This window comes from Hippocampus guttulatus, chromosome 2, assembly GCF_054856545.1.
Source record: "Hippocampus guttulatus isolate MCC_2025c chromosome 2, RoL_Hgut_1.0, whole genome shotgun sequence".
In the NCBI taxonomy this organism is placed as follows: Eukaryota; Metazoa; Chordata; class Actinopteri; order Syngnathiformes; family Syngnathidae; genus Hippocampus; species Hippocampus guttulatus.
Genome location: NC_141262.1, coordinates 21,299,503 through 21,443,681, shown reverse-complemented (window position 1 = coordinate 21,443,681; position 144,179 = coordinate 21,299,503). Strand labels below are relative to the sequence as shown.

Genomic DNA, 144,179 nt, shown 5'->3' with positions numbered 1-144,179 from the left:
CCGTCTTCGGGCAGTAGGCGGGGGACAACAACCATCCATGCTCACACTCACACCGATCGACAATTTAGAGTGTTCCGTTAACCTGCCATGCATGTTTTTGCAATGTGGGAGGAAACCGGAGTACACCTACGCAGGTCCAGGGAGAACATGCAAACTCCACACAGGGAGGCCGGAACTGGAATTGAACCCGGTACCTCTGCACTGTGAGGTCACCGCGCTAACCACTGGCGCACCGGGCCGCCCGGTATGGAACCCGCCCCTTTGAATTTGATTGAATGAGACATGAAATGTATTTCTATTAAATATCTGACATGGAGCACAGTATGTGATGTTTTATTAATTCTCCGAATAGCCTGTGGACGTCTGATCATCCAACCAAGACGACGACATCACGGCCACGTTGAATAATCAAGAAAGTGTATTCATTTTTCCCCTCTCAAAATGTGCGACAGATTTCATGAAGATGTTTGCAGACTGTTAGTCCGCTGCCAAGTTCTCGCCACAAAGTTGACGTTGCGGTCTAGATAAAGTCACTTTTAATTAGTCGACATAAAGTCTCTTTTAATGACGTTTGAGCGGAGTTGTTTGCTTTCCATGGTCTTCCTCCCCTTCCCGGTGTTTGCTTGATTCGGATGACGAGCTCCTGACAGCTCAGCCGAGCGTTACGAGCCTTCACCTGCAGAATCTGGGGATGGTGGTCTCTGTGAGGCTTGGAGTTCCTCCCAGGGGGGCGGGATTGGTGGTCTCTGGGGGTCTAAGTCTTCTTCTTTTTCTTCGCTTCATATTCTTCCTCCTCCATCAAGTTGCTGAATACGTACTGTATGAGAATTTTGTTTGTGGGTCACGCAGCTTGACTTGGAGACGCGCAGAGAAAGTGAAGAAGACACTTAAATCGTCATTGATCTTTTCAAAAACTCGCCCCCTTAAGTTCATTGAAGACTGAATTGTCTCTGAACTTCAGTGAAGAATAATTGTTGTTTATAAAATCATGAATGTCAAGTTCAAGTTAAAGTCTCTTCCCTTCTTGTTGACAAAAGCGTTTCAAAAAAGCCTTTGACATACACCGTATTATAAGTATCATTTGCATTTTGAGGGGAACATTTATATGATAAAATCCAACACCAAGAACAAGCATGTCATCTTGAAAGGCAATTTCAATTAAAAATCAAATCGAGAACAGCACTCTGAATAAGTGTATGATATGCTAACGTTACCTGGCGCATAAACAATCAACTGAGAACGAGTTATTCAGATAACTATAGCATGAATAACATGCTAACAAGTTTACCAAGTCAACACGGTCACTTCAAATCACTAAATCCAATGAAATTGTCATCCTCGGTGTCACTTTTAAACAACTTCGCCAACTCCGGAGGAAGAAGATGCAGCGCTTCCTTTGCTACGTCACTTACGTCAGACTCATCGTCGAGTATTCAACACGAGCATAGAGCGCCCTCTTGTGATTTAATGTGAAAATAATGTGAAATTATATGATAATGTGTTAATAATTTCACACAAAAAATCGCTCCAGAGTATGAATCGCACTCCCGGCCAAACTATGAAACAAAACCCGGCGATTTATAATCCGGAAAAATACGGTACAAAAATATTTATTGTGTTGATGAAAGACAACAAATTGTCTTGGGTTTTTATAAAAATACAAATAAATGATCTCCGATGTTAAAAAAAAAAAAAAGCATCTGGCTCCATTTTTACTTCAGATTATGTAACCGGTGGCCACAGCAGCGGGATGCTTGAAATACAAGCTGGGGTGGAATGAATTTCGTGTTTGCCATGTGTTTTATTTACATACTCTGCCCGACGTGGCACAATTGATTACAACACAATGCTGTATGTGTTTCTGTGACCGAGGGAAAGAGAGCGCACTCTGCAATGTGTATTTCATAACTTTGTTTTTTGGAACAAGAAATGGATTCGTTAATTATTTGTTGACAAAAAAATGTCAGCTGAAGCATACCTGTCAACCTCGGCTAATAGCTGCCCTTATAAATGATTACGATTCCCCTTACAAAGAAACAAAAACCCTTACAACGGCTTACCGCGCATGCACACATCATGCTTTATCAATCCGACCGTATGCAGCGATGAAAAAAAATATACGATTGAGGATTACTTTTGCTGGTTTGCCGTGACAATATCGACGACGGCATTGTCGTTGGATACCAGCAGGTGAGACGATCTGGATTTGAGCCAAAATGGTCTTTGTGAGATTGGTTCACAATTTTTTTTCCCCGTGTAAAAGTTGTAATACGCTGATTTGAAATGATTTAAAAAAAAACGTATAAAATACGGGGAAAATGTACAAGTTGACAGGTATGGCTTAAGCGTCCTAGCATCCCCAAGAACCCTCCACCTCGTCGCTGATTTATTTTTATTTTTGGGTGGCTGATGGCCGCCCGGGCCAAATTTGTGTCCCAGAATGTCCCTGCTCAAAAATTAATTGTTTTGGTTAATGTATAAAATCTGGGTAATAAATTCATTCAACACTAAATTCAAGTTATATTAAAAAATAATAAGAAGAAATACATCAATCAATAAAATAAAAATGTTAGATTCTTCAGGCCAAATTGTCTTTCACATATCCATTGACATTGTTGTTCCTCGAGAGCCATATTCTGCCTGTTTTAGATCCCACCCTACTCCAACACACCTGATTCAAATCATCAGCTCATCAGCAAGCCCTGGGGAGGCCTGGAACAATCATGAACAGTTGAATCTGGTGTGTAGGAGTAGGGAGGGATCTAAAACAGGCAGCATATGGCTCTCGAGGAACCGGATTTCCCTACCCCTGATTTAAGGACTGGCAAGATCCCATGTCACCTGTTGGATTATTGCCTTGCTCACGATCTGTCAGCTTCTGCTTGGATCTCTAGACGTCCTCTGTATGTTTTTTTCTTCATAGCCTTTGCCAAGTCATTCTTAGTATTTGTGTTCTGTAAGTATTCTGGTGATGCATTCTCGATTTATATTCTTTGTGTATTGGATTCGCTTGTCCTTTGACTTGACAAGCATTTTCCATTTTTCTTGCTCCTTGCCTTTTGCAAGCACGGTTTCGGTTTGTTCTCGCTTTTTCCTGGTTCTTTGTTACCAGCGTCCTTCGTTGTATTTTGTCGGTCTCTCGTTTTTATGAATATATTTTTGTTCATCTCTCTACGCTTGTGAAATCCTTGTTCTGTCTGGAATCCTTCCAGATACCTGACAATTTCAGACTCACATTTGTCTTTCCATATTCACCAAAGACGCCAGTGAAAGGTTCGGAAACACAAAATTATCTCAGAAGTTAAAAATAAATAAATAAATAATACATTAGAATGCATATTTGTAGGTATACAAAAATGGTATTTAGTTCAACATATACAAACCAGAATGGAAGGTTCACTGAAAAAGGTTTTGGGGGATGTACTGTCAGCTTTGGTCCAAACTGTTACTTGGTCTTCAGAAGTTTTCATTTCTGATATTGTTCAGTTAAAAACTGTTCAGGACTGAAATTGTCCACATGTTTGGTGTTCACCCGGACTTTCCTTTCACTCTCAAAACTTGCCGGAGTGTCTTCCTTCATCGGGCCAGGCATGGATAAGTGCGCTAATTGTGTGCGAGGGTGACTATTAACAAGAAAACTGACTGCTGGATGGCATCTGAAGGCTCTCCCTGTGCCACTGACGTCTTGGCGATGGCGAGCCGGGCTGACAGTGACACTTTTTCTTCTTGCACTTCTTCGCTGGGTGAGGAAATGAAATGTCAAGTGCTCACCGCTTGATTGGGGCTAAATTGGGAGTTAATTGTGTCTGAGCGCTGGATGGTCCAGACGGCATTTTTCGCTTTGAGCGATAAAAAGAGCACGCTGACGGAGAAGGACCTTTTTCGAGAGCAAACCTCCACCCTCCTTCCTCGTCCTTTCATCCGCCTCTTCTTTCTCCCTTGGCTGCTTTATGGCCGGCTGTCGCCATGGAGGCTGAAAACAGAAAACAAGAAATATGGGTCAGCAAGACCACTTAATTTTCATCATAAAAAGAGTGACTCATCTTCACATATCGAGTGACATCATGATTATGTGATGTTTTTTCTACTTCTCTTGCTGCCAGTGGGAAGGGAAATTAACCAAACCCGGTCCCATGTGAATTAATTTAACATAACCGCCCATACGGTAGCCAATATGAACCCAAACGTAAGCTAATTAATTTATCCTTGAGCAATTTAAGGTTAGCATCATGCAAATTAACGTAACTTCATCATGTATTTGTGCTTTTGTTCTTCCATGTTCACGTTGCATCTGGCTGGTGATGGTTTTTGTTTCTGCCTGTTCTCGTCAGCCCTGTCCCTGTTTCGACCAATCAGGGCACACCAGTGATTTATCTTGTCCAGGTGTGTCATTGTCTCATCGGTTCGCTTGGATTTCGTTCTCTGCTTTCTTTCAGTCTGTCCGTTCGTTGTCGTTTCTGTCATGGGTTATGTTTGCCCACTTTGGTCACAAGTGTTTTTGTGTTTTGGTCCATTTAGGTTTCTTGTTGTTGTTTGTTGTTGATTGAACATATAAAATATACAATACAGTAATACATTGGCAAAAAGTGAAGGTCACTAAAATATAAGAAAGGAAAAATAAAAAAGTCATCATCACAATTATATGTTCAAAGGAGTGGGAAGAAGTAAAAACCTTATCTAGTCCTACCCCTTGTTATATAATATATTTGAATTGATCGTTTTTCAATACAGAAAAGAAAAGGAAAAAGTCTACATATCAACAAATGCTTTGACCGTTATATGTGCTGTACTTATCTATTTTTACAACTTTCGGTTTGTATATACATACTCATTCTAGCACATAACATGTCGATTTTCTCATATTCATAATGTATACTGCATTTCATGACTACATTTAATAAGTTTATCAATGTAATTCTGATGTATCACTGTATTTGATAAATGTATCAAATTTATCAGCGTAATTCTGATTTGTGTCGTTTTTTTGTACAACTCTCTTGAATTTGTTTTTTTAACTCAGCACTTTTCAGGTCCGTTTCAAAATTATTCCACAGATTTACACCTATTACAGATACACTCGTTTGCTTGATGTTTGTTCTTGTTTTGGATTTTTTGTATAGGTTAGTACCCCTTAAATTATAACAACTTTCTCTTTATTATCTTGATTTTCAATTTTCTTATGAATTTAGAATGTTGCATTTTTTTTAAAAATTGTATATATTGTTGGACTATTTTTGGTTTTGAAAATAAAAATCAGTAACCATCCATCCATTTTCTGATCGGCTTTATCCTCAAAAGGGTCGTGGGGCATGCTGGATCCGCTCCCAGCTGTCTTTCAGGCAGTAGGCGGGGACACCCTGAACCGGTTGCCAGCCAATCGCAGGGCACACAGAAACAAACAAACATCCGCGCTCACACTCACACCTAGGGACAATTATTATTATTATTTTTGTGTTCAATCAGCCTGTCATGCATGTTTTTGGAATGTGGGAGGAAACTGGAGTACCTAGAGAAAACTCACGCAGGCACGGGGAGAACATGCAAACTCCACACAGGGAGGCCGGAGCTGGAATAGAACCCGGTACCTCTGCACTGTGAGGTCGAGTCGCTAACCACTTGCTCAACGGGCCACCCTAACCTAACCTAATGTAGCCAAACTTAATCGAACATAACCAAACCTAAAATAACCTGAACTAATGGAACGCAACCTATCATAACATCATGGTACATAAGGGTTATGGTTCCACCTAATCTAACTAATTCAACTAACATGTCGTTACTTATCATATTTTCGTATTAATGTGTGCATTAGTGTTCGCCTTCAGGCAAAAGTACTCGATAAGTGTCATTTATTTTCAATATTAATACGCATTTGTATGCAGCTCATCTTCTTCTCGACCAATCTCAAGATTTCATTCATCCCTTAGGCCCCTGATGTGTGGAGCGGATCCGCGTTGGTCCCATTTCTCGGGATTAGGCCGCATCCTCCAAGGTATGCAAACATCCTCGGAGTGCTGAATTAGCGTCACTTTTGCCAAACCTCTGGCGCTTGAGGCCCTGGTGGTCACTGGCGGGGTCATGCGCATGAAATCCAGATTAGTTATCGCCCCTCCAGCGACCGTTCGGCGCGCGTGCCGCAAATCCGAACGGACGCAGGTTGCCGTCTCGGGACTTGTGGCGGCTTTGATAAGAGAGGAAGGCCAAAGTCGTGCGCGATGATATCATTTGCTGCCGAATGATGCGTCCCGCTGAGAGAGGAGATGTTCCGATGAGACGGTGGCATGCGCACAAGCTGATGGCCAAAGTGATGATGAATTCACAAGCAAATGGTGTGCTGGAGAAGTAATAAAGTGCAGTTGTGTTGATCTCTGAAAAGGCTGATGAGGTCCCACAAAATGTTTACAAAGGAACGGGATGATAGAAAAATGATTGCATTTGTCGCTATGGTGATGTGATAAGGTACAATTTTGGCAAAGTGGAAAATGGATGGATAAATGGATGGCACCAACAGAGTTAGATGTCGCGCTGTGTGGTAGATGTCGTAGAAAGTGTTTTTCTTGAATATGAGAGAAGGTAAGCAGTTGAACGCCATGTGAAGAAGCCACTGTCGTTTAACTTCAGCCATTCAATGAGTCAGCATCGCTCACCGCACATTTTAAAGTTGTACATCTGGAAATCATTATTTTGCCATCTAAAGCCCAATCTCAGTCTTGTCTGTGCTTGTTTTGTGGTTTGAGGTGTCGCAAAAGACAAACAAAAAATTGTGTCAAATACACTGTTAAGATTGACCCCAAAAAAAGCTAGTTTCTCTGCTTTTTGGTCAGAAGAGGGTGTTTTCTGGTGAACCCAACCCAATGACGATGATTAAAGAAGGGGGCAAAAAAAGCTCGCAATTATTTTCATCTCCTCTTTCTTTTGGTAGGTTTGGTGCTTGGCTATGTGGTCACAGAACACAATCTTCTGCGGGTCTTTAAAAGGTCAATCAATATCCTCTAAAACGGCTGGCAATATAGAGAGCTTTGCTTTGAAAATGTCAGTCACTGATCCGTGGAGTCGGTCCCATTTCCGTGTTGAACCAGGACTTGGACCATTACGAGTCAAAGTATCTGGAGTTCTACTAAAATAAGGAGCGTGAATACTTTTCATCGTCTCTGATGGCGTTTTAGCAAAGTGACTACACACAGACAAGATGATAGCATCACAACAAGGGAAGACGGCAGCAGAGACCGGCGGCACGCTTGAGCCGTTGGCAGCCTGACAAACACAAACGTTGGTGTTAATTGCCTTGCGACGTTGTGATCAATGCTGAATGCTCTTCATTATCATGAGAAGCGTGAGGAAATAGTGCCCCAGGTCACAGCTGACTTCCTGTCCATGATTGACGTTGATGTCAGAATAATCCGCTTTGTGACCAATTAGCATTCCTAACGCCTCTTCCTGTATTTGTGGACGCGTCCCCGTAGAGAGCGTCGAGACGATACGTCCATTAGCACGCACGCTAAAATCAATAGATGGGAGATTAATGGCCGCGTAATAGAGCCAAAGTCTCCTCCCGCTCAACATTTAACTTCCTGCGCAGGAGAGCGCAAACACTTGTGTAGCTCTTTGATCAGCTGACTTGTTAGTTTCCTGTTTGATGGTTACTTCCTGTGTCTTTTCAAAGATGGCTTCTTGAGGTTTGGGTTTGTTTTTTTTTTTTTGGGTGAGTCAAGCCACGGTACACTTATCTAATTTCGTGGCTTTTAGAACAACACTTTTCAGCTGCTGAATTTTCACAATTCCAGGATGGACCCACTGAGCCATTTTTTTTCATTATTTGAGGGCTCCTTCAAACGAAAATGGCAGACTTTGGGTCAAGACTTTAAGAGACTTTTTTTGTGGGGCTGCTCATGACGGACGTGTCTGCCAAACTTCAGGGTGAAAAGTCCAACTGGCGGGCTGAATTGTCAAAATTAAGCTTGGTGATAGTGGGAAAATATTTGTTCTGAATTGTACCAATGCAAAAATGATCGTAAAATGGTTATTTGGAGCTCTGGCCTTTTGTGACTTTTTTTGTGGGTCTACTCATGATGGACCTGCTTGCCAGATTTCATGTTTCAAAGAACAATTGGCTTCGGGGGCTGACGATTCAAAATAGCAGAAAGGACGACTGAGCCAATTTATTCATAAATCTAAAAAGGTAAATCAAATGACCGACCTACTGCTAATTATAACCATAACTACCAAGTTTCAATAAGCTTTTATTTTTCAAGCACTAGGCCTGAAATATAAATACAGACAAAACTAAGAAATGTAACACGTCTTATTCAGCCATGAAGCGCTAGTTAGGAGTGACATCACAAGAGGTGGCGCTATTGTGATTGACATCTATTTCATCCAATGATGTGTCAGCAGTCACTTCAAAGCCAGCCAATGACGTTACACTTTTGTGATATGTCCACTTAATGAAGCGACTCTAAACTAACATGTGTGCGACCAACTGTAAAGAACACACACACGCGCGCGCGCGTGTCCGTACACACGCAGACGCACAAGGCTCGTTATCTTTGAAATTAATGGCAGCAATAAGCAATGGCGGCGAAACGCCTGGTGATTAGCAAAAGCAATCTGCCTCTTTATTAGATTTAGACGAACAAAGACGCAATCGAAGAGGACACTCCGGAAGACGAATGGTCGCTGCGTCCTTTGGGCTTCAGCCCTGAAGGAGAGATGTGCTGGAACGAGCCGGAGAAAGGAAGCGGAAAGATTTGAAATACAGACCACAACTGTACCTGACCAATTTCAAATGATTTTTAAACCATCCTCATGATCACCTATAAAAATGAAAGGACATGTTCCAAAATAAACTGCTTCATTCATTCGTTCAGTGTAAAGAAAAAAAGTTCGCACGTCAATTTCACTGATGCCTTGAGGATAGGCCGCAAGTTCAACGCTAACACATAATTGGAAATGGCAATGACATGCTAAAGGTTAGCATAGCCCTTTCAACACAGGATTTTTGAACACAGTTGGTGGAGTAACACGTGGACAGAAATAAAGAACAGCAAGGGCAGGTAGATCGTCGTTATCCTCTGCGTAGAGCAAATAATATACAGCTTCTTACTGAGTCACTTACAGTTTCAGCAGCAGCATATTTTTGCTCGCAAGTCGAAGCAAAAACTTGCTCATATCTCAAGGTACAGTCATACCTCAGTTTTTGAACGTCTGTGTTCTCGACCAAACCGGTTTTCGACCAGAAAATTTGAGATTGTTACGATTATGACCGAAAATCAGTTTTTGACCAAACCAAGCAAACATGACTCTCGAGCCACTCGACTCCTCTCGGCTTCCGATTTTCGACCACACTGAGCAAATCCAAATACGCCACTTGACTCCTCTCGGCTTCCTTACACGAGGAAGTAACGCTTCCTCGTGTAGCGTTCATTGTGAGCGGACGTGTTTGTTGTGATTTACGCAAATCTGACAGTTTTTTGTTACTCCTGCATTGTGAATTAGCCCCTAATCATCGGCAAATAAAATAGTTTCGGATTTCAAACAGCCTTCTGGAACGGATTATGGTCAAAAACCGAGGTATGACTGTGTTATTCCGACTTTGTCTTGGGAATGGACACCAACGTCGTGACAACAGGTATTGTTGGAGAATCTATGTTTCCGCATCGATCCTTCTGACGCGAGTCTCATTTAAAACTATGAAAACAAACCAAGTTGGCTGTCTTTTTCCAGAGTCCATATAGCAACTTTTATTGTTGGCCAGCACTGATAAGATTCTCCAGCCACTTCATTAACTAGACAGCGTGCGCGTGTGGTCGTGTGTGCGTGCGCGCGCGCCTGTGTGGCCTTCTTGCCTCAGACTGTCTGTTGTACAAATTGTCCGCACGTAATTGGCCAGTTTCAATTAGCATGTGTCAGATGCGAGCAGGAGACTTTTAATGATGTGAACATGTTTCACTGATGCTGCGCGTGCGCGCGTGTGTGTGTTGCAGAGAGGAGAACTCATTTGCATTTTTGCAAATAGTCAATTGACTGCTTTGACTCAACACCAACATTAATGACTGTACTCCCCCCCACCCCAATCCCCCCATTCGAACACACTTCACTGTCACATCAAAGTACTCGCGTCACAGTTGAACCGCCATTTATGGAGGTGAGTTGAGAACCTTCTCTACCTCTTCTTCTCCCTCTTTATTGACTTCTTTGACTTAGTTGCTGTGGGAGCCGCAAGCAGACTAATCAGCCTGCAAGCTTGTTGTTTTTTTCAGCGCCTTTCTTCTTCTTGTTAACTTGTTGAGTGCACTGCTGGCACTCACTCGTGTGGGCCATTGCCATTTATCGCTTTCTCTCTAGGGACAAATAAGTCTGTCAAAAAAAAAAAATCGAGAATACGGTGGTGCATTGAGATACGAGTGACTTGACTTACGAGTTTTTGAGACAGAACTCTAGAATAACGAAACTACAGATGGAACGGCTCTGCGGACCATAATCAACAAACCAACACACATTACCTACTGGTGTGCGTACGATTGACAAATACTGATTATTTTATTTTTTTCGTACAAAGTGCTTACGGACACTTTAAATTTTAGTCATCTGAACGAATTTAGACATTATCCAAGAAATTGATTGATGTAATTGAAAGTGAATGCTGATTGTAAATTTCGCAATTTCTTTCCCTTTTTTTTCTTTCGACGCTGACTATATGAAGTGTTAAATAATGTTTATGCTCATACTTATGCACTGTTGGAATAAAAATAAAGAGTACACGTACGTTTGTGTGTGTGTGTGTTTACATCTGAGATCAAATTTGCTACAGTGAAAACCCCCTTGTTGTGAAAAAAGTCTTGCTGCAAACATGATTTCATTGTAGAGGCGTTTCACTGTATCTGTTTTACACACCCAGGACTTCAGTGCTGTTCATTGTCTCCAAAGCAGTGCCGTCATTAGTCAGTGGGGGACGGGGGTGTTGTTTTTACATCACTGGACTTTTTTTTTGTTGTTGTGTGTGTTTGATGACATTTCTTAGTTATTGTCGTGTTTGTCACTCACCTTTAGTTATTTCCGACATATCTCCACAAGGCAAGAAGCGTCTTTGCATTTGTGCTAATCGAGCTGCTTGCATGCTAACTGTCGAAGATACGAAGACGACTAGCATGTTGTTCCACTCTCGGTTCAAATCTTCTTTTGTTGACTTGTTTAATGCGCCGTTGTCGCTCAAAATGCTTGTTACGATGATGTTTTGTCATTAACGTTGGGACAAAGCAAAAGAAAAGTTTCATTAAAAGCAAAAAAATGGACATTAAACACATTCTGCCCCAATTAGCCACGACAAACGCAACGGGACGTTGACATTTGCGAGGCGCTCTTGTGATTAGCGCTTTATAATTTTAGTGTCTTACGCTGGGGGGGGGGAGTGTCGACAAACACTTTTCATCTGCGGACTTGACTGTTTAAAAACAGAAGCTGGAGGAAGACGAGGATGGAAGTGGACATGAAAAGAAAAGATTATAAAAGGAGAGAGTGAGAGACGCTTAATTCATCAAGGCGGCCGCGTTGCATTCAGCCTGTCAAGTCGGCATGAGCGCGGTGCTTTATTCTTATTTTTTAATTTTTTTCCAGCCAGCAGCCTGTGATTACTCGCCGTCATTCCGAGGCAACAAAGACAAAAGCCCGTCGGGCAATTTGACTGCGAGATGACGACGAGGAAAATTGCGGTTCACCCTTTACACAATGTCAGCTGTCTTTTTCACATTGACGGCTGACATCACTGCCAACAGATTTCACTCTATCTGGAACACTTCACATTTCAACACCGCGTTCGACTTGGAACAGTTGCAAGTGGTTGTTCCACTCCGTGCCTAAAGGTGGCGCTCAGTTGTTGTCGTGGGACTTTTCGATGCTCCTTGCAACTTGTGTCCTGTTTTGTATTGATCACTGCAGTTGGCATCGTTAATCAATCGCATTGATAGCCAAATTGGCCCTCAAATGACTTTCAAATTAGAGAAGGACCAATACGTTTTTGTTTTTTTTTCACGGCCGATACTTATCAGTCGTCAAGGAGACTAATAACCGATATTTGGAGCCAATTATCATTTGTAGTAAAAGGGAAAATATTGGCATCAAAATAAAAATAACTGTTTAATTGAATGCCTTGAAGCAAACGTAGCTTTTCAGATTTGCAACATTTTATTTATTTATGTCATCATAAAGTTAACTGAACATTTGAACAAATAAATACATAGTTCCCTGATGTTAAACCAGCTTATATTGATCGCCTGTCGACTGATAGATTATAAATAAATACAGTAGTATTTTTGACTTTTTCATGGGTAACTTTTATGATGGACATGTCCACCCAATTTTATGTTGATCAGTGCAACTGGTGTCAGGGGCAGGTTTTTTTTTCTTTTTGGAATTCACATCATGGATCCTTGAGAACTGTTTGTGTACACCTTTTTTTGATGGTCAAACTGGTGCCTGGGGCAACTGAATTGAGTTTTGCTGGGTTCAAAAGGTCTTTTTTCCAGGCACTTTTTCCTCTTCCTATCAACTATTTGGATCTGACACTGGCCGACGCGGTCGCCGTCGCCCCGTCTTGCAAAAAGCGGGAAGAATGGCAACGTTGAAAGCGCGTGTTGGTGGAAAAAAGACAAAAAGTTGTGCGGTGTGAAGGCGAGGCGAGCAAGGCCTGCTTGGAAGCCCGCCTGCCTTTTGTGATTGGTCCCCGGGGCCTGTCAATCACGGCAGAGAAGTCAGGTGTAACCGGCCTTGTGACTCTGTGATTGACAGGAGCTCCTGCCAATTAGCCGGCCAGTGCGCACGCGTGTGCGCACACACACATTGTGCCGATGTTGCTGCCTGCCTGGGAAAGTTATCTGGCTACCATGGACATACAAAATGTCCCGTATTGTGTCCGATTATTTCCCATCAATTCCCATTTTTTTCCCATTGTTTTCCATAGTGTCCTCATGAACTACATGCAGTCAATATTCAGGTCGAGGTCAAAATTCCGGTTTCCGAAACATTCAGGATCACTGGTTTCTATTTGGGAGCTGATAGTTAGCTCCTGAATTTGAATAACACGATTTACGGATTTCATGACCAAGTATTCGGTTTAGAAAAGGGCTAACCCAAGAGTCATATTTTGTTTAAAAAAAAAAAAAAAAAGAGCTTATTTAGGCTTTTCCACAAATTTACATGGCCTTTAAAAACAACATAAACCCAGAATATTGAATATTTGGGTTTATAATAGTTATTGCCGGTATGTAAATGTCACCATTATGTCCTCTATTACCGTATTCCATGAAGTTTGATTAGTGTTAATTTATTCGTATTGAAAGGCTCCGGCTTTTGCTCCCCTTCAACAATGTGAAATAAAATGCTAAAATGAGTCCCATCATGAGCTGTTATCAGATTCAAAGAACTAGCAAAACAATTGGCGTCCATAAAGGCGAAAATGTCTGCTCATTAAAGGTGTTGATGTTTATTTCTCTTCATTTAACGTCACGGATGAGCGTGTCCTCTCCGGGAGCCGTCACCTTACCGTGGTGGAGGGGTTTGTGTGTCCCAATGATCCTAGGAGCTAAGTTGTCTGGGGCTTTATGCCCCTGGCAGGGTCACCCATGGCAAACAGGTCCTAGGTGAGGGACCAGACAAAGCACGGCTCACAAAACCCCTTATGACAGACAAAATCGATGGCACTCAGTTTCCCTTGCCCGGACGCGGGTCACCGGGGCCCCCCTCTGGAGCCAGGCCTGGAGGTGGGGCTCGTTGGCGAGCGCCTGGTGGCCGGGCCTACACCCATGGGGCCCGGCCGGGCTCAGCCCGAAGAGGCAACGTGGGTCCTCCTTCTCATGGTCTCACCACCCGTGGGAGGGGTCAAAGGGGTCGGGTGCAATGCGAGCTGGGCGGCAGCCAAAGGCGGGGACCCTGGCGGTCCGATCCTCGGCTGCAGAAGCTAGCTCTTGGGACATGGAATGTCACCTCTCTGGCAGGGAAGGAGCCCGAGCTGGTGTGTGAGGTAGAGAAGTTCCGACTGGATATAGTCGGACTTGCCTCCACACACAGCCTGGGTTCTGGTACTAGTTCTCTCGAGAGGGGTTGGACTCTCTTCCACTCTGGAGTTGCTCATGGTGAGAGGCGCAGAGCAGGTGTGGGCATACTCATTGCACCCCGGCTCAGTGCCTGTACATTGGGGTTCACACCGGTAGACGAGAGGGTTGCTTCCCTCCGCCTTCGGGTGGGGGGACGGGTCCTGACTGTTGTTTGTGCATATGCACCAAACGGCAGCTCAGCATACCCACCCTTTTTGGAGTCCTTGGAGGGTGTGCTGGAGAGTACTCCTGCTGGGGACTCCCTTGTTCTGCTGGGGGACTTCAATGCTCACGTGGGCAATGACAGTGAGACCTGGAGGGGCGTGATTGGGAGGAACGGCCCCCCCGATCAGAACTCGAGTGGTGTTTTGTTATTGGACTTCTGTGCTCGTCACGGACTGTCCATAACGAACACCTTGTTCAAACATAAGGGTGTCCATATGTGCACTTGGCACCAGGACACCCTGGGCCGTAGTTCGATGATCGACCTTGTGGTTGTATCATCGGATTTGCGGCCGCATGTTTTGGACACTCGGGTGAAGAGAGGGGCGGAGCTGTCAACTGATCACCACCTGGTGGTGAGTAGGCTCCGATGGTGGGGAAAGATGCCGGTCCGTCCTGGCAGACCCAAACGTATTGTGAGGGTTTGTTGGGAGCGTCTGGCGGAATCCCCTGTCAGAAGGAGTTTCAACTCCCACCTCCGACAGAGCTTTTCCCATGTTCCGGGGGAGACGGGGGACATTGAGTCCGAGTGGACCATGTTCCGTGCCTCTATTGTTGAGGCGGCCAATCTGAGTTGTGGCCGTAAAGTGGTTGGTGCCTGTCGTGGCGGCAACCCTCGTACTCGCTGGTGGACACCAGCAGTAAGGGATGCCGTCAAGCTGAAGAAGGAGTCCTATCGAGCCTTTATGGCCTGTGGGACCCCAGAGGCAGCTGACGGGTATCGACTGGCCAAGCGGAACGCAGCTTCGGTGGTCGCCGAGGCAAAAACCCGAGCGTGGGAAGAGTTCGGTGAGGCCATGGAAGCCGACTTCCGGACGGCTTCGAGGAAATTCTGGTCCACCATCCGACGTCTCAGGAGGGGGAAGCAGTGCACCACTAACACTGTGTACAGTGGGGATGGGGCACTGCTGACTTCGACTCGGGACGTTGTGAACCGGTGGGCAGAGTACTTCGAAGACCTCCTCAACTCCACCAACACGTCTTCCTTGGAGGAAGCAGAGTCTGAGGACCCTGAGGTGGGCTCTCCTATCTCTGTGGTTGAAGTCACCGATGTGGTTAAAAAGCTCCTCGGTGGCAGGGCCCCAGGGGTGGATGAGATCCGCCCGGAGTTCCTCAGGGCTCTGGATGTTGTGGGGCTGTCCTGGTTGACACGCCTCTGCAACATCGCGTGGTCAACGGGGAGAGTGCCTCTGGATTGGCAGACCGGGGTGGTAGTCCCTCTTTTTAAAAAGGGGGACCGGAGGGTGTGTTCCAACTACAGAGGGATCACACTCCTCAGCCTCCCTGGTAAGGTCTATTCAGGGGTGCTGGAGAGGAGGGTCCGTCAGGAAGTCGAGCCTCAGATTGAGGAGGAGCAGTGTGGTTTTCGTCCCGGCCGTGGAACAGTGGACCAGCTCTACACCCTTAGCAGGGTCCTCGAGGGTATGTGGGAATTCGCCCAACCAGTCTACATGTGTTTTGTGGACTTGGAGAAGGCGTTTGACCGTGTCCCTCGGGGAGTTCTGTGGGGGGTGCTTCGTGGGTATGGGGTACCGAACCCCCTGATACGGGCTATTCGGTCACTATACCACCGATGTCAGAGTTTGGTTCGCATTGCCGGCAGTAAGTCGGAATCGTTTCCAGTGAGGGTAGGACTCCGCCAAGGCTGCCCTTTGTCGCCGATTCTGTTCATAATCTTTATGGACAGAATTTCTAGGCGCAGCCGAAGCGTTGAGGGCGTCCGTTTTGGTGGCCTCAGTATTGCATCCCTGCTTTTTGCAGATGATGTGGTGCTGTTGGCTCCTTCAAACGGGGCTCTCCAACTCTCACTGGAGCGTTTCGCAGCCGAGTGTGAAGCGGTTGGGATGAAAATCAGCACCTCCAAATCTGAAACCATGGTCCTCAGTCGGAAAAGGGTGGAGTGCCCCCTCCGGGTCGGGGGAGAGATCTTGCCCCAAGTGGAGGAGTTTAAGTATCTTGGGGTCTTGTTCACGAGTGAGGGCAGGAGGGAGCGAGAGATCGACAGGCGGATCGGTGCAGCGTCTGCTGTGATGCGGACGTTGTATCGGTCTGTCGTGGTGAAGAAGGAGCTGAGCCGAAGGGCGAAGCTCTCAATTTACCGGTCGATCTACGTTCCAACCCTCATCTATGGTCACGAGCTATGGGTCGTGACCGAAAGAACGAGATCCCGGATACAAGCGGCCGAAATGAGTTTTCTCCGCAGGGTGTCCGGGCTCTCCCTTAGAGATAAGGTGAGAAGCTCGGTCATCCGGGAGGGGCTCAGAGTCGAGCCGCTTCTCCTCCACATCGAGAGGAGCCAGATGAGGTGGCTTGGGCATCTGATTCGGATGCCTCCTGAACGCCTCCCTGGTGAGGTGTTCCGGGCATGTCCCACTGGGAGGAGACCCCGAGGAAGACCCAGGACACGCTGGAGTGACTATGTCACCCAGCTGGCCTGGGAACGCCTCGGGATCCCCCGGGGAGAGCTGGAAGAAGTAGCTAGGGAGAGGGAAGTCTGGGCTTCCCTGCTAAAGCTGTTGCCCCCGCGACCCGGCCCCGGATAAGCGGTAGAAGATGGATGGATGGATGGATGGATGAGCGTGTTGGCCTCGGCACAGGAAGTCATTCTAAAGTCGCCGCCTGTTTCATTAGGGAGCCGGCAATCCGCTACCTGATGGTTACCCAAATAATCTCACTGGACAATCTTTATCAATTATGTCTTTTCCATTCAGTCATATTTCAAGTACTGTCAACTTAATAGTGCTGTTAATTCTCAACAGAAGTGCTTTCACATCCAGATTAGTGACACATTATCGTGAATATAACACCCCCAAAAATGCCTTTAAGCAGATTGGATGTATTATTTTCCATATTTCCCATTAAAGACTTTAAATGAAAATCATAGATTTACACTTTGGATTCAAATATTAGGAACAGCGGGAGGTGGACAGGCCCTTTGGAAATTGGGTGGATGTGTCTGCCTGAACAGGATGCGTGCGAACTGAAGAGTAAGACGGCCATATGAGTTGGCCGACGTCGCATACGACTGGTACAGCCTTTATTTAAACCAATCAACAAAATAAATTGGGTATTTTTTTGGGAGGTGCTGGAACGGATAAATGGAATTTCAATTCATTTCAATAGAAATAATGTATTTGACGTACAAGTAAACTGAGTAATGAGCTGGAAATAGATGGGAGGGCAAATGGACTGGAGGATAATGAAAGATTTACTCTTTAAGCGGTGACATCAGGAGATTTAGCGGCGCTTTAATCCATATGAGGGACAATCTGCAGTTTATTTGCATGTTTAAACTGTCAAAAGCAGCTGGGAACAATGGAGACTCAAAAACACAGACGAAGGCCTTGATGATGGCATGCTTTTCTACGTGTTTGGTCAAGCTTCCCTCATCTTCTTCAAGTCTATGGAGAGAAGTGTTAAATCTAACATTAACACAGATGCGCGTGGCTGTCGTATATGTGTGTGATTTATAATTACTCGCCTCTATTTTTAGCCAGCGTCCCTTTTGGGTTTTAGCTAGCTTGGCGTGGCGTGTTCCGCTCGCGGCGTCATCGTCGTCGTCTTTGAGCTGTCGTGCTTCCCTGCAGTCAAAGGCGCTTCGCGTCAAATTACAACAAACGGCGCAACTTAAACAACTTTACAAGACGACCGACTCTGATCGCACGCCACCGCTACAAGCGAGACATCATCCATAAACACTTGGAAAAAAAAGTTTTCTTGTGCAGTGTTGGTAATGTGATTCGTAGTTTCAATTCGAACTGCACTACAAAAAAGAGGGTGTTGCATCTACTCAGTGTTATTTTGTCAATTGGCTGCACACATCCGGATTGAGATACATTTTCGAAGTTGATGTATAGTCTATTCAAAAAAAAGGATCTGGATCCAGATCATTCTATTTCGTGCAACACTTGACAAAGTAAAGTTGAATAAATTAAATTCAAACACACCCATTTTCTTCAGTGTGAATTCAAATAGTCATTGGAAGTCAGCCATTTTTGTTTGAAGTAGCCATTTTGGCTCAGTTTGTGTCAAAGAAAAAAAAATTCTCCGATGACACCCGTTTCACACTGATCAACAAAAATTAGGTACTCATGTTAATCATATTAGAACAAACAAAAATGACTCAAGGGTCCACTGCTTTAATTGAACAGGAAGACTGCCATTTTGGTTTTGGTTTGGCCAATTGCGTCAATTAAAAATAAAATGCCTCCCACACCAGTTTCACCACCCGAGACAAGCCGCGTGGGCATGCCGATCATAACAAATGGCACAAAAAAGCCTCAACGTTCCTTTTTTAAAATTAAATAGATAGCCAGTCATTGTGATTGAAAGCAGGCATTTTGGGGAAGATTGGCCATGCACACAAATTCAAAAAATTTGCCCCCAACTCCAAATCCAACGATAAACTTAAAATTAGGTGAGGAAGTTTATCAGAAAAGGACCCATTTTGGTTTGAAGCGGACATTTTGGCTCAATTTGCCATTCATTGGAAAAACTAGCCGCTGACATGAATTTTGCGGATTGAGACAAAGGTGGGAAAGGTCTATAATAATAGCCGGACACATAAAAAAAAAGAAATCTCTAGGACCCATGGCCAAATTTGAACTGGAAGTCAGCCATGTTGGCTGAGACTCACATGAATTTGAAAAATTAGCCGTTGACACAGGTTTAACCAATCCACACGAAACTGAGTAAGCATGTCTATCAAAACAGCACAAACAACAAAGGCTCAAGGACCCATTTCCTTAATTGAATAGGGCGTCGGCCATTCGCCTTGGAAAATGGGCCTTTCAGGCAAATTCACTGACATGTACTTTGACAAATGCACAAGTACTCAAGTAATTAAGACTGCTAGCTGAACGCCAACAATGTCACTGAGACATCAGTGACATCAATTTGATTGCCTGTGACCAGTCCTTTCAACACAAAATCAACTGGCAAGTAGATGACATTGATCCAATGTAAGAAACTGAAAATTATGACAATACTCGTTCAACAAACCATTTTGATCCAAGACCAAAATTACGTTGTTTTTTTTTGTGGGTCATAAAACTTACAATCACTTTCCTGAAAATGATTTGATGAGTTTGTCCAACAAACAATGAGTTTGTCCATTGTTGTTCTTACTGGCTCAATTGAAATGCCACAAAATCTTTTTCAGCCTTCCACCCAAAAAAACAAAACAAAACAAAAAAACCCAAAACATTATTATGACTTGCGACATTTTCAGACTGAAATGTGGCCTTCGGACCCTAAAATAGTTCTACCCGAAGACCAGAGAGTGTACCTAATAAAATGTCCAAAGAGCATCTCCCTCCACTATTTTTGTCTTTTCTTCCATCTTGCCACTCCCTGCCAACGCGGCACCGTTGTTGCAAGAAGCGACATTCGGATGATTACGATGATGTTGAGAGCACCTCGCCGTGCTGGCAGCCATCAGGCAAACCCGCGTCCACCAGCATATGCAGATTCCTCCCATTTGCACGCATCATAAATTCCAGCAGGCGCACCGCCATTTCCTGCCACTTCCTGTCACCCTCCCGCCACTTCCTGCCTCCATCCGCAGCCGGCAGGAATTCAATCGGCGCCCCGGCCCGCTCAGCCAGACTTTCATTTGAGTTTCCTCCAGTGAAGTACTTTTGATGGGAGGAAGAAGAAACAGCATCTGATTATGATTATGATGATGATGACGATGCCCCCATAAAGAATATATGATCAGCCCGCGAGGAATTGTAGGAAATATTAGAAAGTGCTTCTCGCCGGCGTGATACGTCGGCACAAATTATCCTCATAATTGGATTGCTTTCTTGATAGTGAGAGGCCATCATTCACGCACATGCACATTTCCCCCGCGCGCATACACACACACCCACACTATAGACTGTATATACACAATAATACTCACGCTAAGATGCTTTATACACACAATACACACAGGCTCCAGTATCCAATAACATACGAAATAATACCCAATAATCCTACACACTGATTTCCCACATGATACATGACCACCCAAAAATTGTAAGTGGGCATACAGGAAATAAGAATAAATAGTTATCCTCCAACTTTTTGTCCTATTTTTTGTTATCCATCCATATATCCATCCATCCAATTTCTGATCTGCTTTGTCCTCACAAGGGTCGCGGGGGGTGCTGGAGCCTGTCCCAGCCGTCTTTGGGCAGGAGGCGGGCGACACCAGCCAATCGCAGGGCACATAGAGACAAATAACGATTTGCGCTCACATTCACACCTTGGGAAAATTTAGAGTGTTCAATAAGCCTACCATGCATGTTTTGAAATGTGGGAGGAAACCGGAGTACCCGGAGAAAATCCATGCAGGCACGGGGAGGACATTTTTTTTTTACGCATATCAAGGTTAGCTGCAAAGAGTAAAGAGTTCATAAAATATTTCATCCATTAATTGGAAGGCACACTCCCATTCTTCTCATTTTTCATCATCATCATCATCCTCATCATCGTCTGGCAAGCGGCGGCGGTCTGGCGTCCCCACGGCCAAACACTGCGCTCCTTGTCCGAGTCCACAGACGTCCTCCTGGCCCAAGGCGATGCCGTCAGGAGGACAAAGCGGCAGATGTCCCCCACAAGGCTGAAGGAAAGCAGAAAAATGGAAGCCGCACAATCGGCGACATTCATGAGCACGCACACAAAACATTACCACGCATTCTTTGTCATCAATGCTGGGACAAGATCGACCTCACCGTGGTAAACTTTATTGCCGTGCATACAGTAACTTTGACCGAAAAAAAAAGACGCTTTGATATCTGTGCATTGATGTTAGCCTATCAAACATTTTCATATAGCTGGATCAATCACACCAAAAACATGCCCCAATGAACTTCTTCTTTTCAAAATTAATACATTTTACGGAGATGAATATTTGAGTTCAACAGTTGGTAATAATTGTTTCTAAGCAAAAATAAATAAAACTAATATTTATCACATTTTTAATACCAAAATGTCTTAACTGTTGTGTCCCATATGAAATTTCATGATTACGTGCCCCCTCAAGATGTTAATGGACCTATAAAGTTTGCATCATCAAATAAATGTCAAACACGTACGCCAGGGGTCTCAAACTCATTTTTATCTCGGGCCAATTTGGAGTTACTGTATGTCTTCCCCTCGGAGGGCCATTACGATGTTTCATCGTCAAAATGTATTATTACTTGTACACAACAAATCAAATTGATGGATTACTGGTTTTAAAATCAGTCACATTTTTGCTGTTTGTTCAATCATTGTCCAACTGAGTGTAAACAGGGTAAGAAAAAAAAATCCAAAACTCAACGTTATTTATTACACATGACAATTTGACATTTCGGTCCAGATTTTAGCAAGGATCGTGGAAATTGACACACATGATTTGCTTTCGCGGGCCACATAAAATGACGTGGCTGGCCGGATCTGGCCCCCGGGCCTTGAGTTTCACACCAGTTACATACGCTCACTGATACGTTAACTCTTGCTGTGATTGGCTGAGAGGCATCTTTACTAAGTCGTTTTGGTGTGTGTGTGTGTGTTGAGACAAAGACGAGTCGCGACAAGATGGCCCCGGAGGACTGGTGGATTTTACCTTTAGCACACACCACTAAATCATTTAGCATCCTCAAGTCTGCATCATTTAAAAAAAAAATCATTTGAATGTACAACTAATTAGATCGTCTTGTCGTGTGTATTAAAGCTCACATGACAGTTAGAAAGTTTGATAAATTCTTTGACCGACCGCATTCACGCAGTGTGACATGAAAGGAGGACTTAACTCTTAACGAAATCTCCAATGCTCCCGTTGAGCTTTTCCCAACCTGCATTAGCGCAAGGGCGAGAGGTTTATGTCAGAGTGGGTTATCCTCTGCTGCTAGCTGCCGCGGGAGGCCCTGAATCATTCACGTCGTACTGTATACCTTATTGATGCGGGTACGTATGCGAAGCAGAAGGCAAAGTCAAGAAGAAGCAATTTTGACAGCGGTGTCGCTGCGCGAGACGGTGAGACCGATTGAACCGTCAACAGGTGAAATGCAAATGCAGTGGAATATGACATGTTGAAAATCAAACCGGTTGAATCCGATGCTGGTGGAATACAAGTGTGGTTGGCTTAAACAGGTGGAATAGTATTTCGAATGAAGATTTGGAACAACACTTAACCAGTGGGATATGAAACGAATTAGGTCCTGATATAACGCAATTGGACCACAGAGCTACTGCAATATGATGAATACAGATGGAACACAAAACGGGTGGGATAGGTGGAATATGAAACAGGTGGATCAAAAAACTGGAAACTTGGAATCAAAGCATGGGTGGAGTCAGAACAACACAGTATGATATGACAGGATGAACATGATTCAGACGTGAAAAAACATGGTGGAGTATGACAGAGGTGCAATAAAAAGTGGGTATATGGCAATAATGGAATGAAAGAATAGAATAAAGAGACAGGTAGAAGAAAACATGGCCCTTAAAACGAGGGTAACTTTGCTAAAACGCCTATGGAAAGGTGCACCTAAAGTAAATTTGTAGCTGTTCTTGATCCATTTGGAGTATCAGCATAGTTTTGGTCTCTTTTTGAAATATTCAAAATTTTATCATTATGAATATTTCTCCCATACAGTAAGAATCTGTGTAAGTGCTCCTGTCACTGAACTATGGATGTTCGAAAACAGAAAAAAAGGCGAATCTTATGTTCGTCTCATTTCTTTTCACAAAATCTGCCTTGAAAATGGATTTAGAATGTTGATTAGGACTTGAAAACACTACAGGATCAAAGCTTGAGGTCTCCCCAAGTTCCGGTTCAAATTCGACAATTGTAACATGTAGGGTACCATTCAAATCTCCAGAAACTCAGCTTTTAAAAGATGTATAACACACATGTACTCAGCTGACGACATGCATCAGCGATTTGTTTTGACAGATGACAGAGGGCCCTTTGGTGGGCCCTCCTAACTTTAAGGGTTACAAACAAAACCAAGTATGGTGAATTAAGACAGAGGTGGAACATCCATCCATCCATTTTCAGATCCTCACAAGGGTTGCGGGCATGCTGGAGCCTATCACAGCTGGGTAGAAGGCAGGGTACACCCTGAACTGGTTGCCAGCCAATCGCCAAGCACACATAGACAAACAGCTGTTCGTGCTCACACTCACACCTAGGGACAATGTAGAGTGTTCAATCGGAATGCCATGTTTTTGGAATGTGGGAGGAAACCGGAGTACCCGGATAAAAGCCACGCATGCACGGGGTGAACATGCAAACTCCACAGAGGAAGACCAGAGTCGGAATCGAACCCTGCACCTTTGCGCTACGAGGCCGGCGTGCTTACCAGTTGTCCACTGCGTCACCACAGGTGGAACAATCACGGTGAAATTTTATACAGGTGGAATAGGACGGAACATGATGCAGATGGAACAAAATATGAACAGAGTCAAACATGGTAGACTATAAAACAGATTCAAAATAAACATAGTGGAATATGATACAGATGTAATATGACAGAGATGGAACAAAAGTGGACTATAGCGGGGGTGGAACATGATACAGGCGGAACACGGAACAGATTGTTGCCAGTGTGGGGGTTAGTTTAAGAAGCTTCTGGTTTTTGTTGCTTGTCTATGAAAACAACTTGGTACAAGGTCACAACAACCAAGGAGAATTCATTTTGTCGGCTGTGTCGCCGGCGAGTGTGACTGATTTTTTGTCGGCTTCAGACAGACGAGTGCTTTTATTCTTTTTTTGGATTCTGCGTCTCATTGTCCGGGTCCCAAAAAGCCTCGGGCCAGGACTTCCCTTCCCGCTTTCCTGCCTTCCCACCACTAATCCCATTCAGAGCAGACAGGAAATCGTCAAATTGTTTTGGCTTATGGCAAGAACGAGAGCGAAAGCTGTTTCGTGATCAAGCTCGTTTAGCGTATCCGCTAACAAGAGCCAATGAAGCCTCCAGAAAGGCAACCTTCCTGGGACTGTTGTCATGACGCTGGTGCATTATGGGATGTCACATCTTTTACTTTATTTAATGTAGTTCGTTCGCTTGACTGTGTCCGGGTCAAATCGGAAGCGCCTGAAGGCATCGCTGCCGTCGGGTCCCGACTGACACCAAAACTACTTTGCGCCGAAGCTTCCCAACCAATCAGGTTGAAGCTTACTGATGAGACATCGCCGTTTGCATAATCAATTATAATCTAAATATAATCAAACATGAGAATTAAGGGATTTTGTCGTGGTTTGCCTAATTTCCTTTGCAAAAACATCCTTGGGCTCCACAAAAATATCACATTTTTCATATTTTTTTACTCGTGACCCAGTAGATGATTTATATTAGTAGTAGTTGATTTATGTGAAAAATCAGACACAGAAATGGAAAATTTGCCAAATTTTCATGATTTCAGGACTGCATTCAACATTTGACCAAAAAAATAAAATAACAAACCCCCCCCATTTATTCTGCCTATGATTTTTTTGCTGTTCATCTCCTTAATATTCTCTTATAGTGTCTCTAGATGTTTACAATTCTTATGTAATATTCTTTTAAATGTTGTATTGTGTGGATTGCTTTCATCGTTGATGATGTTTAAAATCGATTCAATAAAACAGTACATTTTAAAGTAGATTTTTTTTTGTATTGCATTCACTCAAATGACCTGTTTTGACAGATATTTTTTGGGGGGCGGGGGGGGGGGGGGGTGGGAGGGGTTAAATAACATTCCGAGGGTGTAACTCGCATTGGTTGGAGTCAAAATTGAAGTGAGTGCAAGTGCAAATTTAAGGAGTGTAAAACAGAGCAGACTGTTGTTGCGTTTGATTACAGCGGCAGACGTTAATGATCCCACTGTGACAATAAATGTCAGGGAAACACAATTAGCAAGCTAAGTTCAACTACGACATGTGCGCACAGAAACACACACATACTTGTTAGACGCGTGCTTAGCTGGCAAATTCATCGAGTTGTGAAAACCTCCAAAGTCAAATACTCGACTAAGTGGACCAATTTGGACTTCAACCAAAAGTTCTATGGAGGAAAAATAAGGCTTCTGTATATTTCTGAGTTTGTGAGTGTGACGTATCCCTATTTATGCACCCCCTGGTGGTGGTCACAATTGGGTCCCGTTGCTGTGAGCAACGACAATATTTAGCCAGCTATTGCTCTGGTTGTAGGACGGCTGTTGTTGTGCTAGCAACAAACGAAACAAAGTTTTTAAACATGGATGCTAGACCCGCGCGAGGATCTAGTCTAGTGCTCGCTAGGTTGAGCCTAGTAGCAACATAGATGGATTTAAAATGTGACCAAAGGGGAAAAAAAACATCCCTTGTGCTGCCATTGGACAGGTTATTTCATGGGATCCTGTAGGTTAATGTAAGTTATTTTAAACCAAAAAGGTTCATTTTTTGCTGCATCAACGTGCCGCTTGCGCCTCACTCCAATATGTTTGAATGAGAAATGTGAATATGGCTTCGGAAACATATGATCGTGATAAAGTGCACGACGTTTGCCATTTTTGATTTTTCGTGTGTTGGACTATGCCGTGTTTTTTGGCATAAGTCCTTTGGGTAGGCCAAACCAATCCAAGTTGATTCGGTCATTCGGTGGCTAACGCCAATATGAATATTGAATGCAGATTTCTGGTGGTGATACCCCAATTCTCATTTGAAACCTCAACCCTGTCTTGTAAACCTAATTTGAAATTCATGTGCAGTCTTGAAACCCTGACACTTTTTGTCTTGACACTTACCTACCCTAATGCTGACTGAAAACCCTCATTTGAATCCCCAATCCTGACTTAAGACTCTAAACATGTTTTGAAACCTTACTTTAAAACCCTAACAACTAGCAAACAGACGAGCCATCCAAGGAGCTGCACCTAATGAAGTGAAGAGCACATGATGCTTTTGGCGGTCTGGCAGGCGGTCTCTCGCCCCCTCTCGTGTGAGACATTAAAACGTCGTTATGTTAAAAAATGCAAATATTTAACAGACCCGTGCGCACATGCGGTGAGAGTAATGACGTTACACAATGTGACATCATTCCACACGCTGAGCACAAAATATGATTTGTTGTTGTTGTTGTTGTCCGCTAAACGTGTGTACCGATTTCGTCAATATTTCCTTAAGCTGACAGTGTTTTTGAACACGACCGGAACGCTGATGCTAAATATTGCTCGAGTCAGCTTGAGCTGATCATCGGCAAACGTTGGGTTGCTCTGGCGATAAATAAAGAGGATGTGAGGGAGAACAAAAAGAGAAGAAGAGGAGAGAGCGGATTTAATGATGCATAATTGGAGCTGACATGTCCTAACGTCGTTCATGTTTTTGTGTCCTCATTACGTCAAGGCCGTTTGCGTGTTAGCATAGCGACCACCCAGAGAACTACTTCCTGGTGGGGATGAGGCCACACCCACTGGTAATTTGATTGACAGATAGTGATGTGAAGCGTCAGTAAACACGACAAAAACAATACAATCAAAATTGTGGCATTTAACTGCGGTAGGGTTGAAACCCTACTTTAAGACTCTAACTCTAGTTTGAAACCCTAAACATTTCTTCAAACCCGACTTTGAAACACAGGTTCTCCCTTGAAATGCTCCCCCTCGTTTGAAACAGTAGATAGAAACACTAATCCTAACAAAACACTCATTGAAAACCAAACGCTACTTTCAAACCATAACACGAAACCATGTCTGGAAACCTGACTGAACCCGCAGAGCCATCATTTGCAACCTTGCTTGAAATCTAACTTTGACTTGCAAACATGAAACGCAAACCCTAGCTTTTAACGCTAACTTGAAATCAAAACCTGTGACTGCTCAATAAGCAACCATAAAGCCAACCTAATAAAGTGTGTGGAAACTTTTATGATCTGGCCGGGCTCTTCTTTTGTAGGCCTGACTTGTAGCATTTATTTCCCACTTGATTTTACTTGTTTATTTGTTTAGTATGTGAAGTTGTAGTTCGGAAAATCCCACCGAGGACTGTCAAATTGATTTAATCCAGTCTTAAAGACATTTTAAGGGCTTTCATATTTCTTGCAACAATCGTATTTCAGCAGTTGCTGTTGTTTGTGAACAGCTCATTTGGCAGTCAAAACAAGTTTGATCTGGATCTAATCCAGATTGTGCATCTGTTGGGCGCATGTGCGCCGAGATCAAACTTCACCTGCGCATCAGTTTTCAACCTACGATAGCATCCGCGCGCTTCTTGGGAGCATCTGCGAGCATTATTGACAGTCGGGCATGAAGAAAAAGTGGCGCGAGAGGGCCGCTGCATCCGTGGGCCTGTCTGGACGTGGCACGAGAACACAGGCTGGCCAGCTCATGAATATGGAGGGCCACCAGGCGTCTCTTTGTGGCGTTGCGACCCATCGCAATGCATTAGGGTCATTAATAAACATCCTCAGATGGTCAGCCACAGTCACAAGCATTTGGATTTCTTTGGAAGCCATGTATCCCCTTTTTCACTTCAACTTCTTGCCGTCCTATCCAACTTTTGTCAGGTGTACAGTCAAACCTCGGTTTTCGAACGTCTCTGTTCTCGACCAAATCGGTTTTCAACCCAAAATTTCGAGTTTTTATGCCTTGGATGATGACCGAATTTCAGTTCTCGAACAAACTGAGCGCACTTGAATCTGTCACATGACTCCTGTCGTCTTCGGTTTTCGAACAAATCGGTTTTCGAACAGCCTTCTGGAACGGATTATGGTCGAAAACCGAGGTATGACTGTAGTTGAAAGAGAACAAGAAATGGGACAATGGCTTTGTTCTAATTAATACACACAAAGCAGCATGCAGAGAGCTGATTGGCTAATTTATTGGTTGAAAATGACAAACTTGTTTGGACAAGCTAATATTTTTGGACCCCAAAATTGCCAAAATCAGCAGGGTTAAATTTGAGAAATTGAGTGGGCCCGAACATGATCCCCCTGCCAACACCTGTAGTTATCAGTGTATATGTTTGCATTTTATTGTGGGTTTGTGTGAATAACTTTGTGTGTGTGTTTCTAATGCATATGTTTGTGTATGGGTTTGTGTTTGTGTGTGTGTGTGTGTGTGTGTGTATGTTTTAAGTGCATGTGTGTGATTGCGTGTGTTGAGTGAGTAAATATGACAACGTCATAATATCCTGGCAGTCAAGAAAAAGAAAAATCCATGACATCGATAAGGCGCGAGCGAGAGCATCTGTCTGCAGCTGTCACTCATTTTGATTGATGGAGCTGTCATCCAGTGGAGTTCAGGTGCGGAGGGGGCGGGGCCGGCACATCGATTGCCTGTCGGGGGACACGAGCGAGACCCTCCATCTTGTGTCATCTGCGCTCGACTTTTAGGGCTCACCGGAAATCGCCAGACTACTTACCTGTTTATGACTTATTCATATTTATGCTCGCATACTTTCATACATTTCGTGATATATTTACATTTTTAAAAGAGTCTCTTGGGTCACTTACAAAAAGGGATACGGTTCGATGAAACTTTAGATCTGCTTTCATCATTCAAAGATGAAGTCATGCAAAAATGGATGAGCTAAATTCAACATAAGAAGAACCTCCGTCAGATTAAAGATCAATTTAGGCAGCAGCTGGAACTTCACCACTGTCGACCTTGGTTTTTAATAACTTTACTTTTTTTAAAAGGCCTGAGGGGTACAACTATTTAAAAATGGCTTTATAGGGTGATCTCGATATTGAATATTTTCAATTATTGCGGTGAGGGTCTGGCGCCTACCGAACGCGAAGGTTCACACCAGACGGAATTAGTACGCCGGCGCTCTTAACGCCGGGTGAACTAACTGCACTGACAGCAAGTCGAGGAATGTCTGAAGAATGTGGTCCGCCCGCCCCCTCCCTCCTATCAAACAAGAACACCCACATGTGTCCTATTGCGCGCTAATGAGAGGACATGAGGCAATGCAATTTAGCAGATGAGGCGGCGAAGGTTATAGCGCGAGCGTACAGGTGAGAGTTCGTGCCACAGATGTGCGGCTCACATTCTTCCGCACCCATGTGCCCCCTCCCAGCATGCCGCTGCTCAACCACAACTGTGCTAATTGGCTTGATGCAGCGGGAGAAAAAGCGTCGGTCCTCACTTACCGCGCCCGCCGACACTAAAGATCCTGCCCTTTCCATTCCGTCTCCTGATGGGATTCCGGGAACACGCTGCGGTTTTAAAAGTGTGATAATCATGATCATCATAACAATAAGAAGAATTGAACACATGTTGCAGCTTTGTTTTTTTGGCTCACATCATCTCAAGCTCTCGTCAAAAAAGGTTGGGGTTTTTTTGTGTTTTTGGAGGTGGTCCCATTTGCGTGGCCTTTCGGAGGCATGATTGGCATTTATTGGCTTTTACCTCTCAGACTTGATGCATTGGCACTTTTATAGCGAAAATTAACTTTTGTATGTTTGTATGTATGTCTGTGTGTGTTATTTTTTTCCGTTTTTTTTTGGGGGGGGTGAGAAGATAGGGATGTAATCAAGATTGAGTTTTTATTTCACTTTTCACTTTTTATTTTTTCCGCATTACTCTTTTTATACCATTTTTTTCCTTAATTTTTTTGTTGTGACTTTTTACACAACAAAGAGGCGACTGTCAGGTTCAATAGTTTTGGTTGCACTTGTTGCTCTTCTGGCGTTATGCGAGTGTCACGTAGGAATTGTCTTTCATGTTCGCAAACGTCGCAAGGTGCTTTCAAGTCTTTTTCCCAGGATGCAATGCCGGTTTGCTCGTCTATGCATCGGAGCGGCACTTTTTCATTCCAATGATTTGATTCTCTTAGCAGCTGTCAGGACCTTGTCGGCGATCACAGGCGATGCGGCATTATTGTTTGATGCCATTTTGATGTGAAAGATGTGATTTCCTTTAGCGCCGCTCTCAAACATGCCTTTAATTCCTTTTTATTTCTTCCTGGCAAATCAACGCGACTGCTGGCTTGCTACGGTGTCAGGCCGGCGAAAAGAAAGAGGAAGAGAAAAGTCGACATTTACTACCAAACGCGTCTGTCATGAGCCGCTCATTTAATCCTGATCACTGTCACCAAACATTTGGCTCCTGTTTCTTCTTCCGGTGAAAATCACAAATGTGCATTTTATTCCTCCTCTAAAAAAGAATCTTGTTGAAGAATCAGAAATATTTTTTTTATCTTCCTGACTTTGAGTTAAGAAAAATCACAGGTGCCAAAAATAAATCTTGTCCTTCTTAGCAAAGAATTTCCTCCGCAAAACGGGAGTCCGTCAGTGACGAAGTGGTGGATCTTTCTTAACAACTGACGGAATGACCACCACTCTGAATGTTTATATGTGTGTGTGTGTGTGTGTGTGTGTGTTTGTAACTTTCAATGGGAACTTTTCAGCCTCCATCACAGTGTGAGTGAAAAGTTGTGATTAGCAGGAAGTATCAGTGCAAATATTTACATTGTCTTCCTGTTTTCCGCATCAATCCTCCTCCTCGCTCATTAGCGGTCACCCTTATTGGCGCAACGGACGCCATGAGCAAGCATGCTCATTACGGAGACGTCAGCGTATGTCTGCAAATGGAGAAGAAGACGAAGAAGAAGAAGAAGGCGGGAAGACTTGTCTCGTTAGCTGGTTAACGACCGTCACGACCTCCTCAAAGGCTGAACCCTTCGCACCTACCACATCCTCACCCAGCCCACTGCTGACAACTGGTGACACGAACGCGACCGCGCAGGACTTTTATGAGTCAACTCGGATCAGGGAGCAATCATCTGAAATAACAGCAAAACGTTTGGGAAGTGAAGTTTGGCAATCTTGCTGATTTCATCTTTCCACATTGAAATGAAGGGATGGTTGACTTTGAGTACCGTATTTTCCATACTATAAGGCACGCCAAAAAGCGTTCAATTTTCTCAAAAGCCGACAGAGCGCATTATAGTCCGATGCACCTTAAATATGATTTATTTATATATAAATATGAAATATGATTTTGATCTGATTTTTTGGACGTAATATTTTCAATGTTCTGAAAAGCGCTTTGTTACAGCTGCAGCGGCTGTGAAAGCGCTATATAAATAAAGCTGTGTTGTATTGTATTCCCTTTAGCGTAGCTCCATCTCGTGGATGCATTGCAGCCACTATTGTAGCTTCTATGCACCTTATAATGCAGTGCACCCTATATATGACAACTGTTTTAAAATAGGCCATTCATTGAAGGTGCGCCTTATACTCCGAAGCGCCTTATCGTGCGGAAAATACGGTAGATTTCGTTTCATGTTTCGTTTTGTACTCGTATTTATTTATTTATCGTCCAGATGTTCTCGCCATTTCTGTTCATTGAGTGGAGCAATCAGCTTTTTCCACCCACTTGTATGGTGTCCAGGTGTGCCTCCTTGTCTAGTTTAGTCTATTTAGTTTCCTGCTTTCTGTCAATCTGTCAAGGGTCAATATTGTTGCTGCTGTTGGTTTATAGCAAGTCATGTTTTTATGTAGTTTGTCATCGTGTTTTATTTTTTTTTGGCCTGTCTCTTGTTGCTACTTTAAACCTTTTTTTGGGGTGGGTGGCTCATTTAGAAGTTTAACATATCTTTTTTGCCTTTGTTGTGAATAAATGCTTTTAGTTTTTGGAGTATATTTACTTGCTTCTCCTGACACCCCAGTTTGCCTTACACAGATGTCATTTATTAGTACTAGCCTAAAAAAAACACACACAGTCAGCCAAACAACAACAACAAGACAACTACACGATCAGACAACAGTTGTTTCCCCAAACAAGTAATTGCATTTACATTTATATTACATTTATATAAAATCTTAGCATAAGAGCAACAAAATAAACAGTAGAAAAGAACAAAAGTAATGAGCACCTTTTTGCCTTTACTTCATCAGGTTTAGAAATGTCTCAAACAGAAGAACAATTAAAAGCAAAATGACTTAGGTGTGACCAGGGGCGGGGGGATGTTCTGGATCAATTTCACTGAGGGGGCCGGGCTGGGGCCAGAGGTTTTGATGGGGGGGGGGCACATTCAACCCAGGGCTAAAAAGACAGATTCGAAATCTTATTTGACTTTTTATTTCTTCAGACTTTGAAATTGTAGTCATAACATTACACTGATGAGGAAAAAAACAGTATTAGGAGGGCTAAAATGTCTGCAAGCGTAACAATACGCCGTGTCCATCTGTTGAGAATATTAAAGCCAGGGGATGATATGGTACCAGCCTGCCGGGGACAAAAATTGCAAATAAGATAAGAAAACCTTTATTAGTCTCGCAATGGAGAAATTCCCGATTCACAGCAGCAAAGTTATGAAAGGAAGAAGTAGACCAACAAAATATAGGAGCTGCTGGAAAGGCAGCCACTCACGCAGCGCCATTTTGAAGTCAAAATAACAAAAATAACACAACACAACACATAGGACACAGACAGTCGTGCAATCTTCACCACTTTTCTGCATTCACTTTGTTCTCTGAAGCAGTTATAGATGGAAGAGGAGAGGATCAAAGTGTCCTTTTCACCAGTGGATCAGTTCACCATGGATCACCAGTTTCATGCTGAAAATGTGCACACGTCTGCTACAAGCTAAGTTAAATACACTGAAGCTAGATGTTTTACATGCATATAATTATCCAAATTTTAAAAGGCAATGTCTTATATATTCATTCATTCATCTTCCGAACCGCTTGATCCTCACTAGGGTCGCGGGGGGTGCTGGAGCCTATCCCAGCCATCTCCGGGCAGTAGGTGGGGGACACCCTGAATCAGTTGCCAGCCAATCGCAGGGCACACAGAGACGAACAACCATCCACGCCCACACTCACACCTAGGGACAATTTAGAGCGTCCAATCAGCCTGACATGCATGTTTTTGGAATGTGGGAGGAAACCGGAGCACCCGGAGAAAACCCACGCAGGCCCGGGGAGAACATGCAAACTCCACACAGGGAGGCTGGAGCTGGAATCGAACCCGGTACCTCTGCACTGTGAAGCCGACGTGCTACCACTGGACTACCGGGCCGCCCTGTCTTATATATTGATCCTGTTAAATAAAAATTAAAATAAAAAGGGAGACTAAAAAACTTACACACACACACACATACACACGCACGCACGCACGCACACACACACGCACACACGCGCGCACACGCACATGCACACACGCACACACACACACACGCGCACACGCACACACACGCAAATAGCACTCGTGTTGTGGTAATTTCCTTCTCTGCAGACTGCTTCTCATTTTCCCGCTCATTTTTAAGTGGCGCAGCGCACTAAAGGGTCCGACTAGAATGTTAAATCACGCACTTTGGTTCCACCTTTTGCGTCGGTGACTCGGCACGATTGCGTAATCTGCGCTCGGAGGGGGGGCCACAGGGGGGGCCAGAATCGGTGCTACAGGGGCACTGGCCCCCGTTGCCCCCCCAGAACCGCCACTGGGTGTGACATCAATAGGGGAGTTTTAATGAAGACCCTCTCTTGTGTGTGTGAAGTCACGAGGCGACGAACGAGGACTTCGCTGGGCGTTCGCGTCACATGTAACTTTTGGAGCACAATCATGTGTTAATCAAAAGCTTTTAGCCAGTCAAATGGAGTCAATTAAACTGCATCTTGACCTGCACTCACGGCTCCTAGCTTACAATTAAAATCAGCACACATACTCTCGTGTGCGCGCATACACACACACACACACAGACACCCACGCACACGCCCACACACATGCACGCACACAATGCACTTGGCTGTGAAGGATTACAGTGATGTGGTCGTAATTAGTTGTGGCATAATGAACATTTGGCCCCGTGGAAAAGAATAATGAAGCAGCACTTTTGGCGATCGACCTGAATTTTTAAAAAAAGAAATCTTACACACGATCGACCTACAATACACGCACACACAAATTTACATCACTGGAAAGATTTAAAAAAATGAGAAATTTGAGAAAGTGAGAGAAAAACAATGGAACATATAATTTCATTTTCTTGATTTTTTAATCAGGCATATTTCGGGATACCCAAACATTCCAATTGTGAGAACATTTTAGGGTTTCAGGTTTTATCGTTAACTCAATACGATAACTCAATACAGTATACTTTATATAAAACAAATGATAAATAACCACAACAACTTAAATGGACTGTCAGTTAATAAAACAAACACATTTTGCTGAAGTAGCTGAGTGTTTCCTTTTTATTTTAGTCAGGGTCCTTTGTGGGCACCCACGGGTCCTAACTGAGAAGAAATTGGAATTTCAAAGTTTTGAACAGTGAACAAATTCTTCTTCACTTTCACATGTGATAATGATGATAATAATGACATACTTCTTGAATTCATATTGTCAAAAGATTAAACAATTGGTCGCCAGCCAATCACAACATATTAAGGGGTGTTCACACGGCAAGATTTGGTCCGGTGCTACGCCGGGGCTGCCCCAGTAGAGCGTTCACACGTGCAAATTAGCTCCGGCGTAGCCCCGGAAAAAGGCTTACACCGGACCAAATTTGATCCACCTCAGGGAGGTGGTTTAAAAATTTGCTCCAGAGCAAATGCTCGTTTGCGAAGCAGCACCGATGTAAATTTGCACGTGTGAACGCAACTGGGTTAAATTTGCTCCAGAGCAAATGCTTGTGAAGCGTACGTACGGCGAAAATGTGTTGCTTTCGTGCTCTGTCGGACTTCCGTCATGTGTTTGTTTAATAACGACACAAGACTTGGCTGGTAACATCTTTCCTTTTGTAGGAGACTGGACTGTCTCGGAGTTGTTAGTGTAGTTTGTTCCTTTGTTGTGTGTTCACAACCCCCCACCCCCCATATAATTTATTTAGTGATTTCCTCTCTTGATTTTCTGTTTGGCGCATGATGTGTTTGCTTTTCTGAGTGTCATTGAAGTCATCGTTGATTTACGTTTTCGGGGGCGGTCACTCTCGAGCAGAAAGCACGGAGACCGAGAAGGAGAAGGACGTGCCTGTCCAGTAGTCGCTTGAGTTGTGTATACGTTTTAAAAAGAACCAACACGACAGCTCATTTGTTTTCTGTCGTTTTGCTCCGCTGCAGAAACTGCCGTGTGAACGCAAGAGGGGCTGCACCGACGCTGTGCCGTTGCAGACACGCTCAGCGGCTTTGTACGTGTGAACGCTCCACACAATTTGCTGCGGTGCAAAATATATGGCAACAAAATACATCGGTGCAGCGCCGGAGCAAATGTGTGCCGTGTGAACACCCCTTTAGTGTTTTAATGTGTGTGTGTTTTTTCCCCCCAGTAAACTAATTTAAGTAGACATCACTTATGATTATTTCTAACTTTTAGCAGTCAATTTTGTTCAAGAGATTAAAAGCCAAATGTAAGACAGCAGGAGGCCTTCTTGAGATTTAGAATGAAAATGATTTTGTTTCATCTCAGGTTTAAGTCCTTTTTTTTTTTGAATGTCCACGCTAAATGTGTCACAAAGTTAGCCTCGGCCATTAGTGGCTGAAGCAAGGTGAGGAAAATGGCGGCGCTTTTTGTGGGTAAGTGGCTTATCTTTTCTCATTACGCCGGGATTCCCGTGCAGCCCGCAGACGCTTCTTGGCGTAATTACACATTCCGCATTCTTCATCTGGCTGCAGCACAGGAATGATGAGATGGTTGGAACGTTTGCACAAAGCTTTTCGTTCCGTGTTCCGTGAGATTTGAAACCCTACTTTCTGCTTTCTGACACTAATTTTAATTTTTAACCCAAGTAAATATGTGCCACAGATCCTCATTGTTTGGTTATTTCCGGTCAGGCCTTTTTGTGGGCTCCAGGGTGTCCTTAAAAATATATACAGTATATATTTTTGGAACACGTATATTATTATTAAATAAGGGTTTAGGATTCGGGGAAAATAATCTATTGTGGTGATAAGTTTACACTAACCCTGTGCTGCAGGATGTGCACTATTACTCACAGGAATGCTAACAGCTAAGCTAATTGATTAGCTGTTTTGCTTTGGTCTCACGTATACAGTATTGATGAAAGGTTGTGCAAGCGTTCAAGCACACTCGTTCAATCATGAGCTAAGGGAAAGTTAAGAGACTTTGTTTATCTGTTGTTAGCATTAGCTTAGCATTCTTTTGAATTAACATGCAGACTTCCATCTACCCAAATGTCAACTTGACATTTTGTCTTTGTTTTTCTACACATCAGGGGCTTCGACAACAGCAAAGACCATTACAAATTATTGATCCCATTTCATTGATCGAAATGTTTTCTCTGAAATCACTGTAAAACGGCAACATCAATACAAAATGGGTTTCCACCTTCAAACTAAAATGGCAGATTTAACGGTTAAGGCATGGGTGCTAGAGACGTTTTTTGTGGATGCTGTTGTGACAGACAAACCAACCAAAGTTTGATTGATGAAGTTAGTCCTGGGGCAGTTATTTTATTTTTCTCAAATCCTTGAAAAACAAAATGGTTGACTTCATGCTAGTTTTCAGTGATGAGGGATCATCACTGAGGCTTCTTGCTGGTCCTGACACATTAAACAACCAGGTAAAATTGTAATTTTAAAGGATGAAAAAAACCCCACGAAAAAAAACCAGTACCGCCAAGCAAAATGGTAGACTTCCTGTTCTTTTTCAGACATGGTCCTTGGGACGTTTTTTTGTGAGTACTGTCTTGATAGACATACACAACAAATATCACTTTAATGGATGAAGTTGGTGGTGGTGATGAGGGGGAGGAGGGGTGTCATGTTTCTTTTTTTTAATACCCGGAGAGTTTTTTTGTGGGCCCCGCTGTGATAGACAACCCCACCAAATTGGTATTTAAGTTCTCATTATTTGGGGGAGGGGGGTTTCCGTCCGGAATCCCCTTGAAACAAAATTGCCCACTACCTTCCAAACAAAATCACTGACTACCCGTGCATTTCACAGCAGGGGTTGAACATGCATACCGGATTTCATGTAAGTCAGAGTTTGTAATGTTGAACGCTAATGTTTTCGAATTCTCTGGTTTGTCTTTACTGACTACAAATTAAAGCTCCTCGAAAGTCAGAATAGTAATAAGAAAGAAAGCAAGTCCTTCCTCAATCATAAACAGAAAATAAGAGGAGTTTGTTGCCGTATGAAATATAAATAGCACACAAGTTGTTGTCTCAAGTGAGCCAAGGTGTAGCAGAGCTAGCGAGCTAGCCTGCCCATGGCCGCGGGCGTCATGTCCTTGGCGGTCCGCCGGCCCGTACCTGACCCCCCCTTTGCTCCCTCTCCTTGCGGCACATTCTTTGTAGCGGCAGTGCAGTCGCCTCGGGGGTTTTTACCCACAATTCTCCTCGGGGTTGGCCGCTATCGCTCGGTGCGGCGCGCAAGGTCAGTCGCCCGCCGGCCATGAGCGTGCCCCCCGCCACCACCCCGAAAAGAAAATCTTCAACCGAGACACTGTTGCCGCTTAAAAGTTCTCAGTGCTCTTTTTTCTCACGAGAATAAAAGTAATGTGTAATGTGTGTAAAGTAATGTATTAAAACCATTTTTTAAAAGTTATGTAAAGTTTTCACCCCGTTAAGTTTAATGTGAACATTTCTACAGTCTATCATCTGATTTTGTAGAATGACAACAAAAATGGCAACAAATTTTAGCTTTCATTTTCAGCAATTAGCAAGAAATCTACATTTTTGAACACGTTTTGTTTTCATTAACAGCTATCAAAAATCATGAGTAGACCCACCAAAAAATCTCAAGAAGCCAAGCCTAAAGACCCAGGAAATCTTCTATTTTGGTTTTAATCTGCTATTTGAGGCTCATTGTTTTATATTTTTTAAACAATATTTATTTATAATTTAGCCGCAAGCCAACTAGACTTAAATTACAAAATTCAGCCTCCAAAGACTGTTTCATTTAGCAACAAGAAATTTAGAAGCAATGTTTATCACGTGTTAGTCCACAAAAAAGCCATTTGCAGAAAGACTTGGGTCGTCTGCCATTTTGATATGTGGCAGCCATTTTAGCATCTCAGTTTGCTCAGTCGCTGCCAACTAGAGTTTCACTTTGTAATGCAAAAATTTTCAGAAGTATTGGCCATGAGTAGATGAACAAAAAAGTCTCAAGTCATGTCCCAAAAGACAAAGTCTGACATTTTGGCTTGAAGCAGTCACTTTACACTCATTTTGGGCCTTAGAACAAAATGGAAAACTCTGGCCACCAAAACTAATTTCACTTTGAAAAAAGAAACCTTAAATTATTTCCTTATTTCCATTCTTGCACCACTTCTATTTAAATCAAATTGTCAGTCATGTAGCAGAAGTCAGCACGTGTCTCAAAGAAATGAATTTTTTCACGTGAGAAAAGATGACAAAAGGAAAGAAAAAGAAAAATTGTAATTGTCAGCCGTTGTCTCGGCAACAGCGGCGGCCCACTGTCACACCTGCGCTGTAATTAATCATCAACACTTGAGCACTTTCTCACGCTAACAATACGCCAAGCAACTTTGAGTCATTCGTCTAAGTTGACTTTTTATTTTGCCACAGAAGTGATGTCCATTAATGAAAATTACACCTAGATAAATGCCCATTGATGTCATAATCATGACGGTGATGTTTAAACGTTTTGCTGTTTGGGTCTTTTATGGATTGTTGCAGATCAATGCGTGTCACCTGTGTTCGCCGCGTGGCCTGTTCTCCAGCAAATAGACAGCACCATCAATCAGCCCGAGCGTGTTTAATCAAAGCTTATTGATTGTCTATGTGGTGACATACACACACACACACACCTGAGTGTGCTTGTTTGATCACCTTCACCACCTTTGCATCCCAGGAAGTCACTGATACCGAAAATGATAATTCAGGCGGGGAGGGGGGGGGGCACTGTTTCAATCTTAACCCACTAAAATAAACGGCACTTCATATGAAAATGGCAGACTTCCTGTGTCTTTTGGAGCAGGACTTCTTGAGACTTTTTTTGTAGGTCTTCTTATGATAGACATCCCTAGCAAATATGCAATGAAAGTGGCTTTCGGAGCTGAATTTAGTTTTTGCAAAAATACCCCCAAAATAGCAGACTTCCATTGTATTTTTGGGCGTGGCCTTTTGAGACTGTTTTATAGGACTACTTATGATTCACAAGCCTACCAAATTTCCAAGATCCCGTGGAAAATATCCATAAGATTTTAGCTTCAAACCAAAATGGTACACTCTTTGTGCTTCTTTAGACTTATTTGTGTTTCTGCTCATGATAGACATCCCTACCAAACTTCATGGTGCTATTGGGTAAACTGGTCTCAAGGGCTGGACTTAAAAAAAAAATCTGAAATCTCTAGGAGGAATCATTTTTAAATACAAGTGCAAATAGCTGCACATACTCTAAAATGATAGATTTCCTGTTAGTTTTACAAGGTGGGGTTTTTTTGGGAGGTGTCAGGGGGTCTACTATGATAGATATGCATGCCAAATATCATGTAGCGAAGTGAAACTGCCTAAACTGACCTAAAACATGAAATTAAAACAAACAAACAAAAAAAACCGGAGGACACTTGGAAATGGCCAAAAAAGATACTGAAGCTGGAGACTTCCTGTTTGTTTTACAGCATGGGATCTTGACTTTAAAAATGCCTGCCAAATTTCATGATGCTGATAGCGAAACTGTCCTCCTGGGCTGAATTTTCCAAAAATCACAAAAATGTGAAGGAGGATTCAGTCTTTGAACAACTCGTGGAAGAGGAAGTCACCCGGTGGCTATTTAGAAATGGGTCTTTGAGACTTTTTGTGGATCTGCTTATCATTGACATGCGAACCAAATTTTATATTCTCAAGTTACTTTTTTGAAGGATTCCATGGCTAAAATGACCCACGAATGATTGACTTCTTTTGCGTTTCATAGCAAAGTTTCTTGAGGTTTTTTTGTGGGTCTACTTCGGACCAACATGCAGACCAAATTCCATGTTTCTAAGTCAAGTAGTTTTGGGGGTTGAAATGTCAAACTCAACTTAGACTTGGGTTGATTTATGGCGCGGCATCGATCTTCGCTGTCATGCTTGGCCAAACACATCATGATGAAAACTAAAATCTTTCAGGATTTGGCATCATCCATTCGACTCACAAGTTTTGAATTTGGTCGCAATTTGACAAAAATCTCTTGGAGTATCAGGAAATCAGATGTCCATTTAGTGGTAATTGAAGTCCAACTTTGTTGGCTTCATCTATCAGACGATGCCTCTGATTGGCCCAAATTGCCCGACCAATCACTTGACACCTTGCTTCGGAGCTGTCTGTGGCCCGGCCGCGGTCCTTTTTGCAGCGGTGATGAGGGCGCGGCTCCCTCATTTCAAGCTCCCATATCAAGCGCCGCTCCGTGGTAATGTAAGCTGTTAACTGGAATCCCTTTTCATCTGCACCCTTAATCTTCGCACGCCGCCATGAGACCGTGAGACACCATCCCAAAGCCTTTCAAAACCTTAATTCAATCTGCAGCCTTGCTTCAAAGTGCATGTCACATTAACGCGCACACACTAGAAAGAGTGTGTGCACGTGTGAAATTGCTCTGTCTAGTTGAAACATTTCTCCAAGCCTACAAGCTCAAATGTTGGAAATGTGACACGTCTTCCTTCTGTCAATGTCTCCCATTTTTTGGACGCGTCAACACCTCAGATCATTGTTGACATTGTTTCTTGATTGCAGTACACAATTTTTCTCGTATCAAGGACAGCGGAAGTGTATATAAAGGCTGCCAGTAGTCAAACTTTGATGTCACACTGCAGTTTTTAAAATGTAATTTCATGCTAGGATGTTATGTCACAATTGTGATTTTATCCAGTGATCCCACGCTATATCGCGCTTCAACTATCGCGGTCTCAGTCATATTTTTTTCCAAACTACTGTATTCAGAAAAAAATGGCAAATGACTCAAAGGTTTTGTACATGACTGTACTTGATTGGTTCCCAGCGCGACATCGACCAATGACAGCACGAGTAGATTCATCCCGTGAGCTGATTGGCGTGCAGCCACGCCCAGCAACCTCCCTTGTGTCATATGACGTGGGTTACTCTCTGTCAGTGTCTCATCACGTGGGCGCCTTTGATCAGTGTCAAGACTCATTTTTGTGTTTGCTACTTGTGTTCGTGTGTGTGTGTGTGTGTGCGCGTGTGTGTGTGTGTGTGGGGGGGGGGTAGCGGGAGGGGTGCACGCGGGAGCAAGTCTCTCTCTCTCTCAAAAGGCAATGCAGATGAATGTTAATTACTGTATAAGGTTTTATAATTAAAGATTTAATAAATAATATAATGTCGTAGTCATTGTCTCAAATATGTAAAGTATAAATACTGTTTATATATTTTAAACATGCTGGTACCCACAAACCTTTACACAAAAATTGCTTGGAGGGTGGGGGGGCAACCCTACTTCACGGATTTTCGTCTTTGGCGGGTGGTAACGGTCCCTTTTAAATGTGATAAGTGAGGGATCACTCTACCAAAATTAATATCATAAATAATTATTTTGACATCCAAACCAAGTAACATGTTGTGTATACGCCTGTTGTACACACTATAGGGCAAGCTAGCTGTATGCTAGCATCGCATATCCTCGGGTTGAGCAATGTTCCCGTGAGAATCAAAACAACTCGGTCACAAACATCCGGCGAGTTGTAATTCCAAGTGTCTCGATTTTTGCATCAGGATATTGCGACAAAGATAGAAAGACCCGTTAGTAGTAGCTTGCGAAGATGATGATCACGTAGGTATGAATCCAACTGGAGAAGCTTAGTGGAGAAAAAAAAGAGTTCTGCAAACAGGCAGACCTGAATCAAAATTGTCGAATCGAATGGTTTGGATGGTTTCCGAAAACCGTTCTACCCTTTCGCCGCAATAGCAAGCAATAATGTTATGCCACAATGTTATACTACAATGTTATGCTAAATGGCACAGTACAATGTTAAGATACGATTTTAGCAACAATGCTGAACTCTGATATCAAGATATGATGATATGATATGATGTCACACTATGAGGTAACAGCAGTATTTTATGCTACAATTCTGCACCATTTTGTCACGCTAAACAATGTAAAGCGCTTTGAGTACTAAAGGTAGAAAAGCGTTATATAAGTGACAGCCCATTTACCACGTTATGCTATGTTGGGAGGCTAGGATGTTCGACTGAGATGCTACGCTACACTCTGATGTCACATTATTCAATGTAACTGTTCACAATTGTGTGTTTGTGATGCGGATGCAACTTTAGTTCTAATCTGGGAGCAGAAAAGTCCAGTGATTAATACACAAACGTCGAAAAGAAAATTGACAAAAAAATATTTTATCCCCCCCCCCCCTTCTCTGCCCATTCTGATGCTCGCTACATTCTGTCAGTCATTTTGTTTTCTCTTGTTTTTGTTTTGTTGTTGGCATTCTAGCGAGGAGGGAGGCCCGTTAAGAAGCTTTTGTCGTCAAAGTGGACAATTAAAACAAAAAAAAAAAACCACTGTGGTTGTAAACGTGTTGTTTCTTGGGCCTAAATGAGGGATTAAGTGTTGAGTTTATCAGGGATTAAACCTGACGCGCCGGCCGCTATCTGCCTACACGTCCACCTTGTTTTAATTGTGTTCGCCGCTTTCTCCTGGCTCGGATTATGCTTCGCCTCTTCCCCTCCCCCGCATGCAAACGCGTCATCTACATTTCTTCTTTTCTCGTTCCTGCGGGAAAGTCTTTTAGCACTCTCGCTTCTTAATCTACAGCCAAAAAGGCGATCGAGTCAGTGTGGATTATGGCGGATTAATGACCGGTTGGCATGCCGCCCCGTCTGATTAATCTTACGGCATGTTGTGTCCGGGGCAAAGGGGTAACCAGCGTGGGGTCGGGGCTGACCCACATTTAAGAGGCTAATGTTGTTTTAATAGGGAATAAATAAATAACACATGCACACGCGTGGCATAATGCCCTTTTTACGCTTTATAGGGATGATGATGTTCCCTTTGTCTTTAGGCACAAAATCAGAGGCACTGAGGATACATTCGTCTTTTATGCATCTTCATTTTGGTAATCCTGCAGAGTTAACATCAATAAAGTTAAAAATACAATTAAGATGACAAGTCCAGTGGTTGATTTTATTCAGATTTTTCAGTGTAATCTTTGTTTGAAATAAAACGTAATGAAACTTCTTAAAAGCCTTTTTGAGCATTTTTTTTCACCTTGTCAGTGATTGAAGTTGACCCAAGACTGTCTCCTTAAGATCAATGAAAATCAAACCCATGTAAAGATGTAAATAAATAAGAGCCGAGCTACACTCTTTGGGTTCACCGAGTTCAGAGACATTTGGATACAAATTGCAGGAAAATTGAGAGGTTTTGCTCCTGCAACCTTAATATAACATTGAAATTTAACGGAGACTTTCATGCTTCGCTTTGGTTTGTTAGACGCTCTCGAATCAAAGAAACCTGGGGAGACGGAGCTTTCTCTATCGCCGCCCCCTCCCTCTGAAACTCTCTCTCTCTCTCTCATCACCTCAGACACACTCACACAGTCCCCTCTTTTAAAACGGCACTACAAACCCACCAGTTCAGATCTGCTTTTAACCTGTAATAGACAATCTTTTGTTCAACATCATATCTCCATTTTTTTAACACACTGTTGCACCCATATACTAATTGTTTAATTTTTTTCAATTTTTTAAAAATTGTCTTTTACTATGTAAACTGCCTTTGAGTTATTTTTTAAATAAAAACAAATAAAATGTATTATTATTAAACACAGCGAATTTGAAATATTTGGATGATTAATTGCGCCTGTGAGAGAATTGTGTTACTTCCAAGGACAACGATTGGAACTAGATGCCACACAACTCATTTGGAAAACTTTACCCACTTAGGCGCTCGACAAAACGCACAACAACACAATTTGTGTTGTTCATTCATCCCTGAATGCCCCATCTTCCGGCTCCAGTTCATCTCCCGCCCTCCACTCAATCACACAAATCAGATTAGCGGACATATGCACGCCGCCATTAAGACTTTAGCGGAGCTCTGATGGGAAGCCGCGACTGGGCGGAGAATCTCAATCAGAAAAAAAACAAAAACAAAACTCAATCAGCACTGGATATACCCCCCCCCCGCCCCCCCCCCAAGTACTGTGACAATTTCCCCATCTGCTGTTATTCCAGTGTGATTTCCTCAGCAGCACAACAATGCCAATTTACACTCTTGTTAGCTGGTGTTTTTTTTTTATCTTTATTCATGCGCGCACCTTTGACGCTTTCTTCACACGTTCAGGTCCAGGAATAACCTGCATCAGCTCCATCTTACCGACGCGGGAGATCTTTGATGCGAGAAATGCTGGGGAGCTCCAAAGACTTTTCTATTTATTCCTTGTGAGAAAGTGCAGAAGTTGTAGTTGGCTAATAGAAACTCGACACACTTAACGTGGACCTGCCAAGTGATCACGAACATACAATGGCTAACATTTGCTTGATCAATAGTTGTCTTTCCTTTGCAAGAAAATGTTGGGATTGTACAGTGGCACCTCTACTTACGAACGTCTCTTCATACGAAATTTTCAAGTCACGAAACGTCTCAACAGGAAAATATTGCATCTTGTTACGAAAGAAATTTCGAGAAACAAAAGGTAAAAATATAGTATGGGTTGCTACTCGCAGCTCCGAATTTCCTGAACGCAACATACTTATAGCTGCTTGGCCATTGGCTATTACGGAGCATCATCCTGGTATCCCATTGGCTAAGAGGACCTTCTAAGTTTGTGTCTTTGTGTGTAGATAGAATGTGTTTATACAGTGTCCTCATCATTCGCCCCTCGGCCCACGAGGCGTTCCGATAGTTTTACCATCCATCCATCCATCCATCATCTACCGCTTATCCGGGGCCGGGTCGCGGGGGCAACAGCTTTAGCAGGGAAGCCCAGACTTCCCTCTCCCTAGCTACTTCTTCCAGCTCTCCCCGGGGGATCCCGAGACGTTCCCAGGCCAGCTGGGTGACATAGTCTCTCCAGCGTGTCCTGGGTCTTCCTCGGGGTCTCCTCCCGGTGGGACATGCCCGGAACACCTCACCAGGGAGGCACTCAGGAGGCATCCGAATCAGATGCCCAAGCCACCTCATCTGGCTCCTCTCGATGTGGAGGAGAAGCGGCTCGACTCTGAGCCCCTCCCGGATGACCGAGCTTCTCACCTTATCTCTAAGGGAGAGCCCGGACACCCTGCGGAGAAAACTCATTTCGGCCGCTTGTAACCGGGATCTCGTTCTTTCGGTCACGACTCATAGCTCGTGACCATAGATGAGGGTTGGAACGTAGATCGACCGGTAAATTGAGAGCTTCGCCCTTTGGCTCAGCTCCTTCTTCACCACGACAGACCGATACAACGTCCGCATCACAGCAGACGCTGCACCGATCCGCCTGTCGATCTCTCGCTCCCTCCTGCCCCCACTCGTGAACAAGACCCCAAGATACTTGAACTCCTCCACTTGGGGCAAGATCTCCTCCCCGACCCGGAGGGGGCACTCCACCCTTTTCCGACTGAGGACCATGGTTTCAGATTTGGAGGTGCTGATCTTCATCCCAGCCGCTTCACACTCGGCTGCGAAACGCTCCAGTGAGAGTTGGAGAGCCTGTTTGAAGGAGCCAACAGCACGACATCATCTGCAAAAAGCAGGGATGCAATACTGAGGCCCCCAAAACGGACCCCCTCAACGCTTCGGCTGCGCCTAGAAATTCTGTCCATAAAGGTTATGAACAGAATCGGCGACAAAGGGCAGCCTTGGCGGAGTCCTACCCCCACTGGAAACGATTCCGACTTACTTCCGGTAATGCGAACCAAACTCTGACATCGGTGGTATAGTGACCGAACCGCCCGTATCAGGGGTTTCGGTACCCCATACCCACGAAGCACCCCCCACAGAACTCCCCGAGGGACATGGTCAAACGCCTTCTCCAAGTCCACAAAACACATGTAGACTGGTTGGGCGAATTCCCACATACCCTCGAGGACCCTGCTAAGGGTGTAGAGCTGGTCCACTGTTCCACGGCCGGGACGAAAACCACACTGCTCCTCCTCAATCTGAGGCTCGACTTCCTGACGGACCCTCCTCTCCAGCACCCCTGAATAGACCTTACCAGGGAGGCTGAGGAGTGTGATCCCTCTGTAGTTGGAACACACCCTCCGGTCCCCCTTTTTAAAAAGAGGGACTACCACCCCGGTCTGCCAATCCAGAGGCACTCTCCCTGTTGACCACGCGATGTTGCAGAGGCGTGTCAACCAGGACAGCCCCACAACATCCAGAGCCTTGAGGAACTCCGGGCGGATCTCATCCACCCCTGGGGCCTTGCCACCGAGAAGCTTTTTAACCACATCGGTGACTTCAACCACAGAGATAGGAGAGCCCACCTCAGAGTCCGCAGGCTCTGCTTCCTCCAAGGAAGGCGTGTTGGTGGAGTTGAGGAGGTCTTCGAAGTACTCTGCCCACCGGTTCACAACGTCCCGAGTCGAAGTCAGCAGCGCCCCATCCCCACTGTACACAGTGTTAGTGGTGCACTGCTTCCCCCTCCTGAGACGTCGGATGGACCAGAATTTCCTCGAAGCCGTCCGGAAGTCGGCTTCCATGGCCTCACCGAACTCTTCCCACGCTCCGGTTTTTGCCTCGGCGACCACCGAAGCCGCCTTCCGCTTGGCCAGTCGATACCCGTCAGCTGCCTCTGGGGTCCCACAGGCCATAAAGGCTCGATAGGACTCCTTCTTCAGCTTGACGGCATCCCTTACTGCTGGTGTCCACCAGCGAGTACGGGGGTTGCCGCCACGACAGGCACCAACCACCTTACGGCCACAACTCAGATTGGCCGCCTCAACAATAGAGGCACGGAACATGGTCCACTCGGGCTCAATGTCCCCCGCCTCCCCCGGAACATGGGAAAAGCTCTGTCGGAGGTGGGAGTTGAAACTCCTTCTGACAGGGGATTCCGCCAGACGCTCCCAACAAACCCTCACAATACGTTTGGGTCTGCCAGGACGGACCGGCATCTTCCCCCACCATCGGAGCCTACTCACCACCAGGTGGTGATCAGTTGACAGCTCCGCCCCTCTCTTCACCCGAGTGTCCAGAACATGCGGCCGCAAATCCGATGATACAACTACAAAGTCGATCATCGAACTGCGGCCTAGGGTGTCCTGGTGCCAAGTGCACATATGGACACCCTTATGTTTGAACAAGGTGTTCGTTATGGACAATCCGTGGCGAGCACAGAAGTCCAATAACAAAACACCACTCGAGTTCTGATCGGGGGGGCCGTCCGATAGTGAGACCGATAGTTTTACGTAAATATGAATTACCCAGATCAAGTGTTCACCAGTCAGGTGATCGCTCACTACGCTGTTTGTCTTGGACATTTTCGAAGGATTGTTAAAAGCCAACAAAAGGAAACGTCCTTGGATCAGTTCTTTACAATACGCCAGGCAAAAACCACTTCTGAGAGAGAACATGGACTAAATCGGGGGAAAAAACCCGATGAGGATGTTTCAAAGTGAAATGACCATCATTTTTATTCTTTACTCTCTTCTTTGTGTTTTACATTGTGCTCAACTCTCATTTATATTGTGCAACAATCTAATTGTAACATGTATTTGTTACATATTTTGATGCATTTTTATTCTTAAGGAACTAATTGTCATGGATCTGTTTGTGACCAACAGGTGGCACTGTAGGGCTCTGCCCACAGCTGCACGACTGATGGTCATTGTGTCATTAGTTTCCACTTTAAAAGACTTGATGCCCGACCACTCAGTGCCCGGTCATTGTTGCTTTGTGCATGTGTCAAGTTTTGTTTTCTGTCTTAGGTTTTCTGCTACTTTGATTTCTTGTGATTTTGCTGGACTCTATTTGAGGGAGTTTTTGAGTTAGTTTCTCCGGTGTATTCCTGTTTACATTTTGTTAAATACATCTTGGTCAGTCCACCCTGCTCCTCCCTGCTTTTTGGGGTCCTCTGCACTGCCATCAGGCAAAACATGACACTATTTGTCTGAATTGGGGGTGGGTGTGGGGGGGGGGGGGGCTGGAACGAATTAGGGCATTTACATGGAACACGCATCTCTACTTACAAAATTTTCTAGTTGAGAAATATCTTCCAGAACCAATTAATTTCGCAATTCTGAGGTACCACTGTATATGGCCACGGATAGCACACGGTCTTCGGGCTACGTCTTATGTTACACTCAGAGCATACACGGGGTCCCCTGGTCTTCACAAACAGAAAATAGTTTACCATTTTTTTGATCAAATAGTTGTCTTGTCAGAACAAGGAGAAATTGTAAAATGGCGAGCAAGGAATGCAGTGCAAAATGTGTTTGGACTATCACAGCAAATCCTGTCAATCATTTGCCAACTACTGCACCGCTTCAAGATTACAAACACAATTGTTGACAGCTGCTTGGCCAAGTGTAAACAAGAAGAAATTGTCCTCTTATTGACTGACGTTATTGTAGTATTTGGTTCACGGTTGAGCACTACGAGAGTATAGCAAGACATCCTTTGTGAATAGTTATGAAGCTTTACTTTGAGGGAAATCTGTCTGCCTGGCAAGCGGGAGAGCGAGGTGGCAGCGGAGAGCCGGGCTGGGTTTGGCACAGCTCGGGTGAGATGATTCACTTTGCCAACGGTAACGCGGCAGGGAGAGACTGAAGACGTTTTGCTGGTTGGACTTAGGGAAGGACGCCTACACATAATAAACATAGAACAGTTCCTGTGATTCAAGCGCATGATCAGAAGCGCTTCCCCTGGAGGAGAGGAGGAGCGAGGGAGACGGAGGTGGAGGTGGAAGAAAAGAAACGAAGGGATGCAGTTGAATGAGGAAGCCATATGGGAAAAGTTGGAGGAAGAGGAGGAATGGGGGGTGAGGAAGAGTAGGGTGGGAGGAGAGGAGGAGGAAGAATACTTAAAGTGCGTGAGGAAGACATTGGGCAAAGGGGAAGAAGATGATGAAGCCCAAGGAGGAATTGGGGAGGTCAAAGAGAAGGAACAGGAAGAGGAAGAAAGGACAAACAACAGGAAGAGAAGTGAGAGAAGAGCACCGCAAAGATCCACAACAAAAAAGAGAAGGTTGAGGAGAAAGACGGAGGTGCAGGATTATAAGAGTTTTAACACCCCTTTGTTGTTTAAATTGGAGGAGGCGCAGAAAAGATGATGAGGAGGGGAGAGAATGAGTAGGAGGTGGAAAGGAGAAGTGCAAGGAGGAAGTGGAGGAAGAGATAGAGGAGGTGGAGAAGAGAAATCAGAAAAAGAAAATGGCGAGGAGGATGAACAGGAAGGGTGAAGAAGAGGAGGTGGAGAGGAAGCAAACAAGGACGAGGGGAGGTGGAAAAGAGGAATATAATAAGGAAGAGAGGACGAAGGAGGAATAAGAAGATGAAGAGATCGTAGGCCAGTAGAAGAGGATTTAGGAGGAGGAAAAAGCTGGAATCGGAGCAGGGATGAAGGGAGGAAGACATGAACAAAGCAGAGAAGCGCACCTGAATGCACCTTATTCATGTTTAAGTAGCATTAAAGTGTACAGTGGAAAATATGGCCATTATTTCTCTTTTACCGTATTTCTTTTATTTCTCCAAGCCGGCTCGCCTCCATGCCATTATCGCCAGCATCAGCACCATCACCTCCACCCCCGTACCTCAACCTCTCTGCCTCCTCAACCTCCTCATGTTGTCAGTAATGAAACATCACGGACATGATCATCATGGAAAAAAAAAAGTCTCCCGGTGTGCTACTTAGAGGTTAAGGGTGAAACGCTGCAAATTGTAGCGAGGTGTTCAGGGCCACCATTAATTCCACTGCCGCCTGCCCGCACTCATTACATCAGCGCAACAAACTCACCGGCAGGAGTCTAAAGGTTAGCGATGGAGCGAACTGCGCCAAACCTCACACCACCATCATTCTGAAAAACGTTGGGAGGATACATTTTTGACTCATTTTAGCTATTTGCGCAATTTCCAAAATACATCTCCCAAAGCCAGATTGACTTAGCAACATTAAATTTAAAAATGAAGTTTGGCATGTATGTCCATGATTAGTAGACCCACAAAAAAGTCTCAAGAAGCAATTCCAGAAAAGATACTGAAAACCTGCCCTTTTGGTTCAAAGTGTACAAACCTCAGACGACACTCATTTTTGCCAAACAATCTAACAAGTTGAGAGAACTCAAAGTGGGGGACAAATTGGCAAAACCCTGATGATGACATCACAACCAAGGTTATTACAATTTACAAAAGAGCAATCAGGAATACTTGTATTAACCTCAGCGATGCTCTCCCCGCCAACCCTCGCCAAAGATGCAATTACCGCAATGCTCGAGAGCGCTCGGCCATGTTGCCTCAACCAGGCTGGAATTTATTTTAGTTTAGCTATTTTAGGACGCGGTCCCTCTCAAGGGGGATTATGCGGATTACAGACATGTTGTTATGGCCATCATACTTGTATTAGTATACTTAGACTAAGACACTTGTTAACCTACATTTTCAACATATATTTCGCACCAACCCCACCAAATTTGAAAATTCAGTCCCCAAAGCTAGTTTCACTGAACAACATTACATTTCATAGCATTGTCAAAGATTGAGCCCCCAAAACAGTTTGATTTAGCATCATGAAATTTGGTAGATATGTCTACCTTATGGAGCCCTTTCAAAAAGTCATATTGAGAAGCCATATGCGACAAGACACAAGGAGACAACTATATTTCCAAGGGTACTTTTAAAAGATCTACTCCTCTGAGATTTTGTCCTTTTGCTTCTAAATTTGAACCTTGCATGAACTAAATATGATAAAATGAAATCAAATACTTGTAGAGATGAATAAAGGCAAAAGACAATGCTCGGTTGTTTTGCTTGTATTAAAATGAATGATGAAGACTTGCCTTCAGGATTTAAAAAAAAAAATGGCTGTAATAATTTGATTTCTTCCTGACCTCCCTGGCAGCTGCGAAGCGTTTGACGCGCACTCGCGTGTAGGCGGGACCTGCGGGTGCGGGGGTGGGCAACGTCTCATTGGCTGCCGAGAGGTGCGCTTCCTGGACGGCGCCCCACCCCCGTAATGAACGCCCGCGGGAATCGAACCGAACACCCGGGCTGGGGTGGCGGGGGGCCGCTTCCGTCACCCGTCACGGCCGCCGCTCACCTCAAGGTCGGCCGTGCTACGTTCGTGGCAGCTGGGAAAGATGACTATTACCTCCAGTTGAACAAGACCAGCCTGTTATTGGCAAGCAAAACAATACAAAACATTGTTGGCGTTGATGACCTGAATTGTGTACATTTGATCATAATCAACAAAATGCACAGCAATTGCATACACAAAAAAAGTTCAACCATATTTTAGAGGGAATTCATTTTCGTGACTATTGTCATTGTATGACATGTCAATGGCTTTGTACATTTTAAACAGTTTGAGTGATATTATGGATTACTTATATAGCTGTATCTTCATAAAAATTGTATGTGTGTGTGTTTGCGTGCGTGTGCTGAACTTTGAAATCTGAGCTTTTCAAGATAAAAGTGTCACTAGGCCAATTCTTTGTCATGAGATCAGAGTAAATGAGATTTATGAGTACCTCGATTTACCTTTTTTTGTACGTATGTTTGTATGATATATGACGATGACGTGTGTGCAGTTTTACAAGGTGCTGAAAGTGCAGCCAAGCACCCATGCACCGCAATTGTGCATGAAATTCACAGCTAACAGGCTAATACCTGCAGAGGAGGTTAGCACCTCACCATCACCATGGCAACCACCCACCTTACAGCGATCATTATTAGCTTTTAATAGTTATCATTTCATAGTTTATGACAATAAAATAGTTTAGCTTTACCCTTAAGATGTGATGGAATAAGTGCCACAATAAGACAAAGAAAAATCACACTTTGAATTTTGAATATTAAACTTTTTTGTAAAAAAATAATGCATACTGTTTTGTTGCTAGGGCAGTCTTTGTATGAAGAACTAATCTTTCCGCTATTGTTGTTTTATGGGCAAGTCCGCCTTGCAGCAAGTGACTCAAAGAGTAGTATTTTGGTTAGCAACAGAGTTAAAATACGTTTCTTTTTTTAAATGTCTACATGCGAACTGGCGTCATTTAATGTTGGTTTTATCACTTCTTGTTTGGCCTTTTGAGGAATTCTGCCGAGCGACAAATGATGCACTTTGGACCCAAACTCCAACGAATGAATTTCTGCTTTTTTTGGTTAACAACAGAGTTAAGGGGGGTTTTATGTCATGTGAATTGACGGAGTTAACTATGAACTATTTTTTAAAAATATATATCATTGGCTTTTCAAGCAATTTTGCATTGCAACAAGTGACAAAAATGTTATTTTTTGCTTTTATTCATTTTTTTGCTGATTGAGATTGTAAACTCCTGTTTTGGTTAGCATCACTGTTTAAATGAGCTTAAGTGTCAACTGGCATCATAACATTTCTTCTTTGGCCCTTTGGGCAGGTCTTCTTAGCAACAATTGACACGATAATTCTCAACAGAGAAAATTTGTGTGATGAAGTCATTTCTTCTCATTTCTCAACAGTGCACGTGTGCATGCACATAGGCAATTAACAATGAGCCTTTTCATGTAACAAATGTTTCATTAGTTGTGACAACTTTTGGTCTTGTTGCTTTTGTTTTGCGACTCAAAGCTTTGATTCCTATTTACTCTCTCAGGTCCTCTTTTGTCTTTGGCATGTGTTGTGCCTTTTGTGTGTGTGAGTGAGTATACCGGCGTGTTTTGTGTGTGTGTGTGTGTGTGTGTGTGCGTGTGTGCGTGTGTGTGTGTGTGTGTGAGCACACACCCTCTGGGATACATTCCTGCGATCTTATCGAAAGATGGTTAATGTTTGCCTCTAATTAATTTGCATGGTTAGCGATAGGTAGCACAGCAGCATATCACATTGCAGTCTGACAGCAATACATCCATGCATCCATTATCCGAAATGCTAATCCTCACAAAGTTTTTAAAAAATTATCAATACAGTGGACCCCCACAGTTCTCGGGGGCCGGCCCGCGAAAAGTGAAAATCTGCATATAACTGATGATCATCAAAAATTATATGAATGGGTGGGGGGAAATATTTCCATCTGTATGTATGTATTTTCAGTTGTGCAAAATATATTAAATAAAATGGTAATAATGACAAAACAAGCAAGAACTATGGTGGTCCTAAAGGGTCAAAACATTTCACAAAAATGTGGTTAACTATTTAAATGCCCATATTAGGTCATCAGGCGCCAGCAGAAGCGAACAGGTTAGCCTTTGTAATGACTTTTCCAACATGCATCCATCTCGGGGGACATTTTTAATAAGACTGTTGGTCTGAGGACTGAACGTTTATTAGCTTATTAGTCTAGCATTGTGCTTGGCTAATTGAATGGTTGCGAATAATGAACACGCTTATGGTCTTTTTTTTGTTCTTTGTGATTAGACGTTTTGCTTCTGTTGTTTCATCGCTTTGGTGCTCTCAGCTGGATGAACAACCTGCCAAAAAAGCTACTGTTCCAAAGCCAAGACCAGAACTTCTTCTTTCTTTGGTCAGTTTGTCTATTTTATTATTATTTTCTTTGTCAAATCAAGAAAGAGAGTTTGCTTTTATTTTAAATGTATATAACCATTCTGGGGACAAAAGATTTATTTGACACATTTCTGACGATTTTGTCTTTGATAGCAATGTAAAGCCTTGTTAGCTAAGCACACCCCGGCAGCTAATTGGGCCTCTTGGTCGTCGTTTTTTACTCTTTTGTCTATTTTTTTTTTTAACTTGAGCTCAAGACCTAATTGTAGTTGATATTTATTGAGGGGGAAAAAAACCCCAAGAAAAAAGATTCGACTAAATTGTTTTTGATGTGAACAATGTTTGATGACAATTGAACATTCCAAAATAGCTAGCGTTGTCTGTGTAATTACTCATGAAGAGTAATTGGCCTTATGTTTGTAGTATATATTTTTTTACACTTTTTAAAATCATGACGTAAAACATGCATTAATGGTATTTGAACATACTCTAGCATTGAAAGCTTAGCTAACAATGGATACTAACGTGGCCTTACTTTTGTAGCTCCTTATACTTTTTTCATTTATGATATTTTAAAAACTAAAAATAATAAATTTGATAAAATTGTCTGTGAATTATGCAATGTTTTATGTTCATTGAATATTGAATTAGGTAGCGTGGTTAGCTTAGGTTGCCATGGGTTCGGAAGTTAGCCTCACATTGGCACCTTTTACACATAATTTCCTTGGTAAGATAAGATAAGACAACATTTATTTGTCCCACACTGGGGAAATTTTAATGCATTTTAATGCAATTATTGCATACCTAAATGGGTTTTTTGAAATGTATACCATAACTAGCCTCGTTAGACAGTAGCTAAGCATGTTTAACAAGCTATCAACAGCATTTAATTTATAAGTAATCTGGCTAAATTGTCTTTGATGTTTACAAAATAATGTATTAGGTTTGGTTTGTTGAAGATTCTTTTGAAGCTAACCTCGTTAGCCTAGCTTGGCATCGATTGTAACTAGGCCTAGCCCTCACATAAATAACGTAGCATTTTAGTGAGCGAGACAACAACAGGCATTCATTTGTTAATCAATAGTCTTTCATGTTTTTGAAAAACACACACTGTATGTTGTTAGACTGTTGAAAATTCTAATGTAGCTAACCTCGTTAGCTCACCCCACCACCATAGGAGTTAGTTATTAATGTTGATGATGCTTTATGTCAGTTAAAGACGCGACGGTAGAGAACATGGCTAGTCAATAAACGTGTTTTCCGAGTTGTTTGCACATTTGTGAGCTGTGCTGAGGTGAACGTACGGGGAATATTGATGAGGATATTAAAGGCGAGCGCTCAGTACACGCGGGCCGCAAGGTTAATGACTGCAAAGGATGCCGGGAAGCGAGCGGTGATGGCGGGCGGCTTCGAGACCATGGAGAAAAAACTTTCTGTCGGCCCTTGGGAAGAAAAGAAAAGAAAAAAAAACAAACAGGAACACGGGCGGCCTCTGCTTGTTTGTTTTATCACTCACTGGACGTCAGGCGGGTGGGGTTTGGACCCATGCCAGCATCCCATTAGATAATCTAATTCTCATTTTGGAATTGAGTCATAATGTTATTTGGAATATTTATTATTTATGGTTTTATTGTCATGTTATGCTTCATGTTATGACATCAGATCAGCATTATTTGTTATGAATTTATTGTTATAGTATTACTTATCATTGTTATGTCATTGTTTTAGTGTCATATTTGATTAAATTAAAATGACAATAATTTATGATTTTATTTATTTATTTCAAAAATTTTCTTCTGGCGTTACAAAATGAAATTGTGGAATTTTATGAGCTAAGATGCCCTAAAAACTCATGTAATGTTATATTATAACACAATGTTTAATTGTGCTTTTAATAATGCTTTTAACATGATTTCAAAAATGTTCCTGGTGCTTTTTTGTCTTGCAATGACTTATTTTTTTTTATAATGAGTGTTTTAATATTTTAATTTTTTTCTGTTTTTAACATTTGCGCTCATGTTTTTTAATGTTCTTAATGATGGTTTAATTTTTAATGTTTTGATGATGTTTGTAAGCATATTTTTAATAACGCTTCTAATGATGTTTTTGGCTTGTGTTGAACAGATGCTGAACAAGATAATCCACACACATTTTGTAAGCTGCTTTTACTTTTTACACACACACACTAACACACACACTAACACACTAACACGCACGCACACACACACACACACACACACACACACCCACGAGTCCAGCGGAAGCCAATGATCATGATTTCACCAGTTTAGTTTTCGTCCTTTCACCTGCGAACAAAAAACTGAAAATGAGGCACTTAATATTCCAGTCATAAACAGTGTGCGTCCTCTGATGACTAAATACGTAATTTCTATGCTAGCATTTAGAATTGATAGTTGTGTTTTCAGAAGCAATGGGTATTTAATTTAGCAACACATGTTGACTCAACTCAACTCAACTGTATTTATAGAGCACTTTCAAACAGCCATCGCTGCATACAAAGTGCTGTACATGGAGCAACTATCAAATATACAACAATAAAACAATACATCAGGAACAAAGACAGTAGAAAGCACCAAACAGCAAAACTAAGATCAAGTCTGAGTCATGCTGAGTCAAATGCCAAAGAACACAAGTGAGTTTTGAGACGATACTCTCAGGCACATATTCTTTGTCCCCTGCGTAGAACAACTAATATTTTCAGATTCTTACTGAGTAGGTTGCAGTAGTAGTGGAAGAAAAATAGTATTCTTCTTCACTTGTGTCTGCACGACTATTATTCTGCTTCTTGTTGGCCAAGGCAAGCACAACAGAAGGAGCAGCACAACGAATTGAATTGGAACATCAAATCATGATGCACAGACTAGTAAATTCTTCGTATTCTTTCATTATGCTTTTGCTCTGTTTTTTATAAAGTAAAATCGAATATGTTTTTTTTCCTCATGAAAAAAAGAACACACAAGCCAAAAAAATGTTGTTGTGGCACCTTCGAACAGATTGATGGCATTTCCATTGATTTCAATGAGGAAAGAAAGATTTGAGTTACGAGCGTGGTCACGGATTAAATAGACAGACATTCTGTGCATGCAAACAAGTGGCATTTCTGCTCGTGCAAACCATATATTCTGAGTTATGAATATAGTTTGACACAAAAAGAATAAAGTCCCTTTTTGTCCTTCCTGACAGCTGACAAGGAGACATTTACTTTAATGATACAGTCTGACTTTGCTCTGAGATAGACTGCGCAGAAACAGTCAGTCAATGGATGACGTCCGTACAATTGAAGTGTGTAATATGGAGTCACTTATGTCGAAGTAAGAAACTTCGATGGCTAATACACTCTATGGACTTGTAGAAATTGTATTGCTCCCAATATTGCCAAATATATGCGTGAAAATGAAGTCTTATATACTGGATATATCAAAACCACCAGCCATGAAGCTCCCCGACTTGTCCTCCCGAAGGTAGCCTGTAAGGGGCGCTCAGAGCACGGCATATGGCGTCTTCACGGAGCTCCGCGACGTGCCGCACACACACATTTCTCCTCGAGAGTGGTGAGAAGAAGAGAAAAAACGATTTTTATTTACTGTAGACAGAAAAGATGGATACAATATCACAAGTGTGAGTTGGTTGAGACGAGGGGAGGGGGTCGCCTTTGATGTTAGCAGGTGTATGTCTTGAGGTTGTATCGGGTGTAAGTGAATAATTCCAAAATATTTTAAAGCACATTTAGCTCTACGAAAGAAACAGTCGGAATATGTTTTTATTTGGAATAAAAATGTTGTAAAATAGAGGGAGCTCCACGCCGAGTGACGACCCCCCCCCCCCCCGCCCCCCTGCTTCCCACTCCTCCCGTCCCTGTGGTGGAGACACACTCACAGCACGAGAGAGCGAGAGAGGAGTTGCAAGCTTGGCTGTGCTTCAGTTTTGTCATCACCCGAGCTGCAGCGCGGCAGCAAGCGAGCGAGCATCGAGCGAACCGAACCAATTCGAGCCACATCGGATAAGGACAGCACCGCAAATTGACATCAAGGACGGCTTCGCAAATTGACATCAAAGAGGACCTTTTTTTTCTTCCAGCCTTTTTCTTGAATCTTTTTTTGTTTTTTAACTTCCCAACGTCTTTTTTTTTAACGTCCGGCGTCCACTTGCTCCAAAGAACCGGAACCTCCTCGACTACATCCTTGCAGAACCTGGGACGTGATGCGGACCTCCGTCGAGTAACGGGTGAACCGAACCGAACCGGTCACGACACTCGCAAAAAGTGGACTTAATTGTGAGCGGAATATTCTCTTGGCTCCATTTGGATTTCAAGTACTTTTCATTCCTCACCCGAGTGGATTTTATCCGATTTTTCTTCTTTTTCGCACTCCTTGAGTTCCGGAGTGGACTCTGGGGACGAGTGGAGCCTGTAGCCGGGCTGGAGAGCTCCAAGCTGGGCTACCGCGCGGCGGTCACCCGCTCCAGGTAGGAAGCACTACCACCTGCTCGCATTCATGACATTCGCACTCATGTTCACTTCTTGTTTCCTTTTCACTCCGTTGGCTCGCTTTAGTAGACATTTAAACGAGTTTAATGAAAGAAAACCCCCCAAGAATAAGCTTTGAACGTGTTTGCTGTATTTTAAAACACTTGTTGTCCATTTGTATCCAAGACCAAATCCAATAGCGTGTTCATTTCCGCTTTTATTGCACTCATAGCAGCATTGATCTCGTATCGAGCGCCGTCCAGCAGTATCCAATGGAACCTGCCTGACAGCAATAGTCACGGCGGTTCATTTCTGGTGGCCTCCATTTGGGCTTCTACACCACAATGTTTTGAGGCAATTCCGAGAAAGTGTTTGTGATAACAAGTTTGTCAACAACTGGACACAATGTGTCTTTTGAGCTTAACTCAAGGCCCGCGGGTCACCCGGCCGGGCTCATGACTTCCACACATCCGCTCCGTGTGTCAGCAAAGATGAATGTAATCCCAGAGGAGAGGGTTCAGATTGGAACCCAGCCTGAAAATGGCCCTTAAAAACAAACACAAATGGCCAACAATCAACTGGTCTTGTGTGATTTCTGTGGATTCTGGCAAGATGAACCAGCATGACGGATTTCACGTCCATCCTGTTCACTGGTGGCGGGTGGCGATCTTTGCAATAATATTAGAAATAATACACATTTAAGCAATCGCACCCTCATCGTCTTTCTCGGAACCTGACAAGCGTCTTCGTTTGTATCATCAGCGATGATTTCCGTGCGTCCTGACACTGGGAACATGCGTGTCAGACTTCATAACAATCGGAGGCGCTGGTTGTGAGCGCAGATGTTTTCTAATTTTCCAGGGGGGATGCTCGTGAGTAGCTTTTAAACCCGAGGGGGGAAATCTGGGACCCTTTACGTCTTTATGCGTTCACCGGAATATATGTTGTGAAAATGTGGTTTGTGACTTTGCATATGCTATTTCATCATCGGATTGATATTAGAAATGATAAGAATTAAAGAAATCGAGACATTTTGGATATCTATGCTCAAAGCATACTCACAAAGTGCTGAGGTGGGGCCGCCTACTAGGCGGAGTGGCACCCGGAACCTTACATTTTCACTTCAAAGAAATTTGCAACGTTGCTCAATGTGTTGGAGCCTCCAAAAAGGAGGCTAAAAATAGTTCTCATTAAAACGATTCACCCGAGGCTGTTAAAAACTGGACAGTTTCCTCCAGGATAAAAATGTTGACCAAAAAAGTCACATTTGGGGTGTGGTTGACCCCGAAAAGCCAGGTTGGTTTCACATAGATTTACTTGTTTGGGAAATTCCAGTTTTTCGAAGCCTCCCAAAATCGTCATATATTTGCAAAACGAATGAGCTAAAGTGATTAAATTTACAACTGTGCAGGTTTTGGGTGGGGGTATGTGTAGGACTCCCGAATGTTTGTACATTTCCACCAAAATACATCACTTCGAAAAATTGTCTCCATTTGTGAGTATATTAATGCCTCCTAAAAGTTGATTTTGTCGCAGCCATCAAATATTGAAAATAATAAGAATCAAAGCGACTTAAGTTTACTAATGAGTTGGTTTTGAGGTTACGACTACTGTATATCCAGGAACCGTTACATTTGAACATTTCCAGAAGGATGCACCTGTTGGCATACTTTTGCATTCTTTTGAGCATATTAATACTTCCTAATATAAGATTTAGTGGTGTGGATAAAGGATAAAAACAATTGAAACAATTAAAATGATTTCAATTGACGATTGAGCAAGGTTTTCTTTCCTGTACGTTCTCATCAGGACACATACGTTTCTTCAACTCAACCTCACAACAGGACTTTTTGGCAGGAATCACTTAAAAAAATAATAAGAATCAATGTAATTTTTCATTGGGTTCCAATGTTACCATGCTTGGGCCCGAAAAACTTGAGTCGAGTTGTATGTCCTCGAAACACACTCTTCTTATAAGCGTGTTTGGAGTTTCAGTGATTCGTGTGTGCGTGTATGTGTGCGCGAATGTGTGTGTGTCAGTCAGAGGCGGGGGATCCGGTCGCCCCGGTTCTGCCGGGAGGGGCGAAGAAACGCTTGAATGAAGGAGGGTTTGGCTTGGGACTATTTACATGCACAACGCACGTTCCCATTTTACTCAACTTTGACCCCCTCCCCAAAACACACACACACACACGTGTATGTGCCTGGATATTGTTTCCGTCCTGATACCTGTCAACGCAAAGTGTTGGGTATCTCCCACAGTGTGACTCTAAATACGTCCCAGAAGTAAAGACCTCCACACAATTCATTTCAATGGGAAATGGCATCCATTCATATAAGGCGATTCGATAAAATCCCCAAAACAGATTATAATATGTTTCAAGAACGTATCCATTTTAAAGTGGAAGGATGTGTTTCGGTTTGATTCAGTGGGTTTACGATTCGATTCGATATGGTACAGCTTTAGAGTTTTTCTCTAGTTTATGAATACACACCAGCATGTAAAAGATCTCCAAAACTCAAACGATCCAAGTTGATTACATTGAAAGAAACAACTAATTGGCAACCTCATCAACCCGATTTTCAGCCAAGAGCTTTGGGTTCCAATCAGTAAGTCATTGATTGAAATCGACATGCATTAGTTTTGTGCTGAAATCATAGGCCTACATTTCATATCCATAATGTACAGAATCAGGTGTTGATAGTCATCGATCATGTTGATAAGCACGGGAGGATCTTTCCCACAACGGCGCACTCCCCTTCAAAATAAAATCAATCAATAAGCACATGAGCAAATACCGAAGTATTCATGTTGTGTGTGTGTGTGTGTGTGTGTGTGTGTGTGTGTGTGTGTGTGTGTAAGTAAGAGGATATATCTCTGTTTTTGGGCATGTGCATGCACGTGTGTTTACCCTGTGCTCGTGCTCTGGTGTATGCGTGAGCGTGCCTGTTGCGTGCGCGTGCGTAGGTTTGTGTGCGTGAGTACGTTTGTTGTTTTTGCCTGTGATGCATTCAGGCACCAGACAGAGTGTAGGTTATCTCACGATATCTAAAGAAAATGCGCTTTATTATTTTTTTTAATCTACATTGAACCCTCAAAAAGGGACAGTCAACAACATTTAATGTGCGTGTAAAAAAGATAAACATGATTTCATGTTAGAAAACTACGGCCAATCGCCGCCGAAATTCATCTGCACATCTCCCATCTGCGCTCACTTAAACCTCTAAAAATATCAAAGCAATCGCCCAAGTATTTCGGATTTTATGGGCATAAAGCTTTGCCCTCCCATATACGTTCACGATAGAGAAAAAGATTAATGTCCATAAAATCCAAAGCACGGTAACGGTTGTTTTGATATTTTCAGATGCTGGAGTGCCCGTAAGCAGAGATGTGCATGCGAAATTTGATTACGATTGGTCGTAGTTTTTTTTTACATTAACTCATGTTGAGCTGTATTACATAAAGCGTTAGAAACCAACCCCCCCCCCCCCCCCTCCGCCTCCCCAAAAGCGACATGACATCTGATGCACTTGTGTCAGGGTTCTAAGAATTTTTACACCTTTGAAGAGCACATGATGGAGACAGTGGAGTGCGTGCGTGTGCATGCGTTTATGCACATCAATGCTTGCCAGCTATGATGGTCGTTTTTTTTTTTTTTTTTTTTTTTTCCTGATGCGTTCAGATGATGTGCTGAGAGTGGGAAACGTTATTTGTTTTTCTTTCCTCATGTTGTCAACTCCGATTCCGACTCTTTATCTTGTTGGTTTGAGTTGAACGTGAAGAAGTCATGACTTTCCATGTAATCTTACTTTTTTTTGCACATACTGGCTGCTATGGATTGCTCAATGTCAATAGACAGGATGTGTGTGTGTGTGTGTGTGTGTGTGTTAATCTGCATCAAACAATAGCATGTGAATGGAGTCATTAGCGTAATCCCTTTTGTCATACATCTGGACCACACACACAAACATGCACACACAACACACGCACACTCACGCACGCACACACGTGCTCGCGCACAGTGAACATCCTGAAAACATAAAAGCGGCTTTTGTGCATGCGTGTTCTTGTTTTGTGTGTGAACAGGAAGTGCTTGATCGACAGGTTTCACAGACGCGCACACTAACAGTCGTCCGCACCTGTTCAAGGAAGCAGATTGGAGAATAAAAGTGATGATCAACGAACAGTGAGTGGAATGATAAGTAAAAGTTAAAAGGAGGTGACAATTGGTTTCTTAAAGGGACACTAATTGATTTTCATGATGTTAAACAACTAGGAGCACATTTTTTCAAATTCAAATAGTCTGACTGAATACCGCGGGTGTCATTTTTGTGAGTTTGTGATCTTTTCTGTGTGTCTGGTGGAAACCTGAACCTCTTCAAAAAGAAAAACAAATAGAAGCTGAAAAGACCCTGACACTGGATTTCTTCAAGGGACAGTAGCCATGTTGTATGATTAAAACAAAAATGTAAATGGACTCCAAATTTTGGACTCCGGATTTTAATCCACTAAAAATAAAATGGAGCGATTTTGTATGACATCAACTTTACCCCAGAGCTAGAAACTTTTGCAGGACCTTTAAGTCTTTGGAACTGTTGCCAGAATGTAGATTGAATGTACTAAAGAGAAGGTATGGGTCTCAAAAATGCAAATGTTTTGAAATGAATGACCTTTTGAACTGAAATTTTTTTTTGTAAAGGCTTGGAAAGATCAACATTTCAAAACGCAAACGGAAAAGAAAGTACACATTTCACATCAAAAACACAGATTTGAAGACGCCTTGGACCTGCGTTGTGGAGTCACATGACCGGGAACCCCTTTTCATGGCATCATCACTTGAAAGTTGATGTCCTCTCACTGCATGAAGCTGCTAGCACGGAGACGCACTCTGAACGTCAATTGTCAACACACCCACACTTAACGGTGGGTGCTAACAGGGCCATCCAGCTGCTTTGTCATTCACACACACACCTGTTGTGTGTCCTTTGTGCATTGCAGACACACACTCAGTGGGAGAGCAACACTTACTGTCTGACTCCTTACACATGGAAATGTTACACGGACACACAAGCATAGTGGAGATGGATAGATGGACTTTGACACAACGCTGTGCGGCGTTTGTCTTTTGTTGACATGACAACAAAGTCGTGTTGTCCCAAAACCAAAATTGAGACTTAGTACTAGACCTGAGTAAAGTAACGCGATAGTGAACCAATATCACGGCAAAACACTAAAGCATCAGTCAAAGCAAACATCTGAACGAAACTTTTTCTTTTTTACCACACCACCACTTTTAGTCATCTGGCAGACCACAATTGGGATGAATCCCTGATGAGAGCCAAGTCTTAAAAATACCATTGAGTCTACTTTGTGTTGTTTAACTATGTAACACGCAAACATGTTGAGATATTTGGGACTTTTGTGTTTTAAGGTCATGAGAAGTTTGCTTTTGGGTGTCAAGAGATTTCACCAAAATTCCTGCCGCGGCGTTCACACGCTCCCAGCTGACATGCTAACGCATGTGTGTGTGTGTGTGTGTGTTCACATGTACATGTACTGTACGTGTATGCGTCCATGTGCTGTCCACATTCCCACACTCTGAAGTTTCCTCAGGATGCATCAAAACAAAAACAAACAAAAAAAAAACGACCACGAGCTTGGGAAAGACTATATTAAATTAATAGTCAGCTCGTTGCTAATCGTAGCATCACGTACAGTATGTCAAAAAGATGAATAGAATAAAATACTTTTTTCATTGCACAATCGAGAAATTCAAGGTTTTAAGAAACAAAGTGGTCTGCAGCAGCACAAGAGTGGTCGGCAGGACTAGTCAGCATTGTTGTCCATGACACAAAGCGATGCGAGAATGAATCATACAGCACGCATATGCCGACAAAAAGCACCAGTAAGAGTCAACGGCGTTGCATGTGACACATATTTGAGTGATTGCGGCATTTCCACGGTGTCGAGTGGGCGTGAAATGCTTTGGCCGTCAGTGGATTATTTGTCGGTTCTTCAACAAAGCACGCGCAAACCCTTTCACCGCCAAATGGAAATGTGTGTGTGTGTGTGTGTGTGCGTGCGTTTGCGTGTGTGTGTGTGTGTGTGTGTGTGTGTGGCACAGGGTGGCCAGCAGCAACAGGCTGAACATTTGCTGCTCTTTTGCTAACTTGAAATGGAAGAAATCGAACTCTTGGCACTACAATAACCTCACTCCTGCCACTTGTTCATGTGCTCTACGGATGCACATCCGCAGGTCAAATGACAAGAAGACGGTAACAACGTCGCTAACAGAAAGTTGAGTTGTTCTGTGTTTGACTGATGACGTTTAGAGTGCATATCAAGTACGCCAGGAGCTACCGAGTGCCAAGTCTATAACTACTGACATACCGAGTACATACCTACTTACCGACCGACCTACCTACCTACCATTGACATTTGAAGTACATACCTAGTACAGACCTCATACGTATTTACCCACGAGGGACCTACCGACCAAGGAATTACCTAGTACCTACCGAGTGACATATAGTAACCTACATATCCAACCTAGGGCGGCCGGGTGGTCGAGTGGTTAGCGCGTCAACCTCACAGTGCAGAGGTGCAGGGTTTGACTCCGGCTCCGGCCTCCCTGTGTGGAGTTTGCATGTTCTGCCAGTGCCTGCGTGGGTTTTCTCCTGGTATGGCAGTTTAATGGAACACTCGAAATTGTCCCTAGGTGTGAGTGTGGGCGGAGATGGTTGTTTGTCTATATGTACCGTGCGATTGGCTGGCTAACGGTTCAGGGTGTCCCCCGCCTACTGCCCGAAGACAGCTGAGATAGGCTCCACCACCCCCCACGACTCTTGTGAGAAAACAACGAGTGCCTACGGTCACATATACCTAATTCACACCTAGTTACTAAACACCTATCTACCTACTTGCTTTGGAGCTCCCTTGTACTAACTGATTGATGTACCTAGTACATATTGTACCTGGTATGTGCATACCTACAGTACCTACCTACCTACTTACCTACCGATCTACCCACATTGGAAGTACCAAGTACATACCGAGTACACACCTACCTATCAGCCACTTTGGAACTACCCACCAACTGATGTACCAAGCACCGACTGATTGATATACCTACCTAGTGCCATGTGATTGTCCATTTATGAAAACAAATGTCTGTATTGTTACAATAAATTCAGATTTTTCTCTCGTCATTGTATTTGTTGGGGTAGCTAGGTATAATGAGGGCCGCTTACTTGGGAATGTTTACAGTCCCTGGTTTAAAGTGTCCTCCACCTCGTTGTCTTCCAGAGTAATGGCTGCATCGAGGCGGCACTTCCTGCTCTGCCTGGCGGCGACGCTACTGTCGTGGTGCAACGCCGCGCCGACTGACATCCTCTACCGGGTCCCCGAAGAGCAGCCGCCTAATACCCTGGTGGGCAGCCTGGCGGCGGACCGCGGGCTCCCTGACAGTGGGCACCTCTACAAGCTGGAGGTGGGCTCCCCCTACCTCCGTGTAGATGGGAAGACGGGTGACATCTACACCACCGAGATCCCCATCGACCGTGAGACCCTCAGGGACTGCCGCAACCTCTTTGAGGAAGACAAGTGCTACCTGGAGTTCGAGGTGTCCATCACGAACATGGTGAAAGGCATCGGATCGGGGCCTCGCCTCATCGAGGGCCGCATCGAGGTTCTGGACATCAACGATAACACGCCCCAGTTCTCCTCGCCCATCCTCACCCTGGCTATCCCGGAGAACACCCACGTGGGCGCCCTGTTCTCCATCCCCATGGCGACCGATCGCGACGCCGCCAGCAACGGCGTTGCCGAGTACTCCCTGAGCACAGGACCCGACGCCGAGCAGCTCTTCGGACTGCAGGTGGCGGTGGACACGGACGAGAAGCTGCCTCAGCTGGTGGTCATGGGGAACCTGGACCGCGAGAAGAAGGACTCGTATGACCTGAATGTTCGGGTGGTGGACGGTGGCCGGCCGGCCAGGGCCAGCAGCGCCCTGCTCCGGGTGGTTGTCACTGACCAGAATGACAATGCGCCAAAGTTTGAAAGGAGTCACTACGATGCTGAGCTGGTGGAGAACAGCCCTCTGGGGCACTCCGTGCTACAGGTCAGTAGAACCTAGAAAGTACAGATGAGTAGATTTGATTTGAAAAGTAGTACACAGTGGGAGCTTTGCCATTTCTTTTTATTTAAGCCTTGCTAAGTTTTGTCATGGTCTCTCATGGTACCATGGGAGATGGGGGCTGCCAAGTCCCAAAGGCTCAAAGGTGCCCAAGGGTTCAGCTTGCGGTTTACCATGGATGCAGTCCATTCCCACGCGTCGAATCTTCTGATGGTGTCCCTCATGTTTCTCACGCTCTTTCAAGACGTTCCTCAGATGAAATGTGGACACTGTGCAGCTGTGGGGCACGATTTTGTCCGCGGAAGAGTCGAATGAAGTTCTCTGCCGATTCTGCCTCCAGAGTCGGCACAAACTGCCGCTCATTCAATGTTTGATTTTACCTTAATTCTTTGGTTGACAAACGACCAGGTTTACCAACAGTTTGGTTCATGAATTTTTTGGTAGGCTCAGAACTTTGTGCTTTTTCTTGCGCCACATCAATATCATTGGCTCCGTGCTTCAGCTATCTTTGTGTTTTTGGGGCTTTTTCAGAGTATTTTCGAGTAATAGCGTTAAGGGTAGTTGAATTAACACAAAATGTTTAAATCAATGAATAATTGTTTTTAGTCATCGTGATTTCAACATCAGTCAAAATAATCGGATGTTGTGTTTTTTTCCCCCCATAATCGCTGAGCCCTAATTCTGCTTAAGACTGCCTGAAAATGAAGTTGAGTTCAAACTCCCAATTCCATTTCGGTGTCCTGAACAGTAACATGGAAAAAAAAGGCTTGAACTGGTAGTGTGGAAGGGGCGATATATCCTGCACCAGTATTAATATCCACAGTATCACTAAAAGTAATTTACGCCGCTAAAAGTGAAATTTTTTGGGGGGGGGGCAAATTTGGGTATATTTCCATCTCAGTTCAACTGCATTTTTTATTCCTGACAAGTTTGGTATTTTTTGATAAATCCCTTTGTAGCGGGATTGGTCGAGAGTGGTCCCTGCTTTCCAAGCTTGAGTTCTGCCACTCAGCAAACCAGGCTTATCTTGGAATTGGGACAGTCAGGATTTGCCAAGGTGATAAATTTCACGAGTCACCCATGATGTTATCTTCTTAGTATGTGACGTGGCGCTGGTGCAGGGTGCATTCGTCGCTATGTCGGTGGTAGACAAACATTAATGGCGGATTTCGGGAAGCTCGTTTATTTTAATTTGTTTTATTTTTTAACTTCTGTCTGGCTGACTCTGCGACAAACGTGCCTCTTCATCTTCCTCGATTCCCTGCTGCGTCCAGTTACCAGTCAGCCAGGAGATTATCCATGCATTTTATGGCCGAGGATGCCTTTCCCCTTAATGCGTTTGAAGAGGGACAAAAGCGTTCTGTTTCTTTGATCTTGTGACGACACGTGTTCATGTGCGATTTCAACACATTTGACAGACTTTTTGTTGTTCTTTGGGAACAACGTGCCACAAGTTGAAGCTCCACCTGCTCGTCAAAAGTTTTACTCCTCATAAGCAATTTGCTCATTATGGACATGATTAAATGAATGAGATTCTTAGTTACTTTTGTGCTTTTTATTCCAGCACACGCTGTGACTTTTTAGGCTTTTCAACAAGTGTGACTACCTCAAATGGGCTGTAATTGATCGATTTACAGTCATTGACATTTTCTGATCCTTAGATGCTGTTGTCCTTTTCAACACCAATCTCGTGGAATACATTTGACATCGGAGGTTTTTAGATAAGGTTCGCTGCATCTTTTGGTTGCTAATCAATAGAAGACAGGTGACTCGCAATCTCAAATTCTCACCAACAGGACATTGAATCGCGTACGTGAAAAGTCAAGTCGCTTATTAGCGCTCAAGCGGAAACAATCGACCAAAAAAAGAAATGCGAGCTAAAGCGTCAGAGTGGGTCAACGCTAGTTAATTGTTAACGCAGAAGACAAACGGCGCTTCTGTTGGCCATTTGCTCATCCGCTCGATAGGCAATCCTGCCCCGAGCTGTCAATAATTTACGGGCCGCTCGGAGAAACGTGGCGCTCCTTAAAACCTTCCCGCCTGGAAAGCAAATCGATGGTTCAGGAGAAATGGTCTTCAGGCTTTTTTTTTTTTTTCCGGCGCTAACCGCTAGCGAGTGGAATCAGCAACTTCCGACTGTCGACTGTCACCCGGCATACGGCAAAGAAGATTTTGATTAGGAGGTTGGATGAACTCCTCGTCTGCTCTGGCAAATCCCTCGAGCATTCTGTGAAGGGAAACAACCTTTCACACCCTGACGTTGCTTTCAAAGAGATCAGGGCTGCTGACTTCATCTTTTTTTATGAAGGGAAAGAAAAAGACATGCACATGTCTTCCAGTTTGAACTCCAAAGGCAAAGATAACTGGAACTTACAATATGTGACGATATGACCTTTGGGCGTTCAAACATACTTGTTTTGATGAGAGCTTCTTTATTTGAGAAGCCGTATGAACGGTTTAGTGGTTTGGGTTAAGGTTAGTGGGGTAGGGCTGATGGTTTACAGGCTAAGATCAGGAGGTTAGGAGTAGAAGTTAAGGGGCTTGTGTAGGGGGGAGGTTCAGTGTTTTGATTCTTATCCTAGGTTTGGTCCAACCACAGGTGTTCCATGAGTCAGTCTCAAGAGTTCAGAGGAGTTCAGGTCAGTATGGGTCATATCATTGGTGATGTCATGCTCACCTTGGCCATCTTTGGCTACATACAGTTTGTTACCACACATCTTTGCAAGTAATTCTATTTGAAGATGGTAGCTAAGACAAAAAAACAAAGACAAATTGTTGCCAGAATATGAGTGTCACTTGACAAGGTGATTTTCTGAGCATGTCTCTGTAGAAAGAGTCAAAGTCACATTGCTTTCCAATAAATATTCATTGAGTGATGTTTTTTTGTGGGTGGGTGTGTGTATGTGCGAAATTCATGTTTTATTGATTTTGTTCTTCAAGATCAGTACATTTGACGCATGGTTCATACAGGGAAATATATACCTATGTTTTGAATTTGGACAATCGAGAGCAGCCAGATGAGGTGGCTCGGGCATATGATTAGGATGCCACCTGGACACCTGGTGAGGTGTTCTGGGCATGTCCCACCGGCAGGAGACCCCGGGGATGACCCAGGACACGCTGGAAAGACAATGTCTCCCAGCTGGCCTGGGAACACCTCGGGATACCCTGGGAAGAGCTGGAAAAAGTGGCTGGGGAGAGGGAAGTTTGGGCTTCCCTGCTGAAGCCGCTGCCCCCGCGACCCGACAAGCGGTAGAAAATGGATGCATGGATTTTATTTTTCCAATGACCAAGATGTGTTCAATGAACGCAGATACAGAATGAAACTTGAGGTTCAGTAACTCCGGCAAAGTTCAGAACCACTGCACTCGAGGTCCAAGGTTAGCAGTTTAAGTTTTAGGCGCTAGTAGTTAGTTGCTTAGGTTTTGTGTTATTTTTGTTAGGGTTTCGTGTAAGAGGTTCAGATGGGTATCGGGGTCGAGGTTTGTCAGTTAGTGTGTAAGGTAGAAAGCAAACAGGTTTAGATGGTGAGCAACCTTTTGAGGGAATAACTCCCTCTCATTCCAAGAATCGGAGTGAGGCGTCCTTCAGTTGTTTGTACTCTGACCATGTTTAAAAATTCTCAGTGTTCAGTAAAGAGGATTCGTTCTCCCTAACCACCTATGTACCGTGTCTAATTGAGCCATTTATTTATCCACAACAGGTATATTATGTTCGGATTAAAAAAAAAAAAAAAAAAAGTTCTCTCATGTGGCAGGCTGCTAACTTGTTATTTTTCATGAAAACTATAACACAAAGACAAGCACAGTTCTCCAAAATTAAAGAGGAATGGATGTTTTGTGCCAGCATGTTTGAGCATTCAGGGCAGCTGTTTTAATTGTTTGTTTTTTTTGTATTTGTTTTTTTCCATTGATTTGCGAATGAAACTTGCTTTATTCGGTTGAGTGAATGCGTATCACAAGCGGCTGTGATGCGTCCTACCTCATCCGCTAATGTTCCCTAGAGGAGTCTGTGCTTTCGTCCTAATAAGAAGATGAACTTTAACGCTCACTCGTGGCCGTTAAAGGCCACTGAGCTGCCGCCGCCTGTCTCAATGATTCCTGCTTCCAGCTGGACAGGAGAGGGAAATGTTTGTAGCAGTAGCTGAGCCGCTGCCTCTCATTGTGACTCTTTCTCCCGTAAAATCAAAAATAATCCGACTTTATATATCTACCGTCATGAAATTAAGTGTAAAATGTGACGCGTTGGTTGGACAAACAATTCCACAACAATGTTATGTTGGAAGCAACGTTACAGTTGTATCGGGTAAGAGTTTGTTGAGGTTATTTCTTCATGTGCGGAAGGGGTTTAAGGTTGGTGGGTTAGAGTGAAGGGTTGGGGTTACAGTTAGTACATTAGTGTTTGAGGTTAAGGTTAGTGGGTTAGGATCTCAAGCAAAGGCTCGTGGATAAGGGCTGAGTCATTTAGGATGAGGCTATGAATAAAGTCCAGAGTCAGGGTAAGGACAGGATTGTTTTTTTTTTTTTTTTTTTTTTTACTGTACAGGTTCATGGGTTAGGGTTAATGTTAGTTTAGGTGTAATGTTAGACTCAGTAAATTAAATATTACGTCAAGTCTAGGATTCGTGTTAAGGTTGGTTGTGTAGGGTCAGTGGTTAAAGTAAGTGGGTTAGGATTTCAAGTAAAGGTTAGTGCAATTGGCTTCAGGGGTTACGGATAGGCCTCAGGTTAATAAATTAGGTGTTATGGGTGATAGGTAGAGGAAATGGTTCGGGTTCAGGATTCAATTTTGTGGGTTTGGGTTTGGGTTAAAGGTTGGAGGTTAGGGATTAAGATTTGTGTGTCAGTGTCACATTGCGAGGTGGTGGTGGTGGACCCCAAAAAGCAGGCAAGAGAGAGGAGCAGGGTTGACAAATTGTATTAAAACAGAGAGAAAACTAAATCCAAAACAAAGTCCAAAGTATCAAACCAAAAACATGACAAAACATTACTGAAACAAACCTGACAGCAGCAATCAAGCAAACAAACAATGACCCGACAATGAGTGGTCGGGCGGGAGTGCTTTTATACAACTAATTACATAACGACCAACAGGTGTGCAGCTGCAGGGGGAGCCCTACAGTGCCACCTGTTGGTCACAAACCGAAACATGACAGTCAGGGGCTATAAACTCCGTCTCCATGAATATTTCTTCATTCATGTCAGCCAAACTGTTTAATTGGTCATTTCTTCATGGTTCCGAAATGACTGAAGACGGGCATGTGGGAGTGAAGTGGTTTGAATCTTGATTGAGTAAATGGATGCCCTCTGCCTTTTCAGGTCCGCGCCAATGACGCTGACATGGGCACCAACGGCGAGATCGACTACAGCCTGCACCAGATGTCCGAGGCAGTCCAGAGACTTCTGCGCATCGACCGTTCCACTGGAATCATCTACGTAAAAGGCATGGTGGACCGCGAGGAGGAGAGCTTCCTCAAGTTCTTTGTCGTGGCCAAAGACCGAGGGCCAAACTCCAAGAGCTCCAAAGTCCTGGTGATCATCAACGTCCGGGACCAGAATGACAATGCTCCCACCATTGAGATCCGTGGTATCGGCCTCGTCACGCACCAGGATGGAATCGCCAACATTTCCGAGGACATGCCAGTAGACACTGCAGTGGCGTTGGTCCAGGTGTCGGACCGCGACGAGGGGGAGAATGCGATCGTGACGTGTGTGGTGGCCGGCGATGTCCCATTCCAGCTGCAGCCTTTGGGTGAGTCCAGCAATGACCGTAAAAGGAAGTACTTCCTGCAGACCACGACGGTGCTGGATTACGAGCGAGTGAAGGATTACAAGATTGAGATTGTGGCAGTGGATTCCGGCAACCCTGCTTTGTCCAGCACCAACTCCCTAAAAGTGCAGGTCACTGACATGAACGACAACACGCCCACCTTCTCCCCAGCCATTGTAGAAGTGGACTTTCCTGAGGGGAACCACCCTGGCGACAAGGTACTACAGGTGGCGGCCACTGACGCCGACAGTGGCAGCAATGCCGAGCTGGTCTACAGCATCGTGGAGCGCTCTGCCACTGCGCTCTTCGAAATTGATGGCAGCAGCGGCGAAGTTCGAGTCAAAAACCTGCTGGACCGTGAGAAGACAGAGCGCTACGAGTTCCGCGTGGCGGCGGCCGACAAGGGTGTCCCGAGCAAAACCGGCACAGCGACAGTAGTGATTAACGTCCTCGACCGCAATGACAATGACCCCAAATTCATGCTGAGTGGATACAGCTTCTCCGTCATCGAGAACATGCCACCGCTTAACCCAGTGGGGGTGGTCACTGTCACAGACTTCGACAAGGGCGAGAATGCCCGAGTCAAGCTGTTTGTTGAGCCCGACAACGGCAAGTTTGTCATTCAGAACGGCACCGGAAACATCCTGTCCAGCATCTCCTTTGACCGGGAGAAGGAAAGCATCTACACCTTCCGGCTAAAGGCAGTGGACGCTGGCGACCCCCCTCGATCCTCCTATGTGGGCGTCACCATTAACGTCCTGGATGAGAACGACAACGCCCCCTATGTCACCAAACCTTCCAACTCGTCCTACACATACCTGAGCCCCGTCACGCCACCGGAGACCCGCGTGGAGGTGGTGGAGGCCGAGGACATTGATTCCGGACCCAATGCCGAGCTGGACTACACCATCACTGGGGGTAACCCATATGGACTGTTTCATATTTCGCCAACCACGGGGGAGATCACCCTGGCACAGGAATTCACCGGCAAACACAATGGGCTGCACCGGCTGGTGGTGCAGGTTCGGGACAATGGGAAGCCGCGCCGTCACACCACCGCACTAGTGCATGTCTTTGTCAACGACACAAAAACCAACGCGTCGCTGATTGAGGCCTTGGTGGGGCACAGTCTGTATACGCCCCTGGACCGGGACATTGCGGGGGACCCCAACTATGCCCTGGCGCAGCGTAGTAACATCCTGTATGGAAGCCTGGCCGGGATCGCTGGGGTTATCCTGGTCATTGTGGCTGTGGTGGTCATCCGGCACAGGTTCCAGAAGGACACCAAGAGCGGCTACCAGGCGGGCAAGAAGGAGAGCAAAGACCTGTATGCCCCCAAGCAAGGACCCAAAAACTCCAAAGGCAAAAAGAGCAAGAAGGGCAAAGCTCCCAAACCAGCCAAACCTCTGGAAGAGGATGAGGAGGCCAGCCTCCAGAAAGGCCTTAAGTTCAACCTCATCAATGAAGCCGTAAGCGACAGCCCCCGGATACACTTGCCCCTCAACTACCCGCCCGGTAGCCCCGACTTGGGGCGCCACTACCGCTCCAACTCGCCGCTGCCATCCATCCAGCTTCAGCCGCAGTCGCCCTCGGCCTCTAAGAAGCACCAGGCGGTGCAGGACCTCCCGGCCACCAACACCTTCGTGGGCACGGGCGACAACAACTCCACCGGCTCCGACCAATATTCGGATTACAGCTACAAGGCCAACCCGCCCAAATACAGCAGCAAACAGGTAGGACATTACGCAAACGCGCCCATGTACCAGCGGGACATCTATTGGACCGACGGGGTGTGGTAATTTGGCCCTGGGGACGTACGTAGACCAAAGTTGCACTCACCAAATCGCGAGCCGCCACAACCACCACGTTCACCTTCATTTTTCCTTTTTTCCGTTTGCTTTGTTTCCCTTCATTTTGTTTTTCATTCACCCTTCACATGGACGTCATGAAGGATGCAGGATAGACCACATGGGTGGTTCTCACTGAGACATTTTGTGGCTTAAATCCCCCCAAAAAGGGGCATTTGAAACTTGTGTGGGTCGAGCCTTACTTGACTGTACTGTTTGTTTTTACTCGTGGGTTCAATGAAGGAGCTTTTGCAAGGGTTCCCTTACGAGTATCGACTTCTCACGCCGCCGACGTCCCGGTTCAGTGTCTTTCGTTTATTTGACAAACCACCACTGTGAAATCCTCACTTTAATTTTATGTTGTTGTGATTTTTTTTGTTGTTATTACCATAGTTTAAAAAAATTGTTTTCTGCTTCCATTTTTTTTTCAATTTAATTGTTGAGAGATTTCTATTGGCTTTGGACTGGTTGAGCTTATTTTGGAGAAATAAATTTAAAAAAAAGTTTGGACGGTCCTCCAGTCGATGGTCGTCACAATCACCCGAGCTCCCAAGAAGTCAAATCGTTTGCACAGACTCTCGGTGGGTAATGTTGGCCTTCTTTTACTACCCACGATGCCTTGTTCTAGTTAATGTCCTCACCGTGTGTGTGTTATGTGTGTGAGAGAAAAGTTGTTCTTGGCTTCATGTCCACGGGAGGCTGTCAAAAGTCCAACAAAAATAAGAACGGACAATCAAATAGAGACCACATAGGGATAAAAAAAAAGGGTATATAAAGAAATAAATGACTTGAACTTCTTTGGAATGTTGGCCTTTACGGTGAGATTTCAGGTTGAGCCTAAAATGCACAAGAACCTTTTACAGGTAAACTTTATTTACTCATAGGCCTTTCAGTCAGTCTCCCAGTCTCATTGATGCAACCTGCGAATGACATTTAAAGCTCAGCGGCCAGCTCCTCATGAGAAAACATAAAGTGACTGAAACGTCAACAGTTGAACATTCAAAGTTTCCACAATGGCAAATCAAGCTGACCTTTTCCAGGAAGTGGTTCAGTTTTAAAAAAAAAGCTTGACAACGTTCTCATAAATTTTGACCAATATGCCACAAAAGTGACATCGGCCCGTTGGCATTGAGTGAAAGGCGACTTTATTCTCACACCCTGTAGATACTTTGCACTACATGATACAAGTACATATTCCTGATGGTGTGTGTGTTTCACTGTTTGATCCTTATCTGCCGTTGGTGTTGACGACACATGCACGCACGGGCAAACCAAAGACCTGCACACGCACACACACAAACACACGCAAACTCCAGGATCGAGGAGCGGAGTTTGACACTGTCCTTTGCACTCATTTTAAATGAGTTTTCCCAATGTTCTTCTTCCTCTTCTTGTTCTCTGCCTGAACTTCATGTACATACAATGTTTGTATCGTTCTTTATTTGTTGTTGTTGTTGTTGTTTTTTAAATTGAGTTAAAAAGCATTCTTCATTTCAATAAACATGCTTCAATGTGATTGCTTGTGGCGCTCTCTGTGCTTTCACTCATTGCTTGATTATGATGAGGATGATGGTGAGGAGGAGGAGGAGGATGACGACAGTGATGCTGGAAATGGTGGAGGTGATGTTTTCATTTTCATCCTTTACACGTGGAGATCAAATGTTTTGCATATCGGAATAGCATTAAAACATTAACTTTATAATGTTTTAAAAAAATCTAAAAATTGTTATTAGTGAATAGGGGCGAAATAAATAAAGAAACAAAAACATTTTATCTCCATAAGTATCACGCTTTCATGTCATATCAAACACACACACACACACACACACAACACGTCACCGTTTTGCCATAGCAACGGTTAAGTGTTGAAGCAGAAAGGATCATGTCTGCTTGCTAATGCGGCATCCGTGCGTGTGTGTGTGTGTGTGTGTGTGTGTGTGTGTGTGTGTGTGTGTGTGTGCGCGTGTGTGTGTGCGCGTGTGTGTGTGTGTGTGTGGCACACGCACACATATGACAGTTATAGCATGGCCGCATGTCCTTTTCAGGTGTGTGTGAAGCCACTTCGAGATGACACACTAACAGAAGTTTTGACAAAACGTGCTTGAGACCTCTTACTTTCTCTCCTACTCTTCTACACCTTCCTGGCTTTATAAAATAAATTACATGCTACCTTTTCCACTGCATGGTACCTACTTGGCATTGGCAAAAGTAGATGGTGGTATTTCTAGTACCTGGTTTTAAGTGTGCCTAGCAGATACCACCTGGGATGTGTGTCTCATAGCTCTAACACTTTGCTTCCAAGAAGATCTTTATGGCATAGAACTGCTACCCTGAACCCTAGAACCAAATTCATCTTACACCCAGACAAAAGTCAACATCACACCTTGGAACTTGCTTCATCTTACACAGCAGACCCAATCTTAAAAGCACATGCTAATATTAGCTTAACCTGTTGCTACACACGCAGCCTCCTATTGGAAAAAAAGCCAAACAAACTCTTGATCTCCATTTATGTTTGTTATGTCTCCTTGCGGCCGATGCATTCAATGTGGCATGTCATCTCAGTTTCATGCAGACAGAAGTCCTGTCAAGAGGCACAAGCGAGAACTTATTAGCATGACGCTAGTCAAGTGTTGTTTGACTTCATGTTGGAACGTGTTTCATTGACAGCTGGTGGTGGTGGGCTGAGCTACGTATGTGTGTGTGTGTGTGTGTGTGTGTGTGTGTGTGTGTGTGTGTGATGGGTGGGTGGGTTGAGCATCCCCAATGGCATCTTTATGCGACTCACTTCCCATTCCAACTGTGACACAACACAAAACAAACATTCCAAAATTCTCCATGTAAAAAAAAAAAGCATTCTGGAACACATCGTCATAAAGTACCACCGCACGATTAAAATGAAAATAAAGTAAAAATACTGTGCACCTTACTTCCTAGAGCTTACAATGACTTACAAAACCTTAGGCCTCAGAACCAACAACGCTTCACACTCTTCACATCTTCACACACAACAGGCCCAAGACCTACAACATCTTATACCTTAGACCCAGTACACCTCACACCCTAAAACTGACCTTACATCCAAAAATCCAATACACCTTACACCCTTGACCCACTGACACCTTACATTTCAAATATGCCTTTGTGTACATGTGTGAGAGTGCATTTGTGTGTGTGTTTGTGTGTGTGTGTGTGCGTGTATTGCCACCTGCTCCAAACAACACAAGCGAAGTGGAACAGAAATCCGCCTGAGGCACGCGCACACGCACACACACACACACACACACATGCTTGAGGATTTTACAATTTCACAATGTCATCTGTCAGCCTTTTACAAGGTTTTCACGCTCTTTTATTAGCAACATGCTAGCGTAATAGTTCCAAATTTACATACATTGATTTGAACCTGAGAACACAATATGTCACGTAATGTTAGCTTCAGACGCTACACGTGTCACTGCTATGCTAGCGTTGGGGAGCTAACATGATACATTCATTCATTCATTTTCCGAACTGCTTTGTCCTCACTAGGGTCGCGGGAGGGGGCTGGAGCCTATCCCAGCTGTCTTCGGGCAGTAGGCGGGGGACACCCTGAACCAGTTGCCAGCCAATCGCAGGGCACACCGAAACGAACAACCATTCGCGCTCACACTCACACCTAGGGAGAATTTGGAGTGTTCAATCAGCCTGCCACACATGTTTTTGGAATGTGGGAGGAAACCGGAGGACCCGGAGAAAACCCACGCAAGGACAGGGAGAACATGCAAACTCCACACAGGAAGGCCGGAGCTGGAATTGAACCTTTACCTCTGCACTGTGAAGCCGACGTGCTAACCACTCGACTAACAGCCGCCCTAACATGATACAATTCATCGTAAAATAAATGACCAGTATGGGATTTAAATGAAAAAGTCTTTAAAGCTATGTTAAATTAAAAAAATGCATTTGTGTGTGTGTGTGTGTGTGTGTGTGTGTGTGTGTATGTGTGCGCGTGCATATGTGTGTGTACCCGCAGTGATGTGAAAACTAGCGGACCACACAAGTACCAAGAAAACAAGTTTGCATTTTAGTCAATGTCAGAAGTAAGTAAAAGTATTGGACCCCTCGGGGGCACCAAACAAGTTAGCGTGTGTGTCGATATCAGTGTTAGCAGGTGTTAGCCGTCTGCGGAGGTGGAGGAGGTCAGTGCACCGGCGTACTTGTAGGTGGGGTTAAGGGTTGGAAGCGGGCCAGCTGCTCTGTGTGCGTGTGCAGGAGAACACGCAAGCAACAGCTACATGCAAGAACACAAGTAAAAATAACAAGAACAAAAGAATCCACTCTACTTTGTGCATCACATGGAGGGTAGTTTCTTCAGTGTTGCTTTCAGTTTGTCAGATGCTAACATGCCCCAGCGACAGCTTGTTAGTCATAATCTTCATTTTGTCTCTAGACAAAAAAAAATCATCTTTATTTCAAGATGTAATTCATAAATTGTATGCTAAGTAGTAGCGATAGTTTACAAATTACTCGTGCTATTTGTAGCTGTACTAGCAACTAGCAAAAGTAAGGCAAAAAGCAAAAGTGCTAAAAGTCAAGCAAAAAACAGCAAGGTGTGATTCACAAATCCGAATTCTTAGGTTAATCTTGATTTCTTCACCGAAATTCACCAAAACAAAAAACACTGAAAAAAGCATGTAAATAAAGTTGCAGTTCCATTGCAGCTTTATTTGATTTTGTCTTTATACAATCTTTGTTTTATTTTGAAGTTTCAGTTCAGACAACAAAAGTCTGGCCCGTCATAATTTTTGTTCGTCTTGGTACATAGTGTGACATGTCCTACATCGTCCTTCAATTGGTTCTTCAGCATTGACCAGTAGGAAGACAGTGCCCTCCTACTTATGACGACGGACTGGACATGGCGTGCACAAACAAACAAACAATATATTTAGCATTTCAACTCATGCTACGTTTTATTTTAACTGCCAAGCTAGTAGCTGATTAGCAAACGTGTTGTCATTAAACAAGTTTCTGACATCAAGTTCTTTTGGGAGAATAGACATTCCATACTGCCGTCTCCCCACCATGAAGGAAGGGGGGTCCATTGTCTCCTTTTTTACCTTTTCTGAACGAAGAACAAATTCACACGCCTCCGCGGACATGACTTTGACAGCGGCTTGTCCCGCCTCTCCGACGGACCTGCGCCGATGGACTGAATCTTGACAAAACCATACAACGACTGGGTGGGGCCTGGTCGGTGATGGACTTGTGTGACATATCGCCCGGTGCAGGACACACAACGTTATTTATCTGGTAGTCTGACATCGCGACCGTCGTGAACGGCAAAAAAGACGATAGTTTGAGAAGGCCATTAGTGTTGTAGTCAAGACCACAACAAATGAGGCCTAAGCATGATTAAAACTAGATAATATTTAGACAGAGACTTTTGAAGTCTTTTGGAGGTCAAGGCCAAGAAAAGAAAAAAAAATGACAAAAAACCCCAAACCAAAAACTGAACAAAATGACATTTTTTTCCATTACGTTTGCAACAAAAACAAAAACTGCAAAGTTGTTTTTGAAATAGTGCAATGAAACCAATTTCGTAGCACTCAAGGTGACTCCATTCTGCGTGTCTCACTGATCACAGTCGTACCGCCCTGGTCTTGATCAAAAATCCCAAGTCCGCCCTGTCCTAAACACTAGTATCAGTCGTTATCGGCGCTGTGTAGTCTGGTTCTGCAAGGACTCAGAACCACTGACTTACATTTAAAACATACAAGAAATTCATTCATTTCCAACAGTCTAATATCTCGGCATATGACACATATCAGCAATATCTACTGTTATTCTTTAACCTAACAAATTTCATCATCACCACTCTCTGTCTTCACAAATGACATTTTTGATTCTTATTAGTTGGTCAGTGCTCAGCCAATCTGATGATGTGCAGCCAATCGTATTGCAGCAGGGCGTGTCCTGCTCAGTGGGATTCATAAACAGGCAGGTGACTTAAAAGGACATGATTGAAAATTCACTTTCAAGGTGGACTTTTCAAGCTAAAGTGGACACTGTCAGGACTGATCAGTCAACACTGCAGTTGCCTGGCTGGTTTATTTCAACCCGGAAAAGGATTTATTCGCCACGTCCACAGCTGCAAACAGCTAGCTAGCTAACACCCACCACCCAACACTAGCTAGCTCTCAGGGGCAAAAGAGGACTGATTTTGTCTATAAAAAATAAACATCTCTGGTGAGTACCATGGGTTTTAATTAAAGTTTTTATGTTTTTGTCACGTCATTAGATAAATTGTGATGGTGATTTTTTTTGTAGGCTAGAGGTTTGGACTTGGGGGTGATGTATTGGAAGGTAAAGGTTTAGCAGTTTAACTTGCACAACTACTTCAGCATGTTGGCTCCACACCTGGAAAAAACGTTCAATATCACATTAATATTTGATAAAAGTTTTAAGCAGATATGTTTTGTGTTTTAATGCAATAAGTTTCATGCTATGTCTTGGTAACATCTCACCTGCATAATGTGAGAGTCACCATAAACTGGGAAAGAAGTTTTGTTGTTTTTTTTTAACAAGAAAAAAATTTAAAAACTGGTTTTCGAACAAGGATAAGTAGTATTTTTAATGGGAAAAAATCGTTTTTTAGAAAAAAAGGGTGCAAAGATATTTTTTAATAGTATGTGGAAAACTCACAATTATTTTTTTTTTTAGAAAAACAGTCATAATCACATGAGGTTTAATCATAATTTTGGAAGGAAAAAAATAGCAACCCTCTGAAAATACACTTGTTGGAAAGTGGCCTATTTTGAGAGAAAACAAACACTTTCCTGTGGGTTTGAGCTGAAAGACTTATTTGATGCTCTCACATGGCAACCCACAGACCTGTGCTGCTTTCTCCAACGACACAGTCATTATTTTGTTTTCGCGAGGTGTCCCCGTGCTTAAAGTCATTTAGCTGCAGGCTAATGGTGATAAAGCATGGATTGACCGAGTGAGTGAGTGAGTGAGCGAGCGAGCAACTCCACCAGCAACAAATTTGGCAGCAGTTGCGGTCACGCCAACATGCTAACAGGCTAGTGACACAGTAAAATCAGCTGCTTCCACGCATACTTTTTCTGAGTTAAAAACAAAAACAGTGGCAAAACAGTACATTATTTTTTTCTTTTGGGGTTTTTTTCTTTTTTTGTGAACTAACAATTTTCTATAAAAACAGTGAATTATATAAAATATGCTATCATTTCATTAAATTAAAGATTGCAATTTCAGCAGAGAATACTTTTATTTTTAATTTTTTTTACAAAAAATGTATCCACTTTTCATAGATAAATCTTTTGAAAGTGAAGGTGTATTTCTAGTGACTGAAGTCAGATTTTTTTTCAATTAAGTGTCATCTGAGGAGAATAAAGTTTTAATTTAGACAGTTATAAGTTTTAAAAAAAAAGTTTTTTGGGGTGGGGGTTGCTGTGGAAAAACTGCATTGTGGAGGTGTAATTTTACAAGAAAGTTGTAAATTGTTGGTGGCAGCGACTGAAAACAGTTTTTTTAAATAGATCAAGCAAAAATGTTTGAAGACTGTTGGAAAGGTTTTTTAAAAAAATATGTAGGGTTTTTTCTTTTTTTGCTAATCTGTTTTAACTTGATCAAATTTGAAGTTTAAAAATCATGATCTTGAGAGCAAAGTTGCATTTTTCTGAAAAAAAGGCATGTGTTGTCAAAGAATTTTTAGGGTTTAGGTGCTATCATTTTTTGTTCCAGTGCAGTTCACTGGGCATCAACTAAATGCCCCTTTCGGCTCTTCACTATTAAATTCGAGGAATTTTTGAGAGCTACAATTTTTATTCCAGATTGTCATATTCACCTTCCTTACTGATTGTTGTTTTATTTTTCATCCATTTTCCGAACCGCTTGATCCTCACTAGGGTCGCGGGGGGTGCTGGAGCCTATCCCAGCCGTCTTCGGGCAGTAGGCGGGGGACACCCAGAATCAGTTGCCAGCCAATCGCAGGGCACACAGAGACGAACAACCATCCACGCCCACACTCACACCTAGGGACAATTTAGAGTGTCCAATGAGCCTGCCATGCATGTTTTTGGAATGTGGGAGGAAACCGGAGCACCCGGAGAAAACCCACGCAGGCCCGGGGAGAACATGCAAACTCCACACAGGGAGGCTGGAGCTGGAATCGAACCCGGTACCTCCGCACTGTGAAGCCGACGTGCTAACCACTGGACTACCGGGCCGCCCCTATGTTTTATTTTTTTTACAATGTAATTTTAAACAAAAAAAAATACATTCAAAAATATATTCGCTGTATTTGGTCATTTAGGTGAACACAAAGACAAATGTTCTCAATGTTTGTCTTCTGCAATACAATTTAAAGCATCTTTCAGTTCAAACCAAACATTTTTGGGCGACTTTACTCTGTTTGACTGCGATAGCCCCATACACAGGGACAGTTTTAAGAGAAAAAAAGTTTCTTCCCACATGCCATCAGTCTCCCGAACAAATGACATCATCATCTGTCGCCCACCCCGTTCCATATTTTTCCCCCTCGCATGAATGTTTACACTGTGCAATATCCCTGGAATCTGCAATCGTTGAATGCCTGCATCTTTGCATTTTTTAATGGGTTGTATTTGATTTCCTGTTTTCCGGCTGACATTACGCGAAGCTGGCAAGCATTAGCATACCAGCATGTTACACACAGGATTAGTTAGCAGAAGCATTTAAGGAGCACTTTAGCCGGCTCTTAACATTTGCCCGTGCATCAACATCTGTTCTGCTAATCCTAGATTTGACCTCGCATCTTCATCTTTCTTTTCTTTTTTTTTCTTTTTTCTTCTTTTCCTGATTTGAAATTCGAAATCATTTGAGGAGCTGCCACTCAAGGCGCTCCAAAATCAAAATGAGGAATCAGCATAACCAAGACAAAGGAAGGAAGAGAGGACGGGAACAGAAAAAATGTGGGTAAATGTCGGGATTAGCATCTGGCCGTAATCTGTCAGAAGGTTAGCGCAGGATTGAGGTCGCCTTTTAACTCACACGTTCGCGTCACTCACAGAACTTTTACACTTGCGCAATGAAGTCAGATTTGCATTTTTCAAAGTCAATTGCCATTTTATAAGAATCAAATTGCATTTTTCCAGTTAAAAAGAACAATTTGTGGGAACACTATATAGGCAGATTTTGTATTTTATTTTTTGGGGGATGAGCGGGGGGTGGTTCCCATTTTAAAAATTTCGATTAAAAATATTCTATTTTAAAAAGTGTTTACAAATTATGTCATGTATTATCATTATTATGATTACGTCCATTTCATAGGGATACGTGTAAATCACTATTTTGAAAAAAGTCAGAATCTTATGCTAATAGTTTCATCGTACAAGAGGAAAAAAACATTTTTTTCAGTTTTAAACGGAATTAGATTCCATTGATGATTCAATTCATTTAGTTGTCAAAACAGAATCTTTTCTGAGTAAATACATTCATTGACAGTATTTTTTAAAACTGGAAAATTTCAAGTTGATAAATAATTTTTTGAAGTGAAAAAAATAAATCTTCCAAGAATAAATTCAACTTTTTCAAGCACAATCATAGTATTTTAAGTAACATAACTATTACAATTAAAAAATATGTATATTTTTTTATTTTGGTTTTCCTCCCAAGAAAGGAAGATCTCCTTTTACGCTTAAAAGATCTATTTATCTATCTATCTGTCTAATTATATGTATAATATATATACTGTATATATATATATATATATATATATATATACACACACCCACACACATATCGGAAAACAGTTACTTGTTAGTTATGAAAGCAAGGTTTAATTTTGCAAGAATCTGGGGTTTTTTTCCAAGAAAAATGTGTACTTTGTACAATATTAACTTGAACTCTGGTATCCAAACAAGTAAATCCAAATAAGCAAAGAAGGAAAGAAGACATTGAAAAAGTCTGGGATTAGCGTCTGAGTGTAATCTGCTCCAAAAATTAGCAAAGGATTGAGGTCACAGTTTCCTGTCACTTCTCCTTCTTCTTCCTCTTTTGTTGATCGAGACCCCTCCACCCCCTGCCAAGGTTTCGTGTGCGATTGCACACTAAATCCTCGACGCAAGCTGCCAAACACAAATCAAGAAAAAAAATCTTGTGCAGTTTGTACACGTGCAATTTGTAAATTCAGGCAACAAAATTATCATCCATGAATGCTTGGAATAGGAAAGCAACTAGAAAGAAGAAAAACAAGACCATCCACATTTAATTGTCAAACGACAAAAAAAGTCTTGGTTAACGAGTTAAACGAAAATGCTCACAAGAAGGGTGGAGGGAAAAAAAGCACCAAAAACAATTTTACAAGTAAAAAAGGGCACTTTTTTTTCTTTCTACAATTCAGTTTTTAAAATGTTATTTTACTGAGGGATTCTTATGACAGAAGAAAAAAAATCGAAATATTGTTTTAATTTTGTATTTTTCAAGAGAACATTTTTATAGGGGAAAAAAACAGATTTCTTTTTCAAAAATCAAATAATTTCTGATGAGTTTTATTAAACTCAATTTTTGAGGGAATCTAAAGGCATTTTTTCTGAGAATAACATTGTTGTTGTTTTTTCTAACATATATTTTATAATCTTATGAGAATTTAATTGTACTTCAATTGCATTTTTTACAATATTCTTTTTTAAAGGTACTGTAGTTTCATTAGTGAGGAATTTTTTACAAATAATTTTTTTAAGGACAATTTATGATTTTTAAGTTGACCTCCACAAGAAAAAGTCTCGTAACTTTCCAGAATAAAATCATACTTTTCAGAATGAAGTGTATGACTTGATTGTCTTTTTTTTTTAACTAACAAAAAAAAACATGGGTCGTCTCAATGGCTTGTCATTTGTCACGTTATCTTTTTTCCATGAGAAATTTCTGCGAATTTTTGGACAATTTTTTTTGTTGTTTTGTTTTATCTTTGGGACCTGAAGTGTTCGCGACGTGCAAAAGGTGATGACAGGGACCCTGAAATGCTGACGATTGAAACACTTTGACCGCCGCAGCCGTTACTGCAGAGACGTTCACAGAGAGGGCGTGTCGTGGCAGACATGTCAGACACACACACACACACACACACATTGAGTTCGCAAACAGCCTGGGGTGACTACGTGTCGCTGTGACGACAGTTTAAAAGCTTCCTTCACGCTTCCCTGCTTCGCTCGGCGATGTGTTTGCTGCAAGGCATTCTGGGTAGTTTGTTTGGAAAGATAAGCTTGTTGGGATGTTTGGGTTTTGGGTTTGAGGAATGTGAATATTTACCCATTGCGGCAGTTAGCTCCAGATGGCTTTCTAATGCCATGTACACGAACGGCAACGTGTGTCAGTTTGCACATAATCTAAATGATCAATTACAAGGCGACTACACATTTGTCGGAACAAAAATGGACCCCAGTGTCTTATTATTGCATGCAGCCCAAGATGGCTACCGAGAGGAATGTCAGCAACTAGCAAAATATGGCGTTGGCGTAAGATGATATCCACGTGTAAGACCAACTGCCTCAGTTCACATTAAATGATTACCTCATGCTAAATTGCTACTAATGAGTTTGAGTGGAAAGATGAGGTTTGGGTTTGAGGAATATGAATCTTTGTCTAATGTCAGCGTCAAAGTGAAAATGGTTCATGAAAAAATGAAACAATTACAAAAATAAATAAATACAAAATTTGACAACATTTTAAAAAATACATTTGAAAACAATGAAAATAAGCTGAGTGAAATCGTGCTTTGTTTTCCTCTTTTTCAATGCATGAGCATTTGGGGTTTGTTTTAGATCGATTCATATCAGTATTGCTGTCAGTCATGCAATACTTGTACTGAACCAATACAGTACTCCATCTATTAAAAAAACTAATAAAACCTAATCCGAAACAACGCATATCCTCCCCCCCAAAAAGAAAAAATTAATAACAACTAACAAACCTGTGCTAAAAACTCATTAAAACTAATTGAATTGAAAAAACAACAATAACAACAACAAAACGACACGGTGGGTTCAATTCCTGTCTGAAGGTTGCATGTTCCCCCCAGGTGACCGCATGGGTTTTCCTCCCACATCCCAAAAACGTGCACAGTAGCTTAATTGCTAACTCTAAAATTGTCCACAGGTGTGATTATGAGCGCGAATGGTTGTTTGTCTATGTTTGCGGTGGATGACTATCTCAGCCAATTAGCACGGCTGGCAAATTTGATCAATTGATACAGTACAGCTAAATTAGCAAGTAGCACATCGTGTCAGTTGGCGTGAAAAGGGTTATTTATATGTTAGAAACTAGCCAACTATTAAAAAAAAAAACAAATAACAGCTCAAATTTGTTTCGTAAAGTCTCTGTGTGCAAGAGGACGAGACCCTCATTTACCCCATCCCCCCCCCCCCCCTCCACCACTACTTGTATCAATCAATGGCCATGTTTGCTGGGCTTACACTTCACTGACTGACTGACCCAATTATATTTGTGTGCGGGGTGTGAGCGTGCGCATCCTTGCTGGTGTTCATTTCACACTGCTTAAACGCGAGCTTGTTAAGCGTCGTCCTTGTCTCCGTCAAATGCCAACGAAGCGTCTTTCATGTTGTTTCGATACCCCGTTCAGCTCCACGCGTGAAAGGACAAACGCACAAGAGGACCTAAAAGTCTTTCGAGCGGTCACAAAAAAACATTAGCGGTGCCATTTTGGCTCCACCTGGAAACAATTTTGTGCGAAATCGTTTTACCTTGTTTCATGGATGTAACTGCTGTGACCAGGCCAACAATTTCAGGCCGCCGAAAGAGCTCACTGTCACCCATTTTGGCCTCTTAGTGTCAGTCACGTTAATGCTGTGAAGCTACCTCTGACCTCAGTGTACTTTTTCGACCACCCTAACAAAACATGACACAAAAATATCAATAATTAGTCAGTTACCACATCCATGCAAACAGAAAACACAATCAAATGACTTCATTTTAGGTGAGTTAGCGTCAGTCATGCTGAGTACCGGTAAATAGAAAATTTGTAACTCAACTACAGTGTTTCTTTTTTGGGAAATTCATTCCCTGTAGATACTTTGTCGAAGCAACATGAAATTTGATAAACGTGCATCATGAATAGACCCACCAAAAACATCTCAAGACATCTGCCAGTTTTGCTCAAAGTGGCCCTTTTAGGCTGTCTCAGTTGCATGTAACTGGATAAAACAACAATCAAAAAAAAAAAAAATACGGCACGCAAAGCCAACTTGACCTACTGTTGTTAGGAAACATGTTCTCTGATAAAATAGACCCACAAAGACTTGATCGTTGAAGCCCCTCCCAAAAAGACAAAGGAAGTCTGCCATTTCAGTTTCGAAGTGGATATTTTAATTGTAATTTCCAGTAATGTTTCCACCTTTTTAGATGTTTTAATTTAAATTCAGCCTCCAAATCCAGTTTAATATACCAACATGACACTCGGCAGAATAGGCCCACTAAAAATTCTCAAGAAGCCATAACACTGTAAGTCTGAAATTTTGGGTTGAAGCAGACATTTTAAAGCTTGTTTATTGTGATCCTTACAACGCCCCCTTTTTCTTTTTTAATTCAGCCTCCAAATTTGGTTTGACCTGGCAACAATAACATTTGGTAGACATGTCTAGCAGAAGTGGACCCACAAAAACAACTCATGAAGCCATGCCCAAAAACACACTGGAAGTCTGCCATTTTGCTTTGAATTGGACAACGCAGGCTCTCTTGACTTTTGCCTGACCGTTAGTTAAAATGTATTATTCAGCCCCCAACGCTTTTTGTCTGATTGCTGCTAACCACACACACTCGACAGATTCAAAATGCAAAATTGCAAATAATTTGAGTTTGGGTCATTGCACGTGAGCGAAGCACGGTGGCGAAGTTTGATGACTCGCCATGAAATAACAATCTGCGCAGTGCCAGGATCCATTCATCACAGATCGCAGCTTTAATTGCTTTCCCTTTTTTTTTTCTTTTTCTTCTTGACGCTGAGAGGGATATTGAAGCACCAAGGCCGTTTCACCCACGTTCATCTACACTTTTTTTGCTTGGACGCAAAGTAAAGTCGCTAACAAGCACTTTTCATGTACATTCTGTTTGTCGCACCCTGTGCGAGAGACTCGCATTTGCAGGTTCAAACACTTGCACGGCAACAACAAGTAGAAAACATTTACAGGGCTTGACTCGACTCTAACCTCAAAATCCCGCTTTGACCCTCTTTGGCAGGCATGCGCGTGTATGTGCGTTCATGTGTGCGTGTGTGTCATCTGTTGTCTCTCCCGACTCCTTTTGTTTTATTGCCGCGGTATGCACTGTGTCATCACTTAGTGCCTGACAGGCAGACGACTGACAATTGACAGGATGTGGAGCCGTATGTGCGCAAGTGCGTGTGTGTGCGTAAATGTGTTTATTCAGGATGGCGTCACTGCCTCAAAAGCACTTCAAGAGCAACAAACAAATCATGTTTTTTTGTTTTTGGTCCATTTCCCAGGATGCCTTTTCAGCTGTAACGTTAGTTGGCTGATTCCTGTATGTTGTTTAATTTGTTAATGCCCAAGAGATGTCAAAAGTTCCCAGATTAAAGTTGGATGTTGGAGAGCTTGTTTTATTGGAGAGCAAGGTTTAAAGTAACAACTTCAAAGAGAATTGCATTCTATATTGTTTAGTTGGGTTTTTTTGCCATCGCAAAAGACACGAACAAAGTATTTACAGATGAATATTTAAAATGATGTAGTTGGTTGCGATGTTGGAACCAAAAATACTGTATTATTCGCACTATAAGGCCCACCTAAAAGCATTCAATTCTCTCAAAAGCCGACAGTGCACCTTTTGATCCGATGCGCCTTATATGTGGAACAATATTCTGATTTCTTGGACGTAGTATTTTGAATGTTCCGTATAGCGCTTCTTTATACCTGCAGCAGTTGTGAAAGCGCAATATAAATAAAGCTGTATTGCACTGTATTTTCTTTAGTGTAGGTCCATCTAGTGGCTGCATAACGCACCAGCAGCCATTATTGTAGCTTCTAGCTTATGCGCCTTTTAATGATGCGGTGCGCCTTATATATGAAAACAGTTCTAAAATACTCCTTATACACCGCAGCACCTTATAGTGGGAAAATACGGTCGTTAAGTGTTTCCTGACGAAATAATTAGAGACATGGAAAGTTCTTCAAAGATCTTTCATTTGACATGTGACTCAATGTGGTGTGTTGCGTATACATTGATTGATTTATTTATTTTTTGTTACTTGTGTATGTCGATTTAATGCAGTGGTTCTCAATTATTTTCTGTCATGCCCCCCCAAGGAAGACATCTCGCCCCCCCGCGCGGCTATAAATAGTATCATTTGTCTATAAAATTGTTATAAGTACACCTTTGCATAACACTGTATCCTTATTAATGTATAAGAGAATAAAAAAAGAAAGAAATATGGACCAACTTACAACAAAGAATAGCTTGAGTAACTGGAACAGAAAAGGTTTAAAGTGCATCTGAAATTCAAAAATAACATTGAATCCTTAATTTAACAATGAATATTATTTGACTGACCATGTCAAACCATACGATACTGAAAAATAAAATTACATAAACTCAATAACTAATAATGCATCCAAACTAATCACCAACATTATCTCAGAGCACAATATTTAAAAAAAAAACTTTAACCAGCAAAACCAACATATATAAAATAATTTGTGTTATTTTTTATTATTATTATTATTTTTTAATCAAAGATGATGTCTGGATTAATGGCTACAATGAGCACATTTTGCAATGCACAGCTTTTCAAAGCGAGGTTTGAAGCAGGACACAGCAACTCTCGGCTCTTGCTCAATATGTAGCGGGACCTGTATTATTAGTTTACTGAAGTAGCAGTCACAAAGCGGCATGATTGTTGGCAATATTCGGCACATTTTCGCTGAAAAAAAACTCAAGCAGCTTACCAGCGTGATTGTGGTATAATGTCTTTAAGTGACGCCTAAATTTATTTGGCTTCATGCTGTCCGCTACCAAAATTTTTAGACAAAGTAAGCACATCGATCTTCCCTCTTTTGCCACCGCAGGCTCATTGAAGCCAAGTTCTACATACGCCTCGTCATATTTCCTCCCTGAGAATGCTCCCTGCGCAAACTCTGCCAATGAGAGCGCCACTGCCCCCTAACGTAGTGGAGGTGCAACTGCAAGTTATTTTAGGACAGTAAAAAAAATAAAAAAGCATGTTCCCGAGGTCAAATGCCCCCCCCCCCACCCCCCACCCCCCATGGAGCCTCTATTTGAGAAACACGTGCCCCACTATTTGAGAAACACTGATTTTATGGAAATTTTGAATCAGGGTCTCAAACTGCGTTCCTCGAGGGCCGCTTTCCTGCATGTTTTAGATGTTTCCCTGGAGGAGGGGAAACATCTAAAACATGCAGGAAAGCGGCCCTCGAGGACCGGAGCTTGAACCCCTTTTAGATTCTAAAAGTTGAAGCTGAGCCCTTTTGAAAAATGTTTCAGCTTTGTATTTTACTATTGACAATGTGTCCACTAAGTATGGTGACAATTGGATACAAATTGTGGCAACATTTCATGATTTTTGTGTTTGACCTTGCTGTGACCTTGACTTTATGCTAGTACCGTTCCTCTTCGGCGTGTCCAAAAGCCTTCACGCCAAAAAAGTAATGATTTGATTTGAATTTTTATTAGATCTCCCGTAGGGAATGTGGGGATGATAAAGTGTTTTGATGCTGATTTGTAAATGGGAGAAAACTCTGTTAAAAAATTAAATCGATCCCAGTATGACTTATAACTTGGCCAACAGTGTTGACAAGCGGGTTAAGAGGACAAACATGGCCGACTCTGCTTTCTGGGTTACTTTGGACACGTCCCTCACACGTGTCCGAACACTCGCTGGAAGAGTGTTTGGAGCCTCCGGGGGCAATCGGGTTATTGAAAAGTGTGTTGTTGGTAGCTGATTACATACACACAGAGTGCAGGTTGTTGTGTGGGTTTGAGCGATTGTCGATGGCGCCGGCGGCATTGGCGGACAATCACACACACACACTCACAGCCAGACACACACACGAAGCATGCTGTCACAGATAAATGATCGGCCCGCAGCTTGTTGGCAGAAAATTCCGTTCTATTTTCCACTTGGGGGGTCGTGCGAAGAATCGTTACGTTGGCGTGCAGGCCACAAAACTTGATTGCCTTTGAACTATCCTAGTTTAGTGGCCCTCAACTTTAAATTGGTGTTGTTGTTTTTTTGTTTTTTTTATAATGTGTGAAAATATATTTTTAAAAATGATATTGGTTCTGTATTTTTTAAATGCTGTTACTGCTGTAGTTTTGTCTTTTAAAATACTTTTCAATTGTCATATTTGCTTTTTTAATTGATTTATTTTCTGGTTTGCTCACACGGTTTTATGTTGTAATTGTGTTTTTCTTTGTTCATTTTTTATTTGGCATGTTATTTGGCAATTCTTATTTTTTAAACAATAACAGTATGAGTATTCACAATTTGAGTACTCGAAGGACTTACCCAATGTCAGATTTTCTTTGCCTTAAGTATCGGCGGCTAGTATCGTCAGTCTCCACAAGTGCCAAACACTCAAAAATAGTGCTGGTATCGGCCCTAATTTGTTGCATTTTTATGATTTTTATCTATCTTTTATTTATTTGATGTTAGAGAGGCTTTTACTGTGAAAGTGTAATCTGAGATGCTGGCGAGTTCAAAAGCCTTCAAACGTGTGCGACCAAAGCAAGTTTAGAGACTGGCAGCAAATTGAATCAAAGTCTTCCTGCCAGGGGTCAAAGGTGAGCCTCCCGCACATGGTGCTGGTTATCCCCTGGTTACTGCGGCAACCAGGTGGAGGCTGATTGATGAGGCTCTTTTTATCCTGCTAATGGTCAGGAAGTGACCACCCGCAACCTCTGAACTCAGTCACACAGGCACACTACCATACGGCACAGCGTGCTAGAATAACCACACACACACGCATGCACAGCGACTCACTTTCATCTTTTCCTCCCACCAATTTTTATTTTTTGCGGGGAGATCACGCAGGACAAAAGATGCCGATTGGCGCCAGACAGACTGAATACAACGTGTGATTGGATGACCTTGCCTCTTTTCTGTTGGTTGAATCCAGAGTAGGCTTCCGGTTTATTGGTTCAGAGGATTTTCTATTGACACAGGTTGTCAGGGAGGACCACACAAATATGCAACAGTAGCTGAAAATGAGAAAATTGTGGGTTTTGAATCCTTTAGTTGAGAAAATTGTTGGTGTTCCACCCTGAAGGAACGGGGTTGTGTTCAGCATTTTCAAATGGGAAAAATATGGGTGTTGAAACAATCCAGGAACCAGGTTGATGTTGAACCCTTTCATTGGGAAAAGTGTGGGTGCAATGCGCAAATGTGAAATTGTCTATATTGAACCTTTATTGGGAAAATGTGCACAGGGAAAGTGTGGGTGCTACACAGGGTTACAATAGTTTGGGGATTTTCATTACAATTGGTTTTTCTTTAATTTTGACTTTTATTTTAAGTTCGGTTAGTTTTAATCTGTTTTTCAAGAAAGTTTTTTTTCTTTTTGAAAAGGCTGTGTTTTAGTTTTTATTAGTTTTAGTGTTGGATTAAAAGAAAAAATTACGTGTTGAGTTTTTGTCAAGTTCAAAAAGAAAGAAAAATCCCTAAATCTTGTCAACAACAATTCTGAAATAACTGTTTACCTTGCCCAACACCCCAATAAATACTTTCAAAATGAACCCCTGCAAGCTTATTCATGATTTTAATCAACAAAGAAAATGAAGGTCATCTTCGCTGTTATTATAGTTAGTTTTGTAAAAGTACAATGTAGTTCAATTTCGTTTTAAGTATTTTTATTTCATTAGAAAATTTGAAAATAATTCATTTTTTTCTAGTTGTTGTTTTTACAGTGTAGTTTTCATTAACTGCGATGCCCCAAGGGAGGAGTGTTTGTTGACGCCCTGTCAATTTGGACACGTTGCTCACAAATAAGGAGGTGGAGCTGAATTGAAACAATAAATAAAATGGTAAAAGTGAACAAATATCAATAATGAAGCTCAGGTAATTGCCAAACTCAACTGCTGGCTAATTAGCTCCTTTCAACTCGAAAGTGGAAGGGTGCAAATAAATTTGTGTAATTATAGTGTGTGTGCACGTGTGTCACATTTGACTGATTACCTAATTAGACAAAAGCACAACTGAATGAAAGAAAAGACATTATGAATCTCAAGTGTGAATCATGAAAGAAACATGAACAGGAGTCTAAGTTGGATATGACATTATTATTCTGATTATGATTGTTTTTATTGAACAAATTGTCCCTTAAATGTCCTGGTGGCGATCCAAGCTGCAGAGGTCAGCTTGACAAGTGCTTGCTCTAGAGGCACCGGGAAAGGCCGCAGGGGCAAAGGTCACACTTTTGTGGATACCTGTCTGCAGCCCAGGGGGTGAAAGGTCGTCAGGCATCGCACAACGGAGACGACACAGGCGGATTTGTCTCTTTATTGGCCTTTTGGGGGGGGGGGGGGGGGGGTTCACATCAGAAGCAATTCAAGTCAAAATTAACACCACACACATTTGGAAATATTGTTTTCATGGATTCCAAATCATTTGTGTGCTGGGATAAGGGCGCACGTCATACTCCGCACTGACGTGTGCTGTTCGGATGATGTGGGATACGCGGCGGCGAGGAGAGAACAAACCAGCTTCCTGCTGCGTGTGGGGATGTTTGAGCACAAAGTGACACGATGGCGTTCAGCTCCGACCCTCAAAACGCTCGCCGAGCTGACCGACAAGGTCACGCAAAAAGGAAACCGCATGGAAATGGCGACCACATGCGTTCGCCTCACTCATTTACTTAGCAACTGCTTATATTGACCTCAGTGACTTCTTCGCTGACTTTCTCTTCATCTCGCTCGCGAGCCAGCTCAAGTCCGGTGGAAAAAAAATAATTCTCAGCTTGAACTGGTTGAGTGCTTTGCGCAGTCCCCCAACACAGCGTATGATTGGCTGTTTCCAATTTTTTTTTTTTGGAAACGGAAACAAAACAAAAAAAGTAAATAACTTTACAACACTTCTACTGTCAAGAAATATGAATTTCCGACATGGCACACCCTGTGAGATGCGGATAAAGTTGCTTTGATTTAAAAAACAAAAACAAAACAAAGATGGCCATTTTTCTTATCGGAATATCAGTAAATAACACCAAACTCCGTGGATTATAAATTGCCTGGGAGGATTTATTTTCTGGACCACAAAGCGGTGTGTTGCAGTTTGGGAGTAATTCAACATAGCAATCAGTTAGAAAAATGTAGGTGTCGGACAAACGAGTGGCTGCGGCCGCCGGAGGTCAGAAAAAAGAAAAAAAAAAAAGAAAAGGTAGACTTTTGTGCCACAGACGTGGAAATGTCTGTTCTCCCCCTGTGCCTAAGTTAACCAAATGGCTCCTTTTGTGCTTGGGCATTTGTTTCTCACCAGGAGATCCCCCACCCCCCCCCTCCCACAATCATCCGTTTAAAAAACAACAATCACAGCTTTTACACCCCTCGCTTTGTGAAGACTACATCTAAATCGTAACATTGGTCATTTTGAATGTATACATAACAATGGGAACGTGTATGCATTGAATAGTTGCTGCTTTTCATTGAATGGGGTGAACAGGTGAAGCAGCAGGGGAGCACTTGACTCCCTCATCTTCATCACCCTCCTCTACCTCCTCAACAGGGGAGGGCACGGGCTACAAGAGAAAAAAAAAGAAAAAACAAAAAAGAAAGAAAAGTGGCCGAGCATAAAGAAGCAGCTTTACGAGTTTCTCCTTCCAGGGGGGTAGGAAGAGGCCAACTGTGAACAATGGAGCTTCACTCGAAAGCACACACGTAAAAGACTCTGCGCCGTACCGGGGACTTACCCGACCGACTTGATCCACCTATTCCCACCACTTAACAAGTCGCGATTATACAACGCATCGATATTATACAAAAAAAAAGGCAATTTAACAGCACACATCTGTGGCCTGTGCATCATATGGAGGAGTCCAAACCAATCAGAGGATGGAAAAATGCCAACGTAATTGAGAGCCGGCGCGCTGGCCCCAATTTTGCTCGGCGATTGTTGAAAGAAGCAGACCCGTTGTCGATATAGTTGACATTACGTGGGCCAGAAAAAAAGATATATATGATGAAGGAACTGGCAGATTAGATTGAAGTGGGAACACAGAAAATCAGAAATCTGATTGGACAAAAAGAATCGAAAGCACCGGATGCATGCAGTGCAGCCATGAATCCAATTTCATGAAAGAAATAGGAGAATTTAGCTTGTAAACGTGTGTGCGTGCGAGTGTGTGTGTGTGTGTGTGTGTGTGTGTGTGTGTGTGAGAGAGAGAGATTCTGCATTAGCATGTACACTATGGCTGATGCCCATAGAAATACTTTGTTTGTTGACAAGCATGTTTCACACACACATGCTCACAAATAACCCCCCCCCCTCCCAAACACATACACAGTCCCCAAAGTCAAACACAAACCAGCAATTTTCCCAATTTTTAACAGTTCTTTTTTTTGTTGAACTCCACTTTTGCCAAATGCAAATTGAAAAAGAGTGGAACCGAGGTTTTCGTGATAAATCCGTTTCAGAAAGTCTGACTCAAATCAAATCATACAAAATTCAAAGTGATATTTCTCATAGGAAGCAATGTAAAACCGAGTAATCTTTTCCAGATTAAAAAAAAGTAATCTCTTCCAAAAAAAAAGAACAAAAATACAATTGCTATAAGTTTAACTACAGAATCAGTGTGAAATAATTAAGTGGATATATAAAGTTTTATTTTTTAAACAAAAAGTGTTTACTTGCAAATGCATTGTTATATGCAGGAAAAATGCTAAAAAAAATAAAAAATAAAAAAGATTTTTTTTGGTTTGTTTGTTTACTTGCCCATGTGCAAGTCAAAACCCCGTGGGCATCGTGGGAAAATGTTTTCAGCATTCATCCCACAGTTGCTTTTGAACATATTTAAATCGTCAGGATTTGAAAAGTTGCTTATTTGGACAATTATATTTTGAAACCTATCAGCCGTTAGTAGCCACACAGTCGTCCCTATTCACAGTTTTGATGCTCAGGCCATCTGGTGGAAGGAACTTAAGGACATTTATTTCCACAAAAGTAGTCCTTTGCTGCCATTTTATGACACTTATCAGCAATTACCAACCATTTTGATGGCGCCTCAATGATTTGTGGATTTTTGTTTTTGCTTTTCCAAGTAGGCTTAGTCCCTCACCACAATGAATGACGGAAGTGTAATGTTGATGCAAAAAATAGCTTCTCTATTTATGGAAAGACGATATTTGAGGGAAAAAAAAACCTCGGAATCGATAAAAAAGAAAAAGCCTAACCGTTTCATAGGTTGACATCACGTGTAGTGTGTACAATGTTTTGTGATGTTTGCCTCATTCTTCAAAGTTTCTTGTTCTCTTTCTCTCTCTCACACACACATACACGTATAAAAAAAACAAAACACCCTATACGCATGCACAAACCCTGCCTGATTGTCGGCCCCCCGCCTTATTTTAGCCAGTGTTCGATCCTCGCAGCTTGTGGCGGAGTCAATAGAACCCTCCGTTCGCCTTTGGACATCTTGTCTGAATTTGATTCCCACATCCCCCGCCAGGCCACAAGATTTCCTCCTCTTCCTTTTCCTCTTCATCAGCATCATCTTCCTGTTCCCGTTCCTGTTCCTGCGGTGTGTCTGAGATGAGAAAGGCTCTCAGGTTTAATATTAGCCAATATTTCTTGTGGGCAGGTTACAGTTGAGCGCATATATCCAGAAACGGCTTGAGTTCCTCTGCTGGGATATGGCCGATAGGTTTGTTTTGTGTTCACGCTTTGTTTGCTTTAATTTTTGTTGGGTTTCAGAGTGGAACCGCTCTCGTTGATGAATAGATTGAGTATGAGCGCGGAGATGCATTTTGCAACATTTTCTTGGAGGAAAAAAAAATTTGAATTCCCGATTTTAAAAGGAAGTGTGCAATTTATTTGAAGAATCACCACACCCACGGAAGAACAACCAATAAGAGACGGAATGCGTGACTGACAAGGTGTCGGTCATTTTCCGTGCAGCCTCGTGCTGACCTGCTAGCTTTGCCGAAACTATTTTGGAAAATTCACATGGGCCTGACTAGGTAGTTGGTCAGCCAATATTAGCCCTTTATAAAATGTGTTTATTTTATATACTGTGTGTTATTTTTCTTTCCACGATAATAACCGCACCTGATTAAAAATCTGCAACAGCCATAAAATTTGTACACAAACCCATCGACAGACACTACCCAAAAGAACAATGCCAAACATAGCCACAGTTACACAGCATCCCAGAAACTTTCTCAGAGTTTTGCTGTCACGCGAGGCAAATTCGCAGATGATCTTTGACCGGGGTCACACTGCAAGGATGGCTTTATGGCACTTGTTCCCAATTTATTGTCAAACTCAAATCTGCTTACTTTGGCTCAATCCCTCCTTCATACAGCCGCGTTTCTATCATTTTCACTCTCTCTCATTCCCTCTTGCTCTCTTTCTCACCGTCTCTTGATCTCTCCCAGCAAGCCAGCCAACCAGTCGGCTCCTCCCTCGGCTGTAAAATTGTGTTGTTCCAACTGCAAATGAGTGCTGATGAGTATCCAGTATGGGGAAAATCTATTGACAGCATGATGCTCGTCTGTAACAATTCATAAATAAACCGGATTACGTTAAAAGTGATGAGTTAAACGTTTGGGGAAAGAAGTAGTGGCTTATACTCCAGTAATTACAGTAAACGACTGATTAATAGTTATTTGAACTGGCATCTAAAAAAAACAACCAAAAACATAAATCAGAACCAACTTTTGATACATAACATTGCCATGAACACAATGACAGATAATTGAACAAATAGTTTTCTTTCTTTCTGAGGCAAATGAGATGCCGATATGCCAAACCACCACAGTGTCACGTCAAGTACGGGCAAGGAGGATGTCCTCCATGTCAGATTTGCCTTAAACATGGCAGGTATCGGCCACCCTTGCGAGTAGTTGATACTGTGAAAAAGGGCCTGTTTGCTGGCCACAACTTTTTGGCCTGCTGTTTCCTTTGTGACTCATAACTATATTTTTACAGAACATTCTATTCCAGTTTGTGACTCGCAAGCCATTTTGTGGGTCATTTTTATAACCTCAATAAAAATGACAGTACATCCACAACGTGTCTACTGCCACGAACACTGAACGGAATTTTGTTATCTTTTATACTTTGGATTGGTGTGTGTTTGTGTGTGTGTGGCACACACTCCCTCTCACACACACACACGCACACACACCAATATACTGCCATATAGCTACCATTTTATACATGCATCCTTTTACCTGTCAGAAGGTAGTGAGGCAGAACAGCTTCCGTGTTTGTGTGTGTCTGTGTGCGGGCATGTGTGCGCGTGCGCCATATCACTTCTCTCACACAAACACAGACACACACACAAAATTAATGTTCAACATGGCTGCTTTTTTTCAGCCGCGTGTGCATGTGTGCGCGAGCTACCGTCAATACTAATTTGGTGCGGGAGAAAACAAATGTATTTAATCCCTGCTTGTCTTGTCCTGTTTCCCTCTTCACTCCCTCGCTCCTTCCCTCCGCTACCTCCCTCGAGTTTCCTTTTTCCTCTACTGCCCCCCCCACCCCCACACACACACTTTGACCCATCGCCGGGATGATAGCCATTAGCGTTGCAAAGGGAATTTTAATGTAACGCTGGCCTCGGCACAAGCGGAATGAGCGTTTGAAACAAACTGATGGTTAAAAGGAGGAAGAGGATGTATCCTTTACATGTAAGCATCATGCACACACATGAACACACATTCGCACGAAGAGCTTTTTTCTTTTTTTGATCACCTAAGGATTAGAAATCACCCATCTGTTTTCGAATAAAAGTAAAACATCATCAGAAAAGAAAGAATTACGGAAGTACAGTAAGAAAGTGTGACTTCACTTTATTGTACACACACACACACACGCACATACGCACACACAAACGCACGCATCACCAAACCGGTCAATCCGGTATGATGAGTAATCAGTCGTTGTCAGTTTGTCTGGCCTCTGTGTCGTGTTCAGGTGTCGCAGGAGAATAGGGCATTGAAGCGTCACTATGGTTACGGCTTGAAAGCGACTCACCGAAGACTCGTGGCCAACCGATATCCGTTTTTTGAGGCTGAAGCAGATTCTGATAATTGGCAGTAAGAAAAAAAAAATCGGACAACCAATTTACCGGCCGATGATATTATAAGAGGAATCACAAATCGAATGACTGAAGAAAGACGGAATTTATGGAGAATAATACCGATACTGTACAACATACAGTAATATAGCGTTTCATCTGCAAAAATTTGGCTGATTGTTCATATTTTGAGAAGGTCACTCGGCGAGCATCATTGCACTCGTTCATATTACTTTCATGATTGCTCGCAGTGTGAAAGTGTGCAAGGGGGTGTTTGAGCTGCGAAATTTGTTTTTGTCACTGGTGCAGAAGGGGAGACGAGCCGGCAATTTTCCACTTTTTGTCCAAAGTATCAAAGTGGTAACGGGACTACCAGGAAGATGTCACAATGCGTTAAACGTGCTAAGGTGAAGCTCAGATGCTAACAACACTTTCAACCAGCGACATGGAATAGGTGCACAGGGGCGGTTGGTACACTGCTTGTGCGAAAGGGCATTTCACAATGTCGGGACTTATACTCAAGTTTAATACACAACACTCAAGTTTTCTGTCCTGTTGTGTTGAAAAGTAGCCAAAAAGTTGGCCAAATTAGTTTGCACATCCGACTGTCTTGGTTTTGATTCACATCAAAATGCCACCCAGTACCTTTGACACGGGGAAGCTGTCAACTTAAATGGGTCATGGGAGAGACCCTGATAATAGGCCAACAACAGGTTTATCCACATTGTGACCGACTGAGAGCCCCAGTTCCATTCCAGGGGAGTTAGCTTAGCTTAGCATCACCTGTTGAGTTATCATTTGTGGAGCGACAGGAATGTGACCAGACCAGAATGAAACCTCGCAGTTTCGCCCTGACTCATGCCGGCTGCCATCACTCTGTCTGTGCGCGCGTCATCCGATTCCATTTCAGCCAGGTGACGAGATTGTATTCCGTTGCACTTCCTGCGCAACGGGCGTTTCAGTTGAAATCTCATCGGCACTCTCGGGTTTCAGAGTGCACCGACGCTTCTTGACACTTGATCACATTTTTACTCTGAAAGGTTTCTTCCTCTCTACGCTCATCCATCCCTACCGACATTGCTTTATCGATTTAGCCATAGATTTTGCCGTCTCGCGTTTTTGCCGTTTCAACGGGGAAAGCGCTGTTGTTTTGATTGGCTTGTCTCCTTTAAATGATGTCACATTTGTACGCCGCTTCCTCATGAATACTGCTTTAGCCAACAAGCCCATACCAATCTCCAAGCCCTAACCCCTAGCCAGAACCTGAACCCATAAACCACAGGTGTCAAACTCAAGGCCCGGGGGCCAGATCTGGGCCGCCACATCATTTTATGTGGCACACGAAAGCAAATCGAACATGTCAACTTCTACCATGATTGTGAAAATCTGGACCAAAATTTCAACTTCTCCTGTTTAATAAATAAGAGAGATATTGTACCGTATTTTCTGGACTATAAGTCGCACTGGAGTATAAGTCGCATTTTGGGGGTATATATATTTGATAAAATCCAAGACCAAGAACATACATGCCATCTTGAAAGGCAATTTAAAATTAAAATAAAATAGAAAACAACACCCTGAATAAGTGTACAACATGCTAATGTTACATAAACAATGAACTGAGAACATGCCTGGCATGTTCAAGTAACATATTAATAGTTATTCAGATAACTATAGCATAAAGAACATGCTAACAACTTCACCAAACCATCAATATCACTCCAAATCACTAAATCCAATGGAATCTTCATCCTCTGTCACTTTAAAGCAACTCCGCCAACCTCGGAGGTTGATGATGCAGCGCTTCCTACTGTACGTCGCTTAGACGCTCGGACTCATTGTGGTTTTATCAACACAGGTCTAGAGCGGCCTCTTGCGGTTTAATGTGAAAATAACATGTTAAATGATATAATAATGTGTTAATAATTTCACCCATAAATCGCTCCAGAGTATAAATTGCACCCCCAGCCAAACTATAAAAAAATGCGATTTATAGTCCGGATAATACGGTCAACATTTTCTTGTTTCCAAACCCTTCATTACAGCAACTTAAACAATCAATCATTATTCTTGACGTCTTTCAATGCTTTCACAGTCATAATGGCCCTCTAAGGAAAATGGTCACTTCAATGTGGCCCGCGACAAAAATGAGTTTGACACCCCTGCCCTAAACCTACAGTAGCCCCCAACTCTATTCCAGCCCCAATCCTGATCCGAACCCGAACCCTAACCCTAAACCCAAATAATTCTACCCTAAACCAGGGCTTTCTTTTCCACAAGACACGTCGTTGAAAACAACTTTACGTTATCGCAGCGTGTAACGTAACCTCTGGAGGAGCGCATTGACCGCATCGACCCCTCGCAACTTGATTTCTTTCCCTCCTCTTGCGTCCCTGTCACGTCTCTATGATTCATCTTTTCTCGGCTAGAGGTTTTATGGCACACGCACACGCAAACAGGTCAAGTGACAACACGGCATGTCGGCGAGCGGAAAACCTCCGTTTCAAGAAACCAAATGTGTCCTTGAATTTGATTTATATTTTTTTTAGATTGCCGTTTTCGCACTTTCTACGGTGACACTTGAAACATTTCTTCACAGCAGTGACGAGTCAGCAGATCGGCACGAGCCGCGTCTCCCGGGTGTGTGTTCACTCACACGGCCAAAAATGCCACTCATGACTCAACTCTGTGCGTGTGTGTGATTGAATGTTAGCCAGTCAAAGGCTGTGATGTGATTGGATTACATCAGGATTTTGCAAACTTAGGCTGGATTTTCATCGCATGCTCCAAGTGACACACTTCACGTCATTTTCTCAAGTGGCAGAATTGTGACGTGTGTCACATCAGCATGAAGTGCAAAAAAAAAAAAGCTGCCGGGAATCAGTTGGGCCTCTTTCAAGTGTGGGTGACAATCACATCGGTTCTCAACGTGAGTGCAGCGTAAATGATAGAACATTACCTATGATGAAAATATGCTACATTGCAGGAGTACGGAATAGGCTATGAATATATTACAATAGATATGTGAAGAAAGAAAAAGTTTGTCTCTAGCTCTTTTCGTTCTTTAGTAATCCGGAGTAGAACATGGGTTGGGTTTCACCAAAAGCACAGATTTCGGACTGAAAAGCAGAAAAAAATGAAATTAAGGCAGTGACTTGGAAGCATTTTTTTTTTTTTTTTTGCCTTTGTGGCCCATGAAACTATCAAACAAATCAAAACAATCCATAGACCGGACATCTGGTGGCAAAATAATCATTAAGTTCCAAATTGGCTCACCACAGGGTTGGAGTCAGTTGTCTTTTTTTTTTTTTTTTTTTTTGTGAGATGCATTCGCCTATTGATACAAAAGCAAAAAAAAAACCCATATATTAGCATCAGTCTTTGTTTTGTTTTTTCAAAGAATGGAACAGCAGATGTTTGCCAATGTTGTATTTTGGAAAAACAGAAGCCAATCAACTGCTTTCATGAAGGACAAATTTCAGCCCCACATCAGAAATCAGAGAATCATTTCTGATGTGAGGCTGAAATTCCGAGGACTTGGACATCTCTGATTCGTCAATTTTCAAATAGTTGTTGCATAATTTGCTCATCGATTCATTGATGAATTATCGCATATCTGGTTCTATGCTTATGTTGTAGAACGCAACATCCACTCCGTCAAAATGCTCAAAATGGCTGCCACTCAATCAGTTCACGTTGTGACGCTGCCATCCTGCATGTTTTAGATCAGCGGTGCCCAAGTCCAGCCGGCCCGTTTTCAATGACTCCCTCTTCACACCTGATTCAAATGATCAGCTCATCAGCAAGCTCTGCAGGAGCCTGGTAATGATCCCGACCATTTCAATTAGGCCTGCTGGAGGAGGGAAACATCTAAAACATGCAGGATGGCGGAAAGACCGGAGTTGCCCACCTCCACCGTCGAGGCCACACACTGATAATCACGCCTTTTTTTTTTTCTTCATTAGTGTTGACTGGTCGTGGTAGTCGGGGGAAGGGGTCGAATTCAGGAAGACTTTGCCGGCTACGGCGTGAACACGAAGCGTTTTAACGCGGCGTCCGCGCACCGTCCCGCTGTCCTTCGCAGCGTGTCGGGCAGGCAGCTAAGCGACGAGCAGAATTTCAAAGAGGCCGCACACAAATTGACTGTCAGCGAGCTGTGAATGACACCTTCATCCACATCCGTACGCACGCACACACACACACACATACACACACAAACCCTCCCTCCCTCCCCTCTATGGTGCGGCCATGTTTGGTTCCCAGCAGGTAAATGTCTAGAGTCAAAGGTTAGTGTGCGCAAACAGACTAATATTGACACGAGACAGGAGAGAACGCCCCACACACACACACACAGACACACACACACATATAAGGTTTTGTCGACCAATCCAAATTGTCACTGCTCATTCTTGCCCTCTTCACGCCTTGCACTGCGAACCAAAAGCATTTCGCTATCCTCTGAAAACTGTTCACCCCCCCCCCCAAAAAATATCCTATTTGGGTCAAAAAGACATCGATTCACTACACTGAAAAAAATAGTGTCTTAAATTGACTCATTTTTGATTTGTTAAATGGTTACACAAAATTGCATTTTCATGTCGATGTATAGTATGGTCGACTGAAAAAAATGGATCTGGATCCATGTGATTTTGTTTAGTGAAACCACTTGACAAAAGTGAATTGAGTACATTCAAACAAAAACCTTTTTCAGTGTACTTCGGTCAGTTTGACCCAACTGGGTTGCTTTGAACAAAATGATGAGGAAAGTTGGGTCATAAAGGGACCGCTCCTCTGTTTGGTCAAATTGACCCAACTGTGTGGTTTTTTTTCTTTTTTTTTACAAAATGAATCAAAAAGGTGGGTCAAATTAACCCAAGTAAAGGATTGATCTCTTTTTGACCCAAAGTGGGTTATTTTTGACCGAACTGTTCTTAAAATGGACGCTCTTTCCAAACATTTATTCAGACAAAGTAGATATTATGTATAAGGAAGAAAAAAAATCTAACAAAAAACATCAGTACAAGAATGTCCAGTGGTACCTTGCTGGGCAATGAGTCATCACTTGGCTAATTTTCATCATATTATTCTTTATTTTTTGTTTTGACAATACAGACTGCAGTGAAAATTAATCAACGTAATGCCTTGGCATTTAGCAGCTCTGTGGGACAAGCAAACAAACACACACATGCAAAAATGATAACACACCGAGCATGTCACACCTACACAAGAACGTATGTGAGTGTGTGATTTTGCGTATGTGACTTTTGGCAAAATTACGAGTCATAAAAGCTGTTCATTTCTTGACATTTAATTTTTTTTAATTTTTTTTATTTTTATTTTTTGGATAATGACATTTTTGTTTTCTCTGAACACCAAAATGTGGCTGTTTTCTTCAGGGCCTGTCGCTACATTTCCTTTCAATGGGCAATGTTGATTTAATAGAAGAATAAACTGAGATACGACCTTGATTACTTATCAGTCCCACTCTTTCCTGAAATTAAATTCAGAATCATAATAACTGTTGTATGAATGGCAACAGACTGATGTCTTTCAATTGTCCCTTCTGCCATCTAGTGGAAGATATTGTCATTAATTTGATTATAACTATATGTCGCTAACATAGATGCACGCACGTGCATTGTTTGGAGTAAATGCTATTGATTGATAGTCCAAAGTGCATTTGAGTAATGGTTGATGGCCCGTGTCCAAAACATCTTCAAAGCAACAGACCCAGAAGTCATACAATTTAAAAGGAGAGCACCATTTTCCTGAAAAAAATTGCCTTTTGATGAGAGCGTGGACATGGTGACACGATGGTCTCGTGATGTCATATGGCGAAGGCTGACGCTGGCGATGTTGAAAACTCTTTGCCATAATATGTAAACACACTGCTTGAAACACTGCGATTGGTTGGCAACCGGTTCAGGGTGTCCCCCGCCTACTGCCCGAAGACGCCTGGGATAAGCTCTAGCACACCGCGCGACCCTTGTGAGGATAAAGTGGATCAGAAAATGGATGGATGGGTGGACTGCTTGAAACATAACAGGGGAGGTGTCTGGTTGTTGCCGCCATCGAGCATGCTTGTTTGTCCACGTCGACCTGACGTTGATCAGTCCCTTGTGTAACCCACTGCTTGCCCACAGTCATCTGGGATAGTCTCAATCACGCCTTTAACCCAAATGAGGACAAGCGCTCAAGAAAATATATGATACCTACAATCGTTATTGAAGATTCTTTGTCAATGGCAGGATGTGTCTACTTCCTGAGGCGCCCTGTCTCCTTGCTCTCAGGACTTGGAGGATGTGATGTCATCACTTCCTGTCCTGTGATGTGGGAGGACGAGGACACTTTAACGTAGTGCGTGGGCGATGGTGCGACGCCTGAAGGCCTTCCCCAGGGAACACACACACACATACACAATAATTGTAAGACAGGAAGGAACAAGTCAACAATGGATGAGCAACAAAAGCGAGATGGGGGGAAAAAACAAGCACTCGGGCTGTAGGGGGAATCCCTGGAAGTCACAATGTCCTTACACACACGCGTACACACACTCACACACAATCTCTCTCACATGCGCGCAGACACGAACACACTGTATCACACACATATATGTACATGTGGACATACACACATGCACAAAGACATCCAAACGTCAGTCAATAAATTTTTCCTTCATCCTCATGACAAGCGTTAAGTTGACTCCGCCGAATGGCCGCGGCGTCTTTTTGCGTGATGCACATCCGCAGCTTTCTATTGAAGCCAGCTTCTCAGACGGACAAATGCTACCAAAGCCAGCTTCTCAGACGGACAAATGGCACGGAATCAGTCTGATGGGCCGTTTGGCTCACGGTAAACTTTCTTGCGCCAACTTTTAAATGTATTTATTTATTCCGCTTATTGTTGAGTGGGGTATCACAAACCGGGGGAATCAGACAGACGGCTTCTTCCGCTTCAGTCATTCCCCAGTCTGTCCATCTTATTGATGAGCCACTGGGGCTGCCGCCAGCTGGCAGCCGCACGTTGTGCGCAGCACCATAAACAAACTAAATGATAAATAAAAAAGCATCGAGTCAATGCACCCCCACCCACTGGCTCCGCATGCCATTTGGTGGCATTTATGACATTGATTAGAGTATTGTTGTGCCACACCTTCTGCTGAGTGGCTGAAATTCAGAGGATTTGTACCATTTTAAGTTCAAGAAGGTTTCTCGGTGATGAACTGATGATCAAAATAGTTGTCCGTGTTTTATGTTATGCGTTGTGTTTATTTCACTTTGTTAACTTTTGTGTTAAGCGCTTTGTTACAGCTGCAGCTGTTGTGAAAGCACTATATAAATCAGGATGTATTGTATTGTTAATTTTAAAAATGATTAGTTGTTGATTGCTTGATGATTTATTGCCCTGCTACATCAGGATATGATGTAAAAAAAAAAGATCATAAAAATGAGCAGCCTCAACAAAGGCTACATTTGCATCCATGGTGAGATGGAGTGTGTAAATGTCAATGATGGAGCCCATTGCCATGTCATACGTATTGTAAAATGTGCATGCGTGTGTTCATCCATCAGCAGTGTGTTTGTGCGGGGCGGGCGAGTTTGATTTATGTCGCTGTGCTGAGGTCTGCAGTAGAATCCTAATTCTTCACTCAGAAAGGCTGCTCTTCATTCCCACTCAAGTGTCCTTCCCTTGCCTCCTTTCCTTCCTGCCTTCCCTCCTCCCACATGCTCGCGCTCAGCTCATACTCTGAATTATTGATGGTTGTCATGTTATCATTCATAAGTGATCACATTCCCGTATAGTACAGGAAGTTGTGGGAAAGATGAGGTGTGGGCGTTCTGTGTGAGAGTTGTGTTCCATGTTCGCTTCGGTGTGGGCGGGGCTATCAACAAGGGAAGAAAGATTCAAAAACAAAGATGTTGTGATCAATAATGAATCAGTGAATAATGTTAATTGGGTAGGCGGTGTGTGTATACTGGATATAAATGTGTGTATAGCATGTCAACTTGTATGTAGTCTATTGTCTACCAAAGGATATATAAAGGGTAGATGTGTATAGGTGTGAGTGTGTGTCCATATACTATTTACCGTATTTTTTGCATTATACGTCGCTCCGGATTATAAATCGCACCACCCCAAAAAATGCATAATTAAGAAGGAAAAAAACATATATAAGTTGCACTGGAGTATAAGTCGCATTTTGGGGGCATATTTATTTGATAAAATCCAACACCAAGAACATACATGCCATCTTGACAGGCAATTTAAAATTAAAATAAAATAGAAAACAACACGCTGAATAAGTGTATGATATGCTAATGTTACATGACGCATAAACAATGAACTGAGAACGTGCCTGGTATGTTCAAGTAACATATTTTAGTTATTTAGTTATTCAGATAATTATAGCATAAAGAACATGCTAACAAGTTCACCAAACCATCAATATCACTCCAAACCACTAAATCCAATGTAATCTTCATCCTCTGTGTCACTTTAAAGCAACTCCACCAACTCCGGAGGTAGAAGATGCTTACGTCAGACTCATCATGGTTTTATCAAAACAGGTCTAGAGCGCCCTCTTGTGGTTTAATGTGAAAATAATGTGAAATTATATAATAATGTGTTACTAATTTCACCCATAAATCTCTCCAGAGTATAAGTCGCACCCCCAGCCAAACTATGAAAAATGCTGTGACTTATAGTCCGGAAAATATGGTATATATGGGGTTTTTTTCAACTCCTTTTTTTTAGACCTCTGCTTTAGTGTTTCGTTATGTGATATTTTAATTGTATTTATTTTATTCTTACTTTTTTTTACCCCCACTAATAGTTTGAAAAAAAAGATCTGTCAATGAAAAAATGGAAACTATCAAGAAGATATAAAGATGAAAAAGCAAAATGAAGCGTGTGTCTCAAGGCGAGCAAAGCAAAAATTAACTCAGTGATGTCAATACGAGGGCATAATCGACGCTCCCTCAGTGATTTGTTAAGGTGAGCAAAAAATAAACGCTTTTCCGCTGATGTGACGTTTGAAAGTGAGCAAAACCAGTGTTTCTTCTCACTGACGTATGCTCAACAAGCGTTCCCTCGGTATGTCGTGCGTGTAAGTGCATATTCAGTGACGCTTTAAGATGTTAAAAACGAGTGCTCCCTTGGTGTCACTTGTACTTCAGTGATGTATGAATGTGAGCAAAACAAGTGCTATCGCAATATGTCTTGTGGTAAACAAAACAAATGCTCCATCAGTGACGTCTTAACAGGAGCAAACCAAGCACTCCCATTATGAGATTTTCAGGTTCCGGAGTGGTGTCATTTGGTGCACAAAACAAGTGCTCCCTCAATGACGGCTAAAGGGGTACAAAATGAGCGCTCCCTTCACGACACCTCTTCAGAGACGTCAGTCGGTGAGGAAAAATAAGCAATCCCTCGTCAGTGAAATCCTGGGCGCATCCAGTGTCGTCTCAGGGTGGCCAAAATAAGCGATCCCTCATTGATGTCATAAGTTCAGCAAAAGAGCCTTGTTAAAAGATAAGCAAAACAAGCGCTCCACAAGTCACGTTTCAAGGTGGCCAAAACCAGCGCTCTTTCAGTGTGTGTTAAACTGAGCTAATCTCCCCATGGTGTGAAGAAGCTACACCAGGGGTGTCAAACTCATTTCACATGGTGGGCTACATACGGCCTCGGTAGATGTCAAGTGGGCCATTAAAATGATACCATACTTTGCTATAAATAACCAAAACAATGTCTTTCCTTTGTTTCGGTATAAAGAAGCACAAAAACATTAGGGAAATGTTGAAATTTAATGAACATATCTTTTACAAAACATTTCATGAAGCACCTTACATTTTCTTCGACAAATGTGCAATTTACTTTTATCATTCACATATATGCATAGCAACTGATCCCACTGATTTTACAAACTTTAACAAGTAATTGGTATTGAAAAATATAGTAATGCACTTTAAGACTAAACGAGATTTATCAAGAAAGGAAGTTTTAAACCATTTACACGTGCATATAAAATCTAAATGTAATCCCTGCCTACACCTTACAAACTAAGGAGAGTGCTATTAAATGTATAAATGTGAGAGTGCTATTGATAGCGTCTGCTGTGATGGGTCGGTCTCAGTGACGGACTGAGGCTGCTGTTGTCTTCTTCTCTGATCAAAACGGTGTCCCCTTGTGGATACTCAATGAATTGCACCTTATTAAAAATATTCATTCTGTGTCTTTTTTTCACTTTTAAATTATCCTGCGGGCCTGATTGAACCTCCTTGCGGGCTGATTCCGGCTCGCGGGCCGTATGTTTGACACCTCTGAGCTACACAATTTTGAATCACAATACTAATGCTAATAGATAAGCTACTACTTTGTCATGACACACACACACACGCGCGCACGCACACACATACACACAAACACACTGTGAGAGAGAGTTACCTTTCTTAAGTGCTCCTCCACCTTTAGCTTGCATCTGCGCATAGACACAAACCATTTAGCGCATAATTAGCTGGCTATCTGTAGGGCAAAGCCAAAATGTAACAAAGTGGAAAGAATAAATGCAGTAAATTAATAACATAATGTTTTGTAGTATTCTTAGCTGGACAAATAAAACCGTAGCTTAGTCTCGAGAGCATACACTCATTCCATATTTCCACAATATATTTTGGGTCGTGTGTGTTTTTGGTTTGACTTAGCATTAGCGTCTCTTCTAGACAGCAGTACTTGAAAGGCATTTTTGTTGGATTTCCCAATTTGGTCACACTGTATATTTCGAGTTAGCATTAGTCTCAGCATTAGCCTGTGATTGGCTGATGACCAGTTCAGTGTGTATAATCTCCGCTTGTCCAAAGACAGATGAGATGAAAATGAAGGATGAATATGTTAGGGCTGCAACTGATTTTAATAATCAATTAATCTGCCCATTATTTTTTCAAATGATTGATGAATCAGAGTTAAAAAAAATAATTTCGATCTGAATTCAAAAACAAGACATTATTTTGAATTTACAGTGCAAATAATGCACAAACTGGTGATAATGCACTCACTGTCTAAACTACTTGTTATAGTAATTTAGTTGATAATTAATGAAAAAATCCATTATTTGTCGATTTAATTGTTGCATCTGTGATACAACGTCTTTCGTGATGAATGCTTTTGATGTGCTCTGTTCGATCAACCATCGATCATGATCAGCCTCCTTTAAAAATAATTGACAGATCAAATCAATTATTAAAATAATTGTTAGCGAGCAGCTCTTGGTTTGTCTTGTATGCTGTGAGCCACTCGAGGCAATTGTGGATCTTTAGTAGCAGGCAGCCATGTTACAATTAGGCTAAGCATTAGCATTAGCCTCCCTGCGGAGCCTCGTGTTGGCCGGCAACGGCCATTCTTGGCAGGCAAGTGGCAGCTAATCCTGCCCGGACGCTAATGAACGCTGGCTGGTATCCGCCGCGTGCCGTTGTTATGAAGCCCGACGGCTAGATGGCGGGCAAGCGGGCGGACATGAAGATGCTGCTAGCTGCAATAGCTCATGAGATTTGGGTAAAATGTTCCAATATTACCCTAATATCATCCAAATGTCTGTCTATTTTAACACCTTTGGGCAAGGCATGTTGAAAAAGACATATTTGACCTATTTGTAGGAGGTCTAATTGGGCATGTGTTCCTACATTGTTTATATTTCTTTGTTTATGTTGTTCTTGACATGTGCGGAATGTATCAAAAGAAGAAGTAAGGCAGCATACCAAATCTTGACAAAGACAAATTGAAGTGCTGTCATATTTGAAGTCTTCTGGCCCCGTTTTCATGGTTTTTTTTGCAAGTCTTCACAAACGGTCATGGTTTTCTGTCCTCTATTGTTTCCACACAATCGACCCGACCTCCTGCGAGCGCAATTCTCTCTACGCCCCGACTCCTTGCACCCCATCCCCCCTCCAGGCTATTTTTATCCACATGTATGGAAACGTTTTAACGCACACCTGCGTGCACACACGCAGCAAGCCTGTGTGATTTATAGACTCAGCGTATAGCTGCGTCTCCCAAATGCACAACCTTTTTTAGTATCCCCACTGAGTTGGCACACCTCCCCCCCCCATTCTCAAAAAGTATATAAAAAGAAAAAGGAAAAACATAATAATAAAGAACCAGTTTCCAGACTTGAATAGGGAAAGATTAATGCCAGCGTCCGTTCAAGGTCGATTAGCACTGACCTGGCAAACTTTTACTTTTCAATGCAAAAAGTGTCTCTTCACACAAAACAGACAACCACCACAATTTCACCTTTGGCCCTTGAGGATGTCAAACAGGATCAGCGTTGTTATTGTTATTGTCTATACTGTTCACACACATGTGTGATTGTTTCGTGTACTCATTGTCACGCTCACATTTGACCTCACGCAGCTTAAACTAAAGCATTACATCACTTTCCGCTAGGCTTAATTTCCTCATACAATGTCATGAATTCACCCGCTACCTGCTTGCTAGCCATGCTGCTACGGTACGTTAGCTTGTAAATGTGTTTGCTATCAGCTAACTACATTAGCATGTTAATGCTTTTTAATTGCTTTGGGGTAGCTGCATTAGCATCTGGATTCTATCTGATTGTCATCACCTCGCTTTACTAAAATGCTTATGCTAGCTGGGAGATGTGGTGGGCCTCATTAACTTGTGAATGTGCTCGTGACTAACTGTATTAGCATGTTGATGCTCCCTGGTTTCTGTGGGCTAGCCACATTAGCCTGTGAATGCTTGCTGATTGTTTGCAACAAGCTCGTCATGTTGACGTTGTTTGTGCACTGCGAGGCCAGGATTAGAATTGTTTTGGATGTAATTTTTTAAATTCAAATTATTTATTTGATTTTTACTTGTTTTTCAGATACAATTAGTTGTAATTAATTTTCACAGCCGGTTTGTGATTTGAGGGTTGTTTTTTTGGGGGGAGGGTAATTCAATTCAATGTATTTCTTTTAAATGTAGCTAATTATATTACAGAAGGTGCGCCTCCCATGAATCTGTCATGTATCGGAGCCATTTTTCTGCTACGGATACCCGAAGAAGACAAACATAGTGAATATAGTTCCTCAACAGCATGTGTAACACTGCCATGCACTCTCTCCGTCACTTGAGGAAAATGATAAGTCATCTGGCTTCATATTTTGCTTGCACCTCTGCTGAATTAATTGGTGGTAGGCTTGCAAAGTGTAGTCTCTCTGGCGCACTGTGGCCAAAATTATGCTCCAATTTTGGTTTTCGTCATTTTGCGCGTTCTCGTTAACTTTTCTGTGGGCTAGCTTCATTAGCCTGAGGATGATATCTGATTGATAGCAGCTTTAGCATGCAGACCATTGTGGCGTTTATTGCCATTTGAAAAACATTTTTTGCGTGTTGTGACAACCGTTTTGCTAATCCTCATCCTTCTTGCACGGACCCCTCCAACAAAGAAACATGACTGTTGCATATATTAAATTAAACACCATACCTGCAGTGCTGCTTTGGACTGATAGCGTTCCTTTAAGCGGCTTTCGCGTGCCTGTGCGTGAGTGAGTGCGTGTGTATGCAGAAGAAGATGCACAAAAGGAGGCCTGTGGTGTCAGAGTGACAGCGGAGAAGAGTCAGCAGCTCTCGAATGCGCACATTCAGACCAAAAAAAAAGCGTTGAGTCGTCATCCGTTCCTTTTTTGCAGAGCTTTTTTTTTCGGTCAGCCGTCGGTGCTGCGTTCGGGTTCTGTCCGGACGTTTGAGCCTCGGCCGGGGGAGCAGCCAGGCAGCAAATTGAAAAATAGCAGCGGAGAAAGGAGATTTATGGGGGGTTTTTTCCTCCCCTCTCACTTGTGTGTGTATGGGTGTGTGTCGCTTGCGAGTTCATCAGCTTGCCACGTCAAGTGTCAGTGTCAACACACATGCACAGGCGCGCGCACCTGCAGGGCAGACAAATGTTGGCGTTCTACTGAACTCTGGAAGCAGATGATGGACTCAGATGACCTCTTTTGTGTGAGTGTGACTGTGTGTGTGTGTAAAATGTCATTGCCAACACACACTCACACACACATATACACACACACACACACACATTTCACGAACACACATTGATTTCCACACTCGGGCTCAAACATACACACACTGACACTCCTTCACTAATGCACACCTACACACAAACACAAACGTATACACACGCACACACACACACACACTATAATGGTCAGAACACACACCCACAACTCTCACATCACACACACATGCACACGAGCACGCGCACATCATCATGCTTCATCAGCTAATCCAAATAATTGGTAAACTTCCACTCGGATGGTTTTAATCTTTTTCCGTCTAGGCCTGATTACCTCGCAGGATTTTCTTGTGCCTGTTCACAGGTTTACTTTCGGCGAATTAGCGTCTGAAGAACAAGGGGAACTCCAGGTAAGGCCAACATGAAAGCGGCTAATGCTAACGCGAGCGCCTCAGGAAAATCCCCGCCCGAAATGCGCTCTGCGCTCTTGGCCGCCTGACCTCGAGCGAGTCGGTTCTGAGACGTTCATGCATGACGAGTGCCCGTCGGACAAGCTGCCTTTGATGCTGAAGCCTTCTCCCGCTCGCCATGCTCACATGAGCACATGTGACTCAACGGGTTGCGTGGGAGGTAGTCGGCGTGTTATAAATATGTTTGTAGATGGCCGTTCCATGGTGTATATAGATTGGTCAATTCCTCACCTTTTCCGTAATTCGCAGAAAGCAGCACTTCAGGCCCGACTAGTTTTCTGCCTGAACAGGCTGGTGTTAGTAAGGAGGGAAAAATGCATAATCTTGTTTGTTGACGGTGTTTCAATTGCGTATTGTGATGTCAATTCCTGATATTTTCCATTTTAAGTAGCAACCAGCCTTTCAGTCCCGTCTAGTCTGTTTCATTGCTGGTTTGCAACCCATGTAGTTGCTTTCAGTAAACAGGGTAAGAGTCGTAGTGTTGTTTGTTGACGGTCTTTCAATCGTGCATTCATTTGTCAATTCCCAATATTTTCCATCTTTAGTTGTAACCCTCATTTCAGGCCTGACCAGTCTGCTGCCTCAAAAGGTTGCTGTTCGTAAAGCGGGAGAGAGTTCTAATCTTGTGTGTTGTCTTCCCATGGTGGCTCGATTAGTCAGTTCTTGATCTTTTCCATCATTAGCAGCAAACGGCACATGACAAGCATGCTACCTAAATGGGCTGCTACTGCGAGGAAAGGAAGGGATTTGTCAACTTCAATTGGTTGTGTTCAAAGGCAGATCTATTTATCAATTCTCGATCTTTTCCATTGTTAGCATCATGCTCAGTGAATTCAAGCCTCGATAGTTTGCTGCCTTAATGGGCTGCTGCTGATAAAAAGGGAAGGAGTCATCATCTTAGCTTGCCTGTTTTTAGATGATGTGTGAAATTTGTCCAGTCTTGATTTTATAAATCACTGTCAGCAACCAGCAGAGGACACAGTCACTTTAGACCCAACAAGCTACTTTTGAAGTCTGAAAATTCACCCACCGAGTTTGACTTAGCACATAAAATTTGGCAGACCCACAAAAACATCTCAACACTGCCTGGAAGTCGGCCATTTTCGTTTGAAGCAGCCAATTTAGGCTCTTTTCAGGTGTCAGAGATTTTGTTGTTGTTGTGACCAAACGCGCATTTTGTATGTGAGACAGATGGGCGGCATCCCATACTGGCATAAACATGTGCGGCCATCCTAAGAGTGCTTTCATGACTCTGAGAACTTGTCGGAATAACGTGGGTGGACAGCATGGACACATCTGCTTCGTCCGACATCGGCGCATCCCTAAAGGGTTCGATTTTGTGCGGCCGATTGCAGGCGGCTGCAACTTGTGCGCGCGCACACACACGCACACACACGCACACAACCCCTCTCAGAATATACAACTCAAACACATGCCTTCTCACAACTCACTCACTCACTAGCGAGCATACGCTCTCACAACACACTCACTGACAGACTCTCTCACTCATTCACTCATACACGCCTAACGCACTCGCACACAAACCCTTTCGCAACAGAGACACACTCACACACCTAACACACAAACTGTCTCACAACAGACACGCACACACTTTCATACTCCCTGACGACAGAAACTCACTGACGAACAAAACTTATTCACACATGCAAAACATACTCACACATTCTTTCCTGACAACACAAACACACACACACACACACACACACACACACACATTCTTCATTTGTGTTTCGTCATTCATTGTGCACTGAAGCTGAAGTGGTGCTGTTGTGTGGAATTATGGGATGTCGCAGCTCTCCACGTTAGCTGTGTGTATGTACGTGTGTGCATGTGTGTGTGTGTGTGTGTGGGCATGCATACTTGATAAGCACACACTTTTTATAAGCATGCACAATGCAGCCTCACACACTCTTATCTCCCATACAGCGAGGTAATGAGGAGCTCTCTCGCTCTCTCTCTCACACACACACACACACACACACACACACACGCGCGCCCACACACACTGGCGGTGCGTTATCTTCCGCTTTGTGTCTCGGCTGACAAACAGCCGGCGAGGCGTCGTTCGTTTCTCCTCTCGTGGTTGCTTTTTAATCATCAGCGAGCCTCCTCCTCCTCCTCCTCCTCCTCTTCCACATCTTCCTCCTCTCCTACTTCCTCTTCCTCCTCATGTCTTCATTCTATCTTGTACTTTGTGTGTGTGTGTGCGTGTGTGTGTTTAAAAATCGTATGCATTACTCGCTCAAACTGGAGGCGTCGACCAATTGCTTACTTTCTGTCACAAAAATCTGATTGCTCTCTCTTAATTGATTTTATATTCCCTTTGCTTTTCGTAAAAGCAAATGAAACACTTTCCCCCTACCAAACAAGGTTTTATGCATCACGTCAAATTGTATAGACTACCATAGAAATAACCAACGTTGAAAAAATAGGAGCAAAGTCGGCCCAAGTGTTCACGAAAAACAAGACAGATTTTTGTGTCGCTACAGTATTTTGCATTTAAAATGTACTTCACATCAAATTTGAATTCAAATTATGCCTGTATATTTCAATTAAAACAAGCCCTTGTCACAGATTAAATGCAAATATGTTGAACTTAAAAGTGAAATACAACTGAACTGCACTCGGGCAGGAATTCTTTTACGCACCACTAGATGGAACCCATCATGCTACCACACTGTTATGAATGAATTCACCAAGTGTATGTTAGCTCATAGCGGCTAGCTTGTAGCAGCCAGCACATGCGACGTGGGAAACGAACATAAATACAGGCGCGTGTGGGCGTCCCGCAAACGGCGCTGTTGCCGAATCCGAAGGCTTCCTGGGGTGACAGTGAGGTTGTGGTTTTTTTATTTATTTTTTTGACGTTTGTTTCTTGACTGTGATGTGCTCAGCGCTAAGAAAGCGGAGACGACAACTTCTATTTATGGCAAACAAACACGCCAGCGCACAAATACAAAAAGGACAAAAACAAACAAGGGTTTGTCACAGTGTGCGTGCGTGCATGTGGCAGAAGTCCTCATACTCGGTACTTAAGCAGAAATCTAGCTTCTTCAAAAATAAATAAATAAATAAATAAATACCACCTCCGGGGAAAAGTAGACGTGTGTGGAATCTCTGCATTTTCATGCTTTTGGCATTCGCCTATTACACAGGCGGGCAAGGAGTCATGATCATTTTTGTATCTGTTTCTTTCCGTCTGGCTTGTTAGAGCCAAACGCCGATTCCTATCCTGCAGCAGGAAACAGGAAGCAGGAAGTGTTTATTAATAACACGCTCCGACATGTCCTGAACTACTGCTAACATGCACGTGTGTGTGTGTGTGTGCATGTGTGTATGTGTGTGTGTGTGTGCGCGCCCGTGTCAGTGTTTGAGCATCGAACTGCTGCCAAAGCGGTTTTGCGTTTGGTTCCTGCTGTGTAGGTGTCGATGGGACAGTTGGGACGGCAACGAGAGGGATGTTGGACGTCCGCTTTTTACTCGATGTCTGTCACTCAACATTTGTTACTTGATTTCATTCTGACACTTCTAACCAAGTTTTGCTCTCCACTTATAACTCGACATTTGCTCCTGAACACCCGTGACTCCAAACTGCAGTGCCTCAATATTTGTTTGTGGCACCTGTTACGCGATCTTTTTTTTAACCAAACAATTTGTTACACTACAACTTGTCATTTATGACCCAGCTTTTATCGCTGAACATTTCACAAACATTTGATACTATATAACTCGCCATTTGTTCATCAACATTTTTTACAGAGCATTTGTAAGCGTTATTTTTTTTCAGCATTCCTCACACGATACTTTTTAGCATACATGTTTGTTACTCAACTTGTTTGGCATTTTTTTCTGTCCGTGTTTTTTGTGTGTCAGTTTTTTGTTTTTTGTTTTCCAAACTGTTGTTGTTTATTCAATTTTTGACACTTGACATGCTGCATTTTTAGTAGGGATGGACGAGTACCAATACTAGATATCGGTAACAGGCCAATGCCGGTCTTATTTTACGGTATTGGGTAGTCGTGAAGGATGCCAGCCTCCGATACTTCAAGCAGAAATTAATTCAGACATTTTCTACTTTGCCTGTTGAAACGGCAACAAAAACACAACAATTATGTTTACTTATCCAAATTTCTGTGACCTTATTACCATGTTTGTTCTCCATTTGAAAAAAAAAAAAAACCTCGCTCAATCCGATCCTCAGAGGTGTCGCAATTGGCCACCGCTAGTGTTGCCGCCAGTTTGATCCCTTGCACCGCGCCTTCACACTGAGGCACCATACTGTGGATGGTCGCCACTTGGACAAAAAACACCCAAAAATTATTTTGGTGCCGTTTGAAGTGGTTCAGGGTCGCGAGTAGGATGACACCAGTTTCCATGGTGACAGAGTATCGGGCCAGCCAGGGATGTGCTGTTTATCTGGCTGTCCCTGTTCAGGTGCGTGTGTGTGTGTGTCAGTGTGCGCGTGTCTGGCTCAGTGCGCGTGTGTGTCCTGCTGCGCTACATGGACAGCTAATTGTATTTTAATTATAAAAGCATCAAGTCAGACAGCTTCCTCCTCCTCCTCCTCCTCCACAAAGACGAAGTCAATGAAGCGTCAAAGTTTGTTTTCAGCCCGCTGCCTTTATGCAAACTAACTCGCCGCCTTCACATGACATTTCAACTCCAAATTAACTCCGCCGCGCCAACGAGAACGCGGCGGGAAAGACGTCGCGTGTCCGTGTGCGTTTTGGCACGTTTAAGCGGCACTCATGCGCGTGATTGATAGCCGGGCAGACAAAATGGCTCCCTTCAGGCATCTGCATGGACACCTGCTGGCTCGAGGTGGCACCAAATATTTTCAGGGACTCCAGATCCAGACAGCGATTGTCACTGGCTTTGATTTGATTTATGATATGATGTGATTTGGTGAGTTTTGAGATTCGGGCTATTTTAATGCTCTTGTCACATAATTGGACATTGTGTCAACATAGGAGGGCATAGTGCCAAAATATTTGCCAATCGAGAAAGTCTTGGTCCCGGTCTCTGATTAGAAATATGACTCAGTGATGTTCTTGAATGGTCACCTTTCTAGGGAAAGGAAATGAATACATATAAATTTTGGGGTGTGTAGGAAGACGTTGCTAAAATCATTGCACATCTAGAATCTTTAATTTGATATCTGACAGTGATGGGGTTGTTTTTTGGGGGGAGTTTTATCCTTTTTTTTTTTGTCGAGCTTTTATCTTATTTAAAATGGACACTTTGTGATATTTTTTGATCATTGCATCATCATTTCACTTCAAGTTATTGCAGATCTTGAATGCCTTTGACGGGAGCTTTAATTTCATGTACGATGAGACGCGGTTTGCACTTCGCCGATTTCTACGTTGTTATTGGATCGTATTCATTTTTTGTCGTGTGATGTTTTTGGCCATTGATTCCTCACCAGAGGACTTATTTCCAAAATGATTGCAATCGTAGAATGCTTTCGTCACGGGCTTTAATTTGATTTCCGACAACTTGATGTGTTTTAAGACAAATTTTTACCCTTTTACTTAATTACTTCATTGAGTGACTGGTGATGTTGTCAAGTAAAAAAACCCCAAAAAGTTAATTGGTCATTTTATCATCATAAAAGGTCCTATTGCCAAAATTGTCATAGATTGTGAAAGCCTTTTTTGTAGTTTGTTGATTTCTACCTTCTGTCATTGAATATTGGCACTTTGTAGACAGGATTTTTATTTATTTATTTGTTTTTTGGGGTCGTTGCCACATTATTCGGGGATTTATTGACGAAATAACCACATCCTGAAAGCCATCGATGCGGCCTTGGATATGATATGTGACTTGCCATAGTTCATCTTTTTTTTTTTCATCGTTAATGACATCGTTAATAATGTAACATTGTAACTTCTGTTTCCCAGCTGCCGCAGCGCCGGGTGACCTTCTCCACTGCCAACCAGCCGCAGGACCTGCAGGATGCTTCCCAGCACAGCTACTACGACAGCGGGCTGGACGAGTCGGAGACTCCCAGTTCCAAGTCGTCGTCCGGGCCTCGGATCGGCCCGCTGGCGCTGCCTGAGGACCACTACGAGCGCACCACGCCCGACGGCAGCATCGGCGAAATGGAGCACCCCGAGAACGGTGAGTTTCCTCCTCGCCGCCCGATTTTGACCAAGTTTATGATAGTAGATGGCGGGAATCCCGTCGTCTAATCGGATTTCCGCCATTCCCCGTGCAACGCAATCAATATGCAACATAATCAAGTCCCACGGCTCAGCGCATTAACATCACAATTATGCAAATGACGGCCGGCCCAACCTTCCATCAGCTCCACTTAAGGATCCACAGGGGGAGGATTGTTGAGGAAACTGGAATTGGGTTGGCGCTCGTTAACGTTTTTGTCAGCCCGACGGCGACGTGTCGGCTTGCTTTGGCGTGCGCGCCCGGTTTAAAGTGCCGGCTTGGAACGCTAAAAAGCTAAAGTCATACATGTTTTTTCATCCTTGCGTCAACATAGAAGGGCATATTGTCAAAAATAATTGCAGGTTAAAATGCCTTTGTCGCAGTCTGTAATTTGATGCGACTCAACAGGGTCTGTTGGTTGTGCATTTATGTAAATATGTCTCGAAATGGTGTGATTGGTGACGTTTTCAAGCAAATGATGCATCATCCCAGAAGGACATATTGTCATGCATGTTGTTTTCAATGCAGCTGTAGAAAGCCTTCGGCACGCGCCTTAATTTGATATGTGACTCAATTTAGTTTGTTGGTTATAATTTTTTTAAAATCTTGTTACTGAATATCTATTGTTTGCTTAGTAACATTTTTCAGCAAAACAAACTTTAAAAACAATCATTTTCTTAACTAGAAAGCCTTTGTTCCATTCTTGAATTTGATATGTGACTCCATGTGGGTTGCTGGTTGCACATTTTTATTTTGATCATTGCATCATCATACGGGGGCATGTTGTAAAAAGAATTGCAGATCGACACAACATTAGTTGCAGACATTTTTTTGGGACACTCGACTCAATCTGGATGATAACTGAAGCGCTATTGCATAATTGGCCACGTTTATGCAACTTTCTTTGTTTATTGATGAGTGTGCAAGGGCGTATTGCAAATTTAATTGTCGACCTTTGTTGCGGCCTTTTAATTTTAATGTGTGACTTGATGTGCTCTATTGGGGGTTTATTTTTTTTTAGCTACTAAATCTTTTTATTGTGTAATTGGTAACACTGCGGCAAAAAGCATCAACTTACCATTCTAATTTTTGAATGACTTCTCATCCTGGAATTAAGAGCAACTAACCGGAATTAGCCTTGCAAAGCGCTCAAGTCCTGGAGGGTTCACTCGTCCATCCATCATTAAGCTTAATTATGAATCATATTAAAATATATATGATCATATTATATTTGATTAAACACTTTTTAAGAGCACGTTCTGCCCTCAGAGGTCACCGCCTTGTCGGGGTGAGAGTTCATTAAGCAAGTGAATGCACTGAAGTAGAATTGCTGGTCAGAAGAAGCGTCTGCTAATTGAATTGGACTTTTCGGCATGGTGCTCGTGCATGTTTAAGCAGAAATAATCAAGGCAAATGGACCAAATGATAAATGTTGCCTCAGTGGACAATGAAATGCAATTTTAAGTGCGGAACTCGGATGCAAATGAGCTCCTGATGAACGCGCTTTGCATTTATTGACCACACACTTACACACACACACACACACACACTTGCACACCTCTCGGACTGAACTTTTATGCTGCAGTTAAGTACAGGTGTCATTTCCAGTATGGTGAAGAGAATGGGGACTAAATTGAGTTGAACTGTGGAGGGGACGTCATTTTATGTCGTGCATATTAATTGGACGCTGGTGCGATTGGTCTCCATGCGAACAGCAACGATCTGGAAAGGAACACGCAAAAGGACGACAGATAAAGGCATCACTCCATCTTTTAGCTCGATAGCATGAAGAAGCACGCTCACGTGATGGGAGAGGCCCATGGATGATAATCTGGATGCAATCCAAATTGCTGGTCCATATCATCGTAATCCGTCCATCAGAGGGGAAACACGTCCATCTGGCGAGGCGCTCCCCCCGCCAGCGTGTCGCTTGCTACGTACGCGTTAGCTACATGCTTCGTGAACCAGGAGGTGCAGATAACATCCTTGAAAGGAAAACTGCATTGACAAGTTCAAAGGGTTCCCGGGTGTCTTTCACAAAACCTCTCAGGCATTCTTGTCAAAATCCAGAAAGGAGAAACAAGACATTTAACATCCACTTGTCACACACTGCTTGAAATCTCTCAGTTTGTGTATATGCGTGTGCATGTGTGTGTGTGTGTGTGCGCGCGTGGGTAAATGTCTTAAGATATGGGAAAACAAAAGTGCGGGAAGGACCGCATGTGATTGTGTGTTTGTTAGCTACGTGCATGTGTGTCTGAGGGAGAGTACGATAGTGAGTATGACAGAGGCGTGTGTGCGGTATGTGTTATGACAAGGGATAACAAACGTGTGTGAGAGAGAGTGCATGTGTGTGTGACAGTGTCTGTGTGCGTGCGAAATTGTGGTATTTTTGTGTGTGTGAGAGTGGGTATTCGTATCTTGAGTGTGAGAGTTTACTTGTGAGATTTTGTCTTTGTATCGTAGGAGTGTGTGTGGGTGTACATTTGTGAAAGTCTTTTGTGTGTGTCTGTGTGTTTGTGTGCGCGTGTGTACGTCTGTGAGCTTTAATGTGCGGAGGACAGGAACAAAGTGAGGATGATGAAGATGAAGAGTGCAGATAGAAAATCTCACTCGGGCTGATGCGGACGGAAGATAAAAGTACTTACACGCACAAACACACACACACACACAGCATCAGCCCACCATTTTATGCCTCCTGTCGCTGGCAAAACTCTCGGCAGCCTTCATTGCAACCCCCCCCCAGCATCTTCATCGTCATCATCAACATCCTGAAGCTCTCTCCCGCCACACACACTCGCCATCGACAGGAAGTGGACACATTAGCGGCGCGTAGCGGACAAGAGCCGCTGGCATTAGCGTCCATTACAAGAGCTTTTAGACCGCGAGGAGATGCAAGCGAGCACGTCTTCATGTTGGAGTACAAGGCACCGTTCCGAGCGGCGGCACCACTACCACTGGCTTTCGTCACAACGAGGCCGCTCGGCTCAGAATTTGAAAGAAAGCATTTTAACCCTTTCAGGGACAGTGGTTACGACAGTGGAAAGCTCAACGTGTTATCAGGTTCCAGGGTGCATGAAAGGGTTCAACATGACAGGTTGGTGCGGTGGCACCATGACATCACAGGTTGGTTAGGTTACAGATTGACAAAGTCAAGGGCTGCTGACGTTACAGGTTGGTTTGTGACACCACTGTTGACGTCAAAGGTTGATCATGTCACAGGTGCGTTGGGGTTTGGTGAAGTCACGGGGTGGTCACAAGTTGGTGTTGATGTTAATTATGGACTGGGTTGCTGATATCATGGAATCATGTCATAGCGTGGTGACAAAGTTATTGCTTGGTTGGGGTCAAAGGTTGATAATGTCAAGTTGGTGAGTGATGTCACAGGTTTATTGTCAACCAGGGTAGTGATGTCATGGGTTGATTATGTCACAGGTTGGCGTCACAGGTCTATTTAAGATTGGGTTAAGATGTCACAGCAGGGTGGCGTTGCATGTTAAGGCTAACCACCGAAAATGTCACATGATGATCTCACTTGTTGGTGATGTCACAGGTTGTTCATGTCACGGGTTGTTTGGGGTCACAGGCTAATAATGTCCCAAGTTGGTGATTGGTGGTTACATCTCAGGTTGATGAGGTCACAATTGGTGATGTCACAGATTATTGACTGACAGGTTGATTAAATACAGTTCAGCTTCCTTTGAAAGGTGCTATAGAAAGTTGGTTGTCTGACTGTCACAGGTTTAGATATGTCCCAGCTTGTTGCAGATGTATAATCAGTTCTTTATTCATATTATTATACATATGTACACAGTAAACATTTTTTCTTGGCTAGTATAAGATCAAATGTAAGCCTAAATTCATGAGCGTTAGAGGAGCTCAGCGTGCCTCGTGACTGGCTCGCCCATCAGGCTAACGTATATTCCCTCTGCTGGCAGCTGCTTACTTTGCAAAAAAATATATATCTATCACTTACTGACTAATAATGGCTCACACACACACACGCAATCATTAAAGCCGGCAGTGTTCGAGCGTGTTCAAAGGCTTTCCAGGCTGAACAACGCACAAGCTAGCAGCGGCGTTGCGTAACCATGAAAGCGGACGTCCACGCTTTTGGAAGTGGGACACTCGCTGAGAGATGGGGGGCTGACGAAACTGCCGTGCTCAGGAAGAGTGCGGGTGTGCATGTCTTTGCGTGTGTGTGTGTGTGTGTGTGAGATGCTCATTAGCCGGCAGATAAAAGCGCCACTGATATGAGAGGTGATTCCTCCCCGTGGAAGCGCGCGCGCACCTCCCTCTCCTCTCAGCTTCTGTGTTTTGCTATTTGTGTGGCAGAGTGATCGCTCGCTGTGATGTGGAGGAGCTTTGCGGGGAGCTCTTCCGATGCCCTCGCTCGCCGACAACCCCCCCCCCCCCCCCCAACCTCCCCTAGAGGCAGAGCGAGAGTGAGGTGGATTTATTTCCAGGTCTGTTGTTTATTTCAGCTTATCTGTGCTGGACGTTTTGCACACACGCAGACACGGGAAGTAGCTTAACCATCTTTCACGCAGATCTCACACAAAATTAGCCAAATGCAAGATTTGCTGTTTATCTGCTGCGGTCTTTTACGCTGAACACAGCAAAGGAGGATACTGAAGCCATTGTGTGTGTGTGTGTGTGTGTGTGTGTGTGTGTGTGTGTGTGTGTGTGTGTGTGTGTGTGTGTGTGTGTGTGTGTGTGTGTGTGTGTGTGTGTGTGTGTGTGTGTTCACACAACGACACAGTATCAATACTGTTCTGCTTGGGTGGCTGTTGGGGTTTCAAGATTTCAAGCCTGGTTAGGATTTCAAGTGACGATCAAAAAAAGGGTCGTGTTTTCTAGGCTTTCAGTCGAAGGTGGACCTTTTAAAAGTGTCCAACACAGAATGGCACTGTTTCAAAATAGGGTTTCAAATTAGGGTTATGAGTTTCAAAACATTCAAAATGGTGTTTGCGCCAGCTGAAAGTAAGGCTTTCAATCCACTGATAGGGTTTCAAACGGTGGTTCTAAGGGTTTTAAATTTGGGTCAGGGTTTTAAAATGGGATGAATGTTTCCAAGTTTAAAGTTAGGATTTAATATGATGGTATTCAAGTTTGGTTTCAGGACAGGGATCGTGGTTCCAAATATGCGTTTCAAGACAGGGTTTGGGTTTCCAATAGGGTCTCAAGTGAAAATTTCAAATAAGGTTTCTAGCAAAGATTAGGTTTCAAAATTAGGGGTTCAAGTTAGGCTTTGAAATGAAGGTGTCAAGCCAGGGTTGGTATTCAAAATTGGGGTTTCAAGACATGGTTCAGGTTTCATATTCGGAGTTTAAGATTGTCTGCGATGCTGTGACCCCACATCCTCCTTTGCTGGCCTCTGCATAAAACAGGCAAAGAGGCATGAGGGCCACTGAGAATTTGAATACTAATAGTAATGATAATATTAATACTCATTATCATAATAAAACTGGGTGTATTTATTTGTGGCTTGATGAGGTTTGCGCCGCATGTCGTTGTGATCTAAAAGCGAGTTGCCCAAAGCCGCCACCCACCAGGCCCTGGCTCGGGTCCCGTCTCGCCAGCTGTTCCCGGTGAGTTCTGTTGACGTCCTTGCCGCAGATGGCCCACCAACCGGCTGCGGGGGTGGGGGGTGGGGGGTTGTGGGGGAGGTTCAGAGGAACGGGGGGATGACACCTGGGAAGCTGTCCAATGAGAACGCAGACGCAGCAGGGAGTTAGCCACGGATCTGGTCGCTAGGTTAGCTCGACATCATGGGAGCTAATGAACACAGGTTGGTGTGTGTGTGTTGTCAGCGGGGGATGAGAACAGGTGTGTGTGTGTGTGTGTGTGTGTGTATGTGCGGGTGTGTGTGTGTACACGGATGCGAGTGTGTCCCTGGTGAGTCTAACTTTGTTTTCGTGCTGACCCGTCCACCGTCCCGGGAGGAGATGTCGCCGTAGAAACAAGAAGACACCCACTGCTGGTGTTGTTGTGGTTGATAATGGAGTTAATCATCTGTGGAAAGTCACCTGCAATGTGCACGCACGCTGCCGTGAAAAGTTAAAAACCCAATTCCAATGAAGTTGGGATGTTGCGTTAAATATAAATCAAAACCGAATACAATGATTTGCAAATCATGTTCAACCTATATTGAATTGGCGAAGACAAGATATTTGATGTTCAAATTGCTAAACTTTCATCTTTTCAACAAATAATCATGAATTTATAATTTTATGGCTGCAAGCCTTTTCCAAAAAGATGGGACAGCCATGTTTACCACTGTCCAACATCACTTTTTTTTTTTTTAACCGATATTCAACAAACACTTGGGAACTCTAATTTTTGAAGCTTTGTCGGTAGAATTCTTTCCCATTCTTGCCTGATGTAAAGCTTCAATTGCTCCACAGTCTGGGTCTCCTTTGTTGGATTTTACGGATCATAATGCGGCACACATGTTCAATGGGAGACAGGTCTGGACTGCAGGCAGACCAGTCTACTGCCTGCACTCTTTTACTCCAAAAGCCATGCTGTTGTAACACGTGCAGAATGTGATTTGGCTTTTACTTGCTGAAATAAGTTCATGATTATTTGCTAGAAACAATAATTGTTGTCAGCGTGAACCTCAAAATCGTGTATTTGTAGTGTCTTCAATTAAGTATTGTTTGAACATGATTTGCAAATCAGTGTATTCTGTTTGGTGGCACAGCGGTCGACTCGTTAGCATGTCTGCCTCACAGTGCAGAGGTGCAGGGCTCGATTCCGCCTCCGGCCTTCCAGTGTGGAGTTTGCACACTCTCCCCGTGCCTGCATGGTTTTCTTCGGGTACTCCGGTTTCCTCCCGCATTCCAAAAACAATAAGGTTAGTTTGCAAAAAAAAAGGTCTTTTAATGTCTTCCAATGTTTCACAAAGGAAATGTAGTTAGACAGTAAAAAGTATTGAGTGTACCCAAGCAGCAGAAGCGTTTTAGTTCAGAGCATCCAGGGACATGTAGCTCCCCGCTTGCAACTCAACGTCCCCTGTCAAAGTAAAAGCTTTAACCAGCTGCCTCTCCTTCACTTCAATTAAAATGTTGTCAGCGGCAACTAAAATGGGCGGCGGCTGATGGATTAGCGGCAGTTTATAGGTGCTCGCTGGCCACATAGCGCCAATTAAACGCCATGCTTGCTAATTAATGAGCAGGTCACGGTGGACCTGTGCTCTTAAACCAAGATTGGAAAAAAGGAAAAGAACGACTCAAGCGTTTCCTGTCGCTCAACGTGATGCTGGTGACGGTGACTGCTCACTCAGGATTAACCAATATTAGCGCTAATGGGGCTAAAATCCTCATAAACTCGGCGAAATAAAGATTTGACTAGCTCACTAGCGCCTTCTCTGGAATGCCTGATTGTCACAAAAATAATCATCTGTGACAGAACGCACATAAATGTAAATATAACGTATGTTGTCAAATGCACAGTTTGTTTTGAAGGTGCCATTTTATGGGATTTTGGCCATTTCTCAGGATCGTACCTGAACCAATCTCGATAGGTATCAAAATATACTTTTAAAAAAATGCTTTCAAAGTTATCACTCACAAACAATTACATTGTTGTTGAGGTGCCAAACAACAATTGAGTTCAGTCACCCTCCATCGCACCTGTTGCTTCACCAACACCTGCCACCTTTGGCACCTTCTCAAACCAGCAGGCATTTATTGTTATTAATTTTTTTTTCTGTTTGTAGTAGAGCAAATGATAGTTCGATGCGCTGCCTTCACATGGACACGCTGCAAAGACTTCGCCAGGTCCTTCCGAGCACGCGCCCACCCGCCAATTATCCGCCCCGCTGGCATCCCTTCAGCCGAGGCAAGCGGCGATGAAAGCTGGGCCACGTTTGAGAGGACGCCTTGATATTCATCCGCCGGGCGACCCCTCTAACCCGTCGGCACCAGACGGCCAATTAGGACAGGCGGCGTGAATGGAAAGACGGGGGTTGGGGGCAGAGGGGGTTTCATGTGGGGCGGTTGTCATGGCAACGCGCGCTTTTGATGCTCTGTATTTTATGTGGGCGAGCAGACAGCGCGTGGAGGAGGGCAACGGTCCAAAGCCAGGAGGTAATCGTACGCTAAGCAGGGTTCTTTTTGGCTTGATTTGAGGCCGAATTGCCTCAAACACTTTTTCAGTGAAGTCAGCATGTGGCATTTCATTTTATTGCCATTCATTTTAAATCAGTTCTAGTACAAATAAAATAAAAATCAGGTCATACTGTGGTAACTTTTTATGATGGTTTTACTCAATACAATGCTGTTTTTACAACATAACACCGAAAAATTATTTTTGAGGGTACTGGGACAGATTAATGGTGTTTCAATACATTTCAATGGGGAGGGTTAATTTGACATACAAACTCCGGGAAAATTCGTTAAAAATGAAGTTTTAATAACTGTCCGTGGACTGTGACATGAACAAATCTCCAAATATCATTAAAATGAACCCAATAAAAAAATTCAAAATCAATTCATAACTCAAAAAATTATGAATAGACATATTAAAATGACTTAGCAATTAAAGGTAATGATGCAAGAGTGCCTTGAGATACAAGTGCCTTAACTTGCGAGTTTTGCAAGCTGTCGATTCGATGATATATTTTTGTCTTGCGATATGAGCAAAAATTTTATCCGACTGTGCTTTTGACCACCACCACTCGAGGGCGGCAGCAAACTTCAAGACATCATGCCATCATCAAGTCACATTGGTTTCTTTGCAGTGGAAGGACAATATCAGTTGGTGGCACGAACATGCAATGGAGCTGGTTTGCCACCCGCCTTTAGACACCACTGAAGGAAAAGAACATGGAACAAGAAAGGTCAACATTAGGTACGGTTGTGTTCACATACAGTGGAACCTCAACTGAATAAACCCACAACTAAATGACTCTGATTTCACAGACCGAAAATAGTGCCTGGTTCACGCAAAACACCCCGTCATCTAGCAGCTGTCAAAGTCTGCTAGTTCCAGCATTGGCAATATTAACCCACAGCGCGGGTAAGCAGTGCTGAATGAAACTGAAACTCTTTACCTTGGAAAACAACTTCACGTTCCATTTGATAATATTCCTGAAAATGCAAAAAAAAAAAAAAAAAAGCCAGTCTGGAGCAATGGGATCCCCGTTTGGCCGCCAGCCTTTTGCTTCACAGGATTTCCAGCAGATTACGAGGGGAGGTTTTTGGGGAGGGGAGATGTCGGTGTGGAACAAAAAAGACGGCGGCTAATCCGCAGTGACCCTCCGCTAATCCACTTATTTGCCACGTATTAGCGCAACGATCCCTCCCGAGTTAATCAGGTTTTCCGCCCAAAGGGTTTCCGACACAGCGGGGCGAAATGTTCGTCCAAACAAACACGTCTGCTCTCATGTTAGACTGAGTCTGTTTTCAATTAATTTGCAATATTTCATACTTGAGAGTGAGTTGGTTGGTTAGGTCAGTGTGGGTTAATCGGTTAGGTTAAGGTTAGTTGTGGGTTAGGGGTTGGGATCAGTGGGTTAGGTTTGTCATAAGATGTGAACAGGCTGGCTCGGGCTCAGTTAGGGTTGTGATTAGTCTTTAAGTTAGAATTAAAGTTATCCATTGATATTTAGGATTCGGTTCAGTGGGTTAGCGGGTTGCAATTTAGGATAGTTGACGTGAGTGGGTTACGAGTTAGGTTTCGGATTTAGCCTTAACCATCGTTAAGGTTCATCGGTTCACAGGTCTGAGGGCTGGTGAGCGTTAGTTGGGTTCAAGGTAAATCGGGTAGCTTTGTGATAAGACATCATTGAATCAGACTCGAATGTCTTGGATGAGGTTAGGGTTAGTGTAGTTTGATCAGGGTTTATTTATCTACTTCGTGTTTGGGGTCAGGGTTTAATTGCATGAGGTTTTGGATTAGGGTTGGATGATTGGTAGATTAGGATTACAGATAGTCTGTTCGTTAGGTATTCGTTAGGGTTCGGTTTTTCGTTTGGAGTTTGTAAGAGTTAGTGGGTTAGGGTTCGTTGGTTAGCGGATTAATGTTGGGCTAACCCTCAAACCGTTGTTAAGGGGCGGGGCTTGTGGGTCGGAGTTTTCAGGCCATGTTTTTGTAGGTTTCGGTTTGGATAACGGTTAAAATGGTTAGTCTGAAGGATAGGCTGTTCATTCGGGTTAGGGTTAGGCCAGTATTTGAGAGCTCCTCACATCACTTTCACAAAACAGTTCAACCATCCAAACAGCTCAAATGATACATGAAGGATACTCGTCAAATTCTGACCCACATCCATGCATCTAAACACTATGCAAACATCATCCCAACATGAAGATGTGGGAAGTGAAAACGTTTCAATACCGGAAGTCGCGTGACTCTGCGAGGGAGTACGAGGGGCAAAAAAGACGTATGAGGAAGTGCAGGCAGATGATCTCCGGGATTAGATGCAGACAGGCAGGTAATCTCGGTCCTGGAGCTTGTTACTCCACATGCGGCTAATTAGAATGAGATTTGTACTACAAGCCATTTACTGGGAGACAAGATCACGACCACAGATGGGTGCATGAATGCTTCTTGTTATGATTGGAAGGACAGGGGTGCCCAACCCAACTCCTCATGGGCCCCTATTCAGTATGTTTCAGATGTCTCCCTCCTCTATCACACTTGATCGAAAGGATCAGCTCATCAGCAAGGTCTGAGAAGCCTGATAAGATCCAGATGATTTGAATCAGATGCGGTGGAGAAGGAGACATCTAAAATATGATAAAGGGGCCTCGAGGACCAGGGTTGGACATCCCTGCTTTAGAATAAAACCAACATTTTTCTCTGAGACTTTCGTGACTCGACCCGAGCATACTACCTAGCTTGTTATCTTACAATTAGGTACACCTCAGATACACGGCCTTTGTCATTTACTGTTTTTGCAAAATCGTAATGGCTTGGATTTTTTTCTTTATTAAAAAAGGCTTCCTTCTCTCTTTCGTATTGACGATTGTTGGTCGTGTTGCTGTTGTTTAAAACCGTTTACCGAAACCCTGAATAATTGTGATTTTAATCAAGCCTTGAAAAACCTTTGCACCTTATCTCTCACTGGTAGTCTGTCAGATAACTGACACAACGGCGACGACAACTCACTCTGCAACATGCCCCGAATGGCCAATTCCAAATCAAAGATACTATAAAGATCAAGCCATCAGACTCCATGACATTATGCCTCCTCCTCCTCGTCACTTTTTTCCTCTGCCATTTCCTCCTCCTCCTCCCCGTTTTTCAAGCCATATATGCAAATTATGTGAATGAGACCAAAAAGCAGCATGAATAGTGAGCGCTATTGTATGTGCTTGTGAAGTGGATGCTGTTGGTTTTTGGGACGGCTTATGTGTAAAACTTTGTGTAAAACCCTGAAGGTTGATTTCCCGCCGTCCGCCTTTGAAGTCATCCGTGCTTCACATTGATGGGCCGCTTCAAACATCACAACCGCGTATGCCCTTCCCAACTACATCATAGCACTGAAACGCGAATGTGTGGAAAGCAAGACACCCAGAAATGGAGTGTTAGCATTCAAATAACGTGAATAATATCTGGGAGACCATCACTTTGCCAGTCTATATCTAGTGCCGCACCAGCAAACAATCAGAAGCCAAAGAGATCCAGGTGCTCCCTGGCAGCAATACGCCGAGCGGGCTACCCGTGATCCGCCCACAGTGATTGGATTATCCCGTCATCCGCGGCACACGATCTGCCCATCCAGCCTGGGCTCGCCGGGCTGCATCCCGGCCTGGCTGATCCATAAGCAGATTTGACAGACAATAGCATTAAATGGCATTACGCCCGCACCACATGGCTTACATTAACGACGGACGGCAGGACGCCAGGGAGGGGGTGGGCACATGACAGGTATGAGCCGAGTAAAGCCTGTTTGACTAACTGCATTCTCCTGATGGATTCTAATGTACATTTAGGGGTGCCAACACTCCGTCCGGGGGGCCGTTTGGGGCCCGCGGCACATACCATATTTTCCGCACAAAAAGGTGCTTCGGAGTATAATGGCCTATTTTAAAACTTTTCATATTTAGCGCGCATAGAATAGAAGCTTCAATATTGACTGTTATGCATCCACTAGACGCAGCTACACTCAAGGGAATACAATACAATACAATACAATATAATACTGCTGTATTTCTACAGAGCTTTCACAACTGCTGCAGCTGAACCAAAGTGCTTTACAGAACATTTAAAATACTAGGTCCAAGAAATCCGAATATTGAGCCATATACTATTGAGCATTGTATTATAAGGCACACTGTCGGCTTTTGAGAAAATTGAATTATTTTAGGTGAGCTTTATAGTGCCTAAAAACCGGTACTTAAGTGCAACATTGACATGTAATTAGCTGAAATTACGCATTGTAGCTATCCATTAAAAAAATTAAAAAAATTAAAAAACAGGCTTTGTCAAATATATCCATCCATCCATTTTCCGAACCGCTTGATCCTCACTAGGGTCGCGGGGGGTGCTGGAGCCTATCCCAGCCACCTTCGGGCAGTAGGCGGGGGACACCCTGAATCAGTTGCCAGCCAATCGCAGGGCACACAGAGACGAACAACCATCCACGCCCACACTCACACCTAGGGACAATTTAGAGCGTCCAATCAACCTGCCATGCATGTTTTTGGAATGTGGGAGGAAACCGGAGCACCCGGAGAAAACCCACGCAGGCCCGGGGAGAACATGCAAACTCCACACAGGGAGGCCGGAGCTGGAATCGAACCCGGTACCTCTGCACTGTGAAGCCGACGTGCTAACCACTGGACTACCGGGCCGCCTTGTCAAATATAATTAACGTATTTTCACTGGTTATCTAAAAAACATTCAGACTTTCACATGCCTATTCTCGTGGCCAGTGAAGTGCAAAGTGCAGTCTGTTTTCTTTCTTTTGGTATTTTGATAGATTGGCACAGGTAGAAAGGGGTGTTTGCGCGGTTGTGGGAGGGAAAAAACAACCGATCTTGCCTCCGTGCGTGACCATCCTGGCAATAGTTGTGCTGCAGTCAGGGCGGTGCAAATCAAAATATATTTTGTATGATAATACACCTAATAATAAACATTTGTGTAGTGAATTGATTTTTACAATGAGTCAGATGAATTGATGATTTGAAAGATCATGACATGAAATACGATGATGGGGCGAAATTTTGACATATTAGAATATGGAAATTCAGCCCCCATAGCCAGTTTGATTTATCCATTTAAACTTTTGTGGCCATGTCGACCATGACAAGCCTCGCCAAAAAAACTTCAAGAAGTCATCGCTGGAAAATAATCTCAGCAAGTAGTAGCTGCAAATATACAGGAAGTCAGCCATTTTAGTTTGCCTACAGGATATGAATGTGGTATCCTTTAGGCTGCATTAATCCCGAAAAGTTGTCACCCTAAACTTTGCATTTAAGTCTCCACAACGTGAACAGGACACACGCACACACATGCACACACAAATGCAGCATGTCAGTGTTGTTTAACAGCAGGAACATCCGTCATGCAACATCACCGACGGCCACAGATCAGAGCTCACTTTGGGGGGAGGGAACAAGGATGGAGCCTCGGGGGGTGGGGGCACACACACACACTCCTGTACGGTGACACACATCCATGGCGTCGCAGATGATGGGGTCACCTCCCCCGCAGCGCAGCAACATTTTTCTTTTCCGGCGGGACGACAAAGTCAGAACGTACCAACCTTCTTCCTCCTAGTCCTCGTGTTCCATTAATGGGGCGCACTGTTCATGTGCAAGCCAAGGCCGAGAGTGTACAGAGAGCGTCAACGTCATTATGTTCATCCTCCTCACACCGGCGCAGAGGCAAGGGCCCAAATGTCCCGGCAGATGTTTGCCGACCGGCTTGCTCGCTTCGGGAATGTCTGACAGGTTCCCGAGCAGGTGGCAAGTGTCTGATTGAAACTCAGTCACCTTTATATTGTGGTGGAAGTAAATCAGATTATTTTTATTTTTTTATTTATTTTTGATTCTTAAAGGATATGATTCTTTAACAATGTGGACAAATGACAGACTCACCTCCCTAAAGGCAACATTTTCATCCCCAAAATAATATTGTCTTTTATTATTATGACTATATTATCCTTCCATCCGTCCATTTTCCGATCCGCTTTATCCTCACAAGGGTCGCGAGGGGTGCTGGAGCCTATCCCGGCCGTCTTTGGGCAGTAGGCGGGTGACACCGTGAGCCGGTTGCCAGCCAATCGCAGGGCACACAGACACGAACAAATCATCCGGGCTCACAGTCACACCTAGGGACAATTTAGAGTGTTCAAACAGTCTGCCATGCATGTTTTTGGAATGTGGGGGGAAAGCGGAGTACCCGGAGAAAACCCAGGCAGGCCTGGGGGGAACATGCAAACTCTACACAGGAAGGCCGGAGCTGGGATTGAACCCACGACCTCTGCACTGTGTGGTTGTCACGCTAATCACCGAACTACTGTTGTTTTCCTCTAAAAATACATTATTGTCATAATAATGACCTTTTTTTCACAAAAATTGTCAATTACTTTTTTGGGAGGGGGGAAATTATTAACAATAAAAAATAATAAGTAACAATAAAAAATAAATAAAAAACAAGACTGCCCTTTTCTCTTTCCGTATTGTGAATCTGACACCAGGACTGAAAAAAGGTTTTTGCAAGGAACAACACACTCCCATTCAAAGTTTGTCTGCGCGCAGTGAGGGGAAGTCATGAGTCACATCCCAGAAAATACAACCATGTGTGTGCGCAAAAAATATATAGCCATCAGTGTACGGCAGCACGAAAGCGTGGAGATTCATGTCCACCTCCATTTATGTGTACGTTGTGTAGTGTCATGTGTGTGTGTGTTTGTGTGTGTGTGTGTTTGTGTGTTGTTTCCTGGCGCAAATCTCACACTTGTGAGAGGAAGTCAATTTCCGATTTGCAGTTTGTTGTGGTGGCGATTGGTCCGGTCGGAGTTGATTTGTCTTGCTGACGACATATCGGATCTCTCCCACTGGCAGATGTGTTTGTGTCATTATTTACACTCAAGTTTACTTCGTATTTCACGATGTAGCACATCACTTTTACCTCAGATGTTCTGGACACCTCTAATGTAGTATCATTTCATCATATTTGAACATCCGTCCATCCATTTTCTGAACTGCTTTATCCACACGAGGGCCGTGGGTGTGCTGGAGCCTATCCCAGCGTTCTTTGGGCACCCTGAACTGGTTGCCAGCCAATCGCAGGGCACACACAGACGAACAACGATTCGCGCTCACACTCACACCTCTGGACAATTTCGAGTGTTCCATTAACCTGCCATGCATGTTTTTGGAAGGTGGGAGGAAACCGGAGTACCCGCAGAAAACCCGCGCAGGCACGGGGCGAACCACCCAACTCCACACAGGAAGGCCATAGCCTTGTAATGTAGCATATTCAAATCACATTTATTGTATTTCCCGTGAGTGTAATCATATTTGCATCACATGACGGATGCACTAATGTAGCATATTTGCATTATATTTTCTATCCATTTCCAATGCGTCATATTTAAGATTCAGGATTTTATCTGTCCTATGCACAGTTGAAACACAGCGGTAGCTGCCAGTCATGAAATTATTACTTTAATGGCCCCCTTCCACCTATACAAAGATTAAAAAGGGGTAGCGAATGTACAATTACAAGTAAAAACGACAAGTTCAACAATAAAATACAGGAGCATGTATTTGAGTTTGCAGTGGTAAAAGTCCCGTTAAGTGCAAAAAGAAGATTGTTTGTGAATGAAGGTTCAGGCGTTGGACTATTGAAGAATTTCAGGTTTTGGAGATGCTGTACAATGTGACCGTTTAAGTGAGCAGGATAGAAAACAATAATATCCCACAGTGTGGTTGACAGATTGTGATGTCAGTGTTTTTGAAGTGTGATGGCGTGTGGGGAGATGTTTGTTTCGGTCTGACTGTGAGGCACCTGTAGCGTCTGCCAGATCGAATGTAAAGTCTCAGCCTTGAAAGCGATGCTGTTTACATTCCGTTTATTGTTCTTTCCACCTCCAAAATAGCATACTTACATCATATTCCCTTTTTAAATGAATTTCATATTCAGTCCATACACACAGTGTACCACATTCTGTCCTGTAGCACGTGGTATTTTAATATCTACGCGCCTTCAATGTTTCACAAAAATTCACAGCTTTTGCTGATCGAATCACTTTTCAGGCCTGTGCACGGTTGTCAGTGCATTTATTTCAAGGGTCAGGAACAAAATGAACGCTTGTTAAAGCCAGTGAGATATGGGAGCCCGAGGCTTTTTTTTTTTTAAAGGAAGTCGAGATGGAGACGGTGCAGACGTCAGAAAAAAAACAAAACCTTCTTTTAAGGCGAAAAGGTGGGGGGAGGGGTGGGGGCGGTCTGGCTGAGGAGCGACGGCGGCGGCGCTTCAGCCGGCACCTTTATTGTGCGGCACACAAAAGAGCAAATGAAAAGGCGTCCGGGTGTGTGAATGCGGCGTGAAAAGGCAGAAATTCAAAAGGCCCGGCGGATTATCTACACAAGTTACACAGACGTTCAGGGCCAAGGACTCAAGTGGCCTTTGCTCGTGCTAACATGCTAATCCTGGCATTAAAATGCCTTTTATGATCCATCTTCTTTTCTTACACATGTCAGGAAAACTTCACACCTGGAACGTAAATGTTTGTCGTTACACTAGCATATACAATCAAAATTCTTCCTTGACTTACCTGATGAATTCAGTTGTCATTTTATTTTTGGGAGGCGAATCCAGACGTTCACTGCCACCAAATTCAGCTATGTAAACAACCCAAATGACAGACGACAGTAGATGGAGATCTTGGATTTGAGATCAGCACATCTTTTGAGTAGAGGATCAAGAATAGGAGGCAAATCTCAGTTTGCCACGTCAATTGTGAGGGAGAGAAATGCCGACGCGTCAAAAGGGCGGAAGGAAATGCAGTTGGAGGACGAGGAGAAGAAAAGTGAGCAACAGGAGGAAGATAGGGTGAGGAAGAGGAGGCGAGGGAAGAGAAAACCAAAGAACAAAACGAAGATGAGGAGGAAGGATGGAAGAGAAGAAAATAGCATCAGGAAGATGAGAAGGAGAAGAGTGAGCAAAGAAATGCAGAAGAGACGGAGAAGTCGAAAGTGGAAGAGGAAGAAGAGATAAATGGGGAGTAAGAAGTGCGGTAAAGGAGGAAGATGGCAAAAGCAAAGAGGAAGAGGAGAAGGAGGAGGCATAGAAAGGAGGAACTGTAGGATGAAAAGTGACAGCGAGACTCCATTTTGTGTTCTCAAATGAGTTAAATGGCAAACACACACACACACACACACACACACACACTCATCATCTCTCCTTTTTTATGTTTATTGTTGAAGGCGTGACCCGCATGACGTTCTTCCTTTGTAGTGTTTTTCGCTCTCCTGCACTTGTCCTCTCAATGCCTCCTCATCTCATCTGGTCTCAACTGGTCTGGCCTTGTCTTTTCACATCTCTGCTTTTTTATTCCTTTTGCTCACTTTGCGCCTTTGACGGGGGAAAAAATATATTTTTACCTTGACCGTGTAGGAGCTACGTCATTGGAATCCTTTTCATATGCAAGCCAACAACACACTGCGTGTGTCGGACAAGTGCTTTTCACGTTCACTCTGAATGCGACTATTCATGTCTGAGTCTGTGCATCCAAATAAGCCTCAAAAGAGAAAAAACATTGAAACAAAAGCAATGATCAAATAACAGAATAAATGGAACGTTTTGGTCATTAAAGCGAGAAGCGTGCACATCCGAGCCGTGTTAATGCTAAGTATTTCATAAACATTGGTAACTCACAGTACGATATCGATATTATAGTTGCCAAAGTTTGTATGTTAATGATGTATTCACTTTGAGGCTAAAAATGAATGTTTGTCTTTCAGATTGGCATAATTACCACTGATGTACATGTAGCGTGCGCTATCACCGCCTATGCTAATGACAACATGGCGCCGGGTAAAGACCACGACCCCATTAAAGATTAATTTCCATGCACATTAAACGTGAGTGGTGGCCATTAACGCGTTTTAGCGTCTTGAAGGCGGCTTGCGACCATCTTGTGAAAATGTCCAGCGGCTCGCAGGTCTACTTCGCCGACTTGTTTGTTTGCTTTGAGGCAATTTGCTTGCGTGAAGCACCGCTCATTAGCATAAAGCAAATATTTGCTGTATTTCCTCAGCGGAGTATAAGTGACTGCAGTCAGAAGAGACAGTTTGTAATGAGGAACACGCCAAACAAGCATCATTTTTATTTCATGCTTCAATCACACTTTATTAGCGCTGTTAAATATATGCATCCATGGATCTCTCCAGGGATTAAAATGTCCACTTTGGTCCATGATGGCAGATTTTCGAATTGTTTCCGAGACATTTTTGTGGGTCTACTCATCATGGACTGTTTTATGTATTTATTTGCAGTCATGCCTCGGTTTTCAACCATAATCTGTTCCAGAAGGCGGTTTGAAAACCGATTTGTTCAAAAACCGAAACCACATTCTTTAAAAAAAAAAAAAAAATCTTTCTTGAACACGTCTGCTCACAATGGAACGCTACACAAGGAAGCGTCACTTCCTCGTGTAAGGAAGGCGAAAGGAGTCAAGTGGCGCATTCAAGTGCGCTCAGTTTGGTCGAGAACCCGATTTTCGGTCGTAATCCGAGGCATAAAAAAACTCGAAATTTTTGGTCGAAAACTGATTTGGTCGAGAACAGAGACGTTCGAAAACCGAGGTTTGACTGTATTTATTTATTTATTTTTATTTTGTTGTGTCTAAAATGTCCGCTTTGGGCCAAAATGGTAGCCTTTGTCTGTCTTTTTGGGTGTGCCTTCTGAGACTTTTTGTGTAGATTTTACTCATGATAGAAAGTGGCTTCAGGGGCTGAAATTTGTATTAAATGTAAATTCAGTTGGCTACAACTGAGACAGTTGAGTCATAATTGTCCGCTTTGGGCCAAAATGTTCGCTTTCCAGTGTGTTTGTGGACATGGATTCTTAGCTGTTTTTGTCAGTCTACTCATTATAGACATGTTTTCAAAATTTCGGTTTGCTAAGTGAGACGAGCTTTGGGGGATGAATCTTTTGTTTTTAATTTCAATGCATGATAGTTGGGTGCAACTGAGCCAATTGAGGAAAAAAATGGCTGTATCAAAGCAAAATGGCAGACTTCCTCTGTCTTACACTTTTTTGTGGATCTACACATGATAGACATGTTTACCAAATTTCATTTTGTTTTTTGAAACTGGCATTGGGGGCTGATATTTTTATTTCAATAAAGTTGTCTGCAACTAAGCCAGTTGAGCCTAAAATTGCCACTTTGAAGTGAAATGGCAGTCTTCCTGTGTCTTTTTAAACATGTTTCTCGTGAATTTGGGAGACATTTTGAAAATAAACTCGTGATAGATCCATCCATCCATCCATGATCTGAACCGCTTATCCTCACGAGCCAATCGCAGGGCACACATAGACAAACCATTCACACTCACAATAATAGGAATAAGAAATCCTTTATCCGTCTCACAATGGAAAAAATTCCCAATTTACAGCAGCAAAGTTAAGAAAGGAAGAAAGTTGAAGAACAAAAAGTATAGGAGCTGCTGTAAAGGCAGACACTCTCGCGGCGCCATCTTGAATTCATATTAATATAATAACAAAATAATAAACATCACAATCACAGCAAGGTAGAATTTAGTATTCAGTCAACCTACCATGCCTGTTTTTGGAATGTGGGAGAAAACTAGAGTACCCAGAGAAAACCCACAGAGGCATGGGTAGATAATTCAAACTCTACCCAGGGAAAGAAAAAGGAGCTCCTCGCATCGGTTGCACAGATCAATATAAAATTTCTCAATCATAACAGAACGTGAAAATGTCTCATGGACCCATGCCCGAAATTGAACACAGAGTCAGCCATTGTGTTTTGGTGTCATCATTTTGTGGTCAATTCGACCATTCACACAACCAAAAAAAAAAAAAAAAAAAAAACTACCCCGACACCATTTTACAGATCAATACGAAATTGGTTGGACAAGTCTTTCATAAGAGGAAACACACAAAAAAAAGTCTCAAAAATCGATGTCATGAATTGAGAAGGATGTTGACTATTTTGGTTAGCAGTCATTTTGGGCGAATTTCAAGGCTTTGATGAACTCCTATTTGGGATGATCTTCATGGTCGTGGCTTACCCTTTTCTTTCGCTCACCTTTAAATGTTACCACCTTTAAATGACACCTGGAAGCTGCTTTCATTGACCCACTTCCCACATCGGGAAGCGACATTTGTAGCAGGAGGGGGAAAATGGAGGAGAAGAAGATGAAAAGCAGAATAAGCTAGTGTCATACAAATGAGGGAAGGGAAGCAACAGATGACAACTTCAGGCAAAGAGGTAGTGATGTTAGAACATGGCTGCGTCGTGTCGTACATACACATTTTCTGTTTACTTTAGAATTTTATTTTGCCACATAAATTGGAACTTTTTTGCTCATGGTAATTTAAATGTGAATGCCATGCAGAGTATAACTAACAGTTTAATAAAAAAATAAAAAAAAGATCATGCTCCTCAGAAATGTAGAAGTGTGTCAAAAAATGCTGAAAAAAAAATCCCCAAATGCTCCCTTTTTGGATTAGCAACGGCTCAAGGCTTGGTCAAAGCTGGACCTTCTTACCAACATGACTAAAAATCAAAACAACATCATGACAACTTTCAAAACTAAATTACTAAATGGGACTTAAGGAAAAGTGTGGTCACCAATGAAGTGAAAATTCGCTCACCTAGCAAGTTAGGGAGTTTTTGTGGAGAATCGGCGATGCTAAAGGAAGTGCTTGGCAATTTTAGCAGTTTCCGAACAAAAATGATTTTTTTTCACAAGCCTGGCTAACTTGCCAATATGGATGACAAGAATTCTACAAGTCAAGTAGCAATGAATCAAAACAACTTCACACAAAATGTAAATAGGAGTTCATTCGCAATTTAAAAAAAGGAAAATTAGATGCTAACTTACTCAACTTAACTATGTCTATGTCTGTTTGATTTCTTTGATATTCAAACATGAAAGGTCCTACGATTTTTTTTTCAAAGGTGTTATAATCTGGATCATGTGCTTGATGTCTTTAATGATGAGAAATGTACGTTCATTTTTTGTTTCATCTCCTCCAAGCATTAGTTTTGCTTCAATACGCCGGTACATTTTTTTCAAGCCACTCCTATTTTTAATATCCCATCCCCTCTATTTTTTGAAATTTTCTTTTTTTCGTTTTTTTATTTTTTTTTATTTTTTGCATGGATTGTGCTCTTGTGCCTGGCGTTACCTGAGGTGAACTGAGGTGTAAGACGTTGCGTGTCTATCCTCTCATAGGTGCAGCGTCGTCCAGCAGCCAGCCGGAGAGGGCGGCCGGACTAAAAAGACTTCCTTAAAAAGTCCCAAAGAACAGACACACTTTTTTGTCTTCTTCTTCTTATTCCTCCTGGTCCATTTTAAACACTATTGCGCTTACCGCCCCCCCCCCCCCCCCCCCCGTCCCCCAGTCTTTGCTGCATTTGTAATTATTTTTATTTTTTTAATGCTCCTGAATGACTTTTTGTGGTTTCTTGGAATGAGGAGAAAATATTCACAACAAGACAGAAATAACCTTTTGGGGACGCCCGTGGACTGACTGGATTATCTTTTTTTTTTTTATAATCTTTTCGCTTTTCATCAAATGATCAAGTGACAAGCAAACTTCTGCTTCAGGGTTACTTTAAGCCCCCTCCTTTTTTGGTGCTTGTTTCAGTGGTATGTTTGGTCAAAGTTCTGACAGCTCGCATTGGACTGGATTCCTGACAGAAAAGTGAGAATATATATATATATATATATATATATATATATATATATATATATATATATTGTTAATTGGTCCTCAAACTTCATTGTTGGTAAACTGAAATATTTTTAAAAGACTATAAAATCACTGTCTTAAAACACCAGAGCTTTTTTTTCTTTGAGCACACATGATGTAAAAAGTCCGGTCACAGTTTAAACAGCGTGTCCACAAATCCTCATCTTAAATCTAATCATAACACCACCTACACCAACCCTAAACCTTCTAACAGTAACCTTAACTAACCTAACCTCTAACCATACACTAATTACACCAAGTTTAACGAACCTTAAGACCCCCAACCCACGACCTCTAACCCTCAACCGACAGTACAAGCTGTGAAGCAACCAACCCGAGATCCTACACACAAATCCTACCCCAAATGAATTCACTGAGCCTAACCATAACCTTGCACTAAATTAACCCAAACTCCCTTATCGCACCCGAATCCCACTTCCCTAAACATAACACGGACCCCAATAGAACTGTCCAACTATAAATGTATTTACTTAACCACAAATTACCCTTACCCCTGAAAGACAAATCCAAATTTGAAACCTACTCATAAGCTACTTATGGGGTATTGATTCATATGAAGGGCTGCAAATGTGCTGATAATAATTTGAAATAATAAATCCGCTCAAATTACGAATCCACTAACCCAAAGCCTATTGTGTCCACCAATAACCCTGCTCACAGAACCCACCTCCCCACCCCCCGACTAACCAAACTGCCGACCACAACCGAACCCTAGCCCACGAACACAAACCCAACCTCAAACCAAAAAACAATACCCACAATCTCAAATTCTGCTAATCCTAACTGGAAATCCTAAAAATGACATCTAATCCTTACATCTGGCATTCAATTCCCATGGCATGATACATTTTGACATATTTTCTTTGTGCTGTGTAATCAAAACATTTGTCAAGAAAAAATGATGCATTCAAAATTGGGTTTACCAAGACAGGGTTTACTCCTTGTCGTCACATTTCACAAATGAGAGGTCTTCATTGTGGCTTCCTGCCCGCTGTGGATACCCTTTTCAAACAATTGACAATAATACTACAAGATGTTAGTGTGATGTGTTCAAATAATGGCAGCAACCACATGATCCTTTAGCTCGTTAGCATTATTAGCATTTGCTTTCGCTGATGTCAGCCCGTCTCAAAAACAAAACAAAACAAAACAAAAAAAACCTCTCCAAAAGCTGTTTTACTTTTATTTGCTTGCTAAAGTCTCTGATCTCAGCCAGTTTCTCTGCTAATTGCTAGGCTAGGTGGCCAGGCTAGCTCACTAGGCTATGCGGCTAGGGTAGAGCGCTAGGCGAGGCTTGGTGGCTAATGTGAATGACAAGGAATCAAATGGCATGGAGACGTTCAAAAAAACTAATGTGTGATATGCGCGAGCTTCAGATAAGTGCAACTTGTCTCCACTAAAACGACAACAAACTTATAGCATTCTTTTTGCAGGCTGGAATGGAATAATGGTATTAATAAACTTGGTCAAGGCATAAATTAAACTCATAAGTCAAAGTATCACTGTATATGGAATGCAGAAATTACTACGGTGTACAAATGTAACCACTTCTCAGTTTGTAAGACCATTATTGTTTTTTTTAAAAAAAAATTTAATCACTAAATATGCTGCGTCACATCGGAGTAATTAAACGTACTAGTTTACAAAGAGGTCATGACTTGGCATGTTAGTTAACTGCTCATTTCCATGTCAACTCTTGTTAACAAACTGGAAAGTGCTACTATGTAACATTCAAAAACATCGGCTCTATTCATTCTAAGGCCCGCCCGCATCGCCAGTCAGTCGAGCCTCCTTCTTGTCAAAGCCTAATAGTTGAATGGACTATTTATCACGTGTCTGTAATGGTGGTTTGTGTGTGTGTGTGCGTGTGTATTATGGGATGTAGTTACGTAGATGGAGTGTATCAGGGGGATTGTTCCTGTGAATGTATTTATTATCATATGACAATTATGATTTTTATCCACATGTTTTTATGACAATAAAGTTGTGCTTAGCTGATGTTGTGCGTTGATTCATGCATAGTGAAATATGACGATCACAACAAGACCCACAAAAAAAAGTCTCAAGAAGCAATGCCCAAAATGTCACTGGAAGGCTGTCATTTTCGTTTGAAGCAGACCTTTTAGACTCATTTTGGCCATTCATATAAAATAAAGGTAGTAGATAAATTAAAAATAAATAAATAAAAATCAACCCCTGATGCTAATTTGACAGGTAATGTGACATTTGGCTGACATGTCTATCATGAGCAGACCCACAAAAAAGTCTCAAGAAGCCATGCCTGAAACAAAACTTCACATGTCCATCTTTGCACAGTTGAGCCTTGGTGGAGATCTGCACAACATTGAGTC

At 43.0% G+C, this 144,179-nt stretch overlaps 1 protein-coding gene across 3 annotated transcripts; it reads left to right on the top strand.

Moving 5' to 3' along the window:
- The first annotated feature begins 57,636 nt into the window (after positions 1-57,636).
- LOC147208888 (protocadherin-1-like) lies at positions 57,637-143,826 on the top strand. 3 transcript variants are annotated; one of them, XM_086101515.1, is made up of 5 exons: positions 57,637-58,217; positions 65,525-66,338; positions 71,672-73,855; positions 119,634-119,853; positions 141,288-143,826. In XM_086101515.1, exons 2-5 carry the CDS (start codon positions 65,529-65,531, stop codon positions 141,344-141,346), a joined length of 3,273 nt encoding a protein of 1,090 aa, XP_085957641.1. In that variant the 5' UTR covers positions 57,637-58,217; positions 65,525-65,528; the 3' UTR covers positions 141,347-143,826. The 3 variants fall into 3 exon arrangements, with proteins under 3 accessions (XP_085957641.1, XP_085957624.1, XP_085957632.1); XM_086101498.1 differs by lacking the exon at positions 141,288-143,826 and having other exon boundaries at positions 119,634-128,526; XM_086101506.1 differs by lacking the exons at positions 57,637-58,217; positions 141,288-143,826 and adding an exon at positions 61,736-63,142 and having other exon boundaries at positions 119,634-128,527.
- Positions 143,827-144,179: the final 353 nt, after the last annotated feature.

What these genes read in the sequence shown, in the direction of transcription:
- LOC147208888 (XM_086101506.1), top strand. Translation starts at nt 65,529, where the DNA reads ATGGCTGCATCGAGGCGGCACTTCCTGCTCTGCCTGGCGGCGACGCTA. An exon ending in TGGGGCACTCCGTGCTACAG is followed by an intron (nt 66,339 to 71,671) that starts GTCAGTAGAACC and finishes CTGCCTTTTCAG; the next exon opens with GTCCGCGCCAATGACGCTGA. An exon ending in CCAAATACAGCAGCAAACAG is followed by an intron (nt 73,856 to 119,633) that starts GTAGGACATTAC and finishes TCTGTTTCCCAG; the next exon opens with CTGCCGCAGCGCCGGGTGAC.